Source organism: Populus trichocarpa, chromosome 19, assembly GCF_000002775.5.
Source record: "Populus trichocarpa isolate Nisqually-1 chromosome 19, P.trichocarpa_v4.1, whole genome shotgun sequence".
Taxonomy (NCBI): domain Eukaryota; kingdom Viridiplantae; phylum Streptophyta; class Magnoliopsida; order Malpighiales; family Salicaceae; genus Populus; species Populus trichocarpa.
Window position 1 is genome coordinate 9,281,245 of NC_037303.2, and position 144,179 is coordinate 9,425,423.

The 144,179-nt window shown below is 31.5% G+C and overlaps 9 protein-coding genes and 1 long non-coding RNA gene across 22 annotated transcripts in view; 4 read left to right on the plus strand and 6 right to left on the minus strand.

The window, feature by feature from the left end:
* The window catches only part of LOC7455214 (aspartic proteinase 36), a 6,536-nt gene extending 2,381 nt beyond the window's left edge, over positions 1 to 4,155 (plus strand). The window contains exons 5-10 of one of the 2 annotated variants that reach the window (XM_002325441.4): positions 486 to 648; positions 743 to 816; positions 1,240 to 1,330; positions 2,290 to 2,365; positions 2,890 to 2,961; positions 3,870 to 4,155. In XM_002325441.4, the coding sequence (XP_002325477.2) occupies positions 486 to 648; positions 743 to 816; positions 1,240 to 1,330; positions 2,290 to 2,365; positions 2,890 to 2,961; positions 3,870 to 4,018 (625 nt within the window). In that variant the 3' untranslated portion in view covers positions 4,019 to 4,155. Of the gene's footprint in view, positions 1 to 485; positions 649 to 742; positions 817 to 1,239; positions 1,331 to 2,182; positions 2,366 to 2,889; positions 2,962 to 3,869 lie in introns of those variants that run through there. The other variant, XM_052449593.1, reaches the window with a different exon arrangement.
* A 6,306-nt stretch (positions 4,156 to 10,461) lies between these two features.
* LOC7459230 (uncharacterized) lies at positions 10,462 to 16,728 on the minus strand. 6 transcript variants are annotated; one of them, XM_024591626.2, is made up of 14 exons: positions 16,376 to 16,727; positions 16,210 to 16,262; positions 15,938 to 16,106; positions 15,796 to 15,859; positions 15,227 to 15,306; positions 14,933 to 15,089; positions 14,260 to 14,321; positions 14,042 to 14,104; positions 13,388 to 13,446; positions 12,996 to 13,077; positions 11,849 to 11,889; positions 11,507 to 11,752; positions 10,623 to 10,690; positions 10,462 to 10,547 (listed from the first exon to the last, which is right to left on the minus strand). In XM_024591626.2, the coding sequence occupies exons 1-13, from the start codon at positions 16,520 to 16,522 to the stop codon at positions 10,672 to 10,674; spliced, it is 1,242 nt and encodes a 413-aa protein (XP_024447394.1). In that variant the 5' UTR covers positions 16,523 to 16,727; the 3' UTR covers positions 10,462 to 10,547; positions 10,623 to 10,671. The 6 variants fall into 6 exon arrangements, 5 of the variants coding, with proteins under 5 accessions (XP_024447394.1, XP_006371274.1, XP_024447396.1 ...); XM_006371212.3 differs by having other exon boundaries at positions 10,462 to 10,690; XR_002979378.2 differs by lacking the exons at positions 10,462 to 10,547; positions 10,623 to 10,690 and adding an exon at positions 12,645 to 12,700 and having other exon boundaries at positions 11,644 to 11,752; positions 16,376 to 16,728.
* Positions 16,729 to 30,824: 14,096 nt separating this feature from the next.
* On the plus strand, positions 30,825 to 37,457 carry LOC7455215 (uncharacterized). The gene is made up of 8 exons (XM_002325442.3): positions 30,825 to 31,205; positions 31,295 to 31,357; positions 31,448 to 31,543; positions 33,577 to 33,624; positions 35,008 to 35,079; positions 36,252 to 36,310; positions 36,829 to 36,916; positions 37,012 to 37,457. The coding sequence occupies exons 1-8, from the start codon at positions 30,906 to 30,908 to the stop codon at positions 37,159 to 37,161; spliced, it is 876 nt and encodes a 291-aa protein (XP_002325478.1). The 5' UTR covers positions 30,825 to 30,905; the 3' UTR covers positions 37,162 to 37,457.
* Positions 37,458 to 46,234: 8,777 nt separating this feature from the next.
* On the minus strand, positions 46,235 to 51,069 carry LOC7459231 (calreticulin-3). Its single transcript, XM_002325873.4, has 14 exons — positions 50,902 to 51,069; positions 50,166 to 50,273; positions 49,656 to 49,848; positions 48,628 to 48,886; positions 48,435 to 48,491; positions 48,290 to 48,337; positions 48,007 to 48,093; positions 47,865 to 47,922; positions 47,675 to 47,742; positions 47,467 to 47,559; positions 47,305 to 47,361; positions 47,107 to 47,202; positions 46,715 to 46,744; positions 46,235 to 46,435 (listed from the first exon to the last, which is right to left on the minus strand). The coding sequence occupies exons 1-14, from the start codon at positions 50,999 to 51,001 to the stop codon at positions 46,424 to 46,426; spliced, it is 1,266 nt and encodes a 421-aa protein (XP_002325909.1). The 5' UTR covers positions 51,002 to 51,069; the 3' UTR covers positions 46,235 to 46,423.
* A 9,294-nt stretch (positions 51,070 to 60,363) lies between these two features.
* Positions 60,364 to 62,715, minus strand: LOC7455216 (acyl carrier protein 2, mitochondrial). The gene is made up of 2 exons (XM_002325874.4): positions 62,406 to 62,715; positions 60,364 to 60,836 (listed from the first exon to the last, which is right to left on the minus strand). Exons 1-2 carry the CDS (start codon positions 62,622 to 62,624, stop codon positions 60,660 to 60,662), a joined length of 396 nt encoding a protein of 131 aa, XP_002325910.1. The 5' UTR covers positions 62,625 to 62,715; the 3' UTR covers positions 60,364 to 60,659.
* A 4,104-nt stretch (positions 62,716 to 66,819) lies between these two features.
* On the minus strand, positions 66,820 to 70,551 carry LOC7455217 (uncharacterized). 5 transcript variants are annotated; one of them, XM_002325875.4, is made up of 2 exons: positions 70,324 to 70,551; positions 66,820 to 68,880 (listed from the first exon to the last, which is right to left on the minus strand). In XM_002325875.4, the coding sequence occupies exon 2, from the start codon at positions 68,822 to 68,824 to the stop codon at positions 67,040 to 67,042; it is 1,785 nt and encodes a 594-aa protein (XP_002325911.4). In that variant the 5' UTR covers positions 68,825 to 68,880; positions 70,324 to 70,551; the 3' UTR covers positions 66,820 to 67,039. The 5 variants fall into 5 exon arrangements, with proteins under 5 accessions (XP_002325911.4, XP_024447443.2, XP_024447445.2 ...); XM_024591675.2 differs by having other exon boundaries at positions 66,820 to 68,941; XM_024591677.2 differs by having other exon boundaries at positions 66,820 to 68,775; positions 70,320 to 70,551.
* Positions 70,552 to 73,975: 3,424 nt separating this feature from the next.
* LOC7455218 (uncharacterized protein At5g65660) lies at positions 73,976 to 74,881 on the minus strand. The gene is made up of 2 exons (XM_002325876.4): positions 74,476 to 74,881; positions 73,976 to 74,361 (listed from the first exon to the last, which is right to left on the minus strand). Exons 1-2 carry the CDS (start codon positions 74,707 to 74,709, stop codon positions 74,188 to 74,190), a joined length of 408 nt encoding a protein of 135 aa, XP_002325912.3. The 5' UTR covers positions 74,710 to 74,881; the 3' UTR covers positions 73,976 to 74,187.
* Positions 74,882 to 100,444: 25,563 nt separating this feature from the next.
* LOC7455219 (D-xylose-proton symporter-like 2) lies at positions 100,445 to 110,332 on the plus strand. Of its 2 annotated transcripts, none has more exons than XM_024591740.2 (14): positions 100,445 to 100,694; positions 100,942 to 101,042; positions 102,454 to 102,532; positions 102,876 to 102,935; positions 103,136 to 103,202; positions 103,295 to 103,419; positions 103,593 to 103,694; positions 103,849 to 104,217; positions 104,300 to 104,347; positions 104,454 to 104,516; positions 105,829 to 105,909; positions 106,114 to 106,212; positions 107,409 to 107,546; positions 109,898 to 110,332. In XM_024591740.2, exons 1-14 carry the CDS (start codon positions 100,650 to 100,652, stop codon positions 110,027 to 110,029), a joined length of 1,509 nt encoding a protein of 502 aa, XP_024447508.2. In that variant the 5' UTR covers positions 100,445 to 100,649; the 3' UTR covers positions 110,030 to 110,332. The 2 variants fall into 2 exon arrangements, with proteins under 2 accessions (XP_024447508.2, XP_052305407.1); XM_052449447.1 differs by lacking the exon at positions 100,445 to 100,694 and adding an exon at positions 101,828 to 102,033.
* A 17,012-nt stretch (positions 110,333 to 127,344) lies between these two features.
* On the minus strand, positions 127,345 to 131,523 carry LOC7459232 (protein NRT1/ PTR FAMILY 5.1). 2 transcript variants are annotated; one of them, XM_024591671.2, is made up of 5 exons: positions 131,221 to 131,523; positions 130,587 to 130,804; positions 129,571 to 129,884; positions 129,328 to 129,429; positions 127,345 to 128,407 (listed from the first exon to the last, which is right to left on the minus strand). In XM_024591671.2, the coding sequence occupies exons 1-5, from the start codon at positions 131,321 to 131,323 to the stop codon at positions 127,510 to 127,512; spliced, it is 1,635 nt and encodes a 544-aa protein (XP_024447439.1). In that variant the 5' UTR covers positions 131,324 to 131,523; the 3' UTR covers positions 127,345 to 127,509. The 2 variants fall into 2 exon arrangements, with proteins under 2 accessions (XP_024447439.1, XP_002325913.2); XM_002325877.4 differs by having other exon boundaries at positions 129,328 to 129,884; positions 131,221 to 131,520.
* Positions 130,790 to 131,481, plus strand: LOC112325319 (uncharacterized). Its single transcript, XR_002979390.1, has 2 exons — positions 130,790 to 130,916; positions 131,070 to 131,481. It is a non-coding gene; the product is annotated as an uncharacterized LOC112325319 (long non-coding RNA).
* Positions 131,524 to 144,179: the final 12,656 nt, after the last annotated feature.

Genomic DNA, 144,179 nt, shown 5'->3' on the forward strand with positions numbered 1-144,179 from the left:
GGTGAACCACGTGAGTGTTCATTCAATGTGTATTCCAGAGGCAGTATATTGGAAATAATAAAACTCATCTCACATGAGTTTAAGAATCTATGTTTTACTTAAAAGAAAATGATGCAATGAACTTAAATTGTGCATTATCTATCTAGGTCATGGGTTACTTTAAATTTCAAAAGTGGCACTTCTGGTCATCATGTGGCGGAGAAGACAACATTCTGTAACAAGTTTATTTAAGGCCAATCCGGATGTCTATTTAATTAAGTATTTTCTTTTTATAATGATTTTAGAGGATACAAGACAGCACCTTGTCAACGCCACTGAAGTGATTACTCATTATGAGCTTCCTTTTTCGTTTATGCAAAGAACTTACTGCATTTTTCTTGTTCACTTTATGTGAATCTTGTTACAAGGTTTAGTTTTATTTCTTCATTTAGGATAGGTCTCACTAATATTTTCTTTTCTAATTATATGTTCTTCGATAATTTTAGGGCACATTACAATGTTTATATGAAGGAAATTGAGGTGGGTGGTACAGTTCTAGAACTCCCAACAGATGTATTTGATTCCGGAGATCGGAGAGGAACAATAATAGATAGTGGTACTACTTTGGCCTATCTTCCAGAGGTGGTTTATGATTCAATGATGAATGAGGTTACATGCTGTTCCTTAACTTTCTTCTATTGTTTGTTTGTAACAATAATTTGGACTTACATGGTTTTCTTTCTCATCTCTTTTTGTTAATTAGATCAGGAGTCAGCAGCCTGGTTTGAGTTTACATACTGTCGAGGAGCAATTTATCTGTTTTAAGTACAGTGGAAAGTAAGGATCCTGCAAAGTGTAATTACTCTTTTGAAATTAGGTTTTAAGCACTTATTGTTAGCCTATACTTAACATGGAAACTATGATTGTTGCATTTTTTTTTATAAAAAAGTTCCAAGTTCAATCATTTAACTATTCATCTAGTCATTGTCCTGACCCTCTGTAAGTACATTCTTGTTGTTTGTTAAATCCATATGTGGGGAGTCATTTAGATGTCCATTCAAATGTATTTTGTAATATCCGGATATAGTTCATTGGTTGCTGTTAGAAAGTAATTTTCAAACTGTTTACTTTTGTTCTTTAGTTTGTTGACCCTTTTTGCTTTTATACCAAGCTGCCGATTTAGCATTTGGTTGTGGCATTCCACCTCTCTTCATCAATTATGTGTATGATTTCTCAATTTTATTTTTTCACCTCTTGCAGTGTTGATGATGGATTTCCAGACATCAAGTTTCACTTCAAAGACTCACTTACTTTGACGGTGTATCCCCATGACTATTTGTTCCAAATTAGTGTAAGTAGAATGGTTTGCTACTTTAAGAGAATCTTCATGTTAAGTGCATCATTTTCATTATTTGGTGGTTTTCTTTTAAGTTTTTTGCTTAGGAAGTATGTCTAACATGGAAGGGGATGTTTTGTTTGAATTGAAAAGTAGTTCTAGCTACTAAGATTCTATTTTATATTTTATTGCATCTTTTCTGTCTTCTTATTTTTCTTGTTTACTTTGTAAGGCAGAGTAGGGATTATTTTTTGAGCTATCTCTAGTTCTGGGATAAACCCATTTCTGCTGCATGACCAGCCAAATATTAGAAAATTCAGATGCTTCATACTAGTCAATTAAGAAATTCATATCGGTCAATTCTTGAATGAGGTATTCAACTCCATAGATGAATTGGGAAAGAAATCGATTTTAGATAGATTTTATGATGAGTCAATCATGTAAATGCAGTTGTAATTAAATTTCTCTATCAGTCAAGTGTGATTTAGAAAAGATATTGGTGGAATTGCAGTTACATAGCATGGGTTTTAGTTTTTGGATTTGTAAGTGAAGTAATTAATTGTGCACATGTATAGGATCATCTGTGTTGTTTTCAACCAACTTGTAGAAAATGTTTTACCGTTGTAGAGTTCATTGGTTGTGCGTGACAAGTGTTTGAACTATGTTTTATTAATATTCATAATAAAGGCAGAATCATATACTGTTTATGACCAGCCAAACATTAGCAAATATCAGATAATAAACTTTAGAAATTGAAATAATACTGGTAATTAATTGCATGTTTCATTTAGTCAGTCCTTGGTAAAATTTGCTTTGGGCGACCTATTATCTTTTTTTAGATTCCCAAAATTTAAATATTATTTTCAGGACATCCCAAAGTAACATTGCTTGTTTGAATCTTAGTTTGGATATCTCCGAAAATAACTGTTTCCCAGCCAGAGAGTTAATATGTTATTGTCACCATCTTTCCACAGGAAGATATTTGGTGTTTTGGGTGGCAGAACGGTGGGATGCAATCAAAGGATGGGAGGGATATGACTCTTTTAGGAGGTATGGTCTTTGATTGGTTCTACATGCAAACACCCTCCTCTTGTGCATTGTGTGTCACTCAACCTGCTCGATAACTTTATATATTCATGCATCAGACTCTTCCCTGTATGAAAATCATAATCAATACCACTTGTGTATTAATAAAATTACTGAGGAGCTGAATATACCCATCTAAATCTCTCTCCCCTTACAATTGGCTGAAGACTCTTGATATTCATCAATTATGAAGGGAAATTAACTTAGTACTTAGCAATCCAACATTCAGTTTTAAATTTCAATATTGCTCTTACTTAGTGCCCAACAACGTCTTTTGTTTTTTTGGGGTCAGTTGCACTTCTTTGGGGTCAATTGCATAGATTCTGAGTCTTCTAGAAGAAATTGAGACACTCAAATTTAATTTTCTGGAGCTGGGAGTAATTGATGGTCTAATAATATCTGTTTTTACATGATGCTAAGAAAAATGAAAAGGTCCATACTTTTTGGATTATTTGTCTATTAACTACATCAATTGTTTCCTAATGCAGATTTGGTGCTTTCTAATAAACTTGTATTATATGATATCGAAAATCAGGCCATTGGATGGACAGAGTACAACTGTAAGTATCATTTGCTGTTTTTATGAGCTTTAGTTTTGATTCTTCATTTGTGTAATTTACAAGCGACCTATTAAAGTAAATAAAGAAATAGATAATCATGTATTTAAATATGCATTTTGGCAGAGTGGTGTCTGTGCCTTGCTTTTAGGCATGGATTAGTCTTGAACCCCACATTCCATGTGATATGTTTGCGTAAGCCACTAGAGGCTCAGTTTGGAGAAGTGATAAGTTGTCAATGAAGGAGAGGGGGCAAGAGTTAGACCTAAGATAGCACGGGGTGAAGTGGTACTGAAGCATTTAAAATGCTTTGATATTGAAGCAGATGTGCTTTATAATCCAGCTATATGTTGCAAAAGGATCCATGGAGGCAACGTAACTAGTCTGGTATTGAGGCTTAGTTGTTCATGTGTTTGAAGCAAGTGTTCTACACGTTGCATTTTCTTCTGAAAAATATGCTGATAGATATAAAGACTGGTTAAAAACTCAAGTGAATCAGGATAAATAGGTTGTGTTTATAATCTACAAACTAGACAGATGTGCAAAAGAAAATGTCACGGATGCAGAAATTAAGAGGAAAGATGAATTGATTGCTACTTCATCGGTGTAGCTTATCTATACAATCTAAGTAGAGAAATTTAACTGAGAAGATGTAAAACACCTTAAGTTTATATGTCGATCATTTGTTATGTCTGTTGGGTTTTTTTATCAGCTCACAAAGGGTTATTAAATGCTAAAGAAATTATTGACATGGGATCAAAATGTGTGCCATTTTTTCTGTAGGATTCTGTTTCTTAGATGATATTCATCCAACACCATTCTGTATCTGTTTTAAGAACGGAAGATGTTTATTTATTTTTCATTTTCTATTAAGTGTGGCCTTTCTCAAACTATGCTATGGTTGCTTTTAGGCTCTTCAAGCATCAAATTGAAGGATGATAAATCTGGATCAGTGTATTCTGTTGGTGCTGAGAATCTTTCGTCGGCATCTCCCGTTCTAAGCGGAAGAATTGTAACGTTTTTGTTATTACTATTTGCTATGCTGCATAGATTTACATGATTAAGTGCAACAATTGGAACAACATTCTTTGCTTTTGTTGTGTACTATAATGTAATAAAAAAAACGCGTGCTGGGTATAGTTCATTCTTGAATATCTTTTTCCTCTTTATCTACACAAAACGTATTCTTTTGTTCAATTCACCATTACATTACCACCACCAGTGGATGAACTTTTCGAGTATTGTGTTTTAGAGTATTGTGTTCTTGCCTTGTGTCTTAAAATGTACTTCTGAAAGCATTTATGGAATGAATTATTTGAGGCTCGTGTGGGGCATGAGCCCTTTTATTTCACAAAGCGTCATTTGCTGTCTAGTTGTCTATTTCCCCTCAATATCTTACAAGTTTTGTGGTCAACTTTGGATGCCTGCCTGGGACCCCATTTACTTGTATTCTTTCAGCTCTGCATTCTTCCATAACAGGTTACCACTGGCACATGGTGGGAGTCACCTTTTCTCAATTCTCACAGTCGGTGGCTTGGACTTTACTCATTCAGCTAGTTATATTGAGCAACTTGTCATTTACTAATGCAGCACCGGTAAAAAAATCCGAAATAAGTTAATTATATGATGAACTGAGTGATAATTCTGTTTAAATAAAATTGGAAGACTTATCCGTTTCCAGCACAAAAACAGAGGGAATGTTCTCCTTATTTAATAAATTGTATGGGACCAGCTGACTTGTACACTGTCTGGGGTTGGGTGTTTAAAAAATATAATCTCCAAGTTGACTTGTTTTAATGGATTAATTATTTCATAACTTGAGTTGATTTTTTTATATATAAAAAGGGTTCGTGTAAATTACTTTAAAAAAAAAGTAATATTGAAACAATATCATTTGATTAAATATGTTTTTTTTAATAAAAAAAAAATATAACACTCCAGATCAATCCATGATAAATTCATCAAAATAATTTTTTAATTAAATATGTTTTTTTTTAATTATTGGTTTTGAAAGTGTTTAGAATAATAGTAAAGATTATTTTTTAAAGTGGTTTTCATTTTAAAATATATTAAAAAAATTATTTTTAATATTAGAATATCAAAATGATCTAAAAATAATATATTTTATTCTATGTTTAGTTAGAAGTTTAATGGTTGGATGACTCAATTTCTTATATGAAATTACTGTGCAAGAAGACTTTACCAGCAGCTAGGCTGCCATTAGATAATACACTATTTTCATATTTTGCTCCTCGTTTTAATGGAGAAAGAGCAAGAGATCAGAGCCGGGAGAGGTAGAAGAAGATGAGAGAAAAAAATGGGTCCAGTAATTTCTTAATTAACGGAGATGTCTTTGAAATGTCAAATCTATCCTCGTAAATGGATCCATAAAACTACTTATAATTTGATATGAACAATACTTTATTTTATTTTATTTTTATCATCAATTTTTTTTATGCAATTTCATCCTTTAAATATAGTTGGGATTTCTTTCAATTTAAATGCTCTCACGTGTACGAAATGTCAATGAATATTCTTATGATGAATTACACATCAATTTCGCAAAATAAAACTTTAATTATAGTTAAAAATAGAAATTAAAAAAACAATGATCAACTTAACAAAAATTAAACCATACCCTCTAAGATTTTGGCACAGAAAACTTCAATTTGATCCATGAAGTTTTAGCTTATCTATTATTTGGTTTCTGATGTTTTAGCCATTCACTTTTTAATCTCAAATTTATTTTAATTTATGAAGTTTTATTTTATTTATTATTTGAATATATTAAGCTCCCTGCATTCTACTTTTCACGATCAATTTTAGCTTATCTATAAGCCTTGGGAAACTTTTATAAAATAATAAAGAATTGATAAATAAGACATCATGAGAACTTTATTCTAATAAAAATAAATAATGATTAGAGGGGTTGTTTTGAAAATAAAAAAGGAAATTTGGACCAAGTTAGTATAAAGAAGGGTGTTAAATATTAGAGGAAGTTTAGGAAAATAACAAAATAATGAATTAAAGGAAATGTGGAGCAAACTTTAAAATTTTGAAAACTTCCATCTCTCTTTTATTTCCTCTAAGGCCGACGACAACACATGAAAAGAAAGAGAAGAGAGCATGAAAAATTTCAAAAAACTTCTTATGCAAATGCATAGGGAAAGAAGGATTGAGGATTAAGGTGGGTTTAGAGAAAGATTAAAAACAAGAAAACACTAAGATTAGGGAGGATTTGTAGAGAGAGAGAGAGAAACTGTTTAGAGAAGAAAATGAAGAAAGGAGGAGAGAAAGAAGGAGACTTGGAGAAAACCTAAACTAGTTAGTGTTAGAAACTCAAATTACAACTCTGTAGAATGTTTAGAATGTGTTTATGTTAATTTGAATAAAAATTTCTTGATTTTCATTATAATTCTTGCAAAATTGAATAGGGTTCTAGATGGAAATTTGAGAAAAATGTAAATTATCTCAAAATTGAATTTTTAGGATCATTATAAGATGTATAATTAATGAATTTATGATGAATTGGTGAAGAAATTGGGGGGATTAATGAAACCCTAAGTGGTTGGCTATGTGTAGAGGAATGAATGGTAATTATTCTTGATAGCTTTTACAAATTGTGTTGTAATTGTGTTATAAATGATGTGAATGATGATTTTTGAGTATTTGATGTTATTTTACATAATCATGATGAGTTTAATAAATTAAAATTTTAGTGTAATTGAAGAAATTGTTAGACAAAAAAATAAGAAAAATCATTACTAAGTAAGAAAAAATTATAGAAATCAGCAAGTTCATGTTTTCTTTCTTAGGGTTGACCAATAGTGATAAAGGAAGAGTTGAATTAGTCATGTTTTAAGGCAGTACGAGGAATTTTTTCAAGATATGATATATGGTGTAATTAGAATATAAATTAATAAAGATGGATAAAGATAAAAGTATAATGAAATAGTTATGTATAATTAATCATTTAAATAATAAAGTTATATGCAACATATAGCTAATTCTGTTAAAGATTGAAATGGAACATTGAGAATGAAAAGTTAAATATAATAATATTTATTATTATTATTATTATTGAGTTCGTTAACAGCAGTGCTAATCAATGAGAGAATTGATTCGCAATGAATACCTTTACAACTATGTCACTAATCTAATTTGAAGGAGGAGCTTCTAATATATCAAATGGATGCTTAACACTTATAACATCGTTATATTATATTATGTTAATGTTGTTATTATAAAATTTATTCATTTATTCTGATATAATACGATAGAAGTAAATAAATGAATGAATGTCAAAAGAAAATGAAGTAGACGAAAGGAATATTTTATTAGCTATTCTTGAATGAAGGCATTTAAAAAGACGTGATTAGCTATTTAAGTTGACCTTTGTAACTCTTCTTTCAAAACTTTTTTGTTTGATTTACTTATGCAGCTAACATGTGTTGGTCATAAAAATTAAAAAAAAAAAAAAAAAAAAGCTTACAATTACGACAGTTTCCTACAGGTGCAGATGCTGCAATTTTTACACTCCAAAACAAATGTAGGACTGCTATATGAACTCGGATCCTAGCCGGGTGAAAGGACGCCGCGGCAAAAAGTTAGATGTCAAATAAGGAGTCTTAACCAAAACAGAACTCACCTCCCGATAAACAAAAGAAAAACAACTAGACAGCATTATGATCCCGAACTATCAACTTAAACCCTAACCCGGCCTGTCCCCGCCCTGGTTTTCTAAAGTCACAGCTTGCATGGCATTGAACCTCACGTGTTAAAATATGGTTGAGATTGTAATAATGATTGTGATTAAAAGTATTTTTTGTTTGGAAATGTATTAAAATAATTATTTTTTATTTTTTAAAAATTATTTTTGATATTAATACATTAAAACGATATGAAAAGAAAAAAAATAATTTTAAAACACACGGCAGGCTCTAAATCTTGGTTTCTCACCACACCCAAGAAGAGAGCAAAAAAAAAAGGCCACAAAACTTGAATATGGGATTTCTTCCACTACTTAATTATGGGTGCTACCACTGTCAATCAGAACAGCTCCCTCTGATTTTTATAGTGTTATGAGCGTAGGTTTCTACTAATGCTACTAATGCATTCAATGATGACTCGTATTTCTCCACTATTCCTCCCCCCACAATCACATTGTTTCTCTTTCAGCTACTTCTAAAGATTCTTCTTGCTCATCCTTCACGCCTTCTATCATGTGTAAGCCTTTATCGTTGCATTGATGGCCTGGTGAATATTTGCTTCCACATCTAAAACACTATCCCAGCCTTTGTCTCTGGTCATGTAAGCTCTTGCCTTGATATTTTGGTCCCTACACAGTCTCCACCTTTGAATGATAATAAGGTTTAAGCATTGTTTGCTATCTTGCTTGCTTCATGGGAGAAGTTGTTTCTTGGTAGAATCTTTGATTTCTTCATTTTGGCATTATTTGCTAGCTCTTACCATATTGTCTTATTGAAAGCTTGCATTACATTTGCTGGGTTGAGTGTTTTGAGCATAGGTCTAATATCCTCTTTTAATCCACTCAATAAACTCCAAGCCTCTGGTAAGGATGGATTAAGCACACCCATTAATGAGTTAAGGGAAGGTTGAAGGAAGAAAAGGGGTGGGGTTTTGATAGGGTTTTTGGTGTGGGAATTGCGGATAGGCACAGTAGAGAAATGGCATTTGGTAATATACACTTCATCTCCACGATCAGCAGTCAAGAATTTGGTTAGGCATCCACACGTATTGCTTCCTTCTTTTTATCTGTCGTGTGGGGTTTAATTGCTCAAGAATTCATAGCTAAACCCCACGATAAGCCTTTTGGATGCTCTCAATTTGAAGAGAGAAGGAATCATTTCATATCTTAAATATTCTCTCTTTATCACTCGTTCCTTCCCTTCATTTAGGATTTCGAATGAAACATTTTGCATATTTGTTTTCTGAAAAAATCACTACACGTCAATTGGTAAGTCCTCGGCAAAGGACCTTTCACATCTCCAACAGATGTTTTGCGTTCTCTTAGAAGAGAAAACGCCCAACGAATTTTAGACATCGTCACAAAGGCCGTCTAAAGATCACCCAACCCATTCAATGCGTCTTGTTGCTAGCCTTGACTCAGTATGCTTTACACATGCAAATCCAAGCGAGTTGGTATTCTCTCCAAGTGACCAGACAGGCGCTCAGTCAGGGATTTTTTTGGAATTGTGATTCATGTAGCGGTTAAAATTTAAAATGATTTTTATTTAAAAATATATTAAAATAATATTTTTTATTTTTTAAAATTTATTTTTAAAATCAGCATATCAAAACTATCTACACAAATATTTTTTTAGCAAAACAAAAATAAAATTAAAATTTAAAGGAACATGGTGGTCCAAACAGACCCTAAACCCTGCAGCACCGTCCAAGCACCGTCAACCCGTTGGCACCTTAAGTTACTATCACTGGTTATTAGACTCTTCTTCAGCTGGTAACAATTTGACAGCAGAATATAACGGCTGGCAGGTTGCTGAATTTTTAACTGCTTTTTTTGACGTTAAAATGTACAGGAGGAGAATCAATGGGCACCTCACCCACTTGAATGTCATGGTGGATTTCTATAAGCTTAACCTTGTGTTCACCAAGCACTAACAGAATCTACCAGAAACTACATTTCTTGCTTCAACATCTCGGGAAGCAATGAAACAATCTTTAACTTGTACAGAAAGGAGGAAAATGTGATGAACACAAAAGCACCTACATTTCGGATTTTTTATGCAGCTCAAAAGGCACATGCTCAGGAAGCCCCAAAATATCAGACATTCGACAGACAAATATCGAATTCAGCTGCATCTCACAGCCACTGTATACCTCTTTACGGACGTTTATCTAGAATTTACATGTCTTGACTTTCACTTTGGTGAAGGAAACTACATTACTAAGCAAATATAAAACAAATAAACAAGTACTAGCTCCATGCCGTGCATCCCAATTCAACTTTCCCCAACCCAAAAATAAAGATTTTGTGAGTTTGTTTTTTCATGGGAAAAGAATTAGTCAAAGCAGCATGCTCTAAACCACCAGTAGCGTAAAGCCATTCAAGCCGACTTATAAACTAAAAAAAGGGTCAGCACCTTTCTGTAGATAAGCTCCTTGCTTGGGTATGGAGCAAGGAAGTTATATCTACTGGGCAGCGCACGCACATGCTTGTGTGCATGTGTGAGGTGGAGGGAGATAGAACATGCATCACCCCCAAGGACAGTTATATTCACTGTTGAACGAAATCGAAGGATTATATATTCACACAACAACGATGTACTTTTGAGATTGCACACAACGCACATTCATACTGAACCTTCTCTCCAAGTAATAATCCATACATGAACAAATATAAAGCTAAAATGGTGAGCCAATTGACGTAGATGATCAATTTGATTACGGATCAATGACAATAATGAAGAGGGAGCAGCTTTGAAATTCATGTAGCATATGCATAACTAGAAACATAAAAACTTGGAAAACAGTTCAACTCATACCTCTTAAAAATAGAAGTCAAGAAAATCTACGAAGTAGTTGGTATCCACGATATTAGGAGATAACTGTCAAACTCCACTAAAAGTATCAGAAAGACTGAGAAAATCATACATAACCTTCAAAACCACAAGTTTACTGACCTAGGCAACAAACACAAGTTTCCATAGCCAACTGCTCAGCAACACAATCTTAGTACCGATCAAAGCGCCTGCCAAAGTGAGTAAAGGGAGCCATCAGTAACATGCTAGAAGGACAAACAGTTAGCATTAAAGCAACAAAGACAATCAAAAAGTCCACATTTCGACCAAATTCGCTAACATTTTTACTGAATAGTTTCAGGTAAGTATAATATCTGGGGTGCTACAGCAATTGACCACAATCAAATTCTGAACAGTTGATACTACAATAAACACAGGACTGTCAGAGTGGATTAGGTGCATGACAAGGAAACAACTTCAGTGACCATAGATCTAAGCACTAAAGCCAAGTAATTTGAATCAATAACAGTTGAGAAATCATTTTTTTTGTAAAACAAAACTTTTGCAACAGGAAGTCCAGAGCTTTGACATTTCTCAATGCTCCTCCCAGAAAATTTCTTTGTTTAATGGAGAGGTGAAGGGAAAAAAAATAAAAAAGGAAAGTTAAGAAGTTCAGGGAGAAAAGGAAATGAGGAATTAATTTGGATCTCACTTGCAAAATAGGTTTTCAAATGATAACAAGAATTTATTTCCCCCTCAAGCATCATGGGAGATACCATCTTATGAGTTGTTCCCTTACAAGCACAGCTAGGAATTATTTCATTCTATTCTCAATTTCAAAGTGGAGCGTGCAGATGCATAACAATAACTTCTCACGCACATAATAATTGCTTGAGCTCTAGTGTTATTTTTATTATATTTAAAAGCATAAACACATTTATCCAACTCTAATAAAAAGCGGAATCAATTTAAAAAGATGAATAGTCACTGATTAAAAAGAAAAGGTAAAACAACAAACAACCAGCCAGACACGGGTAAATAACAACCTGTGGTGATCATAATCCCTAGAATGTTCCCTAGACCGAGAACGTGATCTGCGACGACTTCTTGAATCATAATTGCGGGAGCGCTCTGAACCTCTGTCACGTTCACGATCATATCCACGATCCCGGTCATTATACCTGTCACGGTCTCTGCTTTTTCGATCATACTCTCTCCCCCGGTCACGGCTATCTCCCCGATCTCGATCCCTGCTTGGTTCTCTATCGCGATCTCTACTTCGTTCTCTCGATCTACAACATAATAATATCAGCAATTCAATGGCCAAGGAAAGAAGAAAATTGCAATAAGAAACTGGATCCATCTGATAGTAACTCAAATAAGAATACCTCTGATCATCGTGCCGGTCAACCTTGCGTTGCTTGTTTTCCTGGAAAATTAATTATGAAGAATGAACTGAAAAGCATTCTTTAATAACATGAAATATCATTTCATTTGATATAAAGACAAACCGAAATGGGAAATGCCACCAGTTTAAGGAGAGGAACAGCTATTCCCAATTGCAAATGTCTCTACTTGAACACTTAAACATTGTTTCACAGTAAATTTAGCACCCCCAACAAGCAGTCACAACACCACCCAAAGGCCCAAATAGGAAAGCTCCTTAATGATAAGGAACATGTACCGACTCAAATGCAAGCACCCATGCACCAAGTAGAAGGGACACACATCATCGAAACAAGACCAATGTGCTTTCAAAAGGAAATTTAATGTAAAATAAATGGCTTATTAAAACAACCTTTTATTCTGCTTTCTTTAACTCACCAAACTGAAATTCCCTGTAACACTTTGAACAAGATCCACACATTCCTTCACAAAAAGGGTCAGCAAAAAGCAGATGATTTGTTATCATAAAAACAATTCTTTTATCTTTTGACAAGACAAATACTAGGATGCATCCAACATCTTTCATTGTCCAAAAATGACCATTTAGCATGCATCACGTCCATCCACATTACAGATTAGACTGTTTTTGCATATTTGACACCAATACACGCCAAATGTCTTTTTCAAAGAGTTACATCCCTATCAAAGTTCAGCAGCTATACCAGATTATAATAAGGAAGGGGGGGGGGGGGGGGGAACTGAAAACAGATTATTCTTCTTCAAGGTCAGAAAACTCACAGATCAAATACTAACTGGGAATCTCTATAGTAGAATGTGAAACATTATACCAGCACCTGAGCCAACATATTCACAATACCAACTTAAATACATCCCAAAGAGGTAAAACAACTATATTTATCCCACATAGCACAGCATGCCAATTCTAGTTATTGTTTTCAATTTAATGCCTAAACTACAGCGAAACTTTGAGCATATGATTTTCGTCAATAGAAAATTGGAGACCATAAGCAATTAAGATGATTTTGATATGTTCAACATTTTGCTCAATTAATCTGAAAAATGAAACTATGAAAGACAATGGATCTATTGGTAAATAGTACAAGCAAACAATTTTTTCATTTTGCACACCTGAAGCTCAGTGAGTTTCTCACGAATTTGCATATAGCCTAAATGAAGCTTCCCTCCAAAATGATCTGCAAGACGTCGGTCACTGAAAAGAGCAGAAAGGCATTTCATGAAGATGTCAAAAATGAAAGGAAAGCGCATGCATAATATGTTGCCGCATAATATTCTAACTATATCATGGTCTACAAACATACAGAACAAAAAAAAGACGCACATTCTTTAGCTGCAAAAGTTATCCTCGTAAAACTTGGGCCCAAAAGCCTGCTGGTAACAAGGACGTATATAGTCGGGTCAAAAGATGAACCACTTGAAACCCCAAATACTATTTGTTTCCCTCAGAAAGAAAGAAGAGAAAAGGACTGCACTTGTTTGGAGAGATAAGATCAAAATTATACCTGTCATATACGCTTAGAAAAGCTCCACAAATGTCACAAACACGTAGCTTCTGATCAGTCTGAAATAAGAAGAAGAAAAATAGGAGATAGATATGGTGAATTAGAGAACCCAAATTACTGAGCATGGACGGAGCTAAATGCCTAAATTCTCCCAGATTGCCACTATAAAATGGGGAAAAGATAAGCTGCATGCTTAAGAAAGCACATTCTGAAAAATTGCACCTCAATGATTCTTAAATTTCCATTAAAGGGAAGAAACACAACGGAAAGTTCCCATTGTGCTCAAATTTCAAACATTTTCATACTGATAACAATGCATAAATGAACAGATTATGAACTTTAAATATGCATATTTCAGACTGGATTTGATGGATATTTAAGTAGTTTCACATTACATGAAAAATTTTGAGAGAGGTACACAAGCCTAAGCAGCCAAATTGTCTTTGATGTGTCAAGTAACTCAAGATCTATTTTCCTAGCAACATGTCAGGTATCAAATTGCACAGCTCTAACTTTCCTTTTGATGTTTGTAAGAAATTCAATGATTCTTGGTAGACCAGTGTCCTTCGTCATTTTCAGTTTGTTTCTTTGGCTTTGGAAAATAACAAAATGAGGTAGAAATCAGATGATTAAAACTATGGTAAGAATACTCACAATGCGCACATCAGCAGCAGTATACTTGGAGGAATCTGCAGAAGGTTCCTGCCTGGCTGGAAGCTGAAGAGAAAGGAAGTATAAGCAGTCAAAATACACCATAGTACTAAAATAGACCAAGATGGATCGAAAGGAGCAGAATGAGAGAGACAATAAAACAGAGGGACAAAAACACCAAGGTCAAAAGTAATGCAAGCCAAAATCTAAAAATTAAAAACCTTCTTAAGTGCTTCAGCCTCTTCCAATGCTTTTTGAGCTTCATCTACCATTCCTTGCTCACCTGAGGGAATGTGTAAGAGGTTGAGAACTGCATAAGATATCCTGGAAATAAAAGCGTAATACATACAACATTGTTTACCCAGATCTCTAAAATGCACACAGGACACTGCGCACACGCACAAAAACATAAATCATATAGCCTACTAGATTTTCATGGTTTAATAAACTATAAACAAAAAAAAGAACCTCCAAACAGACATCTATATCTGAAAGATAACAGCATAGTAGGCCCAAGAAAGAGGAAACCAGGTGCATATTGATATCATATTGACAATGGGTGTCAGGTAACCTAATAATACCATATTTTCCAACTGGTTATAAAATGCCTGAGGATGTTAAGAAATATAATGAGCAAAGCTAATTACTGGATACTATTTCTTCTCGGATCTTTCTATATTTTTTAAACTTTTTTCTTCCATTTTGGAAAGAAAGAGAAAAGGAGAAAAGGGAAACAACAAAAGAATGGGGGGTAATATGGAGAAATGACTACTATTGCTTTGAAACTCACAAACACAATGGGAAACATGCATAGAACGCAAGTATGTTGTGTTAACTTGAAGCATTTAATGAAACCTAAAAGACAAACAAGTATGAATGATTAGAGTCTTTTACCAAGATCCTCAGCTTTCTTCAGCTTCTCATTTATCATCTCTTGGGTGCGAGGATCAGGAGTAGGTAATGGCATGGGTGGTGGTGGTGGTGGGGGGGTCAGCATGGGTTGAGGTAAAGAAGCCCTGTCTTTATTGAAGGCCTCCAAAAGCAGTGCAGACTGCCACAAGATTGCGACATGCATAGAAGCCAAAATGAGATTCAAGTTTGCAGAATTGTTTTTCTTATGGAAAAAATTCATATAAGACTATGCAAAAGATAATGGTGGGCCCAACAAACAAAATAGATGCTCTATACCTGCTTCTCTGCTCTTTCAGTTCTAAGTTTTTCCACTTCTTCCAAAACTTGAATTTTAAAATCTGTTTTGCCTTCGAGATCTGCAGATTTATAGCAATACGTATGTCAGTACAAAACCAATATAAGCAGATTAAAACCCAAGTACACTAAAATTTTCATGTAACAACGGAAAAATCCATGCACGCTATCCACATCAGTTTGTAATACGTGCTAAAAAGATAGCCAATATCCCAAATCAAACAAAAAGGTAACAATTACAACAATTATACAACCTCTAAACAAGCTATTTCAATAAGCTGCACAACCTTACATTAACAATGTTCTAGATAATTGCTAAGTGGTAAAATTAATGTCAACAAATGACTAAACTTTATTCTAGCTAGTTAATTCACTGCATAAACTTGCTCAAGACGGGAAACTTCAAAATAATTTTCATTCTGGCTGCATGGAAATGGTTACTGGATTATAACATTAACAAAAAGATAACAATCAAACATATTTTGTAGCATCATCGGCAAAGAAGTCCTGAAATAAAAGATCTCGAACTAGTTCTATTAAATAAATCTCACCATATTTGTCAACTTCTTTCAGCTTCTCTTTAATCAGCTTCGATAACTCACTTACCTCAGCATTCTGTAATTTAGAATAATTCAAATTATTTAACAAGAAACATAGGGAATTAAATAAAAAGAGTGATAATGCTGCCATCACCTGTGTAACCTCAGTGACTGAAATCGCAATAGCAGCCTTGGCGTCTTCATCTTCAAGACGCTTAAGTGCTCTACCGATTTTCTTATCGCATTCGACAATGAGCTTATCGATAACATTCTCTAACTCTATCTCATAGTTATCAACACCTTTCCCCGTCGATTCTTCATATCTAGGGATAAATCTTACACTTTTATTATACATACATACATATATATATTCAACAATGGTAATGAAATTAAAAAATATATATATGAAAAGAAAGTGAGGCGTACTCTTTCCTCAGCTGCAGTGAATGGACTTTCGGGCATGGTCCCATATCCATTTTCTTAAAAAAAAAAAAGAAAAAAAAAAGAGAGAGATGCTATGTTAGGGTTTTAGAAATCTTAGAAAAGGAAAATAGGAAAGAATAAATAGAAGTGAGAAACAAAAATATAATACCGTTAGTTGGAAAAGCTCGTGAGGGCAAAGGCCAACCAAGTACAAGCGACAAACATCACGATCGTAGTACTTGCGATTGACCTCTCTCACGTCGCCGTTTCGATTTGCTCCCATGAGCACATCCAGCTGTTTCCTCATCGCATCCATCTCTGGTTTCTCCAATCTCCACTGAGACAGACAAACAAACAAAGCAGCAAGCACTGCTTCTTCTCTCCCTGTGTTTGTTGAGATCGAGGGAGAGACTCGGGACCTCTAGGGCTTGGGTTTGATTTCTTACTTATCTATCCTTGGTTAAATTACTGCTGCTGCTTTTTGGTATATTATGTGATTTTGTCTCTAGACTATATGCCCTCGTCGTCTGAGGTATTTATTTACATGACCAGCCTCGTATGTGACTTGTTGGTTTGTGACGTGCAGCGTTTGAACCCAGCCAAATTATGAACCGGTAGATATCGTAGGTCATTGGACCTACCAGCCAAGGCGGATCCCAGTATTGTAGACTGTTTTTTTAATAAAAAAAAATATTTTTAAAAACTTTAATATTTTTTTATTTTTTTCCTTACTTCAAATTAATTAATTTATTTTTATGTTTATAAATCATTCTGATATACTAATGTCAAAAATAATTTTTAAAAATTTAAAAATTTATTATTTTAATATATTTATGAAAAAAAAACACTTTAAAAAACAACTTTTACACATTTCTAAATACCCCTAAGTATATTTGTTCTTGGTTCAAAATGTGTTTTTAAGAATTTTTTTTAAATTGTTTTAGATTGTTTTGATATCTAATATTAAAAAAATTAAAAAATATATTATTTTAATATATTTTTAAATAAAAAATATTTTATAAAATAACTTTATAACAATCTCAAACACTACTTATATATATTTACTAGCTTTAAAATCAGCTCTACATTAAGGATAAAATTTTAGGCTAAATTTTAACATGGTAGAAGAATGTGTTAATATTATAATAGACATGTTTTATTATATTATAATTTTTTAAAGCAAAAAATACAAATAAGCTGGTTACACTTGATGAAATAAATTAAAATATATAAATCAATAAATTGTAAAAGACCTCTTACTGTTAAATAAAAATGCAAGAGCTTGATTATCTTAATCCTTTACTTTTTTTATTTATTTTTTTATAATTTAAAATAAAATATTCTTTATATAAAATAATTACAATAATATTTTAAAATTATTCAATGTGTTTTTCAAATAAGATTACATCATGATAATATTAATGATTATTTTATAAATAAATAAATACAAACCAAATATGCAATGTCTTTTTAAAATAAATTACTCAATAATATTCAATGGGAATAAAATATATTTTTTATTTTTTATCATAAATTTTTATATAATCTTCTCAAATTAGTTATTCTTTGATTGTTTTTGTATGGTTGCATAAAACTTATCAAGATATTATTTTTTATTAAAACTTACTTTTAAAATTATGATAAATTTTTATTTAAGAAACCAAATTGTTAATAAAAAAAAGATATGTTTGTGTAAAAATAAAAATAAATACATAAATAAAAAAAGAGAAAAGAGAGTTTTGGCCAAATAAATCTTTTTCACATGAATTAAAATTGTTTGAATTCTTATAAATATTTATTTTAATTAAGGTTGAAAAAATATTTTTTTAAATGTAAATTATTTACTTTTTTACAAATGTTTATTTTATTTGTCACAAAATTAAATAAAAATAAATTTTAAACATACCCTCTCGATATAAGATGAGCACTAGTTAGTTGACTCGCGTTTCACCATGGATCATATCAAAAAACAAATTGTAACATAAATAAATGTGCAAACGTTGATAATGTGTTTTCATGCATCTAAAAAAATTTTATTTATAAATTGAAAGCTTGATGCGTGTGTTTAATAAAATTAATCGAAAATTATATGCATCAATAAATATCAAAAAAAAGTTGATAATGTTAACCAAATATCAAGTAAAAAAAATAAGAGATGGATGTAAATTAAAATATTTCTTCTTGTGTCAGGAGGAGCACTTCAAATTATTTGTTCAAACTATACATCAAAACTTTTTTTTTTTTTTGCAAGAATAGCACTAATATAAATCCATCAAAACAAAATTATTTTATATTATAATTCCTCCATTCCTTATCATAATTTTTTTAAAAAAAAACTTTTCAAGACATGTTTATTCGATAAAAACGGAAAGTAATTAGAATAAATATCAAAATAAGATCTAATGATCTAAAATAATGATAAGAAATGCATCTCCTTAATTAAAATCCTCTTTATCTTATTAATTTGAACCCTTTTACAACATCTTTTTATCACAATTGTTAAAATTCAATTTTTGACCCCTCTCAAAAAAAAATATTTCAACCAAAAAGACAAACAAAAATATTTCAATCAAAAAGAGATATTTCAAAAAAAAATTAATTAGAAAAAATACAATTATGGATGAAGATTATTAAGAAATTTAGAGAAAATGGTTGAAACTAGCTAAAAAATAAAAATTGAAAACTAAAGACTGATTTGAAAAATATACCAATATTGAGGGACTATTTTAACGCATTTGGAGATGAAAATGAAAGAAATATTGAGAAAGAGATTGAAATTGGCTGAAAATAAAAGAATTGGACCACCAAGAACTAGAATTAAAAATGGCAAACTTGGAGGACTTATTTAAAAACAAAGAACTCTCTTTTTTAGAAAAAATAACGTATTAAGAAAGACGAAAACAAAATCTTAAGTGAAATAGTGCGTTTCACTTAGAAAAGCCTAAAATGACGTCATTTTGTGAATGGACACAAAATAGTCCCTTCTTCTCTAACGAACATGTATGTAACTTTTGCTTTATTTCTTTATTTTTCCCATTGTTTTTGCCTCGCTTTGGCTACACTTTCTCTTTCCCTGCTTCCTATAAATACTAAACAACATGTCATTCTCCTCCATTGCATGTATACTCCATTTTCAATTAAAAAATTACATGCTCTGACCCTCTAAAACCACTGAATTGTTGCATAAAGACCATCAAAAGCATGTTTGGCCAAAGGGGTATAACCATGGTGGATGATTAAGATTAACTCAAGAAACTAATGGTCATAATCATTCAGAAAAAGTTCTAGGAGCTTCATACTTGCCTATAAATATAGGGGGAAAGAAAAAAAATAATGAGAGCCAAACTAAAGAGAAAATGCCAAGTTTAAGAGGGAGAAAGAAGAAAAAAAGAGTTTGAGTTGAGAGAAGTGAGGGTAGATTGAGCTAGAATGTAGGAGAGGTGAAAGAATAAGAGTTAACCAAGAAAACCCAAGAAAAAAAAAGAGAGAGAGAGAGTTTTGAGCTAGAAATAGAGGTGTTTTGAACCAAAAGGTACTAGAGGGGAAAAGAGGGGGAAATGAGAAGAAAAAAAGGAGAGAAAATGAGGGAAAAAAAACAAAGATAAAAAGGAACCCAAAGTAGATCGAAAACCACACCACTAACATGCTACCATCTCTGCCACCACAAAAGCTCTTCCATCATCTATAAACAACCCTAAGGTGAATCAAGTCCTTCTTTCTCTTTTCTTCTTTTTCAGTAGGTTTATGCATGTTTTACTATTCAAAACAGAAAATAATGCACATATTACTATTCATGCATGATTATTATTCACTCATGCATTTTTATTTTATTTTGGTTTTATATTTAATTTTATTCACTTCATGTTAACATTATCTTTATTTTAAAAAAATTGCGTTTTTGTCTTTTTTTCATATGTATATATGTGTCAATATTTGTTTTTTAAAAGGTTCCAAAACAATCTTGACGAGTTTTCATCGAGTTAGAGTGAATGTTTTAATTAAACTTGGACTTTAATAGTTAGGTTGATGTTTCTCCTAGCTTTAACGGACCAGCATAGGCCTGACGTGATATTTTTAACCTTAAAACAAGTTTAATAATGAGTTGACACATTTTTCATCAAGTTAGTGTCATGTTTTGAAAACTTAAATTTTTACTACTAGGTCGACATGTCTCTTGGTTTTAGGTATTGGCGTAGACCTAGAGCAATGTTTTAAAAATAAAAAACAAGGTCAATAATAAATCCACGAGTCTCTTCCGAATTAGGATTGACATGGAACGGACGTCATATTCTTTTCAACTTTTTTGCTTTGTAAATAATAATGATAATAAAAAAAAGTCAAGAAATATAAACAAATAAAATTTAAAACTAAAAAAATCATCAAGTTACAAGACTCTTTATTCAAAGCCCAACACTAACTAAATGAAAATCCACAATAATAAATGACTCACAAATAAGCTAGAAAAATAATTTAGATAGTAAATGATGTAAAATAAATTTAGGAGAAAACACAAAGAAAATGCAACATTTATTTAAAAGGATGCGATAAGATTGATTTCTATATTTTTTTAAGCATAATCAGTCATTTACACAAATCTCTATAAACAATGCATGTTTTATGATTTTTAGTCTCTTTAAAGGAACTAGGTAGTAACTCCATTTTTCATTTTCCCTTTTTAATATCGGAAGTTCTATTTTTCATTTTTCCTTTTTAATATCGGAAGTTCTATTTTTCATTTTCGTGTGTGACAAGAATAATTGTTTTTTAAATAACAATTTATCATAACAATAAAAGAAAGGTTAAGTAAAAAACAAAAAACTTATGTTTTGATATTTTTGACACAAATATTAGAACAAAAAAGAATAATATACTACTCGCGCACTGCCGCGAAAACAATTGTGGACTATATTTTTTTAACTAATCATATAATTATTAAAAGGGCATACATGTCCAAGATAACAAATAAAATTATGGAACCAAAATGTATTTTTCATCAAAACCTGCTTTGTGATTAATGTAATGTTTTTATAATGTAAATTAAAATTAATATCCTATGAATAATTTTACTTATTTTAATTAAATAATTTAAAATTAAAATTAAAAAAAAAACTCATAGCTAGTTTCTAGCCCAAACAAAGTATGCTAAGCATACGTGACAATGCTATGAATACATATTATGAATTTTTTAATTGAAAAACACAAAGATAATATTTATACTTAATAAAATAAATTTAAAAAATATATGAAGTGATAGACCAAGAAATAGTTGTTAATTCAAATTAAAAACAAAAATATCATTGTCCTAAAATCGTAATAGATATGAGTATGCAAATATTTGACTATACCTTTTCTTTCTAATTTATATATTTTATCTTATATATCATTTTTTCTTACTAAGAACAAATGGTTTTTATTTATATATACATAATGAAAATATAGTTTATTTCAATCGAATATGAAAGGAAAAAAAGATAAATTACAATAATCTTTTTAAAACATTATAAAAATACAAAACAATTATAGAAAAACAAAAAAATATATTTAAAAAGGGTGGACCAAACTGATGTGATCATAGCTTTAATACCAAGAGATCCATTGGAAGTTTCATTGGGTCCAGTTATCTTATATATTGTTTACTTGTTTCTCTTTATGTGGTTGAGTAATTCTCATACTAAGTTCTTGGTTGAACTTACAAACTCTTTGAATGATTGATCAATTTCGTTGTGATTTATACTTCTCGTTCATGTCTTGTTATGGTCGTAAGGTGTGAGTGATCGATTGTATATAACTTTGGTTCTCCAAGTCAAGGTTCTTTTTGGGTCAAGTTGCAAACTTTTCTTTAAACCTCGAATTAGCAATCTAAAGGATAATTCTGCATCAATTTGGTATTAGAGCATGACTAATTTTTGGTTATATCTCTTTAATTTTCATTGTTACAAGTAATTCTAGGGTTATCTTTAGGTCTTGCCATATCTAAGGTTTTCTTTAGATTTTTTCATATCTAGGGTTTATTTCTTGTTTTTCTTGGTTTCTTTCTCTCTGGGTTTTAGTTAATATATAAAAAAGAAAGAAAAAAGTCGGTATTGATAGGGAAAGACTTAAAATTGCCAAAACATTGCATACAAAATAACAAATTGTGTTTATCTTTGTGACTTGAGAAATTTAGCACATATATAAAAAGAAATAAAAAAAGAAAGAAGAATCAAAATTGCAATCTTGAAAGGATTCTTGGAGAAGAAATTCAAAAATCTTGGATCTTGCATGAACTAGGGTTTAATTGAAACTTGTCTTGGGAACTCTTGGTGATCTTGATTGATTTCTTGTAAATTTGGGTAGAATAGAATTATCTTGCATTAATTTCTTTAGTTTCTTGATTTCTTGCATTGTTTTCTTTATTTTCTTTAATTTCATAGTTTTTGTTGTTTCATAAAATAATTCTTGCTTTTATTTCGTGTCTTCGTTTTCATCATTATATTTGCAAAAAATTATATTGCTACTCGTAATTTTATCCTTAAGTTTCATTTTAAAAAGTTTGAATAATTGTTGATTCTTTAGTTTTTAAACATAAAATAAATCATTTCATAGTTTGGTTAATTGTTCAATAAGTTGATGAGTTATTTTTATAAACCAAAAGTATAAGAATATAATGGTAAAAGACGTAGTGAGACTATTAGAGTGAAAAGCCTAATAAATTATGTGAAACATAAGAGGAGTGAATTTTATTATGAGTGTAAGCACGTGAGGTTTGTGTAACAAAAAATTTCCTTGCTACTAACTTTTATTTCGGGTGTAAACAATAATTTCAAAAAACATTGAAAAAAAAAGTGAGAACTATAGAGGAAAGACATGATAGAATGAAAGTTATTATAGAGGTATTAATGAGTAAGTTTGATGAGATGATTAGTAGATAAAGAATTCCTAGTCATAAGAAAAAAGGAAGTTAAAATACCTACCATTAGATCTACAATGAATGATGAGAGTATAGGCGATAATTCTAAAAATAAAAAGGAGAATGATAATGTAGTTTATTATAGTAGAAAATTTTAAATGCAACAAAGTCTTGTGTATGAGTCATAACCAAGAAAGAAAATGGGAGGTAGGTCACGACTAACTAATATATTTAGCTAGGGTAGGATTTCTAAGTAGCATGATGATTTATATAATAATTTGGGTGGTATTAAACTTAAAATCCTAGTGTTTCAGGGAAAGAGTGATTTGGAGGCTCACTTGGATTGAGAAAAGAAAATGGTGTTTGTGTTTAATTGTCATAGAAAAAAGAGAGGTTAAATTAGCTATGGTCGAATTCACTAATTATGCAATTAGTTGGTGAGATCAAATTGTTATAAGTAGAAGACGTAATGGAAAAAAACCATTATAAACTTGGAAGGAGATGAAGACAATTATAAGAAAAAGGTTTGTACCTACTCACTATTATATGGATATCTGTAATAAACTACAAACCATATCTCATGGTTCGAGGAGTGTGGATTAGTACTTTAAGAATATGGAAATAGATATGATTAAAGTTAATATTTCTAAGGATATAGAAGCTACATGGCTAGGTTTTTGAATGGATTAAATAAAGATATTGCTAATGTGGTGGAATTGTAGTATTATATGAGGATTGAGGATATGATACCATGGCTGTAAAAATAGAGAAACGGTTGAAGAGAAAGGGCAGTGCAAAACCTAATGGATATTTAGGTTTCTTTTTGGGTTGGAAGTCAAATTTTTGGAGAGAAGGTAATGCATATGTGAAACCAATAACTACACCTAAAGTAACCAAACCTTTCTTTGTTAGGAAGCAAGTTGTGGCTTTAGAGGAAAAAAGAGAATGCATTGCTTAAACAAAGCACAAACGAAAGATCAAATGTTTTTCATATCAAGGGCTTGGACATTATACACATGAATGTCCAAATAAGATAGTTATGGTTATAAAAGATGATAAGAGGTGGAATCGGTTAGCGAGGATGATTTAGAGGGGATGTCAAAGCTTGATGATTATAATGATGTGGAGTATGTTATGTAAGGAGAATCCTTAGTTATAAGGAGATCTTTGAGTGTTCAGGTTTGTAAAGAGGATATAGAGCAACAAAGGAAGAATATCTTTTATACTAGGTGATACATTGATAATAAGATATGTAGTATGATAATTGATAATGGTAGTTGTACAAATGTTGTCATCTCAACTTTGGTTAGAAAATTGAACCTGAATACATCAAAGTATGCTAAGCCATATAAGCTTTAATGGTTAAATGAATGTGAATAAGTTGGGGTGACTAAGTAGGTTTTGGTTTCATTTATAGTAGGAAAAATTTAAAAATGATGTTAGATATGATGTTGTTTCTATACATGCTACACGTTTATTGTTGAGAAGACCTTGACAGTTTGATAAGAAGGCCAATAATGATGGGTTCAGAAATATTTATATTATGGAGAAAGATATAAAGATCTACACACTTGCTCCATTATCACTAAGACAAGGGTATGAGGATTAATTGAAGCTTCGAGGAAACTAAACTAGAATTTATGAAAAATAATAGTGAAGATGTGAGGCCGAGTGAAAATAAGGTGAGTTGTGAGTGTGAAACAATTAGGGGAAAGTTTTATATTAGAAATAGGTTCGAAGATTTCAACAAAAAAAACACAGGGAAGGCCAAGAGTGGAGATAAAATGAGTTGAGAGAAGAAAGTAAGGATGAGAAAAGAACAATGTGTAGAAAAATTAGGGAAACACCTTAATTTTTATACAAAACAAAGTGACCTTACTCATGCTTATCATTTCAATATGCCTATGATTTTACTCTTGTATAAGAAGATGTATTTTAATTGTGATGATTTAAATTCTTGTGTCCTAATGTTGCTAAAGTTCTTTTGTGGGAATTTTAGGGTATCTTTCCTAAAGAGATCCTTAATGGTTTGCCACCAATTCAAGAGATTAAACACAAATTGGTTTTATGTAGGGAGCATCAATTCCAAATTGGCCAGCCTATAGAAGTAATCTCGACGAGACTAAAGAGCTTGTAGAAGAGTTGATGTTGGAAGGGTGCATTTCCAATGTTACTTATGCCTAAAAAAGACAATACTTGGCTTATATACGCTAATTGCATAGCCATTAACAACATTATAGTAAAGTATAGGTATCATATCCCTAGATTAAATGATATGCTTGATGAGTTGCATGGTTTTTTAGTGTTTTCTAAAATTAATTTGAAAAGTGGTTATCATCAAATTAGAATGAAAAAAGAGGATAAATGGAAGAAAACATTCAAAACTAGATATGGATTATATGAATGGTTAATAATGCCTTTAAGATATTTTATTGAAAAAGTTGTTGTTGTTTATTTTGATGATATCTTAATTTATATCAAAGGATTGAATTAATATATTAATCAATTAAGACAAGTTCTTGAAATACATATTATATGTTAATATAAAGAAGTATGATTTTTGCATGGAAATAATTGTGTTCTTAGGTTATGTTGTTAGTGAAAAAGGATCGAGATAGATGAGGCAAAGATCAAAGATATTCAAGAATGGTCTACACCTAAAATAGTAAGTGAGGTAAGAAGTTTTTTTATAGAAGATTTGTCAAAAAATTTAGTACTCTAACTGCACCATTGACCAAAATTGTAAAGAAAATGGTAGGATTTAAATGAGATGATGATCAAGAAAAAGCTTTTAACTTATTAAAAGAAAGGTTGGTTTCGATCTTATTGCTTGCTTTACTTAACATTATAAAAACTCTTGAGATTAAGTGTGATGTCTCAGGTATAGATATTAGAACAATTTTAATATAGGAAAAACAACTCATGGCCTATTTTAGTGAAACGTTTAATGGAACAACTCTTAATTATCCAACATATGATAAATAGTTGTATGTATTGGTGGAAGACCTTTGAGACTTGGCAACATTATGTTTGGCTTAAGAAGTTTGTGATACATACAAACCATCAATATTTAAACATTTAAAGAGCCAAGGGAAGTTGAATAGGCGACATGCCAAATGGATTTAGTTCATTAAGATGTTCTTGTGTGTCATCAAGTAGGGGAGAGCAAAAAAAATCAAAAAATCAATTAAACTGAGAAAACAAAAAAAAATAACCTAAAACAGAGAACCATGAAAAAAACTGATTAAACCAATTAGAATATTTAAAAAAATATTCAATTCGGTTCAATCTCGATTTCATAAGCCTGAAACCAAAAAACGAACCAAACCGAACAGAAAAAATAAAAAAACTGAACCGAAAAAACCAAACCGAAACCAAGCTCATTAGAAAGTCCAAAAAAACCCTAAAAAACAATATAGTTTTTTTGTTTTTAATATAAAATAACCGAACTGAAACCAAACCGAACCAAAATCGGTCGGTTGAGTTTCGATTTTTAATATAAAATAACCGAATTGAAACTGGTCGGTTTGAATTGGTTTCGATTTTAGTTTTTGTATTTTACAAAATTTTAGTTTGGTTGGTTTAATAGGTAAAAACCGAACCGAACCGAAAATGATCACCCCTTTCATCAAGTACAAGCAAGATAAAGGAAACATGATTGCAAATGCATTGTCTCGAATGCATGTTCTTTTTAATACATTGAACATTAGGCTTTTAGGATTTGAACATGTGAAAGAATTATATATGGATAATGATGATTTTGGTCGAGTGTATGGACAATGTGAGCACTCGGCCTTTGATACGTATTTTAGGTATGGAAATTTTTGTTTAAAGATAAGAGATCGTGTGTGTCTAAATGTTCATTACGTGGATTGCTTATGAGGGAAGTTCATGACAATTTAATGAGATATTTTGAGGTAACTAGGACTTTTGATATGTTACACAAGTATTTTTACTAGCCTAACATAAAAATGAATGTTCAAAGGATATATGATGGTTGTATAACATATAAACAAGTCAAGTTTAAAGTCATGCCTCATGATTTGTATATACCTTTACTAGTACCTAAGGAAACTTAGGTTGATATATCAATGGATTTTGTTTTAGGGTTACCTAGGTCTAAAAAGGGTAGAGATTCAATATTTCTTATTGTAAATAGGTTTTCTAAGATGGTGCATTTCATACCATGTCATAAAATCGATGACGCAACAAATATAATAGATCTTTTCTTTAGGGAAATAGTTCGGTTACATGGTGTTCTAATGAGCATTATGTTTGATAGAAATGTTAAGTTTCTAAGTTACATTTAAAAAGTTTTGTGGGGTAAATTAGGAATTAAATTATTAATTTTTTACTACTTGTCATGCATAGACAGATAGCCAAACATATTATCTTTACTTGTTGATGAAAGAGTCAGTTTTGATAGGAACATAAAAGTACAGATTGTCAAAAATTTGCATACCAAGTTACGAAAACATATTGAAAAGATGAATGGGTAATATGTATTTAAAGCCAATAAAAGTAGGGAAAAATGGTATTTGAATCGAGAAATTGAGTTTGAGTGCATATGAGAAAAGAAAGATTTCCAGCTTAATGAAGATTTAAACTGATGCCGACAAGAGACAAATCATTCCAAATCATTGAGAAGATCAATGATAGTGTCTACAAAGTGGAATTACCAAGTAGATATAGTGTTAGTTCTATATTTAATGTAGGGGTGTTTATGGTTCGGTTCGGTTTGAACTAAAAAAAACCCGCTGAACCAAATTAGATTAATTTTGAAAAATAGAGACTGAACCGGACCGAAATCCGGTTCAAACCGAACCGGTTCGGCTTGGGTTTTTTTAAATAAAACAGGTAAACCTAATCATACAGAAGACATGCATATTTAAACAAATCATTAATGTTCGTTGCATCTAAAACAAGGATCAACTTCATCATTTTCTTTTTAAGAAATCAAAAGCTGGATTGTCATTTTTACAAGGGATTCAAAAGCCCCTCTTAACTAGAAAACAAGAAACAAATTAACTCTTCATCTACTGACTCTCTTTGTCAACACCAGAACCACTTGCCTACAACTCCAAACAAACCCCTTTCTAGATTCATAGATTGTTATCCCTCTCTGTTAAAATCAAAGCAGACCATTGCATGCATCATTTCTCCTCCAACAATGATACCTCTCTCAATATTAGCCACAAACCTATCATTCCTAGACCCATAAAAGAACCTATGTTGAGCTTTTTCTTCTAAAAAATTTGTGACAACCTCCCTTCTTTCTCCTTTTCACTACCATAACACCAACACATTAACCAAGCCATTACACTACCATAAAACTCAACTAACAAACCGTAATGTTAATCTTCTTCCAAACACCCAGCCATTGTTTGCCTGCATGAACTAATGGAGTCAGAAAAATCGATGAGATCTAGAAAGTAGAACAAGTCGTGAGAGCTTTGGGTTAGAGGATCCAAATAGGAAAAGGAAAGAATGAGAGGGAGATGAGGCGCAGAGCAAATGAAAAGAAAATAAAGAATGAGAAAATTATGTGGCGGCTTTTTGTGAGGGAGGTTAAGTTAGGGTTAGGGTAATTTATACCTTTTTTTGGGTTTGACCGGTTCGGTTTACCAGTTTCATCTGTAAAACTGAAACCGAACTAAACCGGTTAGATTTTATGGTTTTAAAAATTGGTTTAATCGGTTTTTTATCTCGGTTCGGTTTTTTCGGTTAATTTTTCTTTGATTTTCTCGGTTGATCGGTTTTTTTAAACACCCCTAATTTAATGTATTTGACCTTTCTTTGTTTGATGTAAATGATAATTCAATGGGCAAATTCTTTTAAGGAGAGAGGGAATAATGTGATCCTAACTTCAATACCAATAGATCCATTAGAGGTTCCATTGGATCCATTAGGAGGCAATTAATGGACTTCTTTAAGATACATAGGTTAAGGTGGACTTTAAGAGGATATCAAATAATGAAGAACAATCCTTGACTAATTTGATTAATGTTCAAGAAGGTCTTGTAGGGAAGCATCCAGATTACAGAAAGATTGAAATAAGAAGATTTGAATATTCTAGTTTTGACCTTTCACTAATGTTTTGGCCATAAATAGAGCTATAAAATGAATTTTGATGTGATTCTAGTTGCATTGTAAAGTAGACAACCACAAATTTCCAATGATATATGATAGACCTTATAATTAGTTAAGACTAGAGAGAACCATTCATTTGAAGTTGGGCTTCAATTCTGCCTACAGATTACAAAATTCGACTTTGGTTTTGTTTTAATTAGTTAAGCTATTATTTATTTATCTTTTAATTTATTTTAGGGCCTATAAAATTTAAAAGTTTATTTGGGTTAGGTTTTATTTTATTATTTTAGGTTTTTAATGTGTAAAGATTTATTTATCAAGTTTGGGTCCATTAAGTCTAATTAGGGTTAGCTTTCTACTATATAAACCAATTGTTAACATTATTTTTCAGTTTATGAAAGTCTCTTTAACGTTGTTGCATGTTGTGAGCTTTGTTTCTCTTTGCGTAATTAAGTGATTCTCATACCAAGTTCTTAATTGAACATGCAAACTTTTCGAATGATTGATTAACTTTGTTATGATTTATACTTTTTGTTCGCGTCTCGTTATAGACATAGGATGGGGGTAATCAATTATATATAACTTTAGTTCTCCAAAACAAGGTTCTTATTGGGTCAAGTTGCAAATTTTTCTTCAAAACTCAAATTAGCAATCAAGGGGATAATTTTACATCACAAACAATCTAAAAATAAAATAAGAGATAAAGTTTTAATTAAAACTTAAATAAAAATATTAATGAAAAATAAAAGCCTAAGAGATGCTGGGCTTGATAGTTTAAGCTCGTGCACCTGACCAGTACTTCGGAGCCTAGGTGTGCCTAGGGTTAGAATCCTAAGCCTACATGTTTGGGCTAATTTTTTTATGGAGCGGTCCACTTCATAAAAGCCTTTAAAAACTTTTTTCCAACCATAAAATAACCTATAATCTCTCTAAAAAATAAAAAATAACATAGTAAAAAAAATTAATAACCCCAATCTACTTTTCCCATCATTTTGATAGGAAAAACTTAACTCCATTGAACTCCTCTCAAGAATTCCAACTTATTAACACTAAGATCACCTATTATTGTGGCTTAAATATCGATATGCAACAACTTTCTCACTTCTCGACTTTTGTATTTTAACGGCTATGAATATCGACATTCAACAACTTTTTCACTTTTAAATTTTTATCGGTGACTTTCTCTTTCATCTTCTAAGTTGAGGGAATGAAAAATAAATAAAATAAGTTTTTAAACCAAAATGTAAAAGTTTCAAATTAAAATGACCAAAACTAAAATTATAAAAATCTTATAGACTGTTTTTCTCAAAATATCACTCGATGATAATACTTAAAAGAAAAAACCCTCCTAATTACCTCATTGTCAGTTTTGATCTTTTCATTTTATTTTTGTAAATAATAAAATTGAATTTTTTTCCAAGTAAAATTTAGCACCATTCCAATGTTAAAATATTGTTATAAATCACAATCATTTTATAAAAAATAGATTAAAATAAAGTTAAATTTTTAATAAATATAATATAAAAAATAAATTAAAAATACTTTTTTAATAAACAAAAGATAAAAAGAACAAATCATTGTGATTGGTCTACAGTGAAACCAATAGCTCTTAGATTTTTGTTTATTTAATATAACTAGCCAATACTAGAAAGCAAGAGTGAAAACTCAAAACCAAACAAATTCGCTCCTCTAACTCTCCGAAAGCAAGCAAGGAAAAAAAATGGAGAAGGCGGCACTGCTACAAGTATTCGCTCTGTTACTTGTAATCTCATCTCTTCACGCATTCCAATCCGATGAACTAGACGAAGAGTTCGGCCTCGAGGGAGGGAATCTTCAACCTCAAGAACGAATCCCTGATCCGGTCGTACCCACCAGATCAACTCCCAACCGAGTGAAGTATTCGGATTCAGATTCGGACTCAAAGATCCAAATAACCCTTGAACACGCCTTTGGCGACTCCGATTTCTTCCCTGCTGCTACCTTCTCAGCGCGCCTCAAAACGTGGAGTCACGGTGCTCAGGTTTGCTCTTCTTCTTCTTCTTCTTTCCATATTTAATTTTCAAGATCTCGGGAATTCTGAAGCCCAAATCCATTGCTTAACTGATGCAGACACTAACAAAGCTGCGGTTTTCAAGAAATTCTTTTACGGAGGTGGAGAAACAGAAATTCCAAGTAATCCCGACGTCTTTGTAATATTCTTGATGTTTTTTATTTCGCACCTTGCAAGTTAGTTTGATTTTTCTTTTATATTTTATTTTGCAGAAATTGCTGGAAGACGATGAGTTTTACAGGATAAGATTGCCTTCCAATGTTTTGAACCCTCCTGGAAAGGATTTTGTCATATCATCTGTCAGGGCTGTGAGTTACCCAAAATTATTATTTTTCTTATTCTTTCTAAAGCTTTTTGGATGATATTGGAATTATTTGTACTCTTTGTGATTGCTTGCTTAAATATGAAAGATGAGCTGACACTTTAGCTTATTATTTCCTCCCTTTTCGTGTTTTTTCAAATTACTAATTTCTATTTGAATAACAAACCCCCTTTTATGGACTGGCTGTCCTAGATCATTAGGCATATCAGGCGAGCGCTGGTATGAATAATCAATCCTCTATTATTGTTGCTTATGCCATTAAATTGTGAAACCCTCAATCTTTAGCAGAGGACTATATTTAATGGTTACTATATTGTCTTTCTCAAATACTTTTCTAACAAAAATCCTGAGTCATGTCTATTCCAGTATCTCTGGATTTAAGGCTTGTGGGCCCTAGAACCAGCCTTCACCTTACATTAAAAGAAAAGGAAGGAAATGTGAAAAGAATTCAAGGTTCTGTTCTAATTACTTCACATTGCTTTGGTTTTACCCGGAACTGTTTGTTTTTCCTCTTGTTGGTCTCTGCCTCTCTCCCCTCCCTAACATGCTGAATTTGCTGATTTTGATTGTTGTTCTTTTTTCTTTCCCGTAGTTGTTGTTCTTGCTGATATCACAGCTTTGGGTTTAGACCTTTGGACATCTCAAACGCACTCTGTACCGAGTTTTCAAGTCATATCTTCCTCCATTGCCTGAGTTTCCTTTTTTCATGATTTTGTTAAGTTCGTATCTAACCCACAAAAGCTGTATCTCTCTCTCTCTAAACCCATGACTGCTTTTTTAATACTTTCCTTGACACAAGTTCTAATTTCGAAAACAATTTTTTTTTTTGCTGTTGGTTGCGCATCTTGAAAGAAACTGAAGGGTCTTGTTTCTGGAACAATCTCAAATTTGCCATCTTCCCCTCTTTGCATGTAAGTAAAACCAAATGGATATGTGTCGCTAAAACCCCAAAAGTCAGATAAAAGGGAAAAACAAGAAAATAACATTAAAGCAGTGTATGCTTCTTTATTCATGTATGTTTGTCTAGTTCTGCAAAAGGCATTTTGCCGCATTGGGTCTAGAACCTTTTCAAGGCTACTGGCTTGGGATATAGAGATCTACAGCCCCAAGAGTTTTCTTTAGTCATCAACTGCTTTCTTCAATACTCTCTAATGGTTAGCTATTCTTAGTTTTATCTGGTTTCTATCATCCTTTTGTCTTCATATGCTGGAAATAGTACCACTAAATTGTGCTGTTTGGCTTGCAATAGACATTTTTCCTTGACTGAATTTTAACAAAGTTATAAAGAATTAGTTTTATCGAAGCAATGTTTTTAGATGCATCCTTTAAACCGTTCCTTTCCTTTTTTTTGTGATTTCATTTGTTCTCTAGATGGGGATATTTGATTGTTTGTATGATTTTGAATTCCTGAAATGTTATTTGCTTATCCATGCTATTCGTTAGTGAAGCTCAAATCTTATGTAGTAATGAAGAAAAAAGCGTATGCTTTGGACTTGAGATTACCAAAGTTTTTTGTATCGTGAAATTGTAAATTTGAAAATTCAAATAAGAAACAGACGATTCTCCTCTTTGCAGTGCTATAGGTGTATGTCAGTAAGGCATAATGGAACACTGTGTACCAAGACTCTAAATGCTTCTGAAGGTCCAATTAATGAACCAATTCATCTAACCTCATATAAGCTGAAATCTCAAAATGTTAAAGTAGGCTACATGAATCCTCACTTTCAATTCTGTGCGATCTAATGTTGCTTCGTGAAATTCTTGGCAATTAAATCCTGAGCATATCTAGCATCAATTTTTTTCACATTAAATTTAAAATTTCAAATCCTAGGTTTAACGACTTGGGAAGGGTTCCAGAGCTGGCTATAGATGCGGCACCACATTATCATATATCTATGTATATGATACTCACCCCATATTTTGCACACCTTTGTTTATGTGTTTCTCTTGTCTAATGATTATTGCATATGGAAATTCCAATTCAATATAGCTCTAACCCTCATTATTCTTCAACTGCAGAGATGTCTTCCACGGGATGGCTTGGATGAGCACTTTGTTATACACACGGTAATCTTCGGCTCCTTGATTAATGATTCATGCCTGCCTTTTCTCTTCAGGAGTTTGTTCTGTTACATGTTTCACATTTGAAGTAAATATGGGTTTACACACACTAAATCTTTCTCAAACATTTTTCTCTTCAGGAGCTTCTTCTATGACATGTTTCTCTTTTGAAGTAAATATGTATTTTCATGCATTAAATCTTTCTCAGTCAGTGTTGGACGCTGTAATCCTTTGTTTTTGCTTTCAGTCTTCGCTGATGAATATACACCTGTGCTTGCACACGATCTTATTTGCATTAATTTTTAGATTTTTCTTGGCTTTCGAATTCAATGAACTCTCCAATTGTGCACTGAAATGGAACCAGAGAGTCAGTAACCTTAGTTTGCCTACGATCCTATCTGACTAGAGTGAATGTGATATTGGACTATGCTTTAATTTAAATAGGTCAAACCATGCTACTTTTTCCATATATTAAACACATTGAATTTTTACTCGTCATTAGTGACTTGGCACGGCCTTTCTTACTAATCTATCAACTCAGGTAACAGTAGATTTCTGATTCTTATAAATGGTAATTAATTTTAAGGAGCTTAAGAAAATAAATTGTTCGTTAAAAACAATTTAATTTCTCAATCAAACAAAATCATATTGCATGAGTATGAGATAATTTAATAGTTCACTGAAGCTATTGTTTAAAAAATGTTTTAGGTTTCATGCCTCTCATATGTTGGTGCGCGTATATGATCGTGTGCATGGTATGAGATATGATTAGTGAGCCGCTTTTACTTCAATAGAAAAGTGGAAGGGCTGTCTGCTTTTTGAGCATTTTTGCTATTATGGCTGAGATTCATTGTTTGTCTTGAGTTGAATGCTAGGGTTTTTAAGCATCAAACATTGTCCATGAATTTTTTTGCAAGGTAGAATGACACTTTTGGTTCCTTTCTTTAGTTGCTTCTGTCTCTGATTAGATTTCTTTTTTAGTTTGGTTTCATTCTCCCAGTGGTGCTCTTAGGCTCTAAGAGAGATATGCTACACCGTTATAGAATGTTTACCTTTTAGTACTTTCATCCCTTCTCTTTTTTTATAAAATTAGTTTCTATCGTGAAAAATAAGCAGGTAAAGTTAGTCTTTGAGGAAATTTGAGTACTTCAAAAGAAAACCTAATCAAGGGATTTTCAAGTTACTAATTCTCCTCTCATGATGATGTGAGCATATGAGGTAACTGTGGTGTATGTGGGAATATGCTATGTATATCTTGTTACTGCCCTGTGAAAACCAAGGCTATAAAAACATACTTAAATTATCATAATAAAAGGGAATATTTTTTCTCTGCAATGTACAAGTGCATTTCATAATCAGAAAGGTGTTATTTTTCATCTTTTGTTGCAGGAAGGTGTTAATATCTTGGCTGTCAATTATGGTTCCCCTGGGACATGTCCCTACCCACGGCAATTGAAACTTGTAAGTTAGAATTTCTTTTTCCTTTTTCTGTAGAGTTTCTTACTGTAACAAAGCAAACTACAAGAACTAATTTGCTCACATAGACAGAGGACTTTACTGAGACCATAATTTGAGCATCAGGATTGTTTTCAGAACTGGAAGCATATAGTTGAAGGGAAAGTTCGTAGCTTTCCTCCTAGTTGAGCCCTTTTCTATTCGTGAATTATACTACTATTACTAAATATCTGAAACACCTACAGATAGTTGAAATGTTGACCTCCTGGCCATACGACTTGTTGCAGCTGCATTCTCAAATTTCTTGATTATGGAATTAGGCCCTGTTTTGGTGGCTTCTTTCTACAGAGATCTTGGGAGATGCTTGATGATTTGTGTCATAGCCTACCAAGTATCCCATGATGAGTACCCGAAGCATGCTCCTTCCCTGCCAAAACACTAGTTAATTTTTTACTTTTTTCCTCTAAGAAGTACATTGGGACAGCCTCAGTATATTTGTCACTTCCCTCCTCTTAGCATTTTTTGAGTCCTTGTGTGCTGAGAAGTCATATGCTCGCCAAGCATTCCATTCATAGTGGATCACATTTTTCATGTTATTTTGTCCCAATGAGAAATTTCCTTAATCAAATTGACAAGGAACTAGTGTTGTCAAAAGGCACTTAGGCTCTCGCTTAAGCCCTATAGGCGAGGCCACAACACCTTTATTAGCCTCAGGTGATGAATTTCAACGACATGCTGCCTACGCGAGCACTTAATGCCTCGGGCATGGCACCTTTTAGCACCTTTCACATTTGACAACACTGTTACTACTTTAAATTATCTTATTTTGTTTTAAGGGTGAAAATGTAACTTTATATGACTGTTATGGTATTTTATATTGTCTTTTGATTTTCTACTGATCTAATATATATATATATATATATATATATATATATATATATATATTTTAGATTTATATATTATAATATAATATCATACATATATTTTTTTGCACCTAGGCATGTGCCTAGCACCTCGGGCATTTTACAGGCTTGGTGCCTTTTAGCGCCTTTCGCCTTTGACAACACTGCAAGAAACCTCTGGAATATTCTGAGGATTGATGGAGGTTTTGAGGGCATATTTAATTTTTTCCAGTTGCATAATCTCTCATACAGATGTTTATGTCCTTTCTGTTTTAGCCTGCAAAGTGGTCATTCAACTCTCATACGGTTCTGAAGAATAGTGAGCAGGCACCAAGGTAAAATTAAGTATTTGCATATTTTTCTTTGCACTCTGCATTTCTGAGACATGCCTCATATTGGGGCATACACTGTTTTTTGTGTGGTATTTTTTGAAGCGAGTCTTGAAAGATGCAAGGAGAATTTGCTTCTGGTGTGCTTTGTTTACTATTTATCACCATGTTATAGCAATCAACTTTCCAAATTGTAAAGCTAATAAGAGTTTTATTTTTAACTTAAACTGTGGTTCAAAACACTTAATTACAAAATGATCAGAAAAGAAATAGTATATCAGCCAAAACTGTCTTGTACCCTTGTGACTGATTTTATTTCGAGTAAATTCTACTTATTATGGCGCAGTCCTAAAATTTTTGTAGTTAGAAGTATAAGAGAAACAAAAATATAAGGTTACCAAGGGATATGAGACCACCCACTGATGTGTAAATTGCTTTCCTTGTTTTTGCATTTGTTGTTTATACTTGCTTTGCCCATTATCTCAAAATGTCGTTGTTATTATTTCTGTATATACTTTTTGCAGAACTCCAATATTTGCTGAAGATTTGCCAGGAGAACAAGGAGAGGGTGTAGACGTACCGCCACCAGAAAGGTCCTTTTGGGCTAAATATGTAAGTATTCTGCTAGTTGATTGTTTTTTGGACACTGCAAATTTTTATACGTATGAAAGAATAAAATTTTAACCTATGGAGGTTCATTTTCTCAGTGGATGTACTTGATCCCTCTTGGACTCATAGTGATGAATGCCATGACCCAAGCGATGAATTTGCCTGAGGAACAAGCTACTGGCCAATCAGGTGCTCAGCCAGCTGCAGCAATCCAGCGTGGGCCCAATCCTGCTGTGAGAAGACGATGATGGAGTTAAATTGTCCTTCCAACATGCATGCGTTCAATATCCCAATACCGGTGGAACTTACGATGGGATCTTAGATTTGCATCTCTTGCATGGGGACTGCAAGCGTTTTGTAAATTTTCTAGTCACCGATTCTTATTTTCCATTTGAATCCATGTTGTACTTTAGGAAATTAAACGTAATTGTCATGCAGGGAAGGCTTAGGAATTACTCGTAGAGCACATTGTCAAATTTTATGGTTGATTTTAACATTTTCTTTTGCAAACGATCCAATCACATACAGAGCTCGTTCTACTGCATTATTATTTGTTGCCCAAATGATTTTAACTTCTTCTGGCATGCATTTGGTTTTTGTCCGAAATAACCGAATCAATGGAGGGTCGTTTTGGATGCAATGACTCGTTTATGCTATCGAAATTCTCTTCTCAGGAAGGGACAATAGAGATTTCTTCTTTTTTGCATTTAACATTTCTCCTTGTGACATCCCAGTGATTTAGCACATGTTCATGGTAGCAAAATTGTTGCTAGAAAGGGTATTTCATGCATGGAGTCGAAATGTTTTGTGGGGAATAGAAAGGGGCAAAAACAGGACTTTCAGTTTTTGGGCAGGTGAGAGGCACAACCAGTCATGGCTCCTTTACTTCTTGTCAGGATCAAATTTCTAGTCTCTCCTCTTTCTCCGTTATTGATGAGTTATTGCGTCGGAAAACCGATAAGCAAATACATTATCACAAGCCTGATATCCATATTTTCTAAACTGGTGAATTCGCTGTAAAATATTTTTTTTGGGGGCCTTCTTGAGCATCCAATACCAATACCATGGAGTCAGAATTTCTAGTGCTGTCTGTGTTCTCCCTTGCTACATTTTAAGGCATGATGAGCTAACTTCCCTAAATAAATAATAAAAACTAGACTCCCTGTTTTATTACTGGTCTCTAGCTAGCTCAATCGCAGCGCATTGCAGCACACAAGGGTTGTTGACGTGCTATCGTTACATGTTTCTTCCCTCCAATTGCCAACAGCAACACTGCTACAACAAGCCAAAGCCATTTCATGAGGTGGGTGGGATTTAAATCTGATCACACTCGCAATTCTCCAATTGATCGTTAGTAATTGGGCTAAATTGTAAGAATTTTGTTTTCCACGACTAGAATCAACATTTTGAGGAACATGAACGACCAAAATAAACAACATCAAGACATACTTGAGCTTGATAAGGAGTGCCGTATTCAGCGGGTTTGATGCAATGTTTCCAAGGTGCTTCTATCAAAGTTTAAAAACCGCATGGAGGGCAACACTTGAGTTAGGTTGGAAGGCTTAACTTCAATTGAGCTGCGTTGATTCAAGAATTGTTCTTAACATAAGTTAAAACAACGTGGTTCGGTAAAAATTATATAAAAAAAATTAATGATTTAATTGAGTCAACCCGTGTTGTAAATTAATCCAGTTTTTTTTTTTTTTTCTTTTTTTTTTCCAATCCAATTGATCAAAACCTTGAATCAACCCGCTAGCTAATCTAGCTTCTACAACAATATTTTTTTTTATCCTTGCTCTAAATTTATATTATTACAAGTTTTATTAATATACTAAATTATTTATTATTTTTAATATAAATACAGAGTAACTTATTTTGATATAACAAATTTTATTGATATTATTTTTATTATTAAAATTAAAAATTAATTCAGATAAAAAACAAGAAATATATAAAATTTTTAAAATTTGAAGATATTTAATTTCTTTATTATATTTTTTAAAATAAATATTTTATTAATGAATAATATTTTAAAATAAAAAAATCTTTAATTAGAAAAATATAATACGACCAATTTGTTTTTGAAGAAATTAAATTTTGTGACAGGTAATGATAAAAGAAATAAAATTGAATATCCTGATTACAATTTTTTTAAATATAAATGCAACTTCAATATCTTACATATATTATTTGTCAAAAATTTAATTATCTAATTAAGAATATTTTATTTTATCTAATAAATAATAAAAGTAGATTATGGAATGTGCTAAACAAAATATGGAGCGGGGATAATTTCATCCATTTTAAATTGTACATTGTTATTTTTTATTTAGAAAAACCAAATTTAGTTAAATTCATATTCCTAAATAGTCTCATTTGCTTTACTTGGCTATTAATTTTATTATTTTTCTATAAATAGAGAAACATTTTTTTTACCAACTCCAATATAAATATTTTTCTCTTGTAATTCATTTTTTAAGCTTTATACTTTTATCTTAATGCTTTTTTTTTTAAAGTGTAGTTCTTATTTCCTTAGGTTTTCCTATAAAACAATCTTCATAAACCTTTGTAATTCATTAGATTTTTCAATCTTATAACCTTAACTATATGGTATCTTTGGTTCTAATTATTGTAAATTTATTACTTTACTATTTCTTACTCTTGACTAGTTTGTCTAAAAGGAATATGTTTTTCCATTTGGTAATACAAAAATTCACCTTTTTCTTAAAAGTTAATTTCTTGATATCACTTCATTTACTCTAAGAAAACAAAAAGCAAATAGAAGCTTAAAGAAGTAACAACATGAGCAACAATTTATACTTAGATGGTCTGGCAAGGATTTGGTTGGAATGACTGTAAGGTAGGCCTCTTTAACAGTAATGATCTAGTCTTCTTCTCACTCTTCTTCCCTACTTAAGACTTGATAAAATGAAGACTCAGAACCTAAAACCCTAAGTTTCCTTTTGGTTTACCTCTCTTTATCTATCAATACCTTTAATTATCGTTTTGTTTCTCTATTGCTATTGTTAATTCCTATTGTCTATTTGCCCTTTTCCTTTTTTTCACCCCCTTTAAAACCTTAAAACTAGGGTTCTATTTATAGAGGAATAGGAAACAACTTAAGCTTAAGTCTCAGAAGACAAGAACTAGGGTTTCTAAGTATAAATCTACACTGTTGAGGCTTAAAACAAAAATGAGGACCGTATATTTTGGTAAAAGAGCACAAAAAGGGACAATGAAAACTACAATTAAAAAGTAAAAGACAATGAGGTTAGACTTGTTGCTATGTAAAGAGAAACAACTAAATACAAAATGATGCCAAGATCATAAGGGAACAACACTTAAAATCAGAAAAAATAATGCCAAGATAATAAAAAAATGACTATGGTTAGTTAGGTTTGCTTGAGAAAATGATAAAGGTGTTGGGTAGGGTTTCTAGTTTTTACCTTTGATGAAAAAGACAAAACATGGTCCCCAAATATCAATGTCTTTTTAGATTTGACCCTTCACGAGTTTTAATTATATAATATGGGATGAAATCGAAACTAAAAAAAAAAAATATTCAATTGGGTTCTTGGTCACAATCCAAGGCACCCTTTAACCTTTTTTTAACTTTTTGAAATTGTCCTTGGATTTTTAAACTTTTAATTGGAGTCAATATTAGTTATGAAAATAAAAAAATATTCAATTAAGCCTTTGATTGAATTAATATGACCTCTTAAATTATGTCAATTTGATAACTCTGGTCCTTGATCCTTTAATTCTTTTAATTACAGCCAATTTTCTTTAATTGCATCCTTAGTGTGCCTTAAAAATATGTCTTGTTTAATTAACCCTAAGAAATTTTAACCAGCCTAATTTAAAAATATAAATATTTTATTTTTTTGTAAAAATATATTAGGGGTAAAAAATAGGTACAATATAGGTCATATTTGACTAGTTGACTCATATATAGAATGATCTACATTAGAATAAGTCTAGTAATCCATAGACATGTACACTAAAGAGGCATATCCGAAAAACTTCTACAATCACAAGCACTCTATTAGGGGTGTTTGGAATGAATACATCTCATATAGGAGGATACTTCCTAGCATAACAAACACAACAAGAAAGAACCTAATCTGGGCATGATAACCCCCTATATGTCAACCGTTTTGTAGGCATACAAACAAACACATATTGGTCGGTTGTCGGAACTATCAAAATATAATTCTAACTTTACAGTTTAAATAACGTTGTAAAAAAAGTATGAGTGGAAATAACATAACATTTATATCAAGTTATTCTTGGTTTCAGAACAAAAAAGAATATGCCCATGTTTCAAACTTTCAATATTAATTTTTTATTGAACAAACCTCTTGCTTTATGAGATCAATGCAAAGTATTTACAAATGATCAAATCAATGTGTCTTCTATTTTTGGGGACTGATGTCAAACTCTTTTGTTTTATTGAACAAACCTCCTTTCAAGGGATTGATGCTGGATTTTTCACAAATGATCAATCCGATGCATCTCTTATTTTTAGGGATCGACATCAACTTTTTTCAAGACGATTAAAAATAAAATAAAAGGAACAGTTAGGATAATTAATGACAATTAAAAAGATAAATTTAGAAGAAAATACATAGTAAGGGTAACCTTTCATAAGAAAGGATGTTGAAAGGGTGACATCGTTTTTCTTTTAAGCATAATTAATCCTTTTACCTGAATCTTTTGAACTAATACTAGCTTTCAGGATCCCTAATTTTCTCTAATTACTAGGTGACGACTCTCTATTATCCGTAATGTACATTTAGGCCCCCACTATAATGTCCACTGAGATGTGACACCATTATATATATATATAAATACCACCTTGATTAGAGACCAAGATAAGGTCTTTTTTGTGATCATATATGGATTGTCTCACAATCTATATTAGCCTAAAATAAAGCTAGGTATGAATTCAATTATTTAGTGCTAAGCATGAGAGTGCTTAAAGAACTCATATTAGACACTTTAGAAATGACCATATCAAGACTTGTAAAATATTTAAAGAACTACATATTCTCATTTTTGTTAAATTTGAGTGAATGGATCTCTGTTTCCTTACCATGTGAGTCCTTGAGAACAATATTTTTAAAGTTTGTTCTCAATTAGCACCCTTAGCTACTTTTGGCTATATCATAAAGGTGAATGATCAATGTTTGCTACTTTAGTATGTCATTTATGATCATGATTGATTCGATCTTGCGTGATCAATGTTTTTCATTTTAGTATGTCATTTACGATCATGATTGATTTGACCTTATGAGTCATCGCTAAGAAAACAGTTTATCTTTATGATATAACTGGGAAGGGAAGAATTTTTAATTATATTGAGGTACTATTGTTGACAAATTTTGTTGCTACTAGGTTTACAACATAATTATGAGTACTGTATCGATAATATGCTTATGAGGTTAGTGAAACTCTTGATGAAGGACTTGAGTTATTAACTTATGTAATTTATAAAAGATCTAAGACACTATGAGTCACTATATCTTTCGAGTTGATGTCTTTATGCTGGCTCCAACAGGTTACTAGTGTAGAGCTTCTAAAATTATACGAGACTTGACAGTCACACTTTTCATTTATCTGTATGAACAATATTGACTATAAGACGATGTGAGGTATAAGTTATGAAAGGTCATCCCAACCACATGCGTGTGAGAGATGTTGGACTTTTTGGGTCTATTTTGTATTTGGGTGTCTATGGTTAGGCCTGATCCAAATTGGATTGAAAGAAAAGAAAAAGAAAAGTCAAATTATCAAACAATTTGACATAATAATAAGAAGTTTTATCTTATTAGGGTGAAAAAATCTCTCAATTATCCTTATTTAATAAGAAGAGTTAATTTTCTTAGTAATGACAATTAAAAACTAAGAGAATGTTTCTTTTCTAAATGGTTTGAGTTTTTGAACTAAAAAAACAAGCTAGAGAGTTCAAGGTGAGAAGAGATTTTTCCTCACATAAAAGGCTTATATCAATATTGATATTGAAGAATTATTGAAGAGAGGAAAATTGTTTTGACTCGTGTTGTCAAAACAAATCGTTGGTGGTTCCTTTGTTGACATGTAAAGCAATCTATTTCAATCCCGATGAATATATTTTTTTGGAGCTTGAAAGAAATGTCCAATTAACTCCTTGCTTTCGTTATGAATATATGTTATTTTTCAACATTGATACTAGAAAACAATATTTTTATGTGGGAGAGTTTTATAAAGAAATATATTGATAGGGATGTTAAGGTATAATGTAATTATTATTTTAAGATGTTTAGTGAAAAATCAAAATCTAGAACAAGCTATTTGTGTAACCATTATAGGACTTGTAAGAGAAGCAAATATCATGATTCATAATAACAACAAAAATGTTGGATAAAAAAGTTTTCATAAAGAGAGAGTTAGAAATTGGTTAGATATCAAGAAAGTTCTAGGAGAGCGTGTGTAAATGTTATTATTTTACATGAGTACCCACTTTTCATAGTTTAGCATGTTGGATTTCAAAGGAACTCAAATTTCCTCTAACCTTTGTTTACAAAAAATAACATTAAAATTGACATTTTAAAAATTTATGATTATTAGAAAGAAAGGGCAATGCACAAGTTAGAGAGAAGTATTAGTAGAGTGTCAATGCGACTGATATATAGACTTCTAGCAATAAAAAAAGGGGCTCATGACTATAACAATGCACTTTATTGATGATGAGTGGAAATTGTAAATTGCATATTGAAATAAAATTTATTTAATATATGTTATTATTAGCTTTTGCAATAATTTTGTTTATATAATTGTTATCATATTTTAATTTGCTTTGCTTACGTACCATTCTCATATTAAAAAAAAAATACTAGCTAAAGTTTTGATTGATTCTTTGATGGATTGGAATGTTAATACTAACTTGTCGACAATTACATTGGATAATTGCATAACTAATGATGCCTTGATACCTGAGTTTAAGGACAAATTACAAGTTAATTCTTTGATATTAAATGATGATTTATTCATATGTGGTGTTGTGCTTATATTTTAAATCTAATAGTTAAATATGTGTTAGAAATAATTAAGAGTGTGCTTGAAAATATTAGAAAGAGTGTATTTTATTAAATAGCTTCACTAACAAGAGAGGAAAAGTTTAAGGAAACAACCATCATGTTTGTATTTCTATAACCAAAAAATTAGGTCTTGATTACCCAATAAAATGGAATTTAACATATTCAATACTTAAAACTGCTTTAATATATAAGAATGTATTTGCTCGACTTAAACAAAAAGGCTCTTAATATAAGAGTTCCTTACTCCAGTGTAATTTATGATAGATTGAAGTTGTTTTAAGAGGTCATTGAATTATTTTTTACGACAAAGTATCCTACAACTAATTTGTACTTTTCTAATTTTTTTTAGATTAGATTGAAATTGTTAAAAAAAATTGTTTTCCAATTGAGGTAGTATAAAAATAATAGTAGATATGTTGATTTTTTTTTTTATATAAATATTTGTGTTCCATTAGTGGGATAATAAGAGTTGTAGCTATACTTGATCCATAATACAAAATGACTTTGATTGAATTTTACCTTTGTAGAGTATATGAATATCTTTGAGAAGATTTACCGCCTTTATTATGATTTGATGGATTTTTATGCTTAGAAGAAAAAGAGAGGTAGTTTTCAACCATCTATATTTAATCATAAGGGTGATACCTCTATTGATTCAAGTTGTAGTTCATTAGTTGAATTTGATAACAATTTGAAGCAATGAAAAGAGAAAAAAATTTATATGTTAGAACTAAATTGGATCATCATTTAAATAAAGAGGTTTTGCAAAGAAATGATGACTTTGACATTTTATCATGGTGGAAGGTTCAAGGAAAATATTCAGTCTTGCAATCCATTACTGGTATTTATTGGTTATCGTTGTATTTATTATTGTTTCAGAGTGTACTTTTAGTACTACCAATAGATTATTGAACTTGCATCATAGTAAACTTATTCAAAGACCACATTGATGTGTGCTCAAAATGGTTATGAGTTGTTGAAATTGAAGGTAATTTAGTAAATATTTTTTTTTATATTATGTTAATATACATTTCAACCATTTATTGAAGTAAAATTCAAACTTTTATTATATATATATTATTTTTAGATGGGATGACACTAGATTCAGATGTTTATGTTACCATAGTTGATAATATTAATAGAGATGGAGGTATGAAACTTATATTATAAAAACATATGAATTATTTTTTATGACTTTTATGAAGACAACTTATAAATTAATGACCAACTATTTATTTATGTATATTGTTCTCTTGTAAAATGACTCATTTATGATATAAAAGGAAGATTAAAGTTCTATGAATGCTAAATGAGGATTTGATTTTAATGGAATTGTAGTTGTAATTATAATAACAAATAGAAAATTTAATATAATGGTTTGATTTCAATGAAATTGCAGTTGTGTTTATAATAATAAATAGATAATTTAATATTTTAAGATGTTTATTTCAAAACTTCTTATGTGATATTGATATAGTTTATATATTTAAATCATTGCATAGATCAGGTTGGAATCGGGTAATGAATATCCAAATAGATATCCAAAACTTGATTGGATCGGGTTTAGAGATCCAAAATCCATACATATTAGATTTTGATTTGGATATAAATTATAGTTTTAGATTCGGATATGAATAATATCAAAATCTAATCCGTATATTACCATTCCTAATCACATCATTAAAGTAAGTAAGCAAGTTGTTTTTACTGGCTTTAGTTTATGATATCCTCACAACAACTCTCTTGCCATATTTGTTACCCTTCATGTTTTCGCTGCATATTGTTAAGACATGGTTGAGTAATTTATAAGGCGTGTGTGACTGTTGGAAAGAATGAAGATAAATAGAGTAATGGCAATAAGAAAAAGATGAAGAAATTGGAAGAATAAAGAGAGTGTGCTGTCGGGTGTTGTTCAGAAGATGCGGTAATGGTGAGAAGAATATGATGAAAAAGAGGGAAGAAGAAATGGCGTGTCTGTGACTGTTGGTTTTCGTCGAGGAAAGGAAAGAAGATGTAGTAATGGTGGGAAGCAGAAGACGAAGAAGAAGATCAGCTGATGCAAATAGAAAAGGCCCTCCCTCTTGTCGGAGAAATCAAATACAAACGTAGAAGTAAAGTCTTTTAAAAGCTCAAGATTTTCGCACGTAAAAATAAGGCGTCAAGTGGGATATCAATTTGTGTGAAGACTTCACCTATCAGACAATCACAGTGGAGTAATAAATCGAGGAAAGAGTCAAGAAGATGCAAAAACAATTAATTAGTATCTCTAGATATATATATATTTCTTCAGAAATGAAAATCATACAACAATGAGGAAAGAAAAAGCTGCCCCCCACCCCACCCCACCCAAAGGTAAAACTGTGGCTTTATTTCGCATTCCCAGGTATTGATAGCGCTGTCCAAAGAGAGAGCTGACAATTTGAAAGCCTCTTCAAAGCTCATCCTGCATGCCAGATAAAAACAATCATGTGGGGCCGATGATATTGGATCATAAAGAAGAAAGAAACAATTGCAATGATCAGACTTCCAAATCCAGGAGTCATCCAGCAATGTGGACAGTAGAGTGAAATAACTGAACGATTCTCAGTATACTAAGCATTTGTTTTGATAGAAAAAACTCAGTAAAATGTGGGAATCTAGCGATACAAGTCAATTGAAAGTGTTTTGTATTTTGATTTAATATGCTTGAGAAAGGGAAATTCAAGGCAAGATTGATTCTTACATGATAATCATCCATGTCCCGGGAGTAATGCTGCGCAAAATGAAACATTTTGATCAGAATTAACATCTATGCGTAAAGCCATGCACTCATAACTAGACACGACAATCATAATAAGGTACACAATAAACACCGAGTGTTTCAGAAAAATCATCAACATCAAACATCTGGTAGTTTTCAGAGGGTTTTAACAACTATAAAAATCCAGGAAAGAGCCAAACATCTTCAGCAAGTTTAATCGACATAGCCATGCAAGTAGTAAAAGGAACAACAGTTCTGCTCACGAGCGAGTCGGGACTATGTTACTCTTGTAAGAAAGTATAAGGAAATCTGAATGACTAGAAAAATATTCTAAGCACATAGATTAAAAAGATTCAAGCATATAGCATGCATACCCTTCTGTATTTATCTCTGTGTCTATCTCGGTGGCGTCGATCGTATCCTCTTTCTCTTCTCCTCCGTTCACCTTCCTCTCTTGCTCTTTGAGCTTCCTGTACATGTAAATTCTCGAATTACTTGGAAATATTCGATTATGGTAAAAGCTTATTGATGAAGCTCGGGTAATGTTATGAGCAAATAACCCAGCAAATTACCTCATCTTCTCGAGCTTTTCTAATTTTTTCTGCTTCCTCAAAGGCCTCCTTTTCAATCTGAAATTACCAAAGGAAAACACAAATTAGCCACCACTCATCTTAAATGTAACTCCACAATAATAGAAGTCATTGTTCTCCGGAAAGGGCCAAAGACTGACACACCTCCCTGTTAGCTAAAACTTCTTGAGCCACTTGTTTTGCATACTCTGGATCATCACAGACCAGAATATTGTCATAAACTGAGCCAGCCTTCACCTGCAATGACACCACATAATATTACAACTTATCTTAGAAATAACAAAATATCACATGCTGCATCATAAAGATAAAACTCGTATCTAAATCAACAAAAAAGATGCTTAATCCTCACCTGCCAAACATCAATGCCGATGTATTTTATTGGCTTAAGCACATAAAGATCAGGGTCATCTTCAAACTCTGGTGACATTTACAAAGAAAGATATAACTAACTCTTTGTTGGTAAATTAACTCTGAGGAGGTAAGTTTTCAGGCAAGCATTACAGTTATTTACTTTCCATGAATGGCTGCATAAAGAATACCTGGATTATCAATATAAGGAATCTTCCATTTCCCTTTATAATTTGGGTTCTTGATTCTCTGTAGATAAGAAAACTTTATTAACAATGAGAATATGCATTTAAACTTTTTAACTTCTACCATCTAGAAGGCCAATAAACACACCTTGAGTTTCCATGGTCCTTTATATGCTGGATTTGGTATCTTAGGTGATTTCCATAGACCACTCTCCTCTTCATCCCAATCATCAGGCTAATCAGGGAAACAAAATGCAATTATTAGCTATATTGATATATTCTGTTTTCCATAACAGTACTGCATACTATTAAAATAAAACGGTATTTAGGTGAAGCACATCAATTTTAGAGATGGCTCAGCATCAAAAGGCCAGGGATCATTCATATCCTCGAACTTCATCCAGACATTAACCCGTAAGTAACCCACTAACCTGTTTTGCTTTGGGGTCGGGAATCTCTTTTGGAATTGAATCATATCCCTGCATTATCAAGATACCCGAAAACAGGATTAAGTAATCTATTCACTACAATTACAATAACATCTTCTGTAAGAAAGAAAGAATAAAAGTTTTATACCTCAGGTTTGACATCATTAGGATCATCAATATATTCTCTATCATCCCAGTCCGCAGGCTGTTAAAAATGGGAATGAAATATGTCAGGATGTATACCCTCAAAATCTTCTAGCTATGGTGGAGGAGGACAACCCGATATTATTTCAATTTAACATTCTAATTCTTTAAGGATATGGAATCTCTATGTATCAAACCTTTTTCGCCTTGACAGCTTTAATTTTCCGGGGAGGAAGTATATCCCAGTCTGTATACATGCTTCCAGAATCCCTTTCTCGACCATCAATCAGGATACTATAACTTGCATCAGGCCTAAGAACAAAGGTGTAGAAATGAGTTAACTTGTCCGTTTCACATTCCAAATCTTTCTTGATCGGATAATTCTGGCCCTGGTAGGATAGTATGACATGCAGCTTCTTTGTCTGACTGCCACATATATCAGGTCCAAACATAAAACTGCAGAAAATAAAATTTGATATCAATACAAATTTGTATGATAGTGAAACCAACAGGCAGGAAAAGAGGAAACAAAACACATTTCCGAGCATGAGGAAAGTTGACTAAAACCTTCAGAATACATGAAAAAGTAGAAGGTGTCTGTCAAACCTACAGTAGCCCTAAAGTATTTTGACCCTGACTTCATAATGTTAAGCCATACAATAATCTTCCGTGTTGATATTGATTCTTTGTTTGCTTATTCATTTGTGCTCCTTCCCATGTAAATGGTTGAGAGAAATTAGAGATGGATGGAATGTATAATTCTTATTTTACCAAAACACATTTCTGCACAATTTATCTTTTTGTAAAGTGAATGTTTGTGATATGTGTGCAATTTATACAGTATACAATTGAGAATTGGTGTGTGTTTGGTATTGTAATAGCTTTTGCGATTGCGGTTAACAAAAAGGGTTAAAAACACTTGTGGTTTAAAAAAATATATGTTTAATTAAAATTGTTGTATATTCATAATAAATGAAAAGCAGGTCTTCATGAATGAAAAACAAGTTATTCTAGCTTTACAAAATCAAGGTTTGAAACGCAATCATACATGGAGCCCAACCAAATGATCGATCCAATTAACTTTTTTTCACAATGCAATGTAGCAAAATGGGCAGCTTGAACACGAAGATATCTTATGAAGTACCACAAACAGATATTTGATCCATGTCTCAGAGAAAAGACATGGGGTGTAGATAATGTGAAATGAATTCAATAAGATTCAAACCTGTATGGAGTGTCTCCACCAAATTTCTTCTGGTTCACGAATCCAGAGAGAAGCTTGATGTAACCACCACCACATTCAATGTCCTGCTCAAGCCTTATAGAATACTGGAAGACCAGTGTTCTGTTCTTGTTGTTGAATTCCGGTATCTTTGCAGATATGGCAAAAAACCTAGCATCAGTAGTTGTCTGAATACCTACAAGATATCCAAATCAAGAGGTGAATAATCATCTACAAACAACTGATTATTGTGAAATAAAAGGATTCACCAATTAAGAAACCAACTGAATTCGACATGCCATCATATATTCTTAAGCAACTGCTAGACTGCTCAAGGACAACCTTGTCAATAAGGTTCCTGAACAGCATAGGTGAAATACATGCGAGAAGAACAAGTAGTCCACTATTTTTCCTGCCACAGTGCCCTTTTTTGTGCTCTAATGGCTTTGTACTTTGCAAAATGAGTATGTAATTCATCAAATCCTATATGACCAAAAGTAGAAAAGACGATACCTTTGTCATCTGGATCTCCAGGCCACCTTCCAGCTTTGTGTTTGAAAGAACCTGCCAATCCTTCACTCCTCTTCCAATCCGATCTAACCCAGCGGCTCTCCCAACCATCTTTTTCCAACACAAAATTACACTGATTAATACTAACCAACTCTTTGCATAACAAGGTCATCTTAAACTACGAACAATCACCGAATTATTCTCACACTTAAATAAGTCTTTTAATTAAGTAGGGGAGGTTCTTTAAAGCTCTGCAGTGTACAATCACTTTAGTTAAAGTCAACCCAGAAAGCCTGTTGACTTCATTTTTATTTTTAATTTTTGCCCAGAAAAGTATTCACTGATTGCAAAACAAACAACACCCTCAAATGTCAGATTTTCTTTTCTTTTCTTTTCCATGAACAATTCTCAGCTACCAAATAGAAAACAAGAAAGAAAAAGAACATTTTACTTCAAAAAAATTAAAATAACACCACTTTACACCAACAAAGGAAATCACAACTTGAATTTACAGTAGAAAGAACGAAAGAAAAAGGGTATCATTATTATCCAAATCCCACTTCAAATCCTAAAATTATTTCACAATGACAGCATGCTAGACCCCCAAAGAAAAGACAAAACAGTGAATGACGATTTTAACGGTTAACTAGAAGTAGCTAGCATTAGGATTGGATGCTAGCTGGTGACATAGCAAAACAGAGTAGTGAAAAAAGGTGGCAAGAAATTAAGAAGAAGCTACCTTCAAATCTCTCTTCAAAAATGATCTCTGAAACTGAGAACTGAATGACGCATAGGAATAACAAAACTTTAGTACTGATAGCTAATGCAAAGTCCGTCATTGCGGAAATGCTGCTCAGTGTTAGTCTGTCTGGGCTTCGAAGCTCCAATTATAGAAGGACCCTCAAATTACTGCCCTTTATATTCTATTTATTCACGGCTTTGCCATTCCATGCAATTATTATGTAGTTGCCTGACTGCTAGTCTTGCCGTCTCAAGTGGGAGAGGTGGTGTGGATGTCGTGTTCGTGGGTCTATTGGCTCACTAATGATTATGTTTTTTTTAATTATTTTAAAATATTAATATTAAAAATATTTTTTAAAAAAATATATATATATTATTTTAATATATTTTAAAAAATAATCAAATAACCTTTCGATTAGAATTTACCATCCTTGATGTAGTTTTATTTTATTTTTAAATGCCTTATTTTTTCATCTTATCTACTTTTTTTTTATTCTTGAATAAAGAAAAAGTAAAAAATAAATTGGAAAAAGAAAACAATATGACGAAATAACTAAGTTTTAAACATATTTAAGAATAATATAGGGATTAAGTATATAGTTTTGGAAACCAAGAGGACCAATTGATTAATTTTGTTTTAATACAGGGAATAATTGATAATTAACTCGACGTCGTCTAGTTGGATTTTACAAATTTGGGAAATTGCCCTGGTTTTGCTTGATTAATTACAAGGTGGCCTCACTTTTGTCTGACCTTTCTATTGTTGCTGGCCAATCAGAACTGAGCATGACGTTGCATTGTCCAATTTCCAAGAAAGAAGGAGCTCATTTCGAAGAAACTACCATTAAAGCCGAGGTTTGTACAGGAGCAGCCCATTTCCTGGGCAAATGACTGAAGTTGTAATTTTATTGAAAGAAAGGGTGATTTTCTAAAAGGGTTGTGGAAAGAAAGACTTGGGTCGTCCCCCAGCTTAGTTGACCGTCATTTTCATTGACCTTTTCTTGGTCTTCTTCTACGCCTGTAGTTTGGAAGGAAGACAACAAAATGATGCATTGAGAGATCAATTTGGCCAATTAGATTTCAGTAACCACTCAATTAGCCAATTAGATAAATTTGGCCAATTAGATTTCAGGAGCCACTCAATTAGCCAATTAGATCAATTTGGCCAATTAGATTTCAGGAGCCACTTAATTTGGCCAATTAGATTTCAGGAACCACTCAATTAGCCAATGAGATAAAATTGGCCAATTAGATTTCAGGAACCACTCAATTAACTAATAATTTAATATTATTTTATGATATAAGGACTACATTATTAAATGTTTGCATTAGAAATTAAAAAAATATGGTAATTATAGATATTGACAAGTTAGATATTATAAAATATATTATTTAAGAAAAAATATAGTATAAAGTACAAAAAATACCGAAGATGCAATAAAATCTTTAAAATATATTTTTTATTTATTTCTTTTTTATTTTTGAAATATTTCTTAATCTTATTATTTTGAAAGAAACATTACAAGGAGTTTCTTAAGAAACTAATATTAAATAGTAGTTAAAACACATATTCATTAGGCTATTTTAGCCGGAAACAAATTATAGAGTGGAAATAGCACCAAAATAATAAAATTAAGGAATATTTCAAAAATTATATTAATTGTATGAAGTAAATAATATATCTACCATTAAATGACTTAACATATTATATTAATTATTTTGGTATGAGATTAAAATTTTCGAGATATAAATCAATTGTGCAAATTCATATCTTAACAAATAAATATAAACTAATTATCTAAAACATTTGTGTTATTACCACAAAAAATAAGGATATATTAGTTGTCATAACATATTTTTTGCCACTAATTTTTTAAATATTTTTCAAAATAACACAAAATATTCCAAAAAAATACATTTTTTGTTGTTATTCATTTTTGAACCCCACGTGCTAGAGATGGTGTGTATCCCTCTCGAACCAAATGCAGGAGTTTAGTTCATGGTTGATGAAAAATTGACAAAAGCATAGAAGGAAGGAATGTTTTTTGAACCCTGTTTCAGTTGTTTTCTGCTTTCTTTATCCTTCCCCTTCGTTGCCGAAATCATCAGGATTCTTAGATTAATTAGGAGTCTTCGTGATGCTAAACTCATCCCTTCTTTATCTGGTTTTTAAGTTTGGATAAATCCCTTAAAATTTACACTAAAAAATGATTCTATTGTAATACCAATTTTGTTCCAACTTAGACTTTGATTCTGACTTGGTTTCGCGCAATATCTGAATATCCTAACTATATTCTATCATTCATGACATGTTAAAGAATTGATCTGTACCTTTATTGGGTCCTAGGGCCCACTGTTCTTATGTCAGACTCTCAGTCATATGGGAATGCTCGGAATTGTCAATTTTTCAAATCAAATTAGGAGATCTTTTTAACCAACCAGATTGCGGCTAGATTCTGTTCTTCAAAACGAATTTATCTCACTTTGAATCCTCATGAAAGTTGAAGTTCTGTACGTGTAGATGAATTTGAATTTTTGAATCGCCTGATTTTGATATCAAAAGCTCAAAATATTCTCTTTTGAATTTCTAGCGTAAAAGTAGAGAATCTTGTCGTGAAAAGGGTTCCAGCCCGAGTTTTTTTTGCAATTCTGTTTTTCAAAACGATTTAAACTCACTTTGAATCCTTCATGGAAGTTTTAGTCTTGTACGTGCTGATGAATTTGGGCTTTTGAATCACTTGATTTTGATATCATAAACTCAAGATATTCTCGTTTGAATATCTAGTGGAAAAGTCGAAAATCCTACCGCAAGAAGGATTCCAGCTCGAGTTTTTCAGGTCTTGATTCGAGGGACCTGATTTAATATTTTAAGGATTTATCAGATTAATTAAAGATAAATTTCAAACTTGGGAAAGTGAATCGGTTTCGTTGGAGGAATTAAAAAAAAAACAGGGACTGGATCAGAAAACATCATAATAATTTCTATTACTGACCGTCATGTTGGATTATATTCTGCTTCTCTTCACAAGAAAAAACACCACCGTTTGAGACTTTGCAGCATGAAACAACATAGGAATTAATTAGCATGGTATTGTTCATTTGTGTTTTGAACAATACCCCTCCCCGTATGCAATTATTTCCTTTTCTCTACAAATTCCTGCTAGTTTTCTTTATCATCATGCTTGATTTTTGGAGCTGCAGACCACGTTTTTCCTGCCTCAGTCCAAAGGAAACAGTTGGTGCCTCACGGTCCCAGCTATGGAAGGACAAAAAGGAGCCATATCATCCTCTAATTACTGGAAAGAAATCACTGGAATCATCTAAATATCAATCAGAATATTTTGGTCCTATTTTTCTTTATTTGATCACCCGAGATTACATCTTAGAACTAATGTAATATTCATTTCCTAATAAGAGCCATGTATAAACTATATATATGCCTCCTCTACAGACCTAAAGGAGAAGGGAAAAAAAAAGAGAGATGCAGGCAAAATGAGGAGAAAGAAACGGGGCAAGGAAACGAAAAAAAGAAGAGTCATCGAGAGGAGAGAACAGCGCAGAAAACAGGGGAGAACAAAGGGGGTTTTTCTTTCATTCTTTCGTCACTATGAAAGAAAGGAAAAGAAAAACAGAACAAAGGAGAAGGAGAGAAGAGAAACGAAAGCAAAACAAACTAGAAAGAACAAAGACACAGGAAAACACCAGACGAACGCAGACAACGGAGGACTGAAAAAAAAAGGATCACCAGCAGACCAGGTAAGTCGTGTCTCTTCTCTCCCAGTGTTTTTTGCATTTGCATTTTAAGTGATTGGCACTGTGCGGAGATAAAACTAATTACCTCTGCACTATGCAGTGCATGTGTGAATAATTCTCGCATGCAACCTGCAACAGTGCCCAATATGGTCACTGGTTTGGGCCAGTGACTCGGCTAGGCCTACTGGGTTCAACCCAGCCACATGGGCCGAGCTGGACCCAGCCCAAAAAAAAACAAGTAAGATCATTGGTTTTTTCGTGTATTTATTTTATGGTTTTTTCGTGTGTATATATATATATATATGTCTAAAAAAATGTTTTCTTGTGTGTTGCATACTCCCAATACCCTAACATATTTTAAACATTCCTCCTTTATTATATATATATATATATATATATATATATATATATATATATATATATAAACAAATATTCAAATTATCGGAATTATTCTTCACTCATAGTTTACCTATGATAAATTTGCAGCATAAGTAGTTAATAAATGAGTAGCTTTCTATAATGATATCAAGTTTAAAAGGCAGTGTGAAAAGTCCAAGAAATATAATAACAATATTTTAGGGGATTTTTATGAACAAATAGGCTACCCCACTATAAAAGACCCTTGTAAGGAAAAGGAAAAAGAAGAAGAGAAAATATGTTTCTTGTTAGAGACATAAAAGAATATCATTCTAAAATGAAGTTTTCAAAAAAAAAAAAGTCTAATAAGACCTATAAGACTTCTTCTTCAGGAGTTAACACTTCTAAAAAGATTGTTCTAATTTGCTATATATGTTGCAAACCTGGATATTATCAAAATAAATACAAGGAAAAAAAGATTAATTCCCTTGTAATTGATGAAAGCCTCAAGAAAACCCTATTCGCGATTCTGATTAATGAATCAGAAGGTGAAGACCTAAACCTCAGAATAATTTAGAGATTTGTTTCGTCATATGATGAGTTGGATTCTAACAATTCTAATTCCTCTGAATCACAAACTTGCAAAAATAATTGTCTTTTTTATGGTTGCATCACTAAAAGCTTTTTTGGTATTGGTATAAAAATGCTTATAAATGAAGAAAGTTTTATGTTAGATTTTATAGATAGAATTCAAGACCGAAAATAAAAACAAGATCTCCTTGGAGCCTATCTCAAAATCATAAATCCTAAACACCATATTGCTAAGGCTTATCGAATATCAAACTACATGCATCCATATCTATCATGTCAAAATAAATTTCACCCCTATACTTTTCCATAGAAAAAAAATACTTTATAGTATTGGGTTACCTTCATTTCTACTATTAACTTAATCCACTTAATTTTGTACGGGTTATGATGTGGTTCTAATGACAATTTTAATTTATTTGTGGTATGTTTATCAATAATATCTTCATAGCTTTCATTATCAATAATCAAATCATTAGTGCTTATATATTTATTTGAATGCTTATGTGAAATATTATTGTATGAAACATGTATAAATGTTTAAGTTAAATGAAAATTATATACAAAGTCGAGGCATGCATAAAAGTATTTTAACCAAAGTCGAGGCATGTCTAAGAAGAGGTAGGATGCAGTCACATAGAAGAAAAGCTAAAAGAACCTAAAGTGTACTAGAAAATTAACCAAAATCAGGGTATTTTAACCAAGAAAATATATGCTCTCATCCATAATGCCTTTTAGGATAGAAAAGGTTATGTCGTCAACCTATCTTATAAAGATGGGTTTGATGAAAGACACATCCCAACCAAGGCCATTCCTATTGCTATAAACCCTAAGCATTTAGACCTATACCAAAATAAGATAAAAGATCTCCTATCTAAAGGCCTAATTAGGCCTAACCTCAACTTCTAGAGATACCCAACTTTCTATGTTAAAAGTATTGTTGGGCTAGAATAAGGCATCCTGATGCTAGTAATTATTTATAAGCCTTTAAAGGAGGTCCTAAAATGGATTGGATATTAAATTTCTAATAAGAAAGATTTGCTGGAGAAGCATTATAAAGACAAAATATTCTCTAAGTTTGATATAAAATCAAGTTTTTAGCAAATACAAATCAATGAAACAGATAGATACAAAATAAAATTCACAATACCATTTAGCCACCACAAGTAGAACATAATATCTTTTGGACTAGAAAATGCTTATTCTAAGTTCCAACAAATCAGGCATGAAATCTAAAATCATTATTAAAGATTTATCATATTTTATATTGATGATATTGTAATTTTCTTTGAATTCATGGATCAACACTTTAAACATCTCAATATGTTATTTAATTTTATAAAAAGACAGGCTTAGTTGCATCATCTAAAGAGAAGATTATATTCCAACCTAAAATAAGGTTATTGGGATATTATATTTATAAAGGGCTAATTCAGCATATTGATAAGGCTATCTAATTTAGTGATAAGTTCTCATATGAAATTATGGATAAAACATAAGTAAAATGATTTCTTGAATTCCTTAATTATATGTGATATTTTTATAAAAATATTATCCATAATTGTAAACCTTTATTTTGCAGGCTTAGAAAAGAACGTGCAGAATGAAACCATCAATACACCACTGTAATAAATATAAAATAGCAAGGTCAAAGCTAAAGAGCTTCCCTGTCTTTCTATTACTAATCCTAGTGTTTTTAAAATTGTTGAGATAAATGCCTCAGAACTAGGTTTTGGTGGAACTATAAAGCAAAGAGTTTATGATAAATAACAGTTAGTAAGATTCACTTTTGAACTTTGGAATCAAGCTCAACAAAACTATTTCACGATTCAAAAGGAAACCTTATCAATAGTTTTGTGCATCTCTAAATTTAAAAGTGATCTTATTAAAAAAAATTCTTATTGATAACTAATTAAAAATATCCAAAAGAAATCCTAATAAAAGATGTAAAGAATATGATCTCTAAACAAATATTTGCTAGATGAAGAAAAATTCTCTTTGTATTTGATTTTGATATATAATATATCAAAGGAGAAAATATTTGTCTTCCTGATTTTCTAATTAAAGAATTCATTTTCTAATTAGAGAATTTTTATAGGGATCACAAACTAAAAGCAATTTAGAGGTCTTTAGAATTCAAAAAATCTCCAAATCCTTGGCATATTAAAGGAACACATGTAATCTCTTCTAATATCCAAAGAAGCTTATGAGCTAGCTCTTCCTCCTATCAACGATAAAGAAAATTTATACCTGTTTCATTCCATAAAATGTTTCTAGCATTTTAAGATTGAAAGATCTTTGATTCCTTCTTCAACCTCATAAAAGGTGGCGACATTGCACTTATCAAAATACTTTCTACCATTATATGATCAGAAATAAGCTATTTATTACCAATAGCTCTTATTAGAGACATGATCAATTTTTGTCAAATAAATTCCTAGAAGTAGAAAATATTGGGCTTATTTTAAGCTCCTAATTAAAGGAATTATTACTCAAATAGGGCTTTAATTCTCATATCTTCAGATTTCTTGCTAACTATCAGTTTTTACCTAAAACTTCAGTTACTTTGACTATATCAATGTCTAGAAAGGAGTCCTGACATATGATAACAGTATTGGTAAGCATAGTTGATTCATCCAGTTTCAGCTATCTCAGAAATCTCAAATCTCTTCATAATGGTTTCAAAGCTAATATTGTAAATGAGGAATCTTCCCAATCCAAATGTTAATTCCTATGAGACCTTATTTGGAGAAATATCTTAAGGCTAATAAGTCTATTTTAAAACTGATTAGTTTTGTGAGCCACTTTCAGGTCCCCTTGATAGTTAAATGGGATTATAAAGTCTCATATCAAGTTGAAGACTAGTTTGTCTTTACTCACACTACCTCGATCCTTATTAGGAGAACATTTATTAAATGGTGGGATAAATTCAATTTCTTAGATGATCTAAGTATTTTTCACAGAGAATATCAATTCTCTCCCCAAAGCTCAAGATCTCTAAACTTAAAAGAACTTTGTAAAGACTCTCTCCTCATCTTCGAAGCAAGAACTCAATAGATCTTTGTTTAAAGCCTTTAAAGAGATTAATGAGCATAGTTTGTAGCAAGACTATCAAAGATCCTTTTGAAGATAATAATAACGTCATGAATGAGCTTAGCACCGACCTCGGGCATAATTGATGCCCATTAGACTTTTCTGATCTTATCAAGTTTGTTGTCACTTTGTTATAATTTTGATTCCCATAAAATATATGGGCTGTAAGTATGTGACATAATCTTTTGCTTTTCTATAAGGTTGTTAGCCACTTGTTTAGGTCTTATTTTTTTTGTATAAATTATTTAGGCAATTGTTTAGACCTTATCTTTTAGTTTAGTAGTTTTAATATTGTTTGAATTTGGAGACCTATATAAAGGCCTCTTTAGTTTGTAATGGACATCAAAGAATTAAAAAAATTCTTTCTTTTATAACAAAAAAAAATCTATCTCAAAGAGAAGTCTCTAACCTTTTCAGTTTGTAATTGAAATGTAAGTTAAACCTTTCCTTCTTTATTTTAGTTCTTAGTTTTCATGAGTTTAATACTTATTGATCTTGTTCTAGATTTTGTAGTGAAAATAGCACCACTCAGTAAAAATTCTCAATGATTTGTCATTAATGTGTTTGTTTCGGTAATTAATAATAATCAACAAGAAACTTAAAATATAATTATTGTCCAAATTTATTATATTACCATTATATAATTATATTAATTATAGGAAGTAAATAATTTGTCTATCAACAAATGACTTAACAAATTATATTAATTATTTTGGTATGAGATTAAAATCATGGAGATATAAAATCAATTGTCCAAATTCATATCTTAACAAATAAATATATACTAATTATCTAAAACATTTGTTGTCCTAAGATATTTTTTACCACTGTTTTTTAAAATATTTTTTAAAATATTTTTCAAAAAAATACAAATATTCCAAAAGAAATGTTTTTTTTGATATAGCTATTTTCTAAACTTTTTATATTTTTAACATTTTTGTAGATTTTATTTTTGGTTTTGAGAAGATAAAAATAAGATTAGAAAGATCGATTGTGAGCCAAGAAAAAACGACCAAGAGCAGAGAATGAAACAAAAAGCGTGTTAAAAAAATGAAAAGTAAGAAAATTAAAAAGAGAAAGAAGGAAAAAATAGATATCCAAATTTTCATATCCTAATCCTATACTACGATTTCTTCTAAAATTCTAACCAAACAAGCCCAAGTAAGGACGGCCTTAGAATGTTTTGTATAAATACTTCACTTTCCCTTCCTAATAGCAGGGAATACCATTTAAATATGAAGACCTTTCTAAAATAAGAAGCTAGCTCCCTCTTTCAACAAAAAAAAAAAAAAAAAAAAAAGCTCCTTCTCGAGCCTCACAAAAACCGACAGCCTAACTTCTCTGAAGGTAATTAAAGTTAAAAAAAACTCACTCTTCTCTAAGTAGAAGAGATCATTCCAGATGAACAACGAACCCAATGAATCAATTACATTATTGTTTTTTTTGCATTATTTTGGCTGACATTTTCCAGTGTAACTTTACTTCTTTTTATAATGGTCCAGATCCACTTCACTTCTTTCTATATTGGTCTGGATCGCAAGTATCCATGATGGGCAGAACCTGAAACCTAAGCCTTGAAAAATAAGAAAAATAAGAAATGAACATTTAGTTGCCCTGGAATACCGAGATACACATTTTCTCCATCGTAGGGAGCATTTAATCAGCAATGTCCAAGCACCTAGAGGGGTAATGACCTCCAAAAAATTTTATTCAAGATATCAGATAGACATGAACAACTAGTGTCAACCAGTAGTTTGGTTCGTTGGACCATACAACTACAAGTCCCTTCCACTAGAAGAGCAAGCATGCCAGTCACATTCTGAAACAATCCTCTTCAACCAGAATTGAGGAAAGATAAACCAACTCGAACATGGAAAAGTAGGTACCAAAATATGATGTTTAATCCTGCAGCTAATCACTGTAGCAAAATGAAAAAAATAAAGACGATAGGGCTCACATTGTACCCTACTTCGCTTGAGGGTGTGAAGATATGAAGTCAATGGCAAGACTGATGGAATTGATCTTGTCTGCTTCATTATCTGGGATCTCAAACTGAAACTCTTCTTCGAGGGCCATCACAATCTCCACACTGTCTAGACTATCTAACCCAAGATCATTCTGGAAATGGGCATCTGGTGTAACCTACAAAAGTGAAAAATAAATAACAACCAAAATCAGATCCACATAGAAGATGGTGTTATGAATCTACAAGTTCTTTAGCCCCCCTCCCTTTGTGGCAATGAAAGCAAGTATCCAATGAGAAATTACAAGTGAGATTCTTTAGGAAGAAATGTGGGAAACACACCAAATACTATATGCTAAGAATAGCCTTTACATTTCTTATTCAAATCTCAATGCTGTATTCCACCGTAAGGAAAAGGGGGTAAAATAATTACAGATATGAATGAAGCCTCTACAACAAACTAATAAAAAGGCCATGCCAAAAACTCATTTATCATGGCAACAAAATTCACCAACCTAACGCACCAGTGGAAATGGGGTGAAATAGCCAAGGATAGGAAATCAAAACAGCGAGCCCATGTTTGTGCAGAAAAAATATTTGGATAGAGTCTCCGACATAACTCAAATTCCTAAATTAGACATGCAACCTTCATGCACTACTGCAAACTAACTCAGCAAATTCTAGGGCATCAAGCATTCTATAAAGATTCACCACATCCATTCAAAAAACAAAGTTCTAGTTGCAATGAATGAAACATGAGAAATTGCTATGCCATCAAAACTTTTAACATAGCAACATCGTCGCTGACAATGATGATGTAGAAAATAATGCAATCTAAAACAGACCAGAGATCATTTGGTGCAAGAACTCAATCTATAAGCTGGGATACTACTAGCGATATTGATAATAAAAAGTGGCAAAGAGAGCAAGGACAGACCCATATCATGGTGCAAAAATCAAACTTAAAGGTAGGAACCAGTGGCAAGTAGTGATCCAACATTGTACTCCTTCGATTTGGGCTAATATTCTTTATGTCCTCATATTTGCAGATCAATTTTCTTCTTGACAACAGACCGGTTGCAAAAAAACTTATTATCACATAATTTTGAAGATTGAAGATCAGAAGACCCTACTACCTCAATGCAGAAAAGTAGGTCAAACCTAAACATGCATTTAATCTAGAGTGCCAAAATTCAACTCAAGTCTGCATTGATTGCCTTGATTAACTCAAGGATTACACGAGTAATAAAATAAACATTCCCATAAGAATAAAAGCACTATATCTGTCTTGGACAATCAAGATGTACTAATCTTCCAACACCATTTTAATGAAGCTTATAATTTCTCCATGAAGCTTTTGCTCTTCCGTAGCAAATACAGACCACAGAGCTCTACTGCACATTCGCATCAGATTGTCGACTTTGCAATGAACCATAAAATCAAAACAGCACAACAGAGAATCTTACAAGTCACAACACAAATAAATCAAACTGCCCTTTTGTTTGGTTCCTGAAAAATATTGGATTAAGGACTTGAACGGTCCGAAAATCATAACCCTAAACCCATTTAGTTTACACTTGTTCATTTCTATTGAAATTGAAAACATATTAGTACCCATTTCACTTTCAGCTTCCAATCATAGCCCTAAACCCAAAAGAATAAAAAAATGAAGGACCAACACATCGAATCTATTATTCTTTAAAAAGTAGCTGGTATTAATCTGATAAATATTTAATAACATTATTTACCTTGGAAGGATCGACTTTCTGGAAGTTCTTGACAACATTGACGACTCGATCGGTGACCTCAGACTTGTCAAGGAAGGTGCCTCTAACTTCCTCGGAGAAACGGCGGCGTATGGAATTGAAGGAGAGACCGACGAGGCCGTTGTTGTTCGGGTTTCGCGTGGTAGGCATGGCCTGTACCTTCACTCTCAGGTACTTTAGCAAAGCTCCTCTCGCCGCCATTTTACTCCTTTTCTATTCTGTTCACGACTACAAATTTCTTCTACAGTTCTCTCTCACACACACTCTTGCCTCTCTAATAAAATATGCAAATATTTCAATCGGCTGCTTTCTTACGGTGTCGTATATGTCGGAAGATAATTGTTTTTTCAGGGATTATCTATTTCTATTCTATTCTATTCTATTCTCTTCTCTTCTCTTCTTTTTTTTATAAAACAAAAATATTATATTAATTATCCGAAAATTTAAATCCTGATCGATACCGTTTCCTATTTTTCCTTTTCTTTTATAAAATTATTCTTCTTTATTATTTATTATTTATTATTTATTATTTATTGGTTATAGGTATGTTTAGAAGTGTGGTTGCAATTACATTTTAAAGTGTTTTTCATGCTAAAATACATCAAAATGATATTTTTTTTATTTTTAAAAAATTATTTTTAAGATCAGCGCATCAAAACAATCCAAAACATATAAAAAAATTAATTTTTTTAATAAAAAAAATTAATTTTTTTAAAAACACGGGTACAATTATATTTCCAAACTATCACTATATGTAATTTATGACATGTCATCCCATAACATTATTTGTTTAATTTTTAAATAAAAAATAAATCAGTTCATGTTCTGTCTATCCTATTAAAAAAAAAATTAGATTTAGTGTGCGAGTATGGCTTTACAGGCCTAACATGTGTTTGAGTTTTTTTTGTATTGAAACAATTGCTCTCGCCAACCTACCAAGCCTAAGCACCTAATCTTTTTTCATGTTAGCCCTTTTGTATTTTTCTGAATTTTAATTAAAATTCATTCTAAATAAAATAATTAAAATTATATTGAAAATATTATTCTATTAAATACCATTTTATTTTGCTAAGATTATAGCATTTGTTTTTTTTATATTATCAACCATTTTGTTAATTACTAATATGAACTTAATATGCAAATTAAAAAAAAAAGTGATTAGGAATATTTAATAAGAAATTTTATTTTTTTAATTTTTCCTTAGATTAATTGTTTTCCCTGTAATTTTATGTAAAAAATAAGATATTAGTTTTAATTTTTTTTAATTAATACTTGTTTTTTAGATGATGATAAGTCTTCTTATAAAAAAAAAACAAAGCTTCTGATAAAAAAAATATTTTTAATAAAACAAAACGCATTAATAAGAAAATATAATGTAGATTAAAGAGTAACAATTTTTTACTACTTATTTAAAATTATTAGTTTTTTTTTATAAGAAAAAGTGCTTTAATTTCTTCACTTTTAATTCAAAAAACATGCTACTAATAAAAATACATGAATTAAAAAATAGTAAGTAATTTAATAAAATCATTTTAAAACAAATTAAATCATAGTATTTTGCACAAACATCTATTTTAATTGTAAAAGAACTAACTAAAAGTTGATTTCGAAAATTACTCCACGAGATCTCGAGGGTTAATAACTAGTATATACCAAACATATTTCTCAATAATTAACCATGCCATAAGTTACAAGAAGTCTTCCATTAAGTTGGCTTTCTTAGTCGCACTCTTGGTTTTGATTGCTAGTAAGTAACTCAGTTGAGTTAATTTCTAACATAATAAAAGAATATATTAATATTATGAATGTATTTTTAAATATTTTTTAAATTAAAACAGCAAGTATGTTGTTTATGCTTAACAAAATAAATTAAAATAAAATAAAAGAGTTGTTAATGCTAATTAAACACTAAAATAAAAGGTTAATTTCTCTACTAAAAGTAAAAGAAAGATACATATAAAAATATTTAACCCCATTTTTTCTTTTTAATTTTGATGTTTTTATTTATTTTATCTTCAAAATTATTTTTTTCCATGAATAAATAAAATTTATTTTTGTAAATGCACCATACCAATACAATTTATTTATATAAAATAAAAAACTAAAAGATAAATATCAACAATCTATTAGAAATATTATAAAATAAAAATGAAAATAAAAAAGATGAACTAAACAATTTTTTTATAAATAAAAGAGGTGATATTAGTTAAAATTTAAATAAAAAAATAAATCTAATGTAAAGGAAAAACAAATAAAAAAGGAAGGGTATTAATTAAATTTAGAAGAAAAAAAACACAAAAAAGAAGCCAACAACCCAAAAGCCTAGACGAATGATATGATCAAATGATTGATGTCTTCTTCCAAGTATAGGTTTGTCAAAGTAATAAATAATGTGGCAAAACCGGGATCGATCCATAGGGAGGTTAATTATATAAAACCATAAATAATAAAAGAGACAAAGTTGAGAGAACCTTGTGATATTAATGTAAAGATTAAATATAGATAAAACAATTGTCAAGTTTAGAGGATCTATTAATGGTATTTAAAATAAGTATACTTCAAACTCTTTTTATTACTCAACTGGAAACCATACATAAATGAGGTTCCAAACGGATGATCTATCATTGATGACTCATTTTAAGTTGTTGACATGATCATATTAATTATCTTATTTGAGTAATGTCAACACTTGTAAATATTGTCAAGTTTTCATGATACTAACTTATGTCAACAACAAATCGATTGGTTGTGACCATTTGACTATACCTTCAATCCTTAAAAATAATATGCATGATGTTGTGTTGAAGGTGTAGAAACACTAGTGTACCCTCTAGAACTAGTGAAGGCAATGTTGTTGAGAATATTGGTTGAGTTATACATGGCATGTGAGCACTATAACTTTATCTGTGTGTTGTTTTTTAAGGGATTTAAATTATAAAGAACTATCTTGTGGCATGTCTAATTGAGGCTTTCTAGTTAGTCCCTGTATTGTTGAGAGGCAATTAAATTATTCATGACTATGAGATTGATATTTGTAGTTTACATGTATTGATTTTTCTTTGATTTTTTTTTTTGTTATAATGATGATGTTTATACCTAATTCTTTTTCATGATTATTATGTGTTAAAATAATAAGTTTATCTCATTTTAAGTATCAATTTGTTAAATTGATAGATAATCTGATTATTGATCACGTATTAATTTGTTGATTAATTGTTGAATTCTCGATTAATTATGCTATTTATTCTTGATTTCTTCTTTTCAACAAGGAAAACCTATAATTAGAAACCTACTCCTAAACAAAGGTTGATAGCAGCCTCACAAATTAAATAAAGTGTGGAGTTCTAAATTTGATTTTAATAAGTTAAGAAGAAAGAGTAAAGTAAGAAAACTAATCTAGATAAAAGAATAAAGAAGCGAGAAAAAAATAAAGCATAGTCTGTAAGCAAAATCAAAAAAAAGAAAAGCAATAAATTGTGATAAAAGATAAATAATGGACAAATTACATGGAAATAAGTAAATAAATTGTGTATCTATGGTTGACTATTGGTTTTAGTAATTGGATGGTCTTTTTATATAATCCTACATGAACAACAATTCCTACCTATATACAAATTGTTTATAACAAATTAAGAGCTTGAATCTTAATACAATCTGTATTTCTATCAACACATCTTCTTTCTAGAAATCACATATTTTCTAACTAATTTGTTATACTTGCTACCATAATTTACTAAAGACTTCTATTTAAAATAAGACTCGTGACTTTTAATTCTTTTAGTTGATTAAGACTTCTAGTTTCTTGGTTGAACAATTTTAGCTGGAATTCCTTTATTTGAAAGTGAATAGATATTATTTATATTTAATTGACACATAAATATTTGTTTTTAGGAAAACTCCATGTTCATTCATATAAAAATTCGCATCCAATTAAATAATTTGTGTTTGGTTTGATTGTAATTTTTTAATGTGATATTTGCTGCATCGACAACAATATTCAAGATTCATCATCATTAGTCGAGGTGCGCGTAAGCTGGCCCGGACACCTACGTTAAACTAAAAAATAAAAAAAAAATTCATCATCATTACAACTGGATTTTGGTTGAAAATTTGATGTGAGAGTATAAAAAGGTTTTGTTCTTTCTAGTAACAAAACGTAGTTAAAATATATGAGTTCATGTTGATATCAGTTCCTATTCGGGACATCTTCTATCCTATGATATTCCATGTGCTAGCAGCATCCATGTTGTCATAAAACAAACAATAAACATAAGCAACAAAATATATCATCGAAGGAATGAATTGCAATTTGCGACAAACCTGTTGTTTACACTTCACACAAAACGTAATGCTCAGAAATTTTGCTGTAGAGTTTCAAATGATAAGACCCAGGACATTCAGAATCGATCAAGTGCTTGTTATTACTAAATTTGTCTCAGCAACAAAGCTTGAATATGACAAAATGGTAACTCCATATTCACAAGACAAAGGTGAATTACAAAAAGGATTAGGCCATTGTGCTATTAAATGAAAACATACATCATGTTTACAAACACACCTAGTTAAGTTGCAATTTTTAGATTAACTGAAAGGTACAGTAAGAAGCTACATCCTAGTTAAATTGGCTTTGTGCATTTCTTTTGAGAATGTCCTAACAAATGACAGCGACCACATTGAACCACCCTCTTGGGGCGTTTAAAGTTTTCTACACGAAGAACCTTCTTTTTTGGCCTGCCGGGTGGTCGGCGAGTTTTGGGTGGGCGTATTGTAATGTCAACCTTGGCACCTCCACCTTCTGTTCCCTCACCCAGTTCCCTCCACAGGCTCTTATCAGGAATAGGGTTGATCATCTCTGAGTATGTCTCCCGGTAACTTGCAACAGTGAAGCAAGGTTCAGCAAATAAATGAGCATTCTGCCCACAGGAAATAAGTGCTGCAGCAGCATGTGCACAAGGTAAACCATAGAGCTGCCAACGACGACATGAGCAGACACGACTCCTAATATCCACAATATTTGTTCGCTCAGTCGACACAATCTCAAACTCAACCTCATTTGCACGAAGCACTTGATAGCAATGTGCATCTGCAATAGCCTCTAAAATCCGTTTCTCAGCAGATGGGACAAGAATTGAGGTCCAGCTCATGCCAATGTCACGACGATTGCTAAACCAAGATGTCAACTGATGCCGAATATGCTCCATCATTTGAACAATTGGGAGCTCATGGCATTCAAGAGCCCAATTATACAATAATTCTGTAACCCCCAGCATAAAATGGCCATATCGCATACCTTCAAAATATGCAACAGCCCAAAGCTGGGGAGAGAATTGTTGAAACCAAGGTATAACATCTTGTGAGATCTCCACCATCTCAGTGATCTTGCTTTCAAATTCAACTGCTGTGAGGGCATAAACTGCATTCCAGAAAATATTCACTAACTTTGTGTTCTTAAATGTGTCACGGAAGTTTTCACTAACATAACGCAGACAAAATCCATGGAATGCACTGGGAAAGTGTGTTTCAACTGCCTCTACAATGCCCTTATGCCTTTCAGACAGTATGGTAAGTCTAGGCATGTTGTCAGTATTTACTCCAAGAAGCTTCCGCAACTCTGACATAAACCACATCCAATTTTCATCAGTTTCCACATCAACAGTAGCAATGGCCAAAGGAAATAATGCATCATCAGCATCAACAGCTGCAGCACAAAGTATTGTACCCAAGTATTTTCCTTTAAGATGTGCTCTGTCAAGTTCCAGAAGTGGCCTACAAGCATTTACAAAGCCATAAATAGATGCACGGTAGGAGATAAAAAGTCTTTGAAAACAATTTTCTTGTCCGGTAGCAAAAACAGATGCAATGCTTCCTGGGTTGGTTTTTCTTATCTGCTCACAATATGCAGGAAGAAGGCGAAACCCTTCTTCAAAAGTTCCATGAAGGGCAGCCATGCTGCGCTCCTTCCCACGCCAGGCTTGCATATAAGAAACAGCAACCCCATGCTGGTCACGGATATCTTCCAGTATTTCCTTCGGTTTGTATCGTGGATTGTCTCGAATGCGTGCTTCTACAGACCGAGCGACCCAACCTACTGATGCTTGCTGATGGTGAAGGTTTTGAACTCCTTCACAAGTATGCTCTCCATGTAAGGTTCTAATTGAAAAGGTTGGAACTCCAGGACATTTTGCAACATGGACACGCCATGGGCAGCCTTCTTTAGAGCACTTGGCTATAAACCGGCTTCGATCTGATTTCACTATCCGAAGATCAAAATGCAGCGCTATAGCAATATCTTTCAATGTTCTTCTGCAAGTTTCAACATTAGGAAACTCTTGTCCAATGGCCAAAGCATGTTCTGACAATGCAAGAGGAGCATCAGGCACAGTTAAAGCAAGGTCTGCCATGAATCCACCAAAATGTGGAGAAACAACTTTAGTTGCTCGATAGGCTTCCCCTCGTGCTAACACGCAAAATAACCAGTTTCAAACTTGTATTCTTCAAATGCAGCTAGCACATAAAACCTCCAACAAAATATGGATACGACAATAGAAAGACAAGAATAAGGAAATAAAAAGGAAGGTAACTCATGAAATTAAAACAGATGAACGCATTAAAGGAATAACTAACTTCCAAACAAATAACTATATCAGGAATTTAATAAAAATTGAATGGAAAGGAAAAGGTTAATACAATAGAACATCAGAAGTCAATTACAGTTTTTTCCTCGTGTTTATTTGAAATAAGGGGAAGTAAATTCATTCATTGTGCTACATATGGGGTGGTTGATTTGCTCGGTATCAATACATACATACATATATGTGAGTGTGTGTGTGTGTGCACGGGCATACAAATGTAAATAATATCTAATGTAAAAAAAAATGAGAGAAAATGAAACTGAAAAAGAATTTTCGACCATAAATGAGTACACAAGCATCTTAATTCCCTCAGGCTAAAAAAAAAAGGTTCTTTTCTTTGGAGAACCAATGCCATATTTCAATGAGAATAACTTATTTTCTGTAGTGAAAAAAAAATTCACCTACAATCATCATGTCATGCCAGTGAGTTAAAAGGAAAACATTCTCAACCAGACACTTGGCCCATGTATCAAAGGGAAAGAATTGGTATCACTAAAGAGAACATTGCCAGCATTAAAAGCCAACAATCTAATGATGGAGATGAAACTCCAGAAATGTTCAATTTTTTTTTATCCATTCTCTGTTTCTCAATTTTTCTCCCAAGTTTTGTGTGTCTGATTCAAATAAACTTTGCTCAAGGGAGCTTAGATTAGTAACACAGTCAACCAATTTCACCAGCACATTCCACCAATAATAAGCAAATTGCAACAGTAATATTCCCACATGATAAAAGAGGGTACAAGAAAAAAAATTTGGCATGCTTTGATTAGTCTCAAAGAATAATGGTTTTCTTGAAAGGAACAAAAGAAACTTTGCAGAGAAAGGGATGGGAATTGGAGCTGAATATTCACGTCCCTAAATTGTCTTGGACATTAAAAAAAAGATAGTCGAATTCAATTTTGGCAATTATGGAAAATACTTGTTTTGTTCGAAAACATTCATGTAAAAATGGATGGAAGAGTTTCAGAACAAACCCATTTCTTCAAACATTTTTGGCTGTTTGCGCGCAAAAAGAAAAGATCATACTAGAAAAAAAAATGCCAAGCATAAAACTAGTTCATACAATAAAAACATAGCTACTGATTCCTTTACCTCGTTTCAAACCTCACTTGATGCTAAGTAGTGGCACATTGCAATCCATTTTTTAGAACCTACTTAGTCTAAATTCCCTAGCACTATAGGTCACATTAGAGAAATGATGTAAAACCAGATCATGGGAACAGACATTGACAGCAAATAAATAATAAATAAAGTCAAGACTAACCTACCATGGGTTTCTACTGCGGTAAGCAAGCAGAGGAGAGGTGAAATCCCAATAATATATCAGCTACCGGCATCCATCCATGGCCCTCGAATTAAAGAAAATAGTCTGTCGAAAAAGGATATCTTTCTCAACTCTCAGGGACTCTCAACTGGGACTGAGACAGAAACCTAGAAAAACAGAACACCCAATCTTTCTCAACTCTGAAGCATCGACAAAAGCTGTTCGAACGCTTTCGGACCTGGTTATTAATTCCTCTCACGTTGTCGGCCCGATAAATGATGGTATGGACCTGGGCTAAGTTTTGTTTCACGGGTTCCTACCCAAAACCTCTAGTTGTGTGTAAGGACCACCTGGGTCCCTCCACATCATTTTAATTAAAAAAACAAACATTCATATATTTATTGAATTAAAAGAAAAATAATATATTCGAAATTTAAATAATTTTTTTAACAATATTTAAATCTTCTTATTAAAATTTTTTATTTTTTATTTTTTCAAATCATTGAAAATTATAGTTCCACTAAAATTAAAATTAAAAATCTAAAACTAAACTCTTAGTTTATATAAAGTGGTTTGAATCTTATGTTAGAAAAATTAAATTAGAATATAAAAAGTTTTTTTTAATTTAATTTTATTTTAAATTTTATATTAATTAGAGTGTGTTTTGGGATTAAAAATAAATTTTTGAAGATTTCAATGTTTTTTAATATATTTTGAGGTGAAAACATGTTAAATTTAGATTATAGGGCCAACAAATCTAAAATTTGATTTTTCAACTATAAAAAGGGTTGAAAATTCTTATAAAAGATGGCACGTCATTTGCCAAGCATAGATGATGTGTTGTCCACTATCCTATATTGTCTTTTCAAGCCATAGAGTGCCTAAGCTTGATTTTCTTGGCCCATTGAGTTTTCTTCTATTTTTTTAATTATTTTGTAATTTTAAAAAAACTTCTCTTTAAATAAAATAATTATATTTAAAAAAAACACTTAATGATGTCATACTTTTCAAATAAGAATTAAACTTTTTACAATAGTATTAACAATTACTTTATAAAACATTATATATAAACCTAATATGATTTTTTAAAATATTTATTTTTAATAAATATTCAATAAGGATAAAATATCTATTTTTTATTTTTTTACTGTAAATATTTTATATAATTGTTTCTCAAATTAATTATTGATTTATTTTCGTACATAGTCACATAAAAACTATCAAGACATGATTTTATTTTTTTATTCAAACTTGCTTTTCAAGTCATGATATTTCTTTTTTTTTAAAAAAAAATATGTTGTTAATAAGAAATACATGTTTTCATGTTTTTGGAAAAATATTGAAGACAGACATAAATAAGAAAATGAAGTTTTAACTAAAGATAATTTTTTTTCTTTGCGATTTAAATCATTATAATTCTTATAAATATTTATTTTAATTATCATAAAATTAAATAAAAATAAGTTTTGAAAATTGATTATGACATTTCAGCAGCAAAAGGTATTAATTTTAATGTCATTAGGTTTGTCTTGAAGATTCAATAGAGATGGTATAGGTCTTAAATTATACTAAAAAAAATAGATCAGAATCTAGAAAGCTTGTTTTGATTTGATTTTAAATTTTAGATTAATTAGAACGTATTTTAGAGTTGAAAACGGATTTTTAAAGGTTTCAATGTTTTTTTTATATTTTAAGGTAAAAACATGTTAAATTTGGGTTATAGGACGAAGAAATCTAGAATTTAATTTTTTTATCTACAAGAGATGGCTGAAAATTTTTATAAGAGATGACAAAATATCTACCAAGCGTATATACCATGTTGTGCACTATGGATTTTTAGACTGTCCTCTAGGGGAGAGCAAAAATACCGAAAAACAGATTTAACCGAGAAAACCGAAAAAAAATTAACCGAAAAAACCGAACCGATAAAAAAAACCGATTGAACCAGTTAAAATATTTAGGAAAATATCTGGTCCGGTCCGGTTTCTGGTTTTGGTGTGCCTGAACTGGCCAACCCGAACTGAACCGAACCGGTTCGGTTTAAAAATGAAAAAAAAAATAAAGTAATAAATCAAGCGCGGGCCACCCCTCCCTTCCATTAGCCAACAACCCTAGCAGACTTTTATCATTTCTTTCCCTTTCACACAGCCGCCCTCTCCCCTCCTAAGTCTTTGAATGCTTTCACATTGAAGGGTCCCTTCATTCACAACCCCCATGCTCTCTTTGTCTCTCATCTCTCAACGTGAAGGAAAAGTAAGTTTACAGGTAAAGCTTTAATATTTCCTTTCAACATTTGAGTAAAATTTGTATTCTTCTTTTCCAATTTTCCATGCTTTCTATCTCTCATCTTTCATCTCTCAAACTTGTCATGTCAGAGATGAATTGCTGATGATTCTTCCATTGATTTACTTGATTCTCCTTCATGGGTCACGGCATAAAAAGATCCCACCTTGATTGCCAGAGAGAAGGGATTATTTCAGGTCTAGAAGCTGAAGAATGTCCAGAAAAATCAAAGCAGTGATTGCTAAGAATTGATACTGTTTTTTTGCAATTATTTTTTCCTTTGCAAGAAGTTGTAACAACGAGAACAACGTTGTTGATTCTTAGAGGATGGCATCTTGGCATTGCAGTTCGGTTTGAACCGGTTTGGAAGGGGAAAAAACCAAACCGAACCGAAATTAATCGGTTTGAACCGGTTTTCAGTTCGGTTCGGTTCAAAAACTAAAAAAAAAAAAAATGGTTTGGTTGTTTATTTTGGTCCAAAACCGGACCGAACCGAAAATGCTCAGCCCTACTACCCTCTTAAGCCATAAAATGCCTCAGCTTGATTTTATTCGCCCATCACCTTTTTTTTTCCTTTCTTATTTAATTAATTTATATGTTAAAATAAATCTTTCTTTAAATAAAATAATTACAATGATATTTAAAAAATCAGTTTAAGTTGTAATACTTTTAAAGTAAAATTAAAGTTTTTATGATAATATTAATAATTACTTTATGAATAATTATATATAAACCTAATATTTTTTTAAAATATATTTCTAATAAATACTCAATAAAGATAAAATATCTATTTTTTATTATAGATTTTTTATATATTTTTTTCAAATTAATTATTGATTTATTTTTATATTCAGTCACATAAAAATTATCAAGACATGATTTTTTTTTATATTCAAACTTGCTTTTCAAGTCATTATAGTGTATTTTGGATTTATGAAGATTTTTTATGATTTTTTTTAATATTTTGAGATGAAAATAAATAAGAAATCTAAATTTTGATATTTAAAGATAGTCGATAATTCTTGTAAGAGATGACACATCAATACCCATCACAAATGACGTGTTGTCTAGCTATATTGATAGCTACATCGAATGACTACATCATTATTTATCAATTGTTTTAAATTTTAAAATTGATTAAGAAATTATTTAGGAACGCGATGCAAATCATGTTTTTAAAAAATTTAATTTTTTTTACTAAAATTTAATATGGTTGGTATGTTTTGGATCATTTTAATGTGCTGATATCAAAAATAATTTTTAAAAAATAAAAAAATATTATTAGCATGCATTTTAGCACGAAAAATTATTTAAAAAACAACAACTACCACACTATCAAAGACACTCTAAACACTATCCAGCTATTTTAAATATTTGCCAAAACACAATAATTAATTATCAAACATTATTATTCTTATAATAGTCACAAAACCACAGTGCAACACAACAATACAAAATATCCAATAAATCGCCCGCACGTGGCACAAATTAACCTATATTAAAAATCTCTACTCGAGTAACCTCTCGATCTAAATTTTCTTTTTCCTATTTTTTTTTATATGTACCTTCACAAAACGGTCGATTTCTAATACACAAGCAGCGGTAGCCGCGGCGGCGCCTTGGGCGGCCTTTGCACTTCAATAGTAACTCTCTCGGAGCCTCGTGGGGGCTCACATGGACATGGTAATGCTATGAACTTCGGAACATCGTCTCCAGGCATCACTACAGGCATCCCTTGGTTGTGGTATTGCTTCAAATCCTTAATAGTAAGAAAAATAAAGGAAAGATTAAAAAGGGGAGTGAGTAACGCGAGAGGAGACAGTTATCATCAATAGCTTAGGCAATTTGTAAGGAAGAGACAGAATTCGGATACCATTTGGAATAGCTTAGATTTAGAGGGTGATGTTTCGATGTAGGCCCCAGGATCCGGGTGTTCGGAGGAAGACCGGCGCCGGCAGAATGCTCTTAGTTTATCCCAGTGATAGCAGCAAGAAAAAACACCACTCAAGCTGAGTATGCTTATCAAGAGCAAGGCAGCGCCAAGAGGAAATCCGAGGGACGGACGAGATGCGTCCACGTAGGGAGGAGAGAAATCCTGACTAGTCATGGAACAATAAGAGCACACACTAGTCCCTGAATGAATGCGGTGCAGCAGCTCCTTCTCTCACGTGTCGAAGAAAAAAGGCAAATGATAGATAGATAGATAGATACTACAGAGATTGTTAATGAATGGTCGTGATGTTTAGGAGAGGATAGAGGACGGAGGGGAGGGGGGGATTTAAAAGGACGGAGACGAGGGTGAATGCGTGTAAAGGACGGTGGTGTTTGATTTTTTTAAATGTTTTTTTAAATATATAAAAATAATTTTTATTTTATTTTTATAAAATAAATTTTTATATAGAATATTAAAATAATTTAAAAATACTAAAAAATATTAATTTAAAAAATAAAAAAATTTAAAATATAAAAACAATGACTACTAAGTTTTTGTGGTAGAAGGTATTTTTGAAAATTATTTTTTATTTAAAAATGTATTAAAATATTTTTAAATGTATTGATTATTTTTTAATTTTTTTAAATGTTTAAAAGATTTTTAATTTTTTTTTATTTTTTTTAAATCAATACATCAAAATAATCAAAAAATATTAATTTAAAATAAAATAAAAAATAAAAAAATTAATTATTTTAAAAACATTTTTAAAATATAAAAACAATGACTTTACAAAGTTTTTGTGGTAGAAAGTATTTTTAAAAATTATTTTTTATTTTAAAATATATTAAGTTATTTTTAAAAATATTTTATATTTTTATATTGGCATATAAAATACTAAAAACATTTAATTTATTATTTTTTGTGGATAAATAACACACGTCCAAACATGACGTAAAAGGTACACGTAATTTTCGGAAGATGGTACGGAGGAGGGAAGGCTCCTTTTGCTGGTTGCTGGGCATCAAAATCGAATTAAATTGTTTTTTAAAAGAAAAAAAAAAGCATCTGAGTGTATACAAGTGGGAAAATGCAGAGATAAATTTGGAAAAATGCAGGTGGTTCTTATCTCTTGCAAGTACCTGGCTCGCAATAAATGTTGCCCTTTTGTTCGTTGGCTCCACTATGATTTCCTGCGTCGTATTGTCACTTGAAAAGCATGATTTTTTTTTTTATTATTTTAAAATTTTTTTTTTAAATAATTATTTTTTTTTATTTTTTTTTTACTTCAAATTAATAACTTTTTAGTGTTTTTAGATTATTTTGATGCGTTGATATTAAAAATAATTTTTTAAAAATAAAAAAACATCATTTTAATGTATTTTCCGAGTGAAAAACATTTTAAAAAGCAACCGTAACCACACTCTCAAACAGACACTAAACTGTTCTTCAACATTTCAGTACCTTTCCTTGTTATTATATAAAAAAAATTTAAATGATTCAGAGAAAACACTGCAAATTAAAAAATATTTCATTATAAGTTATAATAGTAGTTTTATTTTTAATTTTTTAATTTTTTACGAGCAGATTAATGTTTTTTTAGATTTCTTCCATAAGAACAATTAGGTTTTTTTAATTTTTAAGTACAATCAAATAACGATTTGATGTATTTTGTGGCATTAGAAAATACAAAAACAAAGTTTTTTCTTTGGGGGTATTTTGGTATTTTTACATGAGTATTTTGTGTAATTAAGAGGATTATAGGGGGATCTTAGTATTTTCACGCTGATTTTTTATTTTTTAATTAAAAAGTTTTTGGAGCATGTTCCACATGCTCCAACTAGTGGGCGGCACCTGCGCCATTAAGAAGGCGCTTGAGACACTTCCCGGTGGTCAAATCTATACATCCGTCATATCACACGGAGCAGATTTGGCCACTGAGAAGTGCCCTCTTTCACATGGACCGACGCGTGTAAACATATCATGATTCGATTGTCACCGGCGATCGATTATTTGAGTTTTTTCTTTCTTTTCTCTCTCTTCTGATAACTGAAATACACTATTATCCTCTCTTTATTTGTTATTTGCTTGAGTCTAGCATGAGTTGCTAGATCTAAACGCCTTGGATCTGACAACTATGTGTGTCGTCTGGTCGAGCCAGGTGCTTGGGTCGGCATGACTGTCACACCCAAGATGCGTGGCTCTGGCCTGACTGCAAGACCTAAGGCGTGTGAGTGTGGCAAAGCCGCCAAACCCAAGACTTAAGAGCCTATAAAAAAAAATTAATTATGATTTCTATTTAGGATACTTCAAGGATAATATAAATGTTTTTTTTTTATAAAAACATTCAAACAATTTATAAAAAAAAATTAATTAAGTTTTCTATTTAAGATACTTCAAGGATAGTTTAATTTTTATATATATATAAAAGATAAGAAAACTTTATAAAAATAATTATTTAGGATACTTTAAGGGTAGTTTAAATATTTTTTTTATAAAAAAATTATTATAAAACATTAATTAACATTTATGTTTAGCATATTTCAAGGATAATTTAAGTGATTGTTTTTTTTATAAAAAATAAAAAACTTATTTAGAATACTTCATGGATAGTTTAATTGTTTTATATAAAAAATAGAAACAATTTATATATAAAAAAAATTAATTACGATTTCTGTTTAAAATACTTTAAGGATAATTTAATTTATAAAAACAATTATTTAGGATACTTCAAGGGTAGTTTAAATATATTTTTTATAAAAAATAAAAACATTATAAAAAACATTAATTAGCATTTCTATTTAGGATATTTCAAGGGTAATTTAAATATTGTTTTTATAAAAATTAGAAAACATTTTTAAAAACCTTATTTATGATACTTTAGGATAATTTAAATGTTTTTTTTATAAAAAATAAAAAACATTTATAAAAAAATAATTAGCTTTTATGTTTAGGATATTTCAAGGGTAGTTTAAATATTTTTTCTCTTTAAAAATAGAGAAAATTTATATAAAAAAATTATTTAGGATACTTCAAGGATGATTTAAATATTTTTTTATAAAAAACAATTAATTAGCATTTTTGTTTAGGGTACTTAAAGGGTAGTTTAAATATTTTTTTATATCAAAAAATAGAAAACATTTATAAAAGAAATTATTTAGTATACTTAAAGGATAGTTTAAATGTTTTTTTATAAAAAAAAATAAAAATAATTTATAAAAAAATAATTAGAATTTCTGTTTAGAATACTTCAAGGATAGTTTAAATATTTTTTATAACAAATAAAAAATTATAAAAAATATTAATTAGAATTACTATTTAAGATACTTCAAGGATAATTTAAAATTTTTAAAAAAATATAAAAAATTAATTAGGCATATCTGCCAGAACCAAGTCGCTTGGGCCTAGCCCGGCCGCTAGACCCAAGGTGCTTAGGCCTTTCACGGCTGCCAGACCCAATTCTCTTGGGCCTGGTATGATTGCCGATCCAAGTCGCTTGGGTCTCGCATAACTGTCAAACCCAAAGAGCTTAAAACATTCTCTATTAACTTAATATTTTTTTATATTTGAAAAAAAAATTAATATTAAGTGCGGGCCAATATATTAGTTTTTACTTATTTATGTAGCATGTTAACAATTAACATTAATATTAACAATTAAAAGAAAAAAACAAAAACAATTCTTTTTTACTATGAACCTAAGCATTGTTGACTCATATAACATTATTTATTAAATTCATTTGCACTACTCATGACACATTTTTTTTATATATTTTGATGCTTATAATTTTTAAATTTTAAATTTTGGTTGTGACACTTTATTTGTGTCACATTTCAATCACTACAATTGAAAAAGGAGAGAGAAAGAGAGGCTAGAGAGGGGGGGAGTTTTTTTCATTTTTTCTTTCAATTTTTTTTTTTAAATTCATCCAAAAGAAAAAAGAGAAATTTGAGTGTGAAAGGGTTACGATAAATTAAAAAGGAAAATTAAGTGTTTTGGTGAGTTTTTTTTTAGAATAAATTAAGGGTCAGGATTTTATAAAGGGGAGAAGAAGGGGATTGAAGAAGGCTTTGTTTCTGTAGCATTCAACACTTGTAAAACCATCCAATTAAGGTAATAAATGCCTCCAAATAGATTTATTGCATTGATTTTGTGATTTTTTTAATGAATTGGAGATGTTAGGCTTATTTGAGGATGAAATTTTGTTAATTGTGTAATGAATCAATATTATTGTGGTTGATTGATGTTTGTAAGCATGAATTATTGGGTAATGATTTGACTTCAAAAATGAAAAGGATAAAAATCCCTCCCTTATTGTCTTGAATTTCAGCTAAGAGGGAGAAATTATAAGATTGAGAATTTTGATGTAATTAATTAGGATTGTAGGAGATTATGGTTAGATGAATATTAATTGATGGAAAAAGATTGGAAAATTTTGAAAGAAAGGAGAAAAAGCAAATATTTAAATGAATTCGGTTAAATTATTTGAAGGCTAAAAATATATTAGTTATGAAGAAACGAATCGGATTATTTAGATTAAATAGTAAGTTGTATAAAGATGTATCGATTAAAAATGAAAATGAATGGAAGAAAAAAATTGACATTATACATGACTAGAATGGGAGACCAACTCGCGTGCATAGACATCATGTAGGTGTTCAACACCTTGAAGGAAACTAGTAAATTTTTTGAAAGTAATTTCATTATTTTTTTAATTAAATCTTATTCTAAAATGGAAAACAGAAAACAAAATTCGAGAGACTAATTCCCTGTTAATGGGATTAGTGCCTTGTTTAATGGACGATTCGAGAGATTAATTCCCCGACCAATGGGTGATTGAGAAAATTGATGCCCTAGTTAATGGGTAATTGAAGAAACTAATCTCCTCGATAATAGGGGTTGGTGCCTTGGTAAATAGACAATTAAGAATAAAAAACTGGATGATTAGTAAAAGATTAAAAACTTGATTTAGGCTAGAGATGAACTTAGTACATTCATAGAATTGGAACAAATTGGCATCATATTATAAAAATAAGGGTATGATAGTAGTTAAATTGTTGAAAACTAAGGTTAGGAACATGCATGTAAACATGCAGATGCGTACGATATAATATTAAATAATTATTAAGTGAAAAGTTAATCATGCTTAATATAAAACTATTTTCAGATTTTTTGCAACATCAATTCGAGAAGTAGACTTAATATTATGTATCTTTTGCAAAATTAGTCAACGTAATTTGGGAAAACAAATATTTTGTCGTGATGTAATTTTATAATCAAATTGTGTTTACTTATCGAACTTAATTATGGATGTTGTATTTAAAGAATTTTAACTCTTTTAAATATGTTTGTACATTTGTTACACTTCTTTAGATCTATCTATTTTAAGTACCTATCTCATTAGAGCCCTTTTTTTTAATAGTAGCAAGCATTTTTTTTATAGAGCCCTTTACGATTATTATCGCTAGCCACAACTCTACTCCGTTCCTCGTGCACTCATCGAGCATGTTGGATAGGGGTCCTCCTATTGGATGAGGAAAATAATGATCACATATCATATAAATAAGTAAAGGAGTCGCCACCTAGGGTTAATGGTCATAGAAACCTAATAACTCTTCAACTAGAATATGGGTACGGGGTTGGCTACGTGGAGGGAAGATGAACTCAATCAACGATACCCCTCCAACGTCTAACTTATAGCTAGCTGTAATGCACATATTATTCATAGGCAAAATATCTGGTTTTAATGCACATAGAAAAAAAAAGTGAAAGGAAAACAAAAATGAATACATAAGAGTCCATTCCTTGGAAAAATGGTGGCCTTAAGTCTTGATAACGCACACAATAAAATAAGCACATAAGCAAATAAGATTTCAATTATCGAACGCAAATGATATAATTCTTGATTTTTACCACCTTTTAACACAAGGTGAATGTCGAACCTAGTGGAATCGGACATGGACTATACATAAAGTCTCATCATCATTAGCCAACCATCCCTCCATGATTTCTTATATATATATGCAACATGTTATCACATAAAAGAAATTACATATACGAAAATACAACAAGGATGAATCGACATAAGATTTAAAAATAAAAAAGGTCAAACAAATAACTTGTGGGTGAACCAATTAGAAAATACGAGTTTTAAATTGATCATTTAAAAATATACCGCTCAAGGGTGAACCAATTAGAAGTTTTTTTAAAGGACCAATTAAAAACAAACCGCTCATAGGTGAATTGATTAGAAAATGAGATTTTGAAACCAATTAGTCAAAATAAACCACTTATGGGTTGACTAATTGAACATGAGATTTTGAAAATGATCAATAAATAAAGAACCGCTCATGGGTTAACCGATAAAAAAAACAAATTTTTAAAGGATCAGTTAAAAACAAATTGCTCATAAGTGAATCAATTAGAAAAAAGAGGTTTTGAAACCAATTAGTCAAAATTAACCGCTCATGGATGGACCAATTAAACATGAGATTTTGAAAACAATTTGCCAAAAACAAACCGCTCATAGATAAACCAATCAAAAAACATAGGTTTTGAAATCGATTGACTAAAACAAACCATTCATGAGTGAACAAATTGAACATAATATTTTGAAAAGGATCAGTAAAAATGACCACTCATGGGTTAACTAATAAAAAAAAAGGTTTTGAAATCAACTGGTCAAAATAAATCACTCATAGAATGACCAATTAAACACAAGATTTTAAAAACAAGAATTGATTGAAAAACAAACCACTCATGAGTGAACTAATTACACACATAATTTTTAAAATGAATTTGACAATCCTTGAAATTCATCTAATGTCAATAGTTGGGAATCAAGCAATCAATATTGATGGAATCATATCATATAAAAAAAACCACACAATCAAAATCAAAATAAAGAGTTCAAGATTTTATTTAATAAAACAATTCAGGAAGATGCATCGTATGTAATCAATTAATAAATCAACATGAAATTATACATGACAACAATTAATCAAATAACTAGTCTCATAAATCATTAGTAGATCAATCATTCAAGTATCAATTTGGTAAACACCAGGACTGACACTTATGTCGGATAATCCTTCAAAACTAAATCACATTCCTATCTTCCTAGCTCTATAATGAAACATTGATGTAATCCTTATTTTTCCTTAGAATTACCTAAGGGGTCTCAGACCTCTTGAGTTTGGCGTGCTACAACTTTCAACATACGTTGTATTCAATTAAACATCCATAAATACACATACAAACATAATTATTTTTAGTTACAAATAGAAGTAAAATAAAATAAATTAAAAATAAAATTCAGTGTGAGAAATTAGTGAAATAGTTATTGATTTGCCTTGTTCAAGAATATGTAATTACTATTCCTCCCCTAACAATACACCTGCATTGTTCACTCGATGCATGAACTTCACTTGCCACCACTATTGACGGTCCAGAGAAAGACTTTGCGAGATTTTGACAAATCAATCTATTCACCAGGATGATCATGATCTCATCCGTCCATTAATGGTGGTTATATATCTCACGACCAATCAAGGAAGGAGATCGACAATGATGAAGACTCGGGTTATCCCTTTGGTTTTTTGGCTTTTAGACGTTGCTACCGTGTTGGAGATGGTGATTGGTCAGGATTTGTTCAGCTAAAGGATATGCTCTTTTCTATGGTGGTTTCGAGGTGAACAATTTTTGGATGACAGAGAAATGATGAGTAGTTTGACAACCAATAAGGAGAGAGAAGAAGATATGGGCTAAGCTTTGGTGTGGCGTAGTCTATAATAAGTCTATAAGCTTGTTTGGATGGGCGACTAAGATGTTGCTTAAGTTGATCCAAGACTCTAGATCTAAGTGTGTGTTTGGTATTGCGGTAGCTGTTGTAGTTGTGGTTTGAAAAAAGTTATTTTATAAAAAGTACTTTTAATTGAGGTTGGTTTGAAAAATAGGTGTTTGGTTAAAACTGTGGTTGAAATTGAGGTTGAAAAAAAGTAGTTTAATGTGTTTGGTTAATAATGCTTTTAAAATTGAGGTTATAAAATAATTTTAAAAAATATATATTAATATTGATAGTTTTTAATTTAAATATTGTAAATTTAACTTTTGTTATTACATCATGAAATAAATAATATTTTATATAAAATATTTTTTATTGTTCCATTAAAATATCTACAATTCCATCACGTATGAAATACATCCGACAAGGACTACAGTTTTTTTGGTTTTTTAAGCGCGCAATAACATCAGGTAAAATATAATCAATAATGAAATTGGGATTACAATCAAATTCTGCAAATGCTACTTTATCAAGCGATCTCTGTCTAATTTATGTATTGTCATTAAATAATGTTAAACACTAGTTTTTCGAATAAAAAACAATTAAAAAATTAAAAATAATTTTTATTTTACTGGGTTGGACCTGGTTCAATGTATTTTAAGCTTTGAACCGGAACCGGTTTGGCCGGAACCGGTCCAACCGGAATTGTATGCATGTTACACTGTTTATGCTAATTAATTAGCATGAACAGAGTAACATGCATACAGTGTACAGTGTATGCAAGTGTACACTGTTCATGCTAATTAATTAGCATGCAGTGCGTAAATATGTTGCCCATTGTTTACTGTTGAAACAAAAGCAGCCGGATGCTGCTTCGCGATTACTGAGTTTACAACGCAGTAAAAGGTGGGACCCATGAACAGTTAACAACGTTTTTTTCTATAACCAAACAGATGTTTGTTGCGTTTTATTTCAACCGCAGCCGCAGCCGCGTAGACAAACAGAGCCTAATTAGCATGTACAGTGTACACTGTTCATGCTAATTAATTAGCATGCAGTGCGTAAATATGTTGCCCATTGTTTACTGTTGAAACAAAAGCAGCCCGATGCTGCTTCGTGATTACTGAGTTTACAACGCAGTAAAAGGTGGGACCCATGAACAGGTAACAACTTTTTTTCTATAACCAAACAGATGTTTGCTGCGTTTTATTTCAACCGCAGCCGCAGCCGCGTAGACAAACAGAGCCTTCGAGGTAACAATTTTTGGATGACAGAGAAATGATGAGTAGTTTGACAACCAATAAGGAGAGAGAAGAAGATATGGGCTAAGCTTTGGTGTGGCGTAGTCTATAATAAGTTTATAAGCTTGTTTGGATGGACGACTAAGATGTTGCTTAAGTGGATCCAAGACTCTAGATCTAAGTGTGTGTTTGGTATTGCGGTAGCTGTTGTGGTTGTGGTTTGAAAAAAATTGTTTTATAAAAAGTACTTTTAATTGAGGTTGGTTTGAAAAATAGGTGTTTGGTTAAAACTGTGGTTGAAATTGAGGTTGAAAAAAAGTAGTTTAATGTGTTTGGTTAATAATGCTTTTAAAATTGAGGTTATAAAATAATTTTAAAAAATATATATTAATATTGATAGTTTTTAATTTAAATATTGTAAATTTAACTTTTGTTATTACATCATGAAATAAATAATATTTTATATAAAATATTTTTTATTGTTCCATTAAAATATCTACAATTCCATCACGTATGAAATACATCCGACAAGGACTACAGTTTTTTTGGTTTTTTAAGCGCGCAATAACATCAGGTAAAATATAATCAATAACGAAATTGGGATTGCAATCAAATTCTGCAAATGCTACTTTATCAAGCGATCTCTGTCTAATTTATGTATTGTCATTAAATAATGTTAAACACTAGTTTTTTGAATAAAAAACAATTAAAAAATTAAAAATAATTTTTATTTTACTGGGTTGGACCTGGTTCAATGTATTTTAAGCTTTGAACCGGAATCGGTTTGGCCGGAACCGGTCCAACCGGAATTGTATGCATGTTACACTGTTTATGCTAATTAATTAGCATGAACAGTGTAACATGCATACAGTGTACAGTGTATGCAAGTGTACACTGTTCATGCTAATTAATTAGCATGCAGTGCGTAAATATGTTGCCCATTGTTTACTGTTGAAACAAAAGCAGCCGGATGCTGCTTCGCGATTACTGAGTTTACAACGCAGTAAAAGGTGGGACCCATGAACAGTTAACAACGTTTTTTTCTATAACCAAACAGATGTTTGTTGCGTTTTATTTCAACCGCAGCCGCAGCCGCGTAGACAAACAGAGCCTAATTAGCATGCCAGTGTAACTTGCATACACTGTACACTGTATGCATGTTACAATGTTCATGCTAATTAATTAGCATGAACAGTGTAACATGCATACAGTTCCGGTTGGACCGGTTCCGGCCAAACCGATTCCGGTTCAAAGCTTAAAATACATTGAACCAGGTCCAACCCAGTAAAATAAAAATTATTTTTAATTTTTTAATTGTTTTTTATTCAAAAAACTAGTGTTTAACATTATTTAATGACAATACATAAATTAGACAGAGATCGCTTGATAAAGTAGCATTTGCAGAATTTGATTGCAATCTCAATTTCGTTATTGATTATATTTTACCTGATGTTATTGCGCGCTTAAAAAACCAAAAAAACTGTAGTCCTTGTCGGATGTATTTCATACGTGATGGAATTGTAGATATTTTAATGGAACAATAAAAATATTTTATATAAAATATTATTTATTTCATGATGTAATAACAAAAGTTAAATTTACAATATTTAAATTAAAAACTATCAATATTAATATATATTTTTTAAAATTATTTTATAACCTCAATTTTAAAAGCATTATTAACCAAACACATTAAACTACTTTTTTTCAACCTCAATTTCAACCACAGTTTTAACCAAACACCTATTTTTCAAACCAACCTCAATTAAAAGTACTTTTTATAAAACAACTTTTTTCAAACCACAACCACAACAGCTACCGCAATATCAAACACACACTTAGATCTAGAGTCTTGGATCAACTTAAGCAACATCTTAGTCGCCCATCCAAACAAGCTTATAGACTTATTATAGACTACGCCACACCAAAGCTTAGCCCATATCTTCTTCTCTCTCCTTATTGGTTGTCAAACTACTCATCATTTCTCTGTCATCCAAAAATTGTTCACCTGTCATCCAAAAATTTTTGGATGACAGAGAAATGATGAGTAGTTTGACAACCAATAAGGAGAGAGAAGAAGATATGGGCTAAGCTTTGGTGTGGCGTAGTCTATAATAAGTCTATAAGCTTGTTTGGATGGGCGACTAAGATGTTGCTTAAGTTGATCCAAGATTCTAGATCTAAGTGATTCTAAACCCAATCAACAACTTAGATCTTATTGGGCTATGATAAGGTGCAGATGTGCTTAGATTAAGTCTTTGAATCAGTGGTTATGATATGTTCGATGTTTTAATCTAATAACTAATGCACTACCTAGAGATGTGATTCACATTCACATAGGCTAAAATAATTTTTTTAATATATATATATTATTTTGATAAAGTTAAAATTAGTGTAAAAAACCATTTTGATTGCTAAAAATACCAATTTTGACCTTTAAAAAACCAATTTTCACCATAAAAAAATATTTTCTTGATTCTAAAAAATGTTTAATCGTAAAATGAAGTATTTAACCGTGATATATTGTTTTTGATAAATTTTGACGTTGTAAATTACGTGTTGACTATAAAATGATGGTTTTGGCTGATTTTGCTGGGAATCTTGATTTTGACCATTAAATGATATATTTGACCTTGGTAAACCAATTAAGATTAATTTTGGAAAACATGGTTTTTACAATAAAATGATGTTTTGACTAAAATTTAATGGGAAACTCAATTTTTAACATGGTAGCTCAGTTTTTCCTTGAATTTGTTTTTGCAAAAGTTTTTTTTTTGTTCTAGAAACATTGTTTTTTTATTTCTTTTTAGTGATGAGGTCAAAATAGATCATGATAGATGCCTCATCTTTATAATGCTTATGAAGAAACGTAATTGAAAAATGTCATTTTATTTGGCTTTGCATAGTAAGGTTGTAAAGAGAAGAAGAAAGAGAAAACACGTAAAAGAATAAACACAAAAGCATTTATAATGGATTGACACAAATCACATAAACATTATAAAAAAAAATCAAGTCAAATTGTATATTCCAAGTTCATCTTGCAACTCGAACATGTATTACATTATCACAAAATCAAGATATTTTCAGGAAAAAAATTACATTTATCTGAAATTAAAGGATGTGTAAGTAATCACTGCCAATGTGCCAAACCTTTCCACTTTTCTCATTCATTCGATTTATTGTTTATTGGTATGGGATTTAAAGGCTTACTACTTTGCAAAAGCTCAATGATGGTTATTTGACTTTCTTTTTTATTTAAAGGCTTTAATTTTTGTATTCTAGATTCAATGGTTCCTTTTTAATTAGCAAGAGTATAATAGAGAACATTGTTATAGTCTCTATAAAAGGCCACCATTTTTTTGGAGGATTTTCTTCAAATTTTTGCTTACAACTTCTACTGCCTTATTCATGTTTTGCTGATATGGCAAAGAGTTGCGATGCTTCATTTTTCATTTTTTGGCACATTTTTTTCATCATCTTTCCATTACTATTATGAGCATTATCTATTATCAGTAGTTTTGGCAACCTAAATATACATATTACATTTCTTTAAATAACTGACACACTATTTTCTAAGTGACGTGTATGTATGAAGCAATTTTTACCCATTTAGTGATATAATCGATCACTAAAAAGATGAATCAATACTCATTGCTAGCCTTTGGATTGATTGAACCAATCATACATATTCCCAACATAGCAAATAACTAGGGTGAAATCTTGTTATGCAAAGATACAAGAATAACATTTATCTTGTTTGCATGAATTTATCACTTATGACATCTTTTAACATAATTAATACCATCTCTCTCAATGGTGGTCTAGTAATAACAAGTTCTCTAAATTCGTTATGTCATCATGTGTCCACTGGTATAGGTGGTATAAACCCTTAATGAATCTTCACCATTGTCTTTCTTTGCCTTTTCCTTTTTGAGGCATCTTATTAAAGCTAAACCCTCTTTTATATAAGATCTCACCATCTAAGTAAAAATTTATAACCAATCTTTTACATGTTTTCTTATTTGTTTTGGAAGCTTCAGGTGGGTAATCTTCATTTTTAACTTATTCGTTGATGTCAACACCACTCCAACACTACTTCTAGACATATATACTACCATTTAGTCAATCTATCAATTATAGGTTCAACTTTATCATCCTCAATCACCACTCACCACTGTAATGGACTCATTTGAAAACTCAAACTTTATTGGCTTGTAATCATCAATAACATTATCAACTTGATGATCGGTTATTGCACTGCCCTTAACTACTTTTCATTTCATATAAATGATGTCATACTTAAACAACATTACTTGTCATTGAGCAATGCAACTCGATAGATACAATTTCTTAAAAATCTATTTGAGGGGATCCATCTTGAATATAAGCCATATAGTATAGTACAACATATATTATTTGAGCCTACGTATGCATCATATTATAACACAACACATCTTTTCAAGAGTTTTGTATCTTGACTCATAGTTTCTGAATTTTTTTTCTCTAGTAATAAATAGTTTATTCTTTTCTTCCAAACTCATCATGCTAACCTAAAACATAGCCCACTGCTACATTGATGATCGTTTTATATAAAAATCAAAGGTTTGTCAGGAACTTGTGGTCTTAACAAGGGTGATTCTTGTAAATATTACTTGATTTTATCAAATACCCTTTAACAATCTTAATCCCAAACATTTGGATTCTTCTTCCATGATAGTCAAAAGATGAGTTCACATATTGTCGTCAACTAAGAGATAAAACGGGCAATGTAGTTCAACCGCCCCAAGAAGCTTCAAACTTTTTTCTCTATTTTATGTTTAGGCATAGTTTGAATTCTTTTGATTTTATTTTAATTGACCTTAATTCCTTTATTTCTTGTGACAAACTCGAGCAATCTGCCAGATCAAACCTTAAAAGTGCATTTTATAGGATAAAGCCTTGATTTGTATTTCTTTAATTTTTCAAAGAGTTTTTTTTAATATATCAACATGATTCTTTTCTTTTCTTCACTTGGAAATCATATTATTGATGTATATTTCTATTTCTCGATGCATCAGGTCATGAAATAAAGCCATTATAGCATATTGGTATGTTGCCCCTATATTATTCAAATCAAAAGCCATCATTTTATAGCAATAAGTCCCCTAAGACATCATAAAAGTTATTTTGTTTTTGTCTTTCAGAGCCATTTTGTTTTGAATATAGCTTGAGAATTCATCTATAAAAGAGTACGTGGCATTCTAGAAAACATTGTCAACTAGCACATCAATATATGATAACGAGAAGTCATCTTTAGGGCTTGTTATATTAAGGTTATGATAATCAACACACATCTAAATCTTTTTATTTTTCTTGCTGATTGCAATTACGTTATAGATCCATTAAGGGTACTCCATAACTTCAATGAATCTAGTATCTTTTTTTTTTCACTTCCTCTTTAATTTTAAGCAAAACATCTGGCCTCTTCCATTTAAGCTTTTATTTGACTAGATTCATCAATAACCTGTAGACCAAAACATCTATATCTCAACCTAGTATATTAGAGTAGGACTATGGAATAACATCTACAAACTCTTTCAATAAAGCCATTTTAGAGTGTGTTTAGTATTGTGGTAACTTTTGTGGTTGTGGTTTGAAAAAAATTGTTTTTATAAAAAGTACTTTTTGTTAAGGTTGATTTGGTATTTATATATGTTTGGTTAAAACTTTGATTGAAATTGAGGTTGAATAAAAAAGTAGTTTAATGTGTTTGGTTAAGAATCCTTTTCAAATTGAGGTTATAAAATAATTTCAAAAAATATATATTAATATTGATGGTTTTTAATTTAAATATTATAGATTTAACTACTGCTATTACATCATGAAATAAATAATACTTTATATAAAATATTTTTTATTGTTCCATTAAACTATCTACAATTCCATCACGTATGAAATACATCCGACAAGGACTACAGTTTCCTTGGTTTCATAAGTGCGCAAGAACATCAGGTAAAATATCATCAAGAATAAAATTGGGATTGCGATCAAATTCTGCAAATACTACGTCATTAAACAATCTCCGTCTAATTTATGTAGTGTCATTGAATAATGTTAAACAATAGTTTTTTGAATAAAACACAATTAAAAATAAAAAATAATTTTTTTTATTTTGCTGTGTCGGACCCGGTTCAATACATTTAGCATTGAACCAAACTCGGTGGCCGGAATAGTGGAGGGTGACTCCACTATTTACATGAACAGTGAAGTCACCCTTCACTGTTCACTTAAGTGAACAGTGGAGAGTGAATCACTCTCCACAGAAGCAGCGAGGAACTGCTTTGTCTCACCCTACGTTGTAAACACAGATAACAATGGGGCCCATGAATAGTAAATGATGTTTTCTTCATTACCAAACATGTTGCTCCTACGTTTTGCTTCAAATGCAAACGCAACCTCGTAAACAAACGTAGTCTAAATCTTTATTTTCTTACGTGATTATTAAAGTGTCGATGTTTAACTTTTTTTTAATCTTTTTTGGTACTAACATTGACAATTTCAAGTTTTTCCTCATTTTATTTGATAGAACATTCAAACAACTCAACTAGCTTAGCAAATTCTTGGATGTCCTGATCACTCCACTATTCTTCATCCATTGCAATTAAAGTTTCATTAAAGTTAGGTTAAATGAATTTAGTGCATTTACTTTGAATTTGAAAATGGTGATAAAGTTGTTTATCCCTATAAATAAAAGAAAATGTGCTAATAAAACTAAAAGGATGAAAATGAGATATTATTGAAAGGATATTGAATGACTTGATATTAATATTAAACATTGATAATAGCTTAATATAAAGGTAATTTATTTTCCAATGTCTGGAACCATAAAAATTGATAAGGTAGAGTTAATATGGTAAAAAATTACTCAGATTTAAAGACAACATGAACCTCTTTCTCGAATCAATTGTTCCATTGTTCTTATTCTTCATATTTTTTGAAGAAATAATCAGCATCAAATGTTTCCTCAACAGTGTTGATGGTAAGCTGTGGTAACATGATGATCTCAATATTAAAAGGTGTTGAGGTTGGCTACTCAACTTGTCCCTAATTTTCATCTTTGATCCCTGAGTATTTACATAAACAAATATATGTTTAATATCCAACAAGCCTCTATCATTTCTGTAAGCAATAAAGGATGGCTTAGAAAATGTTATGAAAATAGAGGGAATGCAAATCTTTTCATCTATAAGGCCTTTCCTTTTAATATGAGACAATCTCTTCTTGTGTTTTTTTATTCATGATTATTTGATAACCTTTCCTTGAAGGCTTGAAACCAAGGCTAAAATATTGATCAACATTTCTTAACTTTATGTAATTCACCCATTTAGCCAACCCATTACTCATGTTAAATTGTGGTAACCTATATTTCACGCAGACACATTATCCACCAATACCTTTGCCACAATATGATCCTTATATTTGACAGTTATATATAAAGCTTTATTGTGTCTTGTTCTTTGGGGCCCAAGCTCATCTTTTATAAATATAAATAATTGGTATCATGAATTCTATAAACTAAATTCTTCATCGACTTGAACATGATATCATTGAGAACATAAGCTTCATTCAAGATTTTCTACGGAGCTTTGCGGTGTGCTTCTAAACTCAAAATCAAGGATAACAAGGAAATTCTAGCTGATATCTTTTTTAATTGGTCCATGATGTTATATGTATTGTATTTTATCATTTTAAAAAATTCCACAACTTCAAAAAATTCCACAACTTCTTTATCTTTCATTGATTTATTGAATTCAACATTTTTTACAGGGGCAACCACTTCTTTTGCTTTATCATTTCTCTTCGGGAGTGAAACATCTCTATGTTGTTTTTTATTTCCTCAACATCTACTATGCTATTTAAGGATATCATTATCATAGCTCAAGATTCATTGATATGAGATTTACTATATTTATAAGGTTGTGCTTAATAATTAGCTTACTCATCTAATATCTATATGTCTCTATCTGTCCCTTGAAGGTTCCTGTCATATTTATATCATGTAAATCAACTCCCTTCTAGATTCTAAAAGTGCCTAAAACAATCATGATCTGTACTTTATGATGAAACTCTTTACAATCATCAATATCGTGGCCACTTTTCTTATGGAATTTACAAAAGTGATCTTTGTGAATGTTTGGTTATGTTTTCACTAGCTGTTTATCAAAATCATCTTTTATCGACAAGATTAATAAATAAGACATAGACACTTTTAATGTTGATTTTTATTTATCATACTATAATTGTCAAAAGTCAACATATTCATAATATGGTTTGGAAATGGATTTATACTCATATTCAAAGAATTAAAGGGATCTTCAAAAGTAATCCATCTTTGGTCAATCAAGTAACAAACTTTCCTTTTAAAATCCATACAATATTTGACGTTATGTTTGATTATACCATTATGGTATTCACATGTTTCATTCAATTTGTATCAATGAGGATAAATAGGTTTTAATACAATCAAAAACCAGAAAGACTTGACCAACATTCACTAGATGATTAAAGAGTTTTCCAAGAAAGATAGGAATGGAGGTAGAATGTCCATGTTGGACTTTTTTCTTAACTCTCTTGTTGGTTCAAATTAAAAGACCTTTATCAACTATATAAGAACTGGATATTCGATGTATTAAAATTGGGCAAGGGTATTTAGGTATGATATTGAGGCATATCTGAAGTTTAAGCCAACAATCCTGCAACATTTACTAGAATCAAATTCAATGGTGTTTGAGATTGCAATCCTTGTTTCACCTAGCTATTTTGGGAGTAACGTAGAGAGTTAAACTTTCAGGAATTGTTTTATTGCCCTCCTAGCTAAATATTCCTCCAACTAGTTCACTTCAAACTTTTTTTTTGTTAAAAATATTTCTTTTTGACCTTGTTTTAAGTGGGTCTTTAACTTTTTTTACCTTGATACCTTGCTCAATCCTATTAGTAGTAGCTATGATTTTTAAAAAGATGTTAGCTCCATTACATAACAACTAATTAAAGTATATAAATATGAAGGTATTGATAAAAAGAGTGACCAATTCTCTTTTATGTAACAAGTATCATATCTTTGAGGCCACTTCATGCCATTTTTAGGCATACTCTCTCACATTCTCCTTATAGCCTTTTACTATAGACTAAAGACTTGATTTATTGACAACCACCTCCATATTAAACTTGTATTTAGATAAATGAATCAACTTAAAGCAACTCTATCTAGCCCTCTAGAAAGAAATGAATCAAAAGTTTTCCATCATGGTTAAACTCCACCATTTTATCTTGGTAGATTCTTAAGTGTGTCAACATTGAATTCTTACATACTTAGTAAAATCTTACACATACAACTTTTTGGGATAACAATATTGAAAACTAGACAATTATCGAGTGTTAGTAGAGTGTCACATAAGCATATGCCCTAAATCGTCTTAAGGTGTTCTTTAATAATTATAAGTTTATCATCTTTAGGTTTTACCATACTTTTTCCTTAGGAATTTTTGTGGGAATAAGGTCAATCATGGATGCATTATATAGTTGTGGTAGCATTATAGTGGGGTATAGTGCCTTAAAAAATAACATCTTGAGCATGCCCTCAAGCATTCCAGGGATAATAACATTAACAATATTAGTAACATTGGTTGCTTTCATAAATGATAGGAAGAATGATGATGTATATTTTGTTTCATGAGCAGTGGGTATAAGAATAATGACAAGAGCAATATATTTTATTTTTCTATTAGAGGTGTCTTAATTAGGAAATTGAGCCTGTAGGCTTTGCTCAAGCAAAGTAGTAAGCCTTGTGATTTCACTTTTAGAGTATCTAGCTCTTTTTGATGATTTTTCTCAAGGAGGGTTCTCTTTTAATTGTCTTTTTTTCTTGGATCAAGTGTTATAGATTCAAATGGTAGGCTTTTCTCAAGCAAAGTAGTAAGCCTTGTGATCTCATTTTTAGAGTATCTAGCTCTTTTTGATGATTTTTCTCAAGGAGGGTTCTCTTTTCATTGTTTTTTTTTCTTGGATCAAGTGTTATAGATTCAAATGGTAGGCTTTTCTCAAGCAAAGTAGTAAGCCTTGTGATCTCACTTTTAGAGTATCTAGCTCTTTTTGATGATTTTTCTCAGGAAGGGTTCTCTTTTCATTGCCTTTTTTTTCTTGGATCGAGTGTTGTAGATTTAAATGGGAAGTGCGGTCTTAGAAAGACAACCTATATTTCCTAGAAAATAAAGATAACAAAAACACATAGATTATAAAAAAAATTGTTTAAGTAATGATAAAAAAGGTCTGAGATTGGATATGGATTTAGCCTTTTGGAAGGGTGATAGAAAGTTCAGATCTTGATTTGTTAATATTGGAATTGCATAAAATTAGTTTAGTAATGAGTTAGTTTTATCAATAACCTTAAATAGATTTAATTTATGGGGATACCCTCATCATAAAGTAATCTTGAATAAATTATGATTTTAATATTAGGATAACCTCTAATTTAGATGATATATGACTAAGATATTTGACATTAAGTTACAAAATCCAATCATAATCATAAATGTAATTCATGATAGTTTTTTATGAATAAAATTTGATTAAAAAGTTATCATTTCCAAAAGCTTATTCATAAATAATTCATGTGCATTATCCACAAACATTCAAGAGTCAGTACATAAATAAAAGTTAAAGACTTCATTGATTACAAAATAAGACAACATGTATTTTTTTTTTCATAATAACTTTGATGAAAAGAAGACTCTTTTAATTTATCATATAAAGAGCTTTTAACATTGTCTTTATAGAACATCATAGTCTTCAATTTTGTTTTAGCTTCTCTTCTCAACACCCTAGCATTCGACCATATTGAGACAAATCAAACAGGAGTTCATTGCACCTTCTTTTATAAATAATCACATCTTGTTTTTTCTATCCATGTTCTCTGTTAATGATACATCTTTTCATGTCTTAATACCCTTCCCTCTTATCTTACTACATCAATCTAAATATTAAACTCATTAAGCTTCTATAAATGCTACCTATCGACTTTTATCAGGTGGTTGAAGATGTTATACATGTACATGGATTAATGCAGATGATTTTGAGTCACCTTTTGTACTTATTGTTTTAGTTGTTGAACCTTATTCACTACCTGTTGCAATAATTTAATGTTTTCAATATTAGCTTTTTTTATAATGTTTTTTTTTATGCTTGGAGAGCTTATGTGAGCCTTTCAGCTTCGTCTAGCTTTTTTCTGACATTATCAAAATCATGTTTTAAATTCTAGATACTATTGATCTTTCTTTGCTTCGCCTTTTTAAGTTGCCATTTTAAGGTGTTGATCTCAATTGACTTCATTTCCACAAAGGCTTAGGCGAGCTAACATAAATGTTTCAAATTTGTTTTTCTTTGGAATTTAACCTAACTAAGCTCTAATTGTTGTTAGTTTCTTCGAATTATGCTTCTAGGCCTTGCTTAGTAAGCTTAATTTATTCAATCTCTCTTTGCAAGGCTTTCATGATTTCTAAAACTTCCTCATAATCCCATCCAAGTCCCCTTCTCTTTCCTTTTATATCCTTAGGGATGCCTTGTATTAGTGTTAGAGGAGTTAGATGTACCTTACTACTTTAGCATATTGAGCTTTTAAGCATATTAGAGGATTCAACTTTTGTTACCAGCTCCCAATACATATAGTTTCTCAATCTAACTGCTTGTTATTGGTCATAATCCATAGTGGTTTTTGGTGCCATTCGGTCTGGATCATTTCTCACCATGTTCTGAACTAGTGGTTTGTGGTGCCATTCGATTTGGATCATTCCTCACAATATTATGGACCATCCAATCTACCTTAATTGATTCTAACACCTTTTGTGAGATTTCATGAGTGAACCTGCCTATAAACCCAGCCAATCTAGTAGTCCTAGAGATACCATATATTTATCCAATTTGTCTAGCTATTATGAATGGTGCATAACCAACATAACCAATAACGCTAATTAATGAAACCTAAAGATAATTGTTGCAAAACACTAAGTAATAGCCTAATATCATCCATTCTACTTTCTAAGTGATAATATCATCTCGTATGGATAAGAACTAAGAGATCCACTATTTCTTTGACTATCATTTTTTATTTTGGCAGCCACTATTCTTGCTAAGTCTCACTAATCATTCCACCATACCAACTTAAACAATGATTTGTAAGCTTGGATATGGATAAAGATCTAAGAAAACAACATTTGTACACAACACCTTAATCCACCTTTACCAGTGCCACATTAATAATCTAGGGATAAAAAGGTCTTAGTAGGTATTATAGTAGCGAGGTTGATCCTATAATATTCAATCTTCATGAATACATTGGCAGCTCCCAAACTTATAACAACCATATTAGAGGGGAATAATACTAACCTAAATATTTCTAAGGCCAAGATCTTTACTCGCTTCAAACTATTATTAGGTCTAGTTGACTTCTCTTAAAATAACTCATACCATTTGTATCAATACCACCCTTTAATCCCTTTATTATCTCTCACCCTACTCGAGTATATTTTTCTATTGAACAACTTCTTAACTCAGTTCTTTACCTCACTATGCTGATATCGGGAGGACACTTTTTAAGAAAACCCTGACATTTAGAGGATTTGCTGGTATTTTCCTATAGTAGAAGTCATATCAATAGAACTAATAGAGAAGCACTGATAAGATAGATACTATAAATGAACTAGAGCTTTGAGAGTGATGATTTGATTGAGAACTTAGAGTAGAGTAGCCATATTTCCATACTTGACCTTGAACCATTATTGCTTATTTAGTTGTAGGCTATTCTAATATTATTAGAGCTCTGAGTGGTGTTGATTTTGTTTATACATGCTATAAATCTAGGAGGTTACCTCGAAACCCTTCTCATAAGTAGTCACCCTCTTTCTATTAGAGAGATTCAGATAGAATCCAGTATTTTGATGCCTTTTGAAACTGAACTTTTTGATCACCCATCCTGAAACATATGACTAATTAATTTAGTTAGGGTTTCAATTACATCTAGCCTGCCCTCTATTCCCTAACATTGATAGAAAACCTTTAAAGTTTAGATCTTGCTTGTTTAAGTGGTCAGGGTAAGCTCTAGGTCTTAAAGCATACCTTTTTACTCGAGTAGTCATCAATTATTGAGACTAGATAAGAGAACTAGAAATGGGTCGAGGCGAAGTCCATTGATGTAACTATTTCAAGCTTGCTTGCTTTTAAGAGATTCAATGTGTCATGAACTCTAACTCGAGAACAAGCCCAACGGAAAGCCACTACTTGCTCTCTAAAAAGGGTCAGTTTATGGAAAATTATTTAGTATTAGTATATATAGGGCATGATTCCATATCCAATCTCAGAAGTAAGGCACAATATAAAAGGTTACCTATAAGTACATAACCATATATACATAAACAATTTGCAACATAGCACGCAAGCACACACAACATGTAAGTTAATTATTTGGAACAATAAAAAGAATAAAAATCAAATGAATAATCATTAAAACAAAATCATAAACCATAGATGATGCTCGTGATATGCATGCAAAACATAACAAAAAAATTATGAGTTCCTAGCAGAGTTTTCATCTCATCATTGGCTACCACTTGACTCTAATCCTTGTATGAACGTATTGGATAGGGGTTTTTCATGGGATAAGAGAAATAATGATCACATATCACATAAATAATTAAAGGAGTCGCCATCTAAGGTTAATAGTCCTAGGAACCTAATAACTAATTTACCTTAGTCTGGGTAAACAGTTGGTTATATAAAGGAGCCTAAGGGTAGCTGCAATGCACATATTAATCATAGGAAAAATCTCTAATCCTTGTATGAACGTATTGGATAGGGGTTTTTCATGGGATAAGAGAAATAATGATCACATATCACATAAATAATTAAAGGAGTCGCCATCTAAGGTTAATAGTCCTAGGAACCTAATAACTAATTTACCTTACTCTGGGTAAACAGTTGGTTATATAAAGGAGCCTAAGGGTAGCTGCAATACACATATTAATCATAGGAAAAATCTCTAGTTATAATGCACATAAAAAGAGAGAGTAAAGTAAAGCAAAAACAAATATATAGGAATCCTTTCCTTGAGAAAATGGTGGCTTTAAGACTCAATAACACACACAATTAGATAATCATATATGTAAATAATATTCCAATTATCAATCACAAATGACATAATTCTTGATTTTACCACTTTTTTATTGAAAGGCAAAATGCCGAATCTCATGGAATTAGATACAAACTACAAATAAAGTATCATCATCATCAACCAACCATCCATATGATAATTTTAATTATGTATATACATATTTATAGCATGCAACATCTTATCATGTTAAAAAAAATTGAATATATTAAAATATATTAAGGAAAAATATGTTTTCAAGTGAACAACCAATAATGAATCGTTAAGGGTGAATCAACACAAAATTTAAAAATGAAAATCGATCAAACAAATAACTTATGGGTGAATCGATTAGAAAACACAAGTTTTGAAAGGATTAGTTAAAAATAAACTACTCATGGGTGAACCTATAAAAGAACATAAATTTTAAGTTAAAAACAAATTTCTCATAGGTGAACCAATTAGAGAAATGATAAGTTAACAATAAGTAGTTTATTTAAATAAAATGCTCATGAGTGGATCAATCGAACACGAGATTTTAAAAATGATAGGTCAATAATGAACCGATCATGGGTTAACTGATAAGAAAACATAGGTTCTGAAATCCAGTGGTCAAAACAAACTGCTTATAGGTGGACCAATTGAACATGAAAGTTGAAAAGGATCATTGAAAAAAAAAATCATCCATGAGTGAACTGACTAGAAAACACAAGTTTTGAAATCGATTGGTCAAAACAAATTGCTTATGGGTGAACCACTTAAACACAAGATTAAAAAAAAAACATTGGTTGAAAAATGAATGGCTTAAGAAACTATTTTTAATTACAAATACAAGAAAAATAAAATAAAAACAAAACTCAACTTGAAAAATTACCGGAAAGCCTCTAGTCTACCTTTGACAATGCACCTACATTGTTCACTCGACACATGTACCTCATGTGTCGCTGCTATTGATGGTCCAATAAGGTTTTAGTGTGTCGTTCTATTCACTGGAAGGATCTCGATCTCGTTCATCCATTAATGGTGATCGTGTATCTCATAGCCAGTTAAGAAGGGAGATCGACGACAATAAAGACTCAGGTTATCCTTTTAGTTTTTTAGCCTTTTGATGTTGTTATTAGTGACATTGTTCATGAGGATAGGTAGGGATTTGGTCAATGAGAGGAGACACGTCTTTGAGCGGTGGTCGTCAAGATAAATAACTAAAATAAAAAGCAAAACCTTTATTTTGCTAAAAATAAAGTAAAAAATGCAGCAAAGAAACCTTCATTTTGAATCAAGGATACAGTAAAACAATACAACGCAAGGATAGAATGTGAGAGAAAAAACATGCACACATGAAAAGATAGACAACAAATCACAATACAAAGAAAGAAAGTATTAATGAAAACTATTGTTTAGCGCAAATCTTCTCGAGTCCCTCTGAAAACAAAGGACAAAGGGTCACCGAATAGCTTGAAAAGCAAAGGGAAGCAACTTAAAAAAAATAAAAAAACATGACAGGGTAAAACGATGCCATTTCGATACCAACACAGACAGGGTAAAAGAACAATTTGAAAAGAGAGAAAAAATAAGAGAAAGGCCGGCCAACTTCTCTGATCAACAGAGCATGAAAGAAATCCTTGGAAAACAGGCATCAATGGGCATAAAAGAGACGAAACTAAAAGCATACAGCAGGCGAGATATAAAAAATAAAAAAAATAAAAAAATAAAAAACCCATTGGAGAAGATAAGATAGTGCATTAAATGCAGAACGATGAACACTTAGAAAATCGAGTAAAAAATGACGAAGGGAGGAAGGAAAAAGGATGGGACAAGAAAAGCATCGGAGAGAGGAGCGCATTAAACATAGTTTTTGCGTGCAAGGAAAAAGTCTAAAGTCAGCTTGTAATTTGGTCGCCTTCTAACCTTGTTCTTTCTATTTTAAATTACGAGGAGAGTACAATTAACTCATTTAATTTGTTTTTGTTAATCATTATTATTAATCGTTAAAATTGATTAAAAATGTGTAGGAGTACGTGGAATAACAATTATTTTTTAAAATATTTTTTATTTAAAAATTATTTTTACACAAAACATTAAAATAATAAATATTAAAATAAAATAATTAATCATCATTATTAATTGTTAAAGTTGATTAAAAATATGTAGGAGTTTGTGTGATAATAATTGCTTTTTAAAGTATATTTTATTAAAAAATTATTTTTACACAAAACATTAAAATAATAAATATTAAAATAAAATAATTAATCATCATTATTAATATGGAGGAGTTTGCGTGATAATAATTGTTTTTAAAAATATTTTTTTATTTAAAAATTAATTTTACACAAAATATCAAAATAATAAATATTAAAACAAAATAATTAATCATCATTATTAATTGTTAAAGTTGATTAAAAATATGTAGGAGAGTACAATTAACTCATTTAATTTGGTTTTGTTAATCATCATTATTAATTTGTTAATTATTAATTGTTAAAATTGATTAAAAATACTTGGATGTTAATGATTTTTTTAAAAGTATTTTTATCTTGAAAATATAATAATATATTTAAAAAGTTAAATTGAAGTAAAAAAATAAAAAAATATTAATTTTTTTTTTATATTTTAAAATATAAAAATAGACAAGTTGTTAGATCTTATTTTTTGTAACATCCATTTGGTCGATAAAAGGACACGTCTTTGAGTGTTTTTTTCCTTTTCTTTCTGCGGGGGTTGGCGCCTGGGGGGGTTTGGTAGTCCCTTCAAATAGAGAGAGAGAGAGAGAGAGAGGACCTTCACCTTTTTTCCTTTCCTTCGCTGTCAGTGTATTAATTAGCATATCCAAACTCTTGAAGCCAGACGTAACCTTTACTCTTCCTCTTTCCTGTTCTCTTCGTTTTTTTCTTCAAATTTGTTCTTGGTGTAAAAGAGAAATATGGCGCCCGATCCTGAACAGCCCACGCTCTCCTCCCTTGGAAAGGTTTCCTATTTCTTTCTTAATGGCGTTTTTACATATTAGTAGTTGACTGCTTGGTTGCTGAGAGAAATTGAACGGGATGATTCCTTAAAATAACTTTTTTTAACGAGTCAAATTATAGGTTGGATTTTTCTTACTTATAAATGAATTCCCATTGCTTGACTGGGAAATCAAACTGGATAGATTGAACTGAGGTTATTGTTATTATTGTGATAACTATGAATTGCTGAAAAGGGCTTGTGGTGATCAGGTGGGGAAGTCGTCGGGAGAGATTGGTGGTGTAGAAGAGCCTCTTCTTAATGGGGGGATTCACACTTCAGAGAATTACTCTCTTGCTTCTGCAATCTTCCCGTGAGCCTTTATTTTATCTCAGTTGTGATGTGTTTTTCCTTTTCTCTTCATTGGTTTTTGAAATCATTGTTGTATGCTATTTGCTTGCTTCATATCATGCATTGTCTGTCACAATTGTCAACTCAACACTCTTAAAAACCATGATCATAGTATTTGATGACTGGTTGCCCATATTTGTTTCCCAGTCTGCCAAATGCATAAACTCTGATTGTGGAATTGAGATTATTTTGTTTTTCCTTCTATCCTGTTGAATTAAAAAGGATCAATAGTTTTGTTTTGAAATGTCTTGGATCCCTCTCTCTCTTTTTTTGGTGTTGTACTTCTAGTGCTTTTAAGACTGTCTCCTTAGCTGATATTCAGTGGCATTGGGCTGCTTTTGAATGATGTATTGTTTCTTCTATCATAAAAAAAAGGTGTTCTGGATTCAAATAAGCCAACGTTTTGATTCCAGAGTTCTTAGTTTAGTACAGAATTGTAAAGATTAAAAGATGCTAAATCTCTTCAATTGAATTGAATATAATGATAGGGGAAAATAGCATTTTAAGATTTCCTAGCTCGTTGACACTTGAAACAATTCCTCTGACACAGACCTTTGGTATCACATTTTTACCTCTTAGGAGGTGATTTTTAGTCAGGTTATTCATATGCCTTCAAAAATATGTCGAGACTTGTTGTGCTTTAACAGTATCTTTAAAAGTTTCTTCTAGATAAATAACAGTTTGTAAAACATATTTTCTACCACCTGTTACTTTAAAATTCTGAGATAAAAGGGTTGTCCATCCCAGTCGGTGATTTTAATCTGGCGTGGAAGGGCTAGGAGGAAGGAAGGCTTAGATGCTGAGTTGCGGGGACAGAGTTTGTTAACATTGTTGTATGGCTGAGAATATCAAGATGACAGGAAGGAGAAAAGGTTGCTTTTGGATATGGTGAGACTGAAGAAAAAGAGGAAGAAACTATATGCAGTGAAGGGAAAGGAAGGGGAGGCCTGGTGGTACTCAGGCCTAAACACTCAACTTCAATTTATTCAACAAAATACTAATCCCAAGAGTGCATCTCATTTGTTTATTTTTGTAGACATAATCCGTGGAACATAGTTTTCCTCTTTAACATGCTAAAACTAAGAATTTGAAAAGTAATGCATATCAGCTACAGTTTTAATATACATGTCACTGAAACAAGGGAAGAAAAGATACTGGTGATTGAACTTAAGATATCATTATGCTGTTTTCATTTGTTTTTGACCTGCAAAGAGAGAAGTAATGATATCAATATTGACTTTAAACACTTTCTATGATCACCTTGAGTTCTGTCACTTGTACTGAATAAGTTGTGGCTAACAAATTATGTGGTCATTATTTCATTAGCATTTTTCTACCCTGTTAGTACTTAAGGAGTGTCTTATTTTTCTCAGGTTTCTATTTCCCGCTCTTGGAGGACTGTTATATGGTTATGATATTGGTTCTACATCTTGTGCTACAATATCAATAAAGGTGTGGTTTTTCATGAGATTAGTAGGACCTATGGAAAGATATTTCTTTGGTGCTCATCCATTTTTTTTTCTAGTGTACACTGACTTGTTCCTATATGCATTCAATAAAAAGTAAGGTCCAATGGCCCAACAGATCTATCATTAAGACTTTCTAGATTGAAGTGTTGCGATAGTGATTGGAAGAATACAATAAGCCTCATTGCACATCCCACCGTGTCTTGTAGTAAAAGAGCAAAAGGGATTAAAACTTATCAAACCTTTTCTTTGATTGTTCAAGGTATTAGAAATAGCGAACCTTTTTGTCTTCGCTTTCTAACCTGTTAATTCCTTTTCTTGTCCTGCAGTCAGCCACGTTAAGTGGTATTTCATGGTACAACTTGAATTCTGTGGACATCGGGCTCATTGTGAGTTTGTATTGACTTTTATTCATTTATTTCATAGACTGTGACTTCTTGCTGCACCCCTCCCCCCCATGCACACACATGCACACGCACTGGCTTCTTCTCCCTCTCAATCCCCACCAAATCCTGAGTTGATCAAATTTCTGTTTTATTTTTTTAGAACAATTACTTCTGTTATAAATCGTGGCCATTTTTTCTTGCAGACCAGTGGATCACTATATGGAGCTTTGATCGGCTCTGTCTTGGCCTTCAATATTGCTGACTTTCTAGGTGAATTGTTTTTCATTTCTAAGTGACAAATATTAGATCAGTGGTAATATCCTTTTCTTGTTGAAGTTGAAATAGATTAATTTAACTTGAAGGGAGAAGAAGAGAGTTGATTCTGGCTGCTTTCTTATATCTTGTTGGAGCACTTGTGACAGCCCTAGCACCTGCCTTTGCTGTTATGGTGATTGGGCGGTTTGTATTTGGTATTGGAATTGGATTGGTAAAACACACTTTGCTCTTCTCTTTTACATTATACATTACCTACCAAAATATTATGCATGCTATTAATGCTTATAATTAAAAACAAGATTTCTATTGCAAACTTAATCTGGATTTATTTGTATAGTCATGTATCTTTATGTAGAACTTAATCTTTGGTTTATCTTCTTTTAGGCAATGCATGCAGCTCCAATGTACATTGCTGAGACAGCTCCAAGTCATATACGTGGTCAACTAATCTCTCTGAAAGAGTTCTTCATAGTACTTGGCATGGTTGTAAGTTCTTCGCGTTGATTTTAAGGACTTGGGATATTTTCCAGGGCTTACATTCTTTGGTGCCAACAATTGCTGTTCCAAGAAACTTTCTGCGTGAGCTTCTATATATTTGTTTTAGAAGATCAAAACAGTAAAGAACTAAAATTTTGTGCAGGGAGGTTATGGAATTGGTAGTCTATTAGTTGATACTGTAGCTGGTTGGCGCTATATGTATGTAGCCAGTACACCTTTGGCAGTAATCATGGGAATTGGAATGTGGTGGCTACCAGCATCACCTAGATGGCTGCTATTACGTGCCATACAAGGAAAAGGCAGTATGCAGGAGTTAAGAGAAACTGCAATATGTTGCTTATGCCGGCTCAGGGGTGAAGCTATTGGTGACACTGCTCCTGCGAAAGTAGATGAGATTCTTGCTGAACTTGCTGTTGTTGGTGAAGAAAAAGAAGTTACACTAGCAGAAGTTTTCCGAGGAAAATGCTTGAAAGCCCTCACTATTGGTGCAGGGCTAGTTTTGTTCCAACAAGTATCTCTACTACTGAAATGATATCATATAATATTCTGAATCTATTTCATTATTGCTTAGACAGAATGTATGTTCATGACAGATCACTGGGCAGCCAAGTGTGCTGTATTATGCTGCATCAATTCTTCAGGTACTCCTTTGATTATGTAGTATACTATAGGAGCATCAACACAGCTTTATCTTTCACTTGGCCTTTAACTTTTGTACTGATTTCCTAACCCAATATAATATAATAGAGTGCAGGATTTTCAGCGGCGTCTGATGCCACACGGGTCTCAATACTTCTTGGTTTATTTAAGGTACATTCTTTCAATATATGAAGTGAAAATATCTATCACAAGTGCAACTTACTAGGTATCAGATATCAGAAATTAGAAAATTTCAGGCTAGACTACAGGATAGAATTATAGTTCTTTTTGGACGACATAATTAATTGCATTTTAAATCATGGGTACAGTGGCAGTGGTGCTTGTGGTTATGGCATCATGAGCCATTTTGGATGTTCCATAGCAGTCGTGGACACTATAGGCATGGATTGTTAACATGTTTTAGCAAGTTGTTTCCATTGTGCAGATTTCAAAGTAATTTTAATGGAAGGCAATTCTAATGGTATAAATGAATAAATTCCTTTGTTTTACATGATGCTGAACTTTTAGCTATTTAGTTTAATTACATGCTGATTTACAAGATTCTAAAAAACTTTAGTTAAAAAAAAAAAAAAGACTACTGCAATTGAAACTTTTCCAGTATAAAAGCATTGAAAAAAAACCAAAGAATATTCTACTAAAATCTTAAACCAAAACACTTAAAACTTTCAAGTCCAATGAATGTGATGACTCTGACTGTTTCATAGCAGCTGCAATGACCACATAACAGACATTACAGATGTGATTCTGAGATTCCTGTTCTGTTACATAGTCTATTTTTGTACTTGATGACTCTTTTTAACTGTATGTAATGGAGGCTTCCTGTGTGTCAACTCTTTGGAACAAAATTTTCAACAATTCCATAAGTGCTGCTACTCTTTGTTTGGCTTCCATAAGGTTGCATTTATGGTGACCGCAACTTTTCTGCTATGAGAGAGTAAAAAGAGTGGTGGCATTAGTTTTGTTCCATGTTTTTTGTGCATGTGCACGTGTACATGCATGTGTGTTCTAGCTCTTGTTTTATTGCTTCTAATATTGTAATGGATGTTTAATTGCAAGGTTGTTTATGTTTCTCACTGATGCAGCATTATAATCTCCCATAAATCTGGATAAAACTATTCATACATGTCTCTTCAAAGTTTTCAAGTATGGTATGCATGGGTCTGGTCACTGTTTTTCAAGAGGGTAGATAAATTGTTTGAAAGCTTCACATTACATAATCTCCTGTGCATCATTGCTGTACTTGCAGAATTTTATTGTTACTATTCTCCCTTGTAACAAACTAATCATTCAAATTTGGTAGATTCTCCTTTTGAATTGATGTCATGCTGTCATTATTTTGAAATTAGGATGGGCTTTCATTGTGTGTGTATTCTTCCAAGTGATGCATAAGCATGTTTTCTGTTCTAAAGGTAGTCAATTTCTTTCTCGGGGAATTTTCTGAGATGGGGTTTTCTTTTTGTAGTTAATCATGACAGGAACAGCTGTTCTTGTCGTTGATAGACTTGGAAGGCGACCTCTACTACTCGGTGGTGTTTCTGGAATGGTAAATAAAGGCTGCCCTGTCTCTCAGTTTTTTTGTTATTTATTATTTTTTTTCTTATTCCAAGGCTGCACCTGCAAGAATGCAAAAGCTACTTGTTTGATGAAACATGAGATTTTGGGGGTTGGGGGACGAGCCCAATTACTGGTAAGAAAAAATTCAGGATTTTGTAACTGTGCTGAAGTACATGCTATATTTCCATGACAGGTTATATCTTTATTCCTCCTGGGATCATATTACATTTTTCTGGATAATGCACCAGTTGTGGCTGTTGCTGCACTGCTGTTGTATGTTGGATGTTATCAGGTAGTCAAGCAATAAGAAAATTTCATCCCATAATATTCTGCTTTCTTATGTCTGTAATTTAAATTATCGGCTTGAGTATGTCCATACCCATTGGGTTAGTACGAGGATCATGAATATAATTGTGGGAATAGAACTGTGTTTTTTTTTAAGAAATTTAAACCCTGATAAAGAACCAAGAAATGGAGGAGACTTAGGTAGCCAACTTCTGAAACCAAATTTCATCCCATAATATTTTGCTTTCTTATGTCTGTAATTTAAATTATCAGTTTGAGTATGTCCATACCCATTGGGTTAGTATGAGGATCATGAATATAATTGTGGGAATAGAACTGTGTTTTTTTTTTTTAGAAATATAAACCCTGATAAAGAACCAAGAGATGGAGGAGACTTAAATAAAGGTAGCCAACTTCTGAAACCATGTTTGTTTGATTAGTCAATTATAAAGCCTGTCTACTGTCTTCCATTGTCTAACTTGGGTGATCTGTATACGCCCAAAGTCATTACAAAATTCAGAAACCAAATCCTAATATTATTAACATCATAGAATAATTTGAAAGGGGTGATTTTGAGGAGGAAAGTAGAATTAGGTTCTTGGTAGAAGCTACTTCCACTATTTAATCGGAGAGAATAAAATTCCAAAAAACCACTTGAAATCTCGAGTTACAAATATGAAACCAAATAATCAGATGTTCATCCATGACTTCTTGCTCCATTCTTCACCACATCTTTTACATAACAGTTGGTCATACCATTGTGAGTAGAGTTTTTTGCTATCGAAATGTCAGGAAACAGTTGATCTCATTTACATCCTGCAATTCGAATCAGAACAGTTAGTCTAGGTAGGAGCAATAGCCCTTTTGTCCTTGTTCATTTCATATGGTTTCAATGCTTCATAGATGCCTTTGGAACATCATTCATAGTATAAACTATTAGTGTACATATGATCATAGCAATTTGGTCATGTGTCAGAGGATTTTTTGGTTAAGACAACTTTAGTTCCTGGAAAAGAATGGAAAGAATTGCCACATTTTTGTGATTTTCTGCATGTTGCTCCATAAAAAAAAAGGTAATTTCAGCAATTTGTTTTAAGTTACATCAGAACACTTGGTTTCTTCCACTTTCTGTCTTCTTGGTTTATGAATTTTTGTTTCAAATATGTTATCTTATAGTGTGCCTCATAACATTGTTTTTTGCAGTTATCCTTTGGTCCTATTGGTTGGCTGATGATTTCAGAGATTTTTCCCCTACGCCTAAGAGGGCGGGGGCTTGGTATAGCAGTGCTTGTGAATTTTGGTGCAAATGCACTTGTGACATTTACATTTTCCCCTTTGAAGGTACACAATTTCAAAACCTATAAATGTTCCCAAAGATATTCCACTTTAAATTACTGTAAGTGCCATTTTGGATACAAAGTGTGGTGATAAAGTACAGAAACATTATCAAAGAAAGAAATGAAAATATATTGTTGGTGCCGGTTTCTGGCAAACTTGCTATAATCACTAAATTCCTGTCAGCTGCAATGACAAATTTATAAATAGTTTCATTGATTTTCCTGTGGATCTGTTATCTTATGTGGCGTGGCGTTTCTCTAGCATGTACGGCACAAGCATAGATCTTTTTCTGAAGTCCCCATGCTGGAAGTGCATTTCTTTTCTGACAGTAAAGAATTCACAACTAAACATAAAAGAAGTGACTCTTTAAAACTTTTGATTGAGTATTACACCCTTATTTCTTTACTTTTCTAATACAAATTCTAATCTATCTGTAAGAGTTTTTATCCATCTATTTAAAATTTAAAGCAAAATGTTTACTTTTGATGCATAGGTTCTACTCCTACAAAAACTAAATTTTATAAACTGACTTATTCTATTCCACATCTGATCTGTTTTTTACTTTCTAAGAAGGCATGGTGATTACTCTAGTCAATAAAAATAACTTGGGGAGAATTCATTAAAATATTTGTATATGTGATATACTTTACAATAAAATAATTAGTTTGTTATTTAACACATTAGTATTATTGAATTTCTTTCTGGAGATCATATAAAGGATTTGTATGTGATATTTTTACAATGTCAAAGAAAATGTGATAAAAATGTTCAAAAAAAGTTTAGATTTATAAAATTAATTCAATTTTTTTTTTAACTTTGAATAATACACATGCGAATGCACAGGAGTCTTTAAAAAAAATGCCTTGTGGTGGTACAAGTGTCAGTAAATAGGATATAAAAGAAATCGGAGACTTGTATCTATAAATGCAAGATGTCTTTGAAACCCCCAAATGATTCAGAAACCAGTAACTATGGAAGTAGAGAATTGACATGATCATCTACTTGATCGTGATTATTGATTTTTCAAACCATTAAATGTCTGGTGTTTCTTTTTCTAACGTTTAAATTAGGGTTCAGAGTATCTATTGTAAGGCCACTTTTGACTTCCAGAAGTGTTTGGAATTGGATAATCAATACAGAATAAAGAAAACCATGTCTTTATCTAATTTAATATATAAAACCATTAGCGAAGCAGATGATGAAATGTGGAAAAATATACATATTAACATAGCTATGCATTGACCAAAACCAAAAATATTTTTGAAATTTTGAAGTGGTAGAGGTTCGCTGCAAATTGTCTATAGTGACTGCGTTCTATGGCTCTACAGCATGTTTTATTGGATTTCAATTTTGCAATTCGTAGTCAGAAAAGATTTCTAGGAAAATGCTTATAGCTGTGATTAGGCCTGAACATAGATGGGTAGCAATGTGAGCCTACACAGACAAGAAAATAGTGACCGTACTGGAAGTCAGTCAGATAAGAAGAAGATACTTCCTCATAATGGTCTTGTGATAAACACATAAGGCTGAAAACACTAACAGATGGAGTGATTTGGTGCAAATTAATGCTTTCGAGGGGTTTGAAAAGGGCACTAAGAATTAGGCCTTAGCTGTGAGATATGACATGATTAACACGAGCAATATGGCCTTCAATCGAGATTTTTGATTAATGGGATTTTCTATCTAGCTTGAATTAGCTGTGACAAAGCTTTGAAAGCTTTACTTGATTATTTGTCAAACATATATATATTTGTTTTTGGAATAGATGCTTGGAAGGCTTTGTTTTCAAAATATCCATTGGATGTCTCCATCATGTATTGTATTTTCCTCCCACATGTGGTTTCTGTTTGGTTGCTTGATATAGATAGACTTTGGTTTCTCTATGTTTTTTCTTATAGGAGTGCATAATTTATGTAAAAGAAGGTTTCTGAATCTTGTCTAGTTGCATACAGTCATGGTTCTAGTGAGTTTCTGAAAAACATAAGGTTACGAGGTCACCTTTTATAATTAAATGTTGAAATCTTCTTCTGTTTTATACGATGATGAATGAGTGCCTGAAACGCGAAGTCCTTTAGCTTCACATTCAGAAGTTAAATTTACAACATTTAGTTTAGCGAAGGGTGGTATAGCAAGGAGCCTAAGGTTTACAAGTCTCCACCCTTGTTACAATATTTTTACTTGTTTTAACTTCAAAGTCTGCTGTGGGTCGTGATTGTCAATGACTTGGTAATTTATGTTCCTTTTTCCCTTTGAGTTACTATCAAAATCATTCATTTTACTCCCTTAAACTGCCTACTTTCTATTTATTGAGACTACCTGCATGTTAGTTAATGATCTTATACATCTGGTTGCAGGCATTGCTGGGAGCTGGGATTTTATTCTATGCATTTGGAGTGATAGCTGTGGTGTCTCTCCTTTTTATATTCTTCATCGTGCCAGAGACCAAAGGGCTCACTCTCGAGGAAATCGAGGCCAAATGTTTGTAGATTTTGAGGTGGTGGCTAGGGTATCTGCAGACCCTTTTGCATATGCAGGAAAAAGGGATGCCGTTTTTTACTGTACTCTGTCCACGCAGTGTTGTTGCTTACAGTGACAAAACTCAACAGATAAGCGTAATCCTTGATGATAATCACATGCTATTGGTTTGAATAATATATAGTTTAGGTAATGTATCTTTCTACTTTGTTCACTATATCCTTTTGGATAATCTTTAGATATTAGCTTCTGAGAATATATATTTTTTAATTATGCTGTCTAATCATAATACCTTATGGTTAGTTTTCAACAAACTAGCTCCAACAAGAAAACTTATGTAGCTGATGCTATAGTTCTTCTAACGGGAAAAAAAAAAAAAAAAACTATTACCATTTTGTAAACTACTCACAAGCATAGTTTTGAAATCCGGTTCGGTCTAGTGGGTGGACCCGGAATCCAGCCCTACATATATACATATATAGGACTTCTGAACTAGCAAATTGAAGAGGGAGTCAACATTTACATTTATTGCTTGGAGAAGATTAACAATTCTAGAAGGATACATAGATTCTAGAGGGAAGAAAGAGAGGAGTTGATTATGCTTAAAAAATATAAAGTAATAACTTTTTCAACAACTAAAAGAATCTTGAGATTGGTTGACATGGTAATTTGTACTTTTAATTGCTTTCTACTCGTTTTAAACTTATAAAAAAGTACAATTTATATTTTAATCTAAAGCTTATAATACAGTCTTTTATGTTTAAATAAAAATAATTAATAACAAATATGTTGTGAGAATTCTTCACTTAGATTTCGACTGAAAAAAAAAAACCGTGTGGTGATTGACTTTGTGGGTTTCAAAACAACACGAACGACCGTAAAAAATAAAATTTGATTAAAAATATTTCAAAATGATATATATTTTTTTAATATTAAAATAAAAACATATTTGATTGATTTGGGTCAACCCAGGTTAATAGGTCAAATTTGTTATTCAGCTTATGATACTATAATAACCTCATAGAAAGCAAATAAAAAAAATATAAAGTCTAATTCTCAATCAACTCAACGTTGAATGATGAATTTTTTTTTTAAAAAAGCAATTAATAAAAGACCTAAAAAAATAACCCAAGTTAACTTGTCAAACTTGTAACTTGGATCATAAGACTGAGATAATCCCATAAAAAGCAAATCGAAACAAATTACAAATTTCAATTTCCAATCAGCTCAATGTTGAAGGATGAAATTAAAAAAAAAATCAATTAAAAAATAAATATAAAAAATAACCCGAGTTAATCTCCCAAACCCATAAACTAGGTCATGAGACATAGATAACATCATAGAAAAAAATAAATCAAATGACTTGATTTAACCCGGATTAACCTGCCAAATCTATGAATCTGTTTATGATATTGAGTTAACTTCATAGAAAGCAAATCAAAATAAATTATAAAGTTTAATTTTCAATTGGTCATGTCAAACTCAATGTTGAACGATGAAATTTGTAAAAAATTCTAATTAAAAATTGACACAAAAAATGAGTCAAGACAACTTGGATCAACCTGTTAAGCATTATTCCCGACTCATAAGGCTGAGATAACCTTATAAAAAATAAACGAAAACAAATGATAAAAGCCTAATTCCTAATCAAATACAATATTAAATGATGAAATTGAAAACAACCAATCTACTAAGCTTACCGAGTTAACCCGTCAAATCCGCGACCCGGGTCATGAGACGAGAAAACCCAATAAAAAGCAAATCCAATGTTGAATGACCTATTATTCGAGTTATAAGATCAAGATAACCTCTTAGAAAAAAAAAACAAAATAACAACCCAATTGAACCAGGATAAAAAATACCAAAACTGACGACTTTGATCATGAGATTAAGATATTCATATAGAAAGAAAATTAAAACAGATTATGAAACTTAATTCTCAACCGATCCCATGTTTATTGATGAAATTGAAAAAAAAATCAATTAAAAAAATACAAAAAATAACTCAAGTCAACTCGAGTTAACTCATTAAACACTTTTCTCTGGTCATAAAGCCAGAATAACTTAATAGAAAGCAAACAAAACAAATCACGAAATTTAATTTTCAATCAACCCAATATTAATTAATAAAATTAAAAAAAATATTTAAAAAAAATTCGAATCAACGAAGTTAACCCATTAAACCTGTAATATGTCATGAAAGTGACGTAACCTAATAAAAATTAAATTTAATATTAAAAAAAAACATTGATGAAAAAATTTAAAACACATGAGTTTAATGGTTTGGAAGTGAATTTTAACCTATTTTTTTGTTAAAATTTATTTATATTTTTAAATTAATTTTTTTATTACGTGTTTTATTAAAAATTATTTTAGTATTTTTTCAAATAAAAAAATATTTTTTAAAATAACCATTACAGTATTTCCAAATATCCTCCTCCAATTGAGACAAAATTTGAGTTCTGCAATGATACATTTGAAGAGCTATCTATTTCAAAGATGCGAAGCACTTTCTTTGTATTAATTGTTTGAGAATAAAAGGAAGAAAGAAACATAAAAGGTTTGGATTGAAATGTTTTAAAAGGAAATATCAACATCGTAAATTAATTGTTTGAGAAAAAGAAAAACGAAGAGAGATGAGGCATTGTGCTTGTAACTGCATTTCATCAAATTTTGAATTTTTTTTTTGGCTAAAATTGAGTGCGGTTTGTACTTTTTGGATCGTTTTGATGTGCTGATGTCAAAAATAATTTTTAAAAAATAAAAAAACATCATTGGCATGTATTTCGGCACGAAAAGCTATTTGAAAAGCAACCGCTACCACACTACCAAATACACTCGATAACTTCACATATCAAGGTATAAAACAGTAGTTACTTTTTTAATTCCATAAAATTTATCTCATAACAAATATATGATTTTTTAAAATAAGTATTGTTTAATGAAATTTATTTTCTATTTACCATAAAAAAAAAAAGTTGCATCATGATATGATTAAAGTGGAGTTTGCTGGGCATTGCAGCAGTGGAAAATGCTAGTATTTTTTAAAATAATATTTATATTTAATGAAATTAATGTTTATATAATTATTTTTTTATTATTAATCTAATATTCGGATCAATTTAAATACAATTAATTTTATAAATTTTAAAATTAATAACTATATAAAACTCCAATAACTATAATATTAGCAATTAACAATAATTTTTAGACCGGATTTTAAAACTATAACACCAGGGCTAATGTCTTACACAATTGTTAAAAATTAATGCGGAGTTGAAAAATGCAACTCAATATATCAACATATACCAACGCCGAAATTACCGCTTCTATATATCCTAATCCTCACCCACCAGATCATCTACGATCAATCACTCACCCACCATCTCCACCGTCCTAAACAACCACCTCAGCCACCGTCAGCTTCGCCAAACAAACCATGTTCACTCACATCCACCAATAAAGCCATCAAGAATAAGGTTTGGGTTCATTAAAAGTAACGACAAAAGAAAGAACAATAAGCGCAGATCTGAAAAACAAAAAATACATAGTTTTGAGAGAAGAAAAGGAGAAACCAAGATGGTAAGAGTATGAGCGAGAAAGAGGGAGGGAGCGAGAGCGGCTGCCGAGAATAACGTGGTCCTAGGGTTGGAAGGGTGAGGAAATGGACGGCGAAGATGAAAACACCATATTGCACACGGAGGGTTATTAATGATTTAAAAAACTTTAGCAACCGTTGCCAGCCTGATGCTAATCTCGAAATTTTATGGTAATTAATGATTAATTATTAATATTTTATTAGTTATCTTTTAGGTTATTTTTTTTAAAAAAAATATAATTATAAGATAGAAATCTTAAATAAAAATATTTTTATTATTTTTTATAGGTCATGTGTTATATATATATATTTTTTATTTTATGTTTATTTTTTTTAAATTAACTCAAAAAATAACTAATAAAATATCATTAGTTATTCTATAATCACAATAAAGTTTTGCATTGCTAATCTTTTTCAATAGATTCTTTTGAATTTATCTATAATGATTGTAATACAAGTTAGTGATTCTTTTGAATTTATCTATAATGATTGGAATAGAGGTTAGGGTGAAGAGTTTGTGGTGTTTGTGATTGTTAAATATTGTTTGTTTGTGACATGATTTTTATGTCAACACTTGAAATATTTCAAATATAAAAGAAATTATACTGAAATTTTAATAAAATCTTAATAAAATAGAAATATAGATATCTTTTGAGTGATCCATTTGACTAATTGAATTGTATGATAAAGACCAATAAAAAACAATTTACACTATTCTTGGATTTATTCATAAGAAATTTATACCCAGAAGTTTGGGATGTTACAAATATAAAGTGTAGTTTGTCCATAGTCAATGGTGGAATATGAAAACTCAAGGTCTTTTTTAGCTAATAAAAATTTATAGGCCTAAGTTGCGCTACCGGTCAATCAATTGTTTTTAATGTAATAAAAAATATTCAGGCTATAGAGAATTATTTGATATTTTTATTAATTTAGTTCAATAAATCAACTTTGAAATTTATGTATCTGAATCATTATCTTGTTCAAGTTTAAAATTAAATTAAGTGGAAGTTATCTTAACATGATTCAATTAACTTCGTTAATTCAAAAATATCTCGATCAACTGGTAAAAATATTATAATAAAAAAGAAGAGTAGGTAAAATCAAAGGAATGAATTGAAAAAAAAAAACTTCACAACAACCATTTTTTTTAAGAAATATGTTTGCACACTCAATCAAGACTTTTAAGTATATTTGAAAGGCCAAATCTTTTCGTCTATAGTATTGACTTGCAATTGTAGTGGTGGACACATCAATAATTTAGTCAACAAATTAGTGGACTTTTACTACATTCAAATTGCCATATCTTCACCATGAAAATTACACTTAACATCCTAAACAAAATCTCAAAATCAAATGAAATGATCATATACAATATAACACTAGAAACGTGGCCCGCGCTACGCCGCGGGTCAATTTTTTTATATAAAAAATATCAAAAAAAGTTAAAATCTAAGAGTATTAGATCTTTCTACAAAGTTATACCTAAGAGCATTGGGTCTGTTTGCTAGTCCTGACCCAAAAGTTATATTTATAATATTAATAATAATATTAAACTTGCATGATCCAAGTGTAAGCAAGTTTGGTTGCAACATCAAACTCGGGAGCCTTGGATATGAGTCTGGTTGCAAGGTCTTGTTATAAAAGTGTGATAATTAAAAAGAAAAAAAAATTTAATATTACAGAATGAAATTAAAAAAAAAAGATTAATTGAAAAGAAAAAAAACAATAAAGCAAAGCATTATTCCGATGAATAGTGCTTTGCAAGGAGGGGTACAGTAAAATCCCCTTATGAGATCACAATAATCTAATGAACAGTAAACAAAACAAATCATAAAGTTTAATTCTTAATCAAATCGATATTAAAAAATGAAATTGAAAGAAAAAAACTACTTAAGAAAAAGAAAATTTTTTTGAATCAACTAGTTTAACCCGTCAAACCTGAGATTCGTGTTATGAAATTAGAAGAAAAAAGATTGATGTCTTTTAGTTATAGTTAATTACAATATTTAAAGAAGAAATTGGAAGAAAAAAACTAATAAAAAAAAGAAAAAAAATCTGAATCAACTAGGTTAGCTCACCAAATCAGGTTAACCCGTCAAACCTGGGATTCGTATCATGAGAGTGTGATAACTAAACAGGAAAAAATTAACATTAATAAACTAAAGTGAACAAAAAAAAAAGATTAATTAAAAAGAAAAAAAAGGGAAAAAAAACCTACAGCAAGAAAAAAACTAATGAAGAAAAAGAAAAAAAATCTGAATTAACTATGTTAACCCGTCAAACCAGGTTAATCCGTCAAACCTAGGATCCGTGTCATGAAAGTTTGATAACTAAATAGAAAAAAACTTAATATTATAAATTTTTAAAAAATAATAATTAAAAAAGGAAAAAAAAACAAAAAGCAAAAAAAACAAAGAAAAAAAACATACATGAAGAAAAAAGCTAATGAAGAAAAAAAAAATCTGAATTAACTGGGTTAACCCGTCAAATCTGGGATTCATGTCATGAAAGTTTGATAACTGAATAGGAAAAAAAAATTTACGGGTTAACCTAGAATTAGCTGGGTTAACCCGTCAAACCCGGAATCCGTGTCATGAAAGTTTGATAACTAAATAGAAAAAATTTAACATTAACAAACTAAATTAAACAAAAAAAATTAATTAAAAAGAAAAACCAGAAAAAAATCTAGGTTAACCCGTCAAACCCGAAACCCGTGTCATGAAAGTTTGATAACTAAATAGAAAAAAAATTTAACATTAACAAAAAAAATTAAACAAAAAAAATATTCATTAAAAAAACAAAAAAAAAAACAAAAAAAAAGCAAAAAAAGAAAAGAAAAAAAATTGCTTTTAAAAAAACAAAGCAAAACGCAAAAAAGAAGAAGACAGCTCAGCGTTTCACTGTGGACTGCACTCGAAAAAATTAATTAAAAAGAAAAACCAGAAAAAAAATCTGGGTTAACCCGTCAAACCCGAAACCTGTGTCATGAAAGTTTGATAACTAAATAGAAAAAAATTTAACATTAACAAAAAAAATTAAACAAAAAAATATTCATTAAAAAAAAAGCTTAAAAAAAACAAAGAAAAAAGCAGAAAAGAAACAAAAAACAGCTTCTTTTTTTTAAAAAAAAGAGCGAAAACTGCTCAGCGTTTTACTAAAAAAACAAACAAAGAAAAGCCTATATGAAGAAAAAAACTAATGAAAAAAAAGAAAAAAAAATCTGAATTAACTGGGTTAACCTGTCAAATCTGAAATTCGTGTCATGAAAGTTTGATAACTGAAAAGGAAAAAAAACATTTACGGGTTAACCCAGAATTAGCTGGGTTAACCCGTCAAACCCGGAATCTGTGTCATGAAAGTTTGATAACTAAATAGAAAAAAATTTAACATTAACAAACTAAATTAAACGAAAAAATTAATTAAAAAGAAAAACCAGAAAAAAAATCCGGGTTAACCCCGTCAAACCCGGAACCCTTGTCATGAAAGTTTGATAACTAAATAGAAAAAAATTTAACATTAACAAAAAAAATTAAACAAAAAAAAATATTCATTAAAAAAAAACAAAGAAAAAAAACTGCTTAAAAAAACAAAGAAAAAAGAAAAGAAAAGAAAAAGACAGCTCAGCGTTTCACTGTGGATTGCACTCGAAAAAATTAATTAAAAAAGAAACCAAAAACAAATCCGGGTTAACCCGTCAAACCCGGAACCTGTGTCATGAAAGTTTAATAACTAAATAGAAAAAACTTTAACATTAAAAAAAAATTAAACAAAAAAATATTCATTAAAAAAATCTTAAAAAAAACAAAGAAAAAGGCAAAAAAGAAAAAAAAAAGAAAGAGAAAACTGCTCAGCGTTTTACTAAAAAAACAAAGAAAGAAAAAGCCTACATGAAGAAAAAAACTAAGGAAGAAAAAGAAAAAAAATCTGAATTAACTGGGTTAACCCATCAAATCTGGGATTCGTGTCATGAAAGTTTGATAACTGAATAGAAAAAAAAAATTACAGGTTAACCCAGAATTAGCTGGGTTAACCCATCAAACCCGGAATTCGTGTCATGAACGTTTGATAACTAAATAGAAAAAATTTAACATTAACAAACTAAATTAAATGAAAAAATTAATTAAAAAGAAAAACTAGAAAAAAAATCCGGGTTAACCCGTCAAACCCGGAACCCGTGTCATGAAAGTTTGATAACTAAATCGAAAAAAATTTAACATTAACAAAAAAAAATTAAACAAAAAAAATATTCATTAAAAAAAACAAAGAAAAAAAAACAGCTTAAAAAAAACAAAGAAAAAAGCAAAAAAAAGAAAAGAAAAAAAATCTGCTTAAAAACAAACAAAGCAAAAAAAAAAAAAGACAGCTCAGCGTTTCATTGCGGACTGCACTCGAAAAAATTAATTAAAAAGAAAAACCAGAAAAAAAATCCGGTTTAACTCGTCAAACCCGGAACCTGTGTCATGAAAGTTTGATAACTAAATAGAAAAAAAATTAACATTAACAAAAAAAATTAAACAAAAAAATATTCATTAAAAAAAACAGCTTAAAAAGAAAGCAAAAAAAAAAAGTGCTCAGCATTTTACTGTTGACTGTACTGTGCAGTCTACGATAAAACACTGAGCAGTTTTAGCTATTGTTATAATATAATTATAATAATAATAATTATAATGTTCTCTATGCATTTTTACCCTCTTCTCTTATCAACTGCGCGACAAAAACCAGCAGTTATTTTCTTCTTTAAAAGAGTGAAATTGTTTATCAAGTTCCGAAAAGTCAGTCAATATCTTGTCAAATTTATTTTACGTAATATTTTATATTTGTGCCAGAAAAAAGAAAGAGATAGAAAGCTATAACCTGTTAAAAAAAACATAAAAATATATGGCAGGGATGCTGCCACATACCCAACAAATGAAAGAAAACTGGCCAAAATTGTAAGAACGAATTTTAAACGTAAACAGTGCAATCCATAGTGACTTTAGACATAATTTACAGTGATTCACTGATCTCTTTTAGTTTTTTTTAATAAACACCACAAAATCTTCTTCTTTTTTCTTCTTCTGTGGACCACCACTAGAAGCTTCGCAGTGTTATCAAGCTAAGTCTCTACAAATTAATGCATTTTTTATCCCTCATTGATTTTTCATATTGAAAACCCTAAGGTTTCATAACCCACCAATTTTGTCAATTTCAATTTCAATTTTAGGGTTGATGTTGCTTTTTACTACAACTTGATACAATGTTGGTTCTGCATAATCGATGCTATTTATTTTTTGATCGGATGAATGCATCTTGTTTGACTATTGAGTTTCTTTAAAATGATTGTTTATATGAATAATGAAGGTCCTTCCCCCCCCCCCCCCCCTCAATTTAGCCTTTTTTTTCATAGTTATTTTTCCCTTCAATTTCATCCTTAGACTTTTTTAATAGTCATTCGGTTTGTATTTGGACTCGCCTAGTCCATTGAATCGTGTCATGACAATTCTTACATAATTTAATTTTAAACCTGAGTTAAGTAAAGAGATATGTCAAGATGTTTTTTTTTCTATCAATATCATCTTTTTTTTCGCAATTTTATTTTCAAACTTTTTTTACTGGTCTGCCGAGTAACTTTTGAACTAGCCAAGTTGACTAGGTCACGTCATGACAACTTCTGCACGATTTAATTTTAAATTCGAATAAGGCATGAAGATGGCTCAAGAGGTTTTATTATGTCAATTTCATCCTCAAATATTTTTTTATCAGTCAAATAGAATGTCTTTAGACTGACCAAGTTGACCAGGTCATGTCGAGACAACTTCCACACAATTTAATTTTAAACTCAGGCTAGACAAGGACTCCAATAAAGAAGTATTAAGGTTGACATATTATGCTGAGTTTAATAAAAATACCATTCTCTATGACTTGAATATTGTTTATTATTTTTTAAAAAATTAATATGACTCGCAGCATAATACAGATCTGTAAACTAGTTTATAGTAAGTGATAAAGGAATTCGATATGAAAAAAAAAAAGCATTGAAAAGAGGGAGCTGATAGAACTCGAGTTCTGTTAATTAAGAATATTGTAAAAATTATTCTTGGAAACTTACCTAATAACTTAAATTTTTGGGTTAATTTTTTTTTTTATATAATACAAATTTTTTGCTAATACAACAATCACAAGTTTGAATTTCATCATTCTCACTCTATCTTTTAATTAAAACTAAATAATTAAACACTACTAGTTAATATGTTAAAGAATATTAAAAAAAAAACCATTATGGAAGCCTCACCCATCAACTCCAATTTGTTTTTAGTAGAAATGGTTCTTTAATAAGTTTAAATTCATGCTGAAGAAATGTAAGAAGAATATAGGAAGAAACTTAAGCTTTTGTGTTAAAATAATTATTTTATAAGCTCAAGTACATGCTCAATAAATGTGAGACGAGTATAAAAGGAACAATGTAATTAGTATGGAATAATTAATTTTTATCTAAATAGATAATCATTAATAATTAATAATAGTAATAATCATCATCATATTTTTTTTTAAATAATTAATCTTCCTATAAAAATTATTAATAATAAAAATCATGATTTTTTATAATGAAAAGATTTTAAAATTGTAACAAATTCCTTTTCATGAAAATCTTTATTAATAATAGAGATAGAGATTAAAATGAGATGTAATATGTTAAAATAATAGTAACGGGGGAATGAATGAATTAAATAAGTGATTTAGTGAAAGGGAATATTTTGAGGTGAATAAGAAGAAGAAATGGGATAAATTTGAGAAGAACGGAGGGAAGCTGAAATTTATAAAATTTCAAGTATTTCTGATGGTGAAGTCTGAACATCAAAAATTGAAAAGAACTAAGTGACTTGTGATTTAAAAATAAAAAAAATCTTAATGAATTTTATTAGATAGCAAATCTAGGTCATAAATTAACCTTTTTAGAAATAGAAAGTTTGTTTAACTTGTTATTTTTGTTTAATTTTTGATAAATATTAGAGAATTATATAAATCATATCTTAGGACCTTACCTAACAGCTTAAGTTTTTGAGTTGAACTAGTTCTTTAATATGGTATCAGAGTTTTGATGACCAAGTGATCACGAGTTCGAATCTCACCATCTCTCATTTATTTGATAAAAATTAAATATAAAGTAGTATGAACATGTGCAAATTTCAAGCATTAGTTTCAAGCCCAACTTGAAGAGATTTATTTGAAAATTATATAAATTATATTCTAGAACTTCACGTTGAATCAAGAATGCAAAAAATGAGGGGGATAGAAAAAACAAAAGGAAAAAGAAAAGTGCCATTTTATTGACTTTTGGTCAAGGTGAATCAAAATAACACCACAATCATAAACTTTTCTCATCAACCCACATGTGATTTGAGATTCGGTTGTGTAATTTGTATGGTGGTGGACTATAGGTATTAATGAGGAAAAAAAAAGCTCTATGCATGTTATTGCCAAGTTTGGGGGGGGACTAAATATTTTTTAAATGTGAAAAACTTTTGGTCTGAATTTGTTTTGGTATTAAATACATTTGTTTATAATATTTTTTGTCAAGTTAAAATTTCTTATAAATTATCTCTTGTTTATTTTTAGCAAACACAATGATTTTATCTATAATCATTGTTTTATTTATTAAAAAAAAATAATTTTTTTATAATTGTTATAGCAAGTTAATAAAAAAATATTAAAATAATATGTTTATATTTAATGTGTGATTGAAAGTTAAAAAATTATAAATACGATAAAATCTAAAAACAATTAAGAGTAAATTTTTAAATAAATATTTATAATAATATTTAAAAATAATGATAAGATTAAAGAGGAGGCGAATCTAGTATATTTCCTGTGGAGTAAAAAAGAAAAGGTTGCAAAACAATGGGAAAGAAAGTGACGGGAAACCTGTCGTCTGTTGAAATTTAGAAAATACTAGTTACATGACCCGCGCGATGCCGCGGGTTAATGGTTTTTGTATAAAAAATATCAAAAAAAGTTAAGATCTAAAAATATTAGGTCTTTTTGCAAAGCTATACCCAAAAGTCTTGGGTGTGGCTGCAACGCTTGACCCAAGAGTAATATTTATAATATTAATAATAATATTAAACTTACATGACTCAAGTTTAAGTGAGTCTGGCTACAACACTGGACCCAATAGTCTTGGATGTGGGTCTGACTGCAAGGTCGTGTCATAAAAGTATGATAATTAGATAGATTAATTAAAAAGAAAAAAAACCAAAAGGAAGAAAAAAATTAATGAAGAAAAAGAAAAAAAATCTGAATTAACTGGGTTAACCCTTCAAACCAGGTTAACCCGTCAAACCTTGGATTCATGTCGTGAAAGTTTGATAACTAAATAGAAAAAAACAATTGACGGGTTAACACAAAATTAACTGGGCTAACCTGTCAAACCCGAGATCCGTGTCATGAAAATTTGATAACTAAATAGAAAAAAATTTGAATATTAACAAACTAAATTAAACGAAAGAAATTAATTAAAAAAGAAAAAAACAAATAAAAAGGCATCAGCCTTTTCACTGTGGACTACAGTGTGCAGTCCACAGTTAAAGGCATAAAAACAACAAAAAAAGAAAAAGAAAAAATAAAAACTAAAGGCATCAGTCGATAACTAAATAGAAAAAAATTTAATATTAATGAACTAAATTAAATAAAAAGAAACAATAAAAGAAAAAAAACTTATAAGAAGAAAAAAACTAATGAAGAAAAAGAAAAAAAATCTAAATTAACTGGGTTAATCCGTCAAACCTGAGATCTGTGTCATGAAAGTCTGATAACTAAATAGAAAAAAAATTAATTAAAAAGAAAAAAAAGAAGGCATCAGCCTTTTTACCGTGGACTGCACTGTGCAGTCCACAGTGAAAGGCATAAAAAAAAAGCAAAAAAAAAAAAACTAAAGGCTTTAGCCTTTTCACTGTGGACTGCATACAATATTTAAAAGATGAAATCGAAAGAACAAAACTAATGAGGAAAAAGAAAAAAAATCTGAATCAACCTGGTTAACCCGCCAAATCAGGTTAACCCATCAAACCTGGAATTCGTGTCATGAAAGTGTGATAACTAATTAGAAAAATGATTTATTTTTAATGAAATAAATTAAAAAAAAAGATTAATTAAAAAGGAAAAAGCAAAGAGAAAAAAACCTACAGGAAGAAAAAAACTAATGAAGAAAAAGAAAAAAAATCTAAATAAACTGGGTTAACCCGTCAAACCTGGGATCCATGTCATGAAAGTCTGATAATTAAATAGAAAAAATTTAATATTAAGAAACTAAATTAAAAAAAATAATTAAAAAAAAAGATAAAAAAAACTAAAGGCATCAGCTTTTTCACTGTGAACTGTATTGTGCAATCCACAGTAAAAGGCTTAAAAAGGAAAAGAGAAAAAAAAAAAACAAAGGCACACGCCATGGGTTAAAATTTTTTTCTTGCATAAAAAATATCAAAAAAGGCTAAGATCTAAGAGTGTTGGGTCTTTCTGCAAAGATATACCCAAGAGCCTTTGGTTTAGCTGCAACGTTTGACCCAAGAGTAATATTTATAATATTAATAATAATATTAAACTTACATGACTCAAGTTTAAGTGAGTCTGGCTACAACACCGAACCCAAGAGTCTTGAATATGGGTCTGGCTGCAAGGTTGTGTCATAAAAGTGTGATAATTAAATAGATTAATTAAAAAAAAACAAAGAAAAAAAACCAACATGAAGAAAAAAACTAATGAAAAAAAAAAAAAATCGGAATTAACTGGGTTAAGCCTTCAAACCAGGTTAACCCGTCAAACCTGGGATTCGTGTCATGAAAGTTTGATAACTAAATAGAAAAAAAAAATTGACAGGTTAACCCGTCAAGCCCGGGATACGTGTCATGAAAGTCTGATAATTAAATAGAAAGAAGTTTAACATTAAAAAACTAAACTAAACTAAAAAAAATTAATTAAAAAGAAAAAAGCAAAAAAAAAATTCCAGGTTAACTCGTCAAACTTTAAAAAAAGCAAAAAAATAATTCCAGGTTAACTCGTCAAATCAGGTTAACCCATCAAACCCGGGATCCGTGTCATGAAAGTCTGATAACTAAAAAAAAATTAACATTAACAAACTAAATTAAACAAAAAAAATTCCTTAAAAGAAAAAAACACAAAGAAAAAAAGCAAAAAAAAAAAAAACCCATAAAGGCATAAAAAGCAATAAAATAAAATAAATAAAAGAGAAAAAAAATTTTAAAAAAAAAACAGCTTAGCGTTTCACTGTGGACTGCACAGTGAAACACTGAACAGTTTTAGTATATGTTATTAATTAAAAAGAAAAAAAAATTTGTGTTAACTCGTCAAATCAGGTTAACCCGTCAAACCCGAGATTCGTGTTATGAAAATCTGATAACTAAATAAAAAAATTAACATTAACAAACTAAATTAAAAAAAAAATTCATTAAAAGAAAAATACACAAAGAAAAAAGCAAAAAAAGCAAATAAACCCATAAAGGCACAGAAAAGAAAAAAAAGAAAAAACAAAAAAAATATGAAAAAAAAAACAAAAAAAAAAAACAAAAAAAAAATAAAAAAAAAAATATTCAACGTTTCACTGTAAAATTGCACAAATCACTGAGTAGTTTTAGTTTATTGTTAATCTGCACCCAGCATCACACGTGCAAACCAATTCAGTTACAACTCAGAATTGTTATCAAAATAAATAAATAAATAAAAAATTAAATGATCTAGTGTTTATTAGAAACCCCCAGTTCGTACAATACAGCACTAGCTAGTAATGTGCCACGTATGAGTAAAAGAAACTGGTTGCCTTTTGACGTTGTACCACTACCGTCCAGTATAAAAGCCTGGTGGGCTCCACCAAAAATGTGAATGGGCCCGTATTTTGTATGTTTCTGTTTCCAATACATTATCTTTCTATTTTATCCATGTGTGTAATTAATTTGCACAGTAGAATAATACTCTTAAAAATAAAATAACCTAAAGTTTCTTCACATGAAGCCTTGCCTAAATTATCTTAGACCGCTAGCTTATTATAAAGTCCTCAATTAAAAGATAACAAAGTTGGGTCCACGAATGGCGAAGAAAAGAGTGTGTTGTGGCAAATACACAAATTAATTAATTATAGATACAAATCTTGAAAATTATTCTAAGAATAAAGAAAGAAAAGCTGACAACACACAATGTGTGGTTAGAAGAAGTCAAAGATGAATAATAGAAAAACAATTGGATCGGTCCTGATTTTGAGTAGGCACAAATGGTAGGATATCATGCAGGAGTCAACAACTCAAGTGATGCAATATTTTAATCAGAAAGAGGTCAGTAATATATTGAGCAAATTGTATATAATTATCTAGGAAGAGTGATATAGTGGTAAAAACTTGAGATCAAGGGTATATTTTTTTTGTGGTTTCAAGTTTGAACCCTGTGGTTGCTAATATGATGGCTACTAGAGACTTACATGGTCATTAACTTCAGGGCCTGTGGGATTAGTCGAGTGGTGTGCAAGTTGGTCCGGACACCCACGTTAATAATAATAATAATAAAAATAAATGAATTGTATATTATCAAACACCACTTTTAGGGTTTAGATTAGTAACAACATTGTAGGCGAAGATTTTGAAGAAAATAAAAATAAAAAAAAGATGGGTAAAGACAAAATATTTTAGGTAAAAGAAGGTGTTTACTATTTTGATATTATAATATATATAGTTTAAAGTATTTATAGATATTAAATATTTTAGGTAAAAGAAGGTGTTGACTAATGATTTTTATAGCAGGGAAGGATTTGCTAGATATTTCATGAAAAGTATAAAATTCATAAACGATATTTATGGAAAAGCAACTCAAAAGTTTTGTGAAATTGCTACTTCAATCATATGCCTTGTATACTGGGATTGTGTGCACAAGACTTTAATGCTACAGTAAGCATGATATCATAGTTCGCATTTGTTAAAAAGCATCCAAAGTTTGATAAATTTAAGAAGTATTTAATTCTTAAATTAATGAAAATTTAAAGAAATTGGGACCATCTTAGAATTAAATATATAAAAAAAGGTATAGTGGGGGCCGGTTGTGTCTCGATCAAACTTTTAACATTGAGAAACATGTCTTGATTTTAGACATTGAAGTTTGAAAAAACATCAATATTAATTTCATATGATGTTCTAGATGTTCTTAGTGCAATGAAAAAACAAGTAAATTATTGCTCTAGATTTAATTTGGTATTAATTCAAGATTTGTAAATATTAAAAACAACTGGGAATGTCTCGACTGATTGGAGTGTGGTTGCGGTTGCTTTTCAAAGTGCTTTTCACTTAGAAATGCATCAAAATGATATTTTTTTTTATTTTTTTAAAATTATTTTTGATATCAGCATATCAAAATGATTTGAAAACATTAAAAAATATTAATTTAAAACAAAAAAAAATAAAAAAATTTTAAATTTTTTCAAAAGCGTTTTTGAAACGCAAAAATAAACAGGGCCTAATACTCCAAGGAGATTGACATGGATCCATTGTTTTTTTTTGTTTTTTTGTATCGGAAATGTTTTGATAGATTCTTGTATTATACGCAACGTGACAAGTAATTGGAATACCATGGAAAAAACAATAAAATTAAAAGAAATATCAATGGTCAAATTAAACTAGATGTGTTTTAGGCAAAATCCACTCTAAAGGTTTCATGAGAAAAAAACAAGCTAATAATACGTGATTGACATGAACACTAGGGCATATAAAGTAGTTTAGTTTGGTCTAGTAATAATTATGGGTGGTTGAACCTAACATTCTTAATGGAGTTCAAATGTTCGATAATGAACATATGCTTGTAGCACTAAGGCAAGAACATGGCAAAAATGAGCTTGTTGTGGTGCTGCTGGATAGTTTTTTCGTAAATACTCATAAAAACTAGGAGGGAGCACGAGGTGAAAATAGCACTCAAATTTGGTGAATTTCTCAAAGAAAAATGTAATTTAATGCGCATATCTTTTCTAATTTGGACATTAATAAATCATGGTTTAAAGCTTAATGCTATCGATCATTGATTTAGTTCAAGTCGTGAGAAGTAAACAAAATTAATTTTTTAATTTAAAAGTTACCATTAAGATTAAAACTATGTGTTTTAATACCATAATCTAAGTAGTGGAGAAATGTAACTTAAGGCATAAAATTCAAGGATTAGATTATAATACTGAAAGAGCCAAGGATTAAAGTGAAAAAAATTAAAAGTTTGAAGAGGTATTTCAGAACATTTGGTTGAACTATTGTGAGGATATGTAGAGCATCCTGTTTAGGTGTTGTTGACCTTATTTATTGATGGCACAATTGCCCATGAATATATGTTGGATGTTTCAAGATTACTTTTAGATTTTTAAAAATCTTAGGTTTATAAAGATTTATATAATTATTAATTTTAGAATTTATAAGATTAGTCAAACTACGCGCAAGCTGTTTAAACACCCATGTTAATCTAAAAAAACATTACCTTTAGATTTATCAAGTTTTATTTACATTTTCTTTTATTTATTTGTTTAAAAAACTAAACAAGTTTTAATATTTAATACTATTAGTGTTTTTATATTAGTTTTGAAAGTGTTTTTTTCATTTTTTTTTAATTTTAAACTTAATATCAAGTATTTTGTCCAATCGGGAAAAGAGCTCCAAGAGCAGCTCTCTATACAAGAAAAGGGAAGATAAATAACATTTCACACAATAAGAACAGAAATTAAATATAAATTCGATCTTTCTGCATAATTCTATTTAAATAAGTCATGTTCCCCAATAAAATCTAAGACGAGAAACTTAAGTTGACGTTCGGCGAAGAAGAAAACAGGAAATGGACATATATATCTTACAATATTTAGTATGATCTCATTATGGATCTGTCAGCTTATACTTGCAACCCTAGAGGAGACGTGTCCATGGTTTTGCCGTCGATTCGGATACAATCCTCGTTCAGTGCTTGTAGGGTTTCCTTCTTGTAAACATATCTACTTGATGCCCACAAGAAGACCCCTAAATTAAGGGCAGATATAACTAAGAGGAACCCGTAGTAATAATCCAAGTGGGAGTCATTCAAGTTGTTGCCGATCCAACTCTTGCCTCCTCCGGTCCCTGTAATCTTGGCAACCATTGTTACTAGAAAGCTATTCAAGAAGTTGCCGACACCGATCCCACTAGTGAAGAATGTGGTTCCTAGGCTTTGCATGTCTTCAGGAGATTGATCGTAGAAAAATTCCAGCAATCCGATAGCATTAAAAACATCAGCGATTCCCAGCAGAACATACTGAGGCAACAGCCAAAATATACTCATGGGGACGATTTCCTTTGGCCCAACAACGTGGTGCATTCTTATGACGTGCATTCTTCGAACTTCAACAGCGTAAGCGATTGCAATGGCAATCACTTGAATGGCGAATCCGATGCCCAGCCTCTGAAGTAACGTGATTCCCCTTGGGTTTCCGGTCTTCTTACGCATGAATGGTACAAAGAAACGGTCATACATTGGCACGGAGAGAAGCATTGAAAACGTCACAAAGCTACCGAGTGAAGCTGCTGGAATTTGGAAGTTTGGGCCCAAGTTGCGGTCCAACGTTGTCCCTTGTTTCACAAATAAAGTGTTGATCTGTGCCCATATGGTACTAGGGATTAATGTCACCAGCCATATCAGCATCATTCCAAAAACGAGCTTGACTCCTTCTACCTGCGTCACTGTGCATGACGATGATGATGGGTTTGAGGTATCTGCATTATTGCTGCCATCTTTGATCGCAGCTTTGTCCAAGCACCTGAGCACACAATTTTGTATTTTACTCTATTTAGTTCACGAACACTTAATAACCAAACAAATGTATAATTGTGGATGGTTTGATTAGCAATAAGTTCCATTGAAGTCAAAATTAACAACTAAACAAATATTCTAGTCTTCGAACAATTTCCTGGGTCTCAATTGCGCGATGACTCCAAGTCATTGTTCGTGGATTTGCTTTAGAGATGGACTGAATACTTTCTAATGCAATGCACTAGAGGATTCCACCATTGTGTTTCACATATAATTTTGGTTGGACGGTAACCAGTGGTGGGGCATGGGGGCGCACCACTGCAATGTACGTGACATAATTTTCCTGTATCAGAAACAACTTGACTAGAATGGTGACCATTCATTAAAGATGAAAAAAAAGGAATACTGTGAACTATGCACATGGAAAGAATTTATTATAACGAATGGCTACCAAGCCACGAGGACGCCCTGCTTTTGCCTTTGGCACAGCAGATTTCCTAGTTAGGCACATGAATTTGAGGGGTCCTCTCTCCACCGCTCTTGCATATGCATTAAAAGGCTATACGGTTTTTTCTGTAATTTTTCTTTTACTACGAAGTGGGACTTCGAGATGAAAACATCCTGGATTAAGGAAGTGTGTTAATGTCATTTGATTTACAGCTCGGTGCCTATAAAAATAACCTGTACTGACTACTAAATTTGATCATGCCTCAAGATTCCATGCACTAATGAAAAGATTCATTTCTAACCATTAAAACTAAACTGAATCTGTATTTTTACGGCCTTATAAATATAAAATTAGTCAATACATGCATCAGAGACGTGCAATATTTCTCACATAAAATTTCTGACTAGCATGAATGTACGGGCAGTTATACTGGTATAATTTAGTCTGACAAATTAACTTGTATCTACTATACAGCTCACCTCAACACTGGTGTGTGGTGGACCTGCCGTTTTCCGGTTTGAATGTAATATTGCAGGTCAAACTCCTGAAGCTCCGAGGGACTGTTAGGGAGCTGAAGTTTCCTGTTGTTAAAGGCAGCAATGAGGACTTGAAATAGCTCCCTTGCAGGGCTCTTAGTCTTTCTAACTTTATGCCTGTAAATTGGTGTCCCTAGATAGAATATAAACAGGGATAATAAAAGACCAACTGCAGGGATACCATACCCTAAACCCCAACCCAAGTTCTCTTGAATGTACACAAGGCAGAGAGTGGCAAACAGAGCTCCCACAAAAGAGCTGAACATCCACCAGTTAAAGAATGAGACCTTGAGCTTCTTTTCTTGCGGGTTATAATCATCGAACTGGTCTGCACCAAAAGTTGATATGTTGGGCTTCGTCCCTCCTGCCCCTATTGCTATGATGTAGAGAGCAGAGTAAAAGAATGCGATTTGCGAAGGGGAGGCCTTATTGCAGACTCCATTTGTGCATGCTGGTTTCATGAACTTGAATGAAACTGCCATTGTTAGTAGTATCATTCCCTACACAAGAACTTGCAAGTGATCAGTTCAGTTCGTTACTTGACAGCATACAACTTGTTAATTATAATGAATAAAATCTTATTAAACACGAAAGATGTTAACTTGACCTACTACTGTATTAGGGGCAAGTAGCCTTGCACCACTGGTCATGAAACACGAGTTGGAATTTAATGCAAAGAGGGGTTTTTTTTTTTGTTTTTAATCTGCAATTGTTATATGATTAACTACTGTTTTTATTGAAGAAAACAAAAACTTGAGTCATTATAATCTGTTTGAACAGACATTTCAATAATTAATCGTTGGCATAACCTGGTCATAATTAGAACAAATCAATGAACGGGATAGCTACTGCTCTTCGTGGGACTAATTTAAATCACACACTTGTGGAGGACAAAAATGCAGCTCGGTATTCATGATACAAGCCAATAAATCGAACTAGCAATTCATTGACCCCACAAGCAAAAATCACGAACCCAATTGGCCTTCGAAAGTAGGTGACACCAAAATATTTATGGCCCCAGCAAATACTCAACTGTGTTTGAAAATTATAGCTTATGAATATATAGCGAATCACAAGGGATATTCAGCTCGAAAATCCTGCCAAATTGCTCCTGGAATAAGTAGACTTTCTAGTGAAAGACAATGATTAAAGTTTGCTTAGTGGAGGCATCAATTAATTGATTAATTAATTAATTAATTTACCATTGCATAGATAAGAGATGACACAGTGAACGTCCAGTATCGACCCAGGTAAGTATCTGCTATGTAGGCGCCGAGTATTGGTGTGATCCACACTGCTCCTGACCAGTTATTCACATTCCTCACCGATGCAACCGTCTCTTCATGGAGTTGGGTGGTCAGGTAATTCACCAAGTTTGAAGCCACTCCATAGAAAGCCATCCTTTCAAATGCCTCATAGCCTGCCAGTCAAATACTTAACATGAAACCAAACTGTACGTGTTGAATTCTCAAGCAAGTTACATAAAAATACAGGTAAAGAACTTCGATGATGAGCAAAAACAAAAGAAACTGGTAAGAAAAATCCTGTAACGAATAAAGGTTTGTGATTATAACTATTAGCTAGATAATATTTAAAAGCAAAAAGTAAGATATATTCGGTTTTCCTTGTGATCTCTATGTACTTGGTTGTAATCAGTGACAGATTCGATTCTCCATCATACGCAGCCATTAATTTTGCTAAAGCTATCGACGACAAAGAAGTTAAAGTGGGCAAACAACTTTGAACATTACCTGGAAAGAGAAGAAGGTGTTTCAATGAAGACACGTTAATGATCAATTTAAACAGAAGGGTTGCGAACTGGAAGAGGAAGCTTACCAACCAGAAAAGCACACGCTTTCCATTTCCCAGTTCTGGAGGCTTGGACAGGACGCCCACGGAGATCTACAGTGCCATCTTGGGTGCAGCATTTGGTATCCATCAAAGAAACTTATCGATTGGAGGTTGACAGCAGCGAGAACAGAAGATATCGTAAGAGCAAGAGTGTTCAGGGTTAGTAGAGCTTGTAGCACTTTATATAGGCCAAATTGGCCAATTGCTCCCTTTGTTCCGAGAAATAAAGCGCGCATAATACCGTCACATTAATGTTTTATTTGAACAGTGCTAACCCAAGAATGCCCCGAGCCCTACTTCCGAGAAAAATAAACTCGGAGCACTTAACCATGAAATTAGCAGCAGGCATCTTGGCGTATGGCTTCTCGATCTCATAAAAGTTGGGTCTGTTATAATAATTATTTATCTATGCTTCGATAGGATATGGTTTCATATTCTCGGAAGTGGGTTGGGGGCATTCTTGACTTAGCATTGCTACAATAAAAAGATAATGTGTGGATATGATGCATAAGTCCATACAATGAGTGCTAGTAGTATAAAGTATTTCTTTTTTGAAAATTCTACGCAAGTTATGCATTTACAGGTTAGGAATGTTGGGTATGTTGGGTTGTGCCGGCAGGTCAAACAAATATTTTCAAGTAACTAACAAGATCCATAAATAAGTAAGGTAGTTATAAAATATTTCAGTCAAATTGCTACTTTGTTTTTTATTGCCATGAATGAAAGCAAGAAACCATGTTTCCTAATTTTTTTTTATCTCATGATTAATTAACTTATCAATGTTGGTAATGGGCTACAATAATGTAAATGGATTGTTGAACTTGGTGATGTCTAAGAATCATATGTAACACAAGTTTCTTATTAGATTTAGGAGACATCTTTGTATGAGAAATGAATATTTAGAGATTGTGTTGCGTATTTGTATTATTTTTTTTTGTTTGCAAGAGTGATGAAGAAGAAGATAAGAATGTTCGAATGTAAGAAATAGTTTTTTGCTAACCTTGTGATTCATGGACATTTTGTTTTCGGATAAGAGTAAATGTATAGAAGGGATAAAAACTATACAAAAGTATGAAATGGCTTATCCTAAGAAGTACAAAGTCCTAGTACCTAGGTCAAACTGACCAAAAGCAACCGGAAAAGAAGCAAAAGTTAAAACAAAATCAAAAGTGAAAATAACAAATTGCCAAACAAACAACTGGTTGACCGGTCGACCAATTATTTATACAAAAACCTAGAAAATAGTCGACCGGTTCATCAAGATCACACAACCAGTTGACTGGTTTTTGCAAAATAGTATAACTGAGAAGCAATAAAATCTCAAGGTATTGGAAGGCGTTAGATGGACCTGGGGGTAATTGAGATCTGATATCTTGGTTCAAGCTCAATCAAACAGGATTGAACGAGCTCAAAATTCTCCTCTCATACATTCTAATAGGGTCGATAGATCTAATGGAAGACTCAATTATTCCTCTCATACCAGGTGAAGTAAATCGTGGCTGAGAGAACTAATTAAGCAAGTAGATGCAAACATTCCTTTTTCAATTACGTGTATGCCTACTATAGTAGAGGTCACCATGTCATGAAAGGCCAGTTCAAAAGGGTTCTGCTTGTGATAACACCCAAAATTGCAGTAGAAAAGGAGCACTAAAAGAACAAGTGGTCATGTGTCTGAACATATGACCCACAAATGATATATACCAAAGAGGGAATGATCTGGAAAGCATGCAGCCTGTCCATGGTGCGAAGATGACTTGTAGAAGTGAGTTAGAGGATAAATGAGTAAGTGTTTTAAAATGAATACTAGAAACAAGAGAAAATGGTGCTTAAAATTTATAGGTCCAGACTCTTTAAGAATCTCGTATGCCGAGTCAATGGAGAACCTTCTTGAAGAATGATCTTTTAAGATATAATGATCTGGAAAGACACTCATGGGGTAAAAATGAGTTGAATCCCAAATAAGCTGGAGCTCCAGACTACCCGATAGGAAAAGCCCAAGTACCCTCCTCTATAATGTTTGAGACCTTGGCATCCCGAGGTTACCTAGTAGATGATAGCACCCTGAAAGCCAAGAGGTCGTAGAACTGTTGCCCATCTGGCAACCAATAATATGACCACAAAGAAGTATTAGACCCATCACCAATGCAGGAGACAAACTTCCCTCTACACCAATGTCTGCTAATAAGAATCTTCCTTTATAAACAAGAGGACACTAAAGGAGGTCGGACATGCCATAATAACTACCTCTAAGAAGAACACTATGGCCTTTAAGATTGATGATTTGTCTTAAAGGAGTCTCCAAATGTGTTTTAGAATAGCTACTCTATTCCAAGTTTGTACCCTCTTAATTCCTAGGCCACCTTTCTTAAGCGGATAACAAACATATGCCTAGGTGACCTTAGCCCCTAAGTGTGAGAAAGAACATCATTTCTAAAGAAAGGCAATGAGGATACCCTTAATCCTCTTAATAATAGAGCAAGAAAGAATAAACATGGAGGACCAATATACCTGAACGGAGAAGAGAGCGAATTTGATCAGTTAAAGACATCCAACATAAATAAAAGAAGTTGAGGTCCACAACTTGATCATGAAGAGAATATGCTCTACCAAAGGCATACAGACGGTGTGTGTCGGTTTAGTATATATCAATAGGACACCCATATATCTGATCGATAGGGAACCCCGCCTAAAACCCAAAAGAGTCTACAAAGAGGTCCTAAGCTCATCATCAACTCTTGATAAAAAGACATGGCTTTTCTCTGAATTTGTAACAAGTCTTGACAACCCTGTAAAATCATCCAAAGCCCTCTTTATAATCCTGACCGAGTCCATGTCTACTTGACATAAAATCATAAGGTCATCTACACAGCACAAATGAGTAATGACAGTCCTCTGACATCGTTGGTGATATCTAAACCTTGGGTTCTACGAAGCCTCTATAAGTATACCTCCTAGTTCCTCTATAGCGAAAACAAACAAGTAAGGAGATAAAGGGTCGCCCTATCGAAGACCTCTAGAAGATGGTAAGAAGCCATAACTCTCCCTATTTATGGCCACAGAGAAAATAACTATAGACATGCATACCTTAATCCATCTAATAATGGCACCACAGACTCTAATCACCCTTAAGACTATAAGGATAAATTACTAATTAAGCATATCAAAAGCTTTTTTTATGTTTATTTTCAAAGCACATTTAGGTATAGGACTAACTAAGTGATAATTATGCATAAGCTACCGAGTCAACAAGATAACATCCGATATTTTCCTACCTGGAACAAAGGCAGTTTGAGTAGGACCAATAACATCTAGAAAAATCTTCTTCAACCTACTTACAATGACTTTAGATATGGATTTATACATTACGTTACAACTTGAGATAAGTCTAAAGTTATTCATAGTGGTGGGTGCCTCGATCTTAAGAACCAAAGCAATCCTAGTAGAATTAACACACTTAGGTAGAGTATTGGTATCAAAGAAGTACCTCACAACAGCAATGAAGTATCTATCAATAATTTCCCAACTTCTCTTAAATAACAAGGAGGTATATCCATTTAGACTAGGGGTCTTTTCATCCGAGATGAAAAATAAAGTATCCTTGATCTCATCAGTTGTGATACATGATTCCAAAAAGGGGGTTATGTCAGGTGAAATTCTTTTATAGAAGAAACGAGAAGCATCCTCTGAAGTGATAATTGAGGGTGTAAAAAGTTGCCTCTGAAAGTAACAGACTACCAACTAACCCAGACCTTGTTGATCCTGTCTGATTGGTTATCTGATGGATTTTATTCTTGACATGTCTATGAAGGAGTGATATGTGGAAGAAATTAGTGTTTCTGTCTCCCAAGTTTAACCATTAAATATAAGATCTCTACTTGTAAAAAGCTTTCTCATCCTTATTTAATTGAAAAAACTCCCTAAAAAGCTTTTTCTCTGCCCACTGATACTCATCAGATTGAGGAGAATCATCATGAAGAGTCTGTGTTGCGACCTATTTAGTCTTTGCCTCAATTACACAACTAGAGATGTGACTAGTGTGTAGGTGATGCAAAGCCTTTAACTTAGGCTTCAACAATCCAAGTCTCTTTGTAAACCTGTACATAAGATTACCATCCATAAGAGCCTGCCAAGTATCCGTTACTAAACCCAAGAAATCATCCTTGTCAACCCATAGATTCAATAACTTAAAATATGCTTTTAGCTTTGGAAGAGGACCAACAGAGTGAAAGACCATAACATTGTGATCTGAAGAATCTTTAGGTGAGAATTTAGAACAAGTAGACTACCAAATAGAGAACCAACATGAGTTACCAAAGATCCAATCTGGCTTCTCAAGAATAGTACACCTATTATGTTGACCATTGTGCCAAGTGTATTTCAGGCTAGAATAAGGAACTCTAACCAATTCCACTGTCTATACATAACTGCCAAAATCATCCATGTCACAATGCCAATTAGGATCACCCCACACTTATAGTAGAACTCAACGTAGCATTAAAGTCTCCTAAAGTAAGCCATGGTATAGATTAAGATGCAGTAGCTCGACACCTCAGGTATTCCTAAAGGTCCTGAAACCTTAGAGGTGTATTGGAGGCATACATAAAAGTGACAACAAAGGAGCACCCAACAATCAAGCTCTATACCTCACAGGTTATCCATTGTGTAGAAGAACATAATAAAACAACATTCTATACCATCGGATCTCATCTAACCAGAATACGACAATTAATATTAATTGATACATTAGAAAAACATATGCCATAAATAAGAATTTATAGCTGTCTCAACCCTTATATGATTAGATGCAATCTTAGTCTCAAGTATACCTACTAAGCTAAGATTAGGATTATTAATGTGATCATTTACTGCTTTATATTTTGATGAGTCATTAAGACCTCGAATATTCCAACTTCCTATATTATACATGGGTATAGGAAATATAATATAAAAAATAAAGGAAAATAATCAGAGGACCTTAAGCCCTTTGTTTTTTTTACCTTTTTCGTACTTTATTTGGTTTCATGAGTACTAGAAGGATCAGGTTTACTTGTTTCACTTGGCTGAGAAGGTGTCAAGGTAGAATTCAAAGAACCTTGATCGGTGATAAAGCACTAGCTTTACTATTGCTAGTGAAGGTAGCATGATTGTTCTCCAACATATTTTGATTTTAGTGAGTACGTGTTGGTCCTTCTCAAGAGTTAATATGTCATGATTCGAGTCAGCTTTTGACCCCTCATCATCATTCAACATATCCCTCTCAACATCAGTAGGTTCGACTGCTTCATAAGAATTTATGGTTTTAACCGGTTGACTGGTTGCTCTCATGTCTTAACTGGCCAACCGGTTCCAAGGATAATACCTCTCGGGGCCTCTATTACGTTCAATCGGTTGTCTAGTTCCTGACAAGTCTGAACTGGTCGACCAATTCCACCTGATATATCTATTTGGATTATTGATTTTGTTGCAGCAGTAGCAATTAAAGGGGATTTAACCCTATCAACAATGATAATTGGTAAGCTACAATCTTAAAGAGCATTCCCTTTTTTTTTTTAATCTTGATCATGTCTTCTACCGATAAGGTTGGGGCTTTAACTATTGCCTTGCATGAGTGACTAAAAACTTTACAAATCTCACATACTCTTGGCTTTCATTTGTTATCAACTATCACTGTGATATGATTCATAGATAACCTACATCGTAGTTGAAAAATATAGACCATAGGTAATGAAACATCCAATTCAACAATACTCTAACATAGTTAAGTCGGGTGCCACCAAGTGTTTGTTCATCACACTCGCAACCATACCTAGGTATGTCTCATTCCAAATTGAAAAAGGCAGACCCTAGAGGCGAACCTATACAGACACTTTCAAAATCTTGTTTTTGTCAAGAATAAAATATGGGTGTTATAGTTGGAGAATAAGGAATTTCCCACCATTATATCTATGGTCCCTTCTCCATAACTGAGTTAGCATCATCCTTATTTTGAAATGAAAAACCAAGAAACCTTGTGGTGTTGTCATTACACTCTCAAGGCCATAATTCTTCCATACTCGAAAAGTAATAGAATTGGCAGCATGATAGGGCACCTTCTAAAAAAAATGACATTTCCAGGAAGAAACCCACCAGACATTGGTTCTATTTTGATGCTCTTTCATCAATGATATTATCCGAAATATCTAAGATGGTGTCAATCTCTTACCGTGGAAAAGAGGCTATCTTAGCATGGGTTGTAGAGTTGGAGACCTTCACTTTATCAACCCATGAAGTGTTAGGGGCAGGGTTGTGGGTGGTGGTGTTCTTGTGAGCCAAGGTGGCAACTTGGGTGGGGGTAAGTTATGTTTTTTTGAGTGTTTGTTTAAGGGTAGTCTTGGTGTTTGGAGGAGGTTGAGGGATGGTTTTGGTGGTGGCAGTGGTGTTTGATGTGTTGTGGGTGATATTAGAGGGTTTTTAGGTGGTTATAGTGTGGTTGGCATTTGGCTGTGTGGGTAACTAGTCAACTGTTTTATGGGTTTTTTTGAATCGGTCGACTAGTTCCTGGTAGTCATGTCTGGGTAGTAAGTTCAAAGAGGCAATGCTTTCAATACGATCAACACTAGAAAAAATCCAACAGTCTAGTTCAGGGTATGCAAGTATAACATAACTTATACAAAAATAAAAATAATCCAACAATTAGATTAGTTGTGATCTACAAAAGAGCAATCTGACCTGAAATTTGAAAGTGTCCAGATTGAGAAGAAAAAGATTTTTCAAACTTATTAGTCTTTTCTCCACCATTCAGAACCAATAGGACATCTAGGCAAACCTCCTTTAGAAAAATAGAGCAGATCCAATAGTGAACGGGGGCAAAACAAGTCGACGACTATAATTGCCTTGAACTCAATTTTCCCTGAAATGTTATAACAAAAATATCTTTCAAATAGTACCAAATAAACAAAATTTGTCTGATCATTGTTTATTGTAGGGTGTGGCGCTCAACATATCTAAAAATGAGTGAAATCCAACGGTGAAGTTATGGCTTTGGCAGCACCATCTTTATGTAATCTCCCTTTCAAACCTTCACTCTTTAGAAGCCCTTTTCAAATGTGGTTCATGGAAGTTTTATATAGCCATGAACCACACCAACATGCATAGTGATAAGGGTAAAAATGAAAAAAAAAAGTATAATACAATACTATTATACATGATTTAATAGCAATTATTTGGGTTTATTGATTTTAATGGGTGTTGGTGTACTATTCAAGAAAAAAAAAAGCTTATCATGTGTGCCATTCATTTGGCATAAACGTTGATGTATTTAGGGTTAAGTGTGTTCTATTCGACCTTGGGTCCCTTAGGGTAAGTGTGCCTGGATGCATAACACCATAAGCTTAGAAGGGGATCTCGAACCCATCATAAAGTCTCATAATTTATGAGCTAGTTAGATCAATTAGGCTGTAATGAAGTTGTACCACCCTAGTTGGGCTTCTAGATAGTTGTGTCATCTAAGTTGGACCTAAAGTTGTATTAAGTCGTAGCATGAACGGACCTAAAAAGAGATGAAACGTATTTGAGTTTGGTGAACTCAGGTGCACTTTTTATCCAATCAATTTTTAGGTTCGAGCCAACCTTATGCTCTACATTTTGGGTATAGATTGTGCCTTGTGTTATGCATCTTTGAATTGGGGTTATGCCTCATGCTCTATACCTTTAGGCCTATGCTGTGGGCAAAAATTTTGAACCTATCAATTGTCCCAATGTTTTTATAATGAAACAATATAAAGACTTTGTTTTTTTTCTTAATGTTCATGATTATGCTTGCCCTATATACGATTACTTACACAGTTGCCTTGTTATTTAATTATCTTATCGCTTTGTTGTTTAATTTTCATGTCATTTTATTATTTAATTGAATTTATGATAGATCATGCAGGGAGTCTAAAAGGATAGCATATAAGTGTGTGAGATGAAGTCGAAGGCTTGGTGTCCCATAAAAATCATGCCATTAGTTTTATTTTTGCCACGTGTCCAAGTAGTGAGGCTTATGGATGAAGATTATAGGACAACATTAAATTCAACTTTAGTTGTATATAATTCCTCTAACTCACCTACAATTGTCACTTTTTACACTTGCGAAACATATTTTTTCTCTTTCTTTGTGTTGAGTGATTTTTTATGACACCAATAGTTAAAGAACTTTAAAACCTCATAAATATCCATCAAACCTATAAAACCCTTTATAAAGGTCATTTTCTTTATTTTCAAAGTACTAAAAAGTTTTTATGAAAGAATGTTGCATTATTATGGAAAAATTATTATGGATATTGGTTTTGCTATCTTGGTAGTGGGTTTTTTTTTTTGCTAGAATTTGTTGAGCTAAAATCAAGTAAGGTCAATATTCTCTTCTTTTACAACAACTTTAAGCATGTTAGATCTAAGCAGAGTAACCAGTGGATTTAGGGCTTCTCTGAGTGGGGATGCCCGAAGAGACCATGAGAGTGAAGATGGGGCTAGAGAGCCTAGAGCCCTTCTGTTGGTTAATGAGAAAATTGAGACAAAAAACAATGGTTTTTACTTTGCGTGTTTGATTCTTGCAGGATTTGCTAAGAAAAGCAGCGGTGACAGAAGTGAAAAGAAATAGGGCTGGAGGGGTTTAGGAACCCTTGTTAAACTAGATGGCTTCTAGGAACTGTTGGAGGATGATTTACTCAACATTAATCTATAACACAAGTGGCACTGATTTTGACCTGATTGTTAAGTGGGTATTTAGATTGATTATAATTTAGAGTGAAGATAAAAAGAAAACAACCTTGGGGAACACATATGACACAATCAAATGATTCATGTATTCTCCCAAGTGCAGGAGTGTTAATGTAATATATAACCCGACAAGATCGGGGTCGATCACTAAAAACAACAATAGGTAAGCCAACAAAATAAGATCTAAATTTCTCACATGCAAATACTACTACAAGTAATTCATTTTCAATGGTAAAGTATTTAAATCATATAAGGTTTCTTATCTTTTATTTTCCTAAGATAGTACCCATAGCATAATCACTAACATCACACATTATTTATCCTAAAACACCACCTATGACATAATACCCCTTGTTACCATGAAATGAAAATTTCCCCAAATCAGCACAAGATTCTTCTCTTCACACTAACTCAAAACCTTTTCCAAGTTAGTTAAACAATTATGAAATGAATCACCAAAAATAGAAAAATCATCCATGAAAATCTCAAGAAAACATTCAACCATATCATTAATACTAAGCATGCATCTTTGAAACATGGATGACGCATTACATAATCCAAAAGACATTATTTGATATACAAAAGTACCAAATAGACATGTGAAAGTAGTTTTATTTTGATCTTCAAAGGCAATTTCAATTTGGTTGTAACTTAAATAACCATTTAGGAAACAATAAGATTCATGACTGATTAGTACTTAAAAGTGCATTTTTATCAAGGTTTTATATCATTATTTTGCACTTGAAGTATCAATAACTCCTTAAATAAAACATGTTTTATAATAACATATCTAATAATATAAGATACCTTTACTTTATGGTAAATGTTCATCTTAAATGCAGGCCTATCACATAAATAAAAGAATTGATTGATGAGTTGAAGTACTGAGATTGAAAGGATAAAGAGATGGCCAAACTTAGAAAAGAGATGTTGGTGCAGTCCAAACTGGAACATTGTTCGGTAATCGGGTCATAACTGGAGCTGTAGATCTCGGATTTAGGTCTGCCTTATATGGATGGAAAGCTAAGACATAGACCTACAACTTTCATGGGGAGTCCAAGATTTAACAAGGCCGTTTTCAAGTCCAAATTGTAGCAACAAAGAAGAAGTCTGAATCTGTTCTGCAGCCCAGACACTGTTCAGTGTTCAACCCATATCTCAAGTTCTAGAAGTCCAAATGATCTCAAATTTTTACCCTTGAATGATGAGACAATTTCCTAGAACTTTCATGATTTAAGTCTATTCAAATGATGATGTCATCAATGATGTTTTTGGCAGACAAGAAGATAAGAATTGTCACCAAGTCAAGATGTGGCCACCCACTCATCAATTAGTCAACAAATCAATAGTTCTGAATTTTGGCCTATAAAAGAAGGTATTTGCCATGTATTTAGGCATATTGATGTTCAGATCAAGATCATGCTCTTGCTCTTTTTTTTGTAATACTTAATTTTTGTTTATATTAATCTCTTGTTTATGCCTTTCATTTCCTTTTGTTTACTTAGTTAACTTCTTTCTCATTTATGTTCTTATCTTGTTTATTTATGTTTATTTCTTTCATTATGTTTAGCTAAGTTAATTATGTCAAGGTGAAAAGGGTACACTAATGGTGTAAGAATAAGTATAATATAAACTTAACATGGACCTTAATGTTGGATACTAACATGCTTTATATTTGTTATCTTGTTCACTTTTAATACTTTGCTTGTTAAATGATTAATCTAGATTTATGTTGTATAACACTTGGTACAACAAATACTTGGCACTTTCATAGCCCATACTGTATGGTATAACCGACACCTGAGCTATGAAAGGAACTTGATTTGTTGTTAACATAAGTTATAATCATGAATGCTTGGCAACATTTACAAGTATTAGCATTATTCGAATAAGATAACTAATGTAATCATGTTAACAATTTATAATCTGATTGGAACCTCCTTTGTGTGTGGTTTCCAATTGAATACTAAGAGTTTATATTATACTTGTTTGAAATACCATTAGTGGATCCTCTAACCTTGACATTTATTTTTATCATTGTTTAATTCTCATATTGATCTTCCATCTCAAAGTTCTCATCAACTTCTTCTTCTTCTTCTTTTTTTTATTATTATTATTACTATTATTATTGTTGTTATTGTGTTGCTGTTAACTATAATTTATACAATTAACCTCCCTGTGGTTCGACCCTGGTCTTGCCGGGTTATTTATTACTTCGACACTCCTACACTTGGGAAAAGACATCAATCTTTTGGTCGTGTCAATGACCTACAACTCTTTCTAGGACTTGATCCATGAAAGGTATAGAAAAATGATCTTTTCTAATCATTGAGATAAGTTTCCTATAGTCAATGCACATACACCAAATAATAATAGCCATAGTTGGAATTAACTTATTTTTCTCATTTGTTATTATAGTAACTCCAGACTTATTGGGTAAAACTTGGGTAGGACTTACCCATTTGCTGTAAAAATAGGATAAACGATTCCATTATCTAGAAGTTTAATGATTTTATTTCTCACTACTTCTTTCATATTAGGATTAAGCCTTCATTGTATTTCTTTAGAGGGTTTAGCATTTTCCTTCAAATAAATTATATATGTGCAAATCAAAAGAATAATTGCTTTTATGTCAGCTATGGTTCATCCTAATGTATTTTTGTGCATTTTTAGAGTTTGTAATAACTTACCTTCTTCATATGCATTAAGTTTGGAAAAGATTATTACTGGAAAAGTTTTATTTTCTCCCAAAAATGAGTTCTCCAGATTAAATGGTAGCGGTTTCAAATCAAGTTTTGGTGGTTGAACACTTGAAGGTATGGACTTAATTGATCATGGTGGCAATTTCTTAATTTTTGGTCTCCAACTACTTGCATTTGATTCTTTTTGAAAACAAATAATTTGTAAATCAACTAGAAGTAGTTTCGAATTGATCATAAACTAAATTTTCAATAAAGTCTACTTTTTAAAATCATTATCATCTCTAGGTTGCTTGCAAATGTTAAAAACCTTCATTTCCAATGTCATATTTCCAAAAGATAACTTGAGCACTATATTCTTACAATTAATCAATGCATTAGAAGCTGTAAGAAATGGACATCCTAAAATAACAGGAATTGAATTGCATGTTCAACAAGTTGTGTATCAAATACAATAAAATCCATATGATAAATGAATTTATGAACTTGTAATAACACATATTTAATAACTCCTCTAGGCATTTTTACATATCTATCAGCAAGTAAAAGAGTTATAAAGTTGGTTTTAACTCACTTAGATTGAGACTTTGAAAAACTTAATATGATAGTAAGTTCACATTAGCTTCAAGATCAAGTAAAGCTTTTTTTTAATTTTATATTCTCCAATAAAGCATGAAATTATAGGATAACCAGGTTTTCTATGTTTCAAAGCATTATTGTTTTGAAGAATGACGCTTACTTGTTTGGCTAAAAAGGTTTTCTTTTTCACATTCAGTTTTCTCCTCACGGTGCACAACTCTTTTAAAAATTTATTATAAGAGAGTACATGTTTAATAACATCCAACAAAGGTGTATTGATCTTTACTTATTTGAAAGTTTCAAAGATTTTAGAATTTTGATTCACTTTCCTTTGTTTGGTCATGATATGAGAAACTGGAAGTATTCGTAGGGAATCAGTAATTTCTTTACAATATTCAGGTTTGACCTCTTCCTTACCCTCAGGGATTGACTCATCATCTTTCTCACAAGGTTTAAGAATAGGTTTTTCAATAGCCTTACCACTACGAAGAGTCATGATTGATTTGACTTGATCCATGCATTGGCTTCTTGAGCTACTCGCACTTAAATTGTATTTTCCTTTGGGATTTTATTATGGTTGAGAAGAAACTTACCTTTCTCCTGAAAACTAAGAGCAAATGTGAATTTTGCAAGAGTATCTTTTAAATTTGACATGGTTTGAGCATTTTGAATGTTGATTGACTGTTGCTTTTCAATGAATGCATGCATTGCTTCCTCAAGATTTATTCTAAGAGGGGGACCATGAGGAGGTGCATATCCATAAGAATTTTCAAAATTTTGATGTGCTTAAAAGGGTGGATGTGAAGTTTGTGCATTATTATTACTACTCTTCTAATTAAAATCTGGATGATTTCTCTAAACAAGGTTGTATATTTACGGGTATGGATTAGGATTTGAGATTTGAGATTTGGAAACTATTTAAAGCAT

Coding starts and splice junctions, on each gene's coding strand:
- LOC7459230 (XM_024591626.2), bottom strand. CDS start 16,522: ATGGATGCGATGAGGAAACAGCTGGATGTGCTCATGGGAGCAAATCGA. Junction 16,107..16,209: donor TCACTGCAGCTGAGGAAAGA/GTACGCCTCACT, acceptor ATTTATCCCTAG/ATATGAAGAATCGACGGGGA. Junction 13,447..14,041: donor CTGCTGCTGATGTGCGCATT/GTGAGTATTCTT, acceptor TTCTTATTTCAG/ACTGATCAGAAGCTACGTGT.
- LOC7455215 (XM_002325442.3), top strand. CDS start 30,906: ATGGAGAAGGCGGCACTGCTACAAGTATTCGCTCTGTTACTTGTAATC. Junction 35,080..36,251: donor ACCCACGGCAATTGAAACTT/GTAAGTTAGAAT, acceptor TTTCTGTTTTAG/CCTGCAAAGTGGTCATTCAA. Junction 36,311..36,828: donor AATAGTGAGCAGGCACCAAG/GTAAAATTAAGT, acceptor TACTTTTTGCAG/AACTCCAATATTTGCTGAAG.
- LOC7459231 (XM_002325873.4), bottom strand. CDS start 51,001: ATGACGGACTTTGCATTAGCTATCAGTACTAAAGTTTTGTTATTCCTA. Junction 47,923..48,006: donor AAGGACCATGGAAACTCAAG/GTGTGTTTATTG, acceptor TCTTATCTACAG/AGAATCAAGAACCCAAATTA. Junction 47,560..47,674: donor TCGGCATTGATGTTTGGCAG/GTGAGGATTAAG, acceptor GTGTCATTGCAG/GTGAAGGCTGGCTCAGTTTA.
- LOC7455216 (XM_002325874.4), bottom strand. CDS start 62,624: ATGGCGGCGAGAGGAGCTTTGCTAAAGTACCTGAGAGTGAAGGTACAG. Junction 60,837..62,405: donor AGAAAGTCGATCCTTCCAAG/GTAAATAATGTT, acceptor TCACTTTTGTAG/GTTACACCAGATGCCCATTT.
- LOC7455218 (XM_002325876.4), bottom strand. CDS start 74,709: ATGACTAGTCAGGATTTCTCTCCTCCCTACGTGGACGCATCTCGTCCG. Junction 74,362..74,475: donor AATCTAAGCTATTCCAAATG/GTATCCGAATTC, acceptor CTTACTATTAAG/GATTTGAAGCAATACCACAA.
- LOC7455219 (XM_024591740.2), top strand. CDS start 100,650: ATGGCGCCCGATCCTGAACAGCCCACGCTCTCCTCCCTTGGAAAG. Junction 103,203..103,294: donor CAATATTGCTGACTTTCTAG/GTGAATTGTTTT, acceptor TTTAACTTGAAG/GGAGAAGAAGAGAGTTGATT. Junction 104,348..104,453: donor ATGCTGCATCAATTCTTCAG/GTACTCCTTTGA, acceptor ATAATATAATAG/AGTGCAGGATTTTCAGCGGC.
- LOC7459232 (XM_002325877.4), bottom strand. CDS start 131,323: ATGGATACCAAATGCTGCACCCAAGATGGCACTGTAGATCTCCGTGGG. Junction 130,805..131,220: donor AGCGTGTGCTTTTCTGGTTG/GTAAGCTTCCTC, acceptor TTTGACTGGCAG/GCTATGAGGCATTTGAAAGG. Junction 129,885..130,586: donor CATCTCTTATCTATGCAATG/GTAAATTAATTA, acceptor GTTCTTGTGTAG/GGAATGATACTACTAACAAT.